The sequence below is a fragment of the Hyperolius riggenbachi genome, chromosome 1 (genome assembly GCF_040937935.1).
Source record: "Hyperolius riggenbachi isolate aHypRig1 chromosome 1, aHypRig1.pri, whole genome shotgun sequence".
Taxonomy (NCBI): Eukaryota; Metazoa; Chordata; class Amphibia; order Anura; family Hyperoliidae; genus Hyperolius; species Hyperolius riggenbachi.
Window position 1 is genome coordinate 94,478,971 of NC_090646.1, and position 144,179 is coordinate 94,623,149.

Genomic DNA, 144,179 nt, shown 5'->3' on the forward strand with positions numbered 1-144,179 from the left:
TTACAGACAGGAATGGGCAGGCTTGCAGCAATGTTCTCTTCTGTCACCTTTCCATTACCTCCTCTTCCCCGTCTCATGAGACGAGAGAATGGGGCAGGGAAGAGAAGGTAATAGGTGGGGATATCGCAGAAAGCCTGCCTATTCCTGGCCGAACTTTTGACTTCAGCCAAAAATCACATTTTTCAAGAAGTGATTAGGTTGTTTTGTCTCAGGTCAGTTATCCTTTAACTTTGACCTTAAAGCTAACCTCCACCTACATCTAACCCTAATAACCACTCATAGAAGAAAATCCCCTGCACTGGCATCAAATATGTTGTAGCTGAGCACCAGCACCCAAACTAATACTGTATCAGTACTAATGTTAATGCTAGGGTGACGGCTTGTGTCATGGCTGTCAGAGGAATTGGGGTTAGGGCTCTTTCACACTAGGAGCTGATCCGTGCATTTTGACGGATCGCTCCTAGGATGCGTTTAGAAAGGTAACATGAAAGTCTATTTGACTTTCATGGTAACGTGTTACCTGTTCCAGAGTGTTGTAATGCATCTGGGTGCTTCATAACGTCCAGCGCTGGCATTTTCCCTTTGGATGAATTAGAACTACCGCCGCTGATCAGCGTGGCACTGCAACTTCCCGCCATGCCGCAGGTCATAACACGTGCATGAAATCGGGTTGGTGCACGGGTTATCTAATGTGAAAGAGGTTGTGGCTAAGCTGTCCACTGCTTGTCGGTCCTCTCCCCTCTCCATAAGACAGAGCAGTTTTCTTTACTGTACCTAAACAGTGACAATATATATCAACAAATTAACGGGGTTTCGATGGGAAGCTCGTTCTCGCCCTCATATGCAAACTTGGCAATGGGATACCTAGAACAATTAAAAATGTACAATGATAATCCTTTTATCGATAACATTGTTTTTTACAAAAGATATATCGACGATTTAGTGTTCATATGGAAAGGCCCTAGTGATCAGATTCAGTCCTTTGTTGACTTCCTCAACTCTAATCCAGCAGGTCTACGGTTCACTTTTCACCACGACCCCAGTTCCATAGAATTTCTGGATCTTGTCTTATACACCTATTCGTCCCGTATATTAACCAAGACTTTCTTTAAACCAGTTGATGCAAATAATTATATACACTACCACAGCTTCCATCATCGCCCCTGGACTAGAAACACCCCATACAGCCAATACAGAAGGATATATCGTAACTGCACGGAATTACAGATGTACAATACCCAATCCAAAATCCTAACCAAAAAATTCACAGATCGCAGATACCCTAAAAAACTACTACGAGACGCACAACTGAAAGCTAAAATACAGAATCCCCCGCTCCCCACCAACAACACCCATACGAATGACACACCCCGATTCATCACAAAATATAGTGCCCAACACTCATCCATCCGTAATATACTTGATAAAAGATGGGAAATCCTTTTACAGGATCCCCACCTCCGTCCCATTTTGACCCCCAAACCAGCAGTCACCTACAGACGAGCCCCGAACTTGCGCAGTTTACTGGCTCCGAGTAGACTACGCACACCCCAGACAACCCCCCCTCAAACTCCAACATATTCTCCCGGGGGGTCTGGGCCATGCAACCACAAAAAATGTCTAGCCTGCAGTTTTGTCCACCAGACCACGATGTTCCAATCGCAGATTACCAAAACACAATTTCAGATTAAATATCAGCTCAACTGTGAATCAAGATATGTGATCTACATTATTTCTTGCCCATGCCAGCTCCAATATGTGGGGAGGACCACTCAACCCGCGAGATCAAGAATAGGACAACATAAAAGGAATATAATCAACAAATACCCTCTGCACAGTGTATCACGACACTTCACTACCCATCACAACAGTAACCCAGAATTATTTCACATCACACTCATTGACACAGTCCCACATAACCGTGCCAACTCGTTTGAGCTCCTGAAGGCGCGTGAGATGTATTGGATCCAAATCCTGAAATCACTTACTCCAGATGGCCTCAATGAGCTACTGGAAAAAATTTATTAACATATCCTCCTGATGCAGAATTTCCTAAAACTTTTTATTCGTCCTCTCTTCTTATAGTATAGCTATCATATGACCCTTTTATTGCATATTGTAATCAGCACTGTATTTTAATTTTATGTTTATTTTATATCTGTATGGTATTTTTATTTAAGTGATGTAGCAGAATCTTTTATCTACAAGGGTACCCAAATCAAGTCCATTACCATGACTTTTATTGGCTTAAACACTGTATTGCCAGATAGGATGCAGAGATATCCATATACAATGTCAACGTTATGTCAACATATTAACTGGCTATTTTAAGCTGATTGGTCAAAAACAATTTATAAATACAATGTGATATGCCATCTACGAATTGCATTCAAGGCTATACACTGTTTATACTGTTTATATAGTTTCCACTGGAGGGCAGCAGCGCTCTCCATTGAACATAACTATCCATGTCTATTGTACAAGAAAAGAGAAAAATGTAAAGTTTTCACAAAAGATGTATGTTAAACTTTTTTTAGTTATAGACTTTAAATGTATAGCTGCTTTATGTTACATATGTTGAAAATTCGCCCTCTATCCACCTCCTCACATTTTGCTGCCCACTACGTGCGGAAGTGTGATGCGTTCCACACTCTCCGCATGTTGAACCAAGTGCGCACATGCGCACCTACACTCTGCCACGTCGCACTCGCCCCATAATCCTTTGCGCACGGCTGCCATTCCTCAACAGAGCAGCGCGCACATCACCGCGGTTTGTCTCCGCCCAGTCCCCTTGCATGGGCCAAGCAGCAATCACAGGCCTATCACAATACATGCACTGCCCCACCCCCCGCACGGACCATGGTACCTCCCACAATCCTCTCATAAACCTTGCACACATGGGTTGTCGACACAGAGGTGCCAAGCATCACTCCGACGAGACGCTGGTGAGTTCCCATTCCCCTCCGCACACACACTTTTATCAGCCTCGCCTCAGACATTGTATTACACCTGTCTTTCCGCACTCAATTGTAAATCACTGCCTTATTCACTAACTAAGTCCTTTAGTCTTTAGTTTTCCAGGTAAAGAATAGTGCTAATATATTCATTGAGTTTTCTACCCGCATAATGTTTAATACACCACTGGTTATAATTTATGACATGTCAGCACAACCAATTAAGCGTCAACACTCTTTCATATCAAAAAGATCGTATTTGTATGTAATTTACTATACAACTGTACCATACACAGCCTGCTGATGCATGCCTTGTATCTCTGTCATTTTCAGTGTTTGTTGCTCCTGACCCTTATTGCCTGAGGAAGCGGGTTGATGCCCGTGAAACGCGTTGCGAATGTATATTGGGAGCTTTTAAATAAATTGTATGATTTGAAATTCGACAGCTTTGCCGTCCGTTTATGGTTAGCCGGTCCACCACCGCAACCAAAACATTTTAAAACTTTTAGCTATTTTTATACTTTCGGCGCCTCTGTAATTCTTAACGCATCCAGAAGTCCACCCTTGGTGGAAGGGTGATCTACCCTACAAATTCCTCTATCCACAGAGAGCGACGTTTTAATCCTGAGTGGGGACAGGCTTGTTCTCCCCACCTGCCTTGACAGTGGTTGCTTCTGTGGCAACCCTGGTTTGTGAGTATAAGTCTTATTTTATTATACTTTCCATATCCTACCTAAACATACTACACTATATTGGGCTCTCGGTCTTCAATTTTTTCTAAACAGTGGTCTGTACAGCAATCAGTCCTAAATTTATCTGAAAACGTTCACTCAGGTTGCCAGTGATTGAGCATCTGTACATAGGTTAGTAATATCTCCTAGTATTGAGAAATGACTTTTGCAGAAAAACACGTAACAGAATGATTTCATCTCATTTATTTCATAAGCTTTGAATTCTGTAATAGAATCACATCTAGAACGTCATATGTAACCCTAAGTAAAAATGCAATGTGAAGTAAAAACTGAAAAACTGTACAAAACTGTAAAAATCAGACAAGCTAACGTGGACAGATTGCATCAAAATTCCACGTACAGAGGTTCTTGTTGTGTTGCATGGCTTAAACCAGACGTGGGCCAGTCGGCTGCCCTCTAGTTAGTGATAAACTCAATGGCAACTTCACCCAGGCCACGTGGCAACGGAAACCCACTGCTACTGCTAACTGCCACCAAACTACGTGGCAACCGAAACACTTCCACAGGAAATTACATGGAATTGGGTCTAGTGCTGATCCAGTATCCTGCACTACAGATGTGCGAAATTGTCCCTGGCGAGATTGCAAGATTTCCGCCGGACTTCCGTTTGGTCTGCAAGATGTTTAGGAAAACTGGTATAAACTAATTATCTGAAAAATTAGGCCCAGACAAGTGAAAGTGTGGCTCACAGTAACAGGAGGTATGACATTTTGGTCAAGCAGACCTTCATCAATTGCATTTGATGAAGGTCTGACTGACCAGTATATGTTGTGCTTGCTGTTACTGTGAAATGAATTAAAAAGCAAAGCTTGCAATTTACACAGGTGGAGTCCTGGTTCTTTGATTGTGATTTGAACTAGGTAAACCAGTACAGTGGCGTAACTACAATTCATGCCCCCCCAAGCAAAGCCAATCTTGCAAGGGTCATAAAACAGGTGTGGCCATCATGATCTTAACACTCAGAACAATTGTAGCCACAAAAACACCTGATCTGAAGCTTAGACCCCTGTATCGGAGGAAGGGAAGGTAAGTTGTTGGGGTCCCCACAGCTCTGGGCCCTCCTGCGATCGCAGGGGCTTCTCCCCTCTAGTTACGCCACTGCACCAGTAATCTGGACCGTACTGCTATGACTCCCTGGGACATACAAGTACTAAATGTTTTGCAATTGAGTGAAGTTAATCATTATCCCACTACTCTGCACAGCCAGGCCAGGGCTGGATTTAGGGCAAGGCCACATAGGCCATGGCCTAGGGCACCACAGGAGCAAGGGCACCAAAGCAGCAGGCTAAACTGGCGCAAGCTTGCAAATGCTGCAATGCAGGGAGATCAGTACTCAGCTACCTATACTGAAAGTGGGTGGGAAAAGGAGGGATTAAGGGAGCCATCTGGCTACCTATACTGGAGGGAAGGGGGAGGGGTCATCTTGTTACCTAAACCGAAAGGGGCGGCTGGTGACAGTGGCGCTTTATAAGTCAATACTAATTGGTCACTTACAATACGGGCATTAAAATACCAGCATCATGTACTGTATGTGTCTTCAGAGCAGGGCTGTTATTGTAGATGGCGAGGAGGATAATCAGAAGACATAAAAGGGCGATTGCAAGGAGCAAGAGTTTCCAGCTCTTCCTCGGAACACAGCTTTTCTAATTTCCTCCCCTCAGGAGAGACTAATCAGTACTTAGAGAACAGACACCTGTCCAATTCTGGTTTAAACAAGCAGCAAGTGCAAAAGGTTCCTGATTTGAAGACTATTTTGGTGGCTTACAAGACTATACATTGAAGCAGATCTCCTGCATAGGATGCTGTCAAGTGTGATATAATACAGTTTAAAAAAAGAGAATACAAAATAAACTCGACATGATACATTTAGCAAACTACTGCATACATAAAACTGTTCACATTTCTTAGTTATCAGTGGCAAAAATTGATCTTGGCATCGTGTGTGTGTATCTAGATGAATATTGACATGTTTTGAAAATCACTCACGGCTATGTCCTACAAAGAAAGAAAGAACGAAACCATGCAATACTCAACCAACGTACAACTAAATGGTGTAAAGAAACAGTCAGAGGTCTACAAGACAAGGCTGGAGTCTCTAGTCTACAACGGCAATGGGTGTTCCATGCTTTCAAGTGACTATGGGGTGAGTGTGTGATAATTCGTTCCAAGCAGTTCACAGTACTATGACCACCTTTTCCTATACAAAAAAGACCATCGTTTCATTAGTAGCAAAAAAAATTGTGGGCTCAACTCAATAACACTGACACAGAATGGAACACTGTTCCGGTGACTTTTTTTGTTCTCTTTCTTAAGGTCTTCATCTTGTTGTGTTGATTTCAGCCAAGGCTTGTGATGTTTGAGCGACCGCCAGGGGGTGCTACAATGCGATGTCCGGTACGACGAGGATTGGTGTCATCTATCTGTGCGCCTGAAACGCAGGTAACAAACATAACATTATCGTGTCCATATCTTGCAATAAAAAAAACAAAAACATACAAGTTTAAATTTTTTTTTAATTCTTTGAAGAATTGACATGCTCATTTGTAATGTATTTAAAGTGATCCAATAATTATTATGTATTTGTCAGGGTCTGAATCTCCACTTGTAAACTGTTATGACTGGTCTATAGAGGTGGTCACTGATAGGCTAATAAGTCTAAAGATGCCTATTGAGTGATGTACGGGTAGATCGACCATGAGACAGATCTCTCTGATTAAATCTGGACAGAGAGAAGTCTGTTGCATGCTCTTACACCGATTTTCAATAGAGTTCAGCATGAAATCTATCAGGAACCGTCATAACAACACCACCTACCATGCCGCCTGGTCACCCCCTGAGGCAGGGGCGTAACTAAGAGCCCCCGGGCCCCCCTGCAGAAATTGTGAGTGGGCCCCCCTCCCCCCAGGGCCCGCTCGTGGCTTTTTTGGGGGGCTGGAAAGGTCGCACCATGAGGGGAAAGCTATGGCCACACTCGGCGGAGAGGGAGGAAGGTCCCCCCCCTCCCTCACCTCGGGCTTTCCCCTCTGTGCTCCCCTCCAGCTTCAATAACTATACAAGTGCAGCGGAGCGGCGGGCAGCGGCAGGCAAACATACCTTCCGTGCGTCCGGACGCTTCTCGCTCTAGTGACTGACACGACTTCCTGTTTTATACAGGAAGACGCGTCAGTCACTAGAGCGAGAAGTGTCCGCGCTGGAACGCACGGAAGGTATGTTTGCCTGCCGCTGCCCGCCGCTCCGCTACACTTGTATAGTTATTGAAGCTGGAGGGGAGCACAAAGGGGATAGCCCGAGGTGAGGGAGGGGGGGACCTTCCCCCCTCCCCGCCGAGTGTGGCCATAGCTTTCCCCTCATGGTGCGACCACTCCAGCCCCGCAAAACGGCCACGAGCGGGCCCCAGGGGGGGGGCCGGGCCCTTCCGCGGGCGCATGGGCTGCATCCCCTATTGTTACGCCCGTGCCCTGAGGGTTACATGGTTACATATCCCCTTTTGTGCCCGTGCTCTGTAAATTGTCACCTGTCCATTGGCGCAACTCCCGGCCTCCACACCTCTGTGTGACGGGGTGACAGCGGATGATGCCAGGAGTCGCACCAGCGGACAGGTTAGAGTTTACAGAGTGCGGGGTCCAGGGGGGGTGTAACACTTGGGGGGTAGTGGCAGAAGGTTCCTTGCATATGTCAGTAATCACAATATTGTACGCCATTACCGCCGTGCACCCAATCGAGCACATGTGACCGAGATTTTCTAGCATGTTCAAGAGATGTCAGCCCAGCATCGATTTAACCTCCCTAACGTTATGATTATTTCCGTATTTAGGGTCTAAAAGCCATGCAATTTTTTCACAAGTTTTTGGACCCAAAAAACAAGAAAAAAACAATACCACAGAGAGATTTGCAGCAGCTCCTGCATAAAACTTATCAGGTACTGGATTACCGCTCTGTGCTGCAGATTTCCATCCCGAGCCTGACTCAGGATTACCGCTAAGGAGGTTTAATAGAAAAAACTTTTGAGATAGAGTATAGGAGGGGTATGACCCGATTAAGGAGGGTTAATCTTCGATTGGGCTGACATGTTAAAAATGTTCTAATTGGATGGCTGATTGGGTCACAAAATCAGTAGATGTATGGCCACCGTAACTTGAATGAAAATGTAATATAAACTGCATGCATCTTGGATTTGGGCCAATCAAATTCATCAGGAAGTGAATTTTGCTGGCCTAATGCCAAACTTCACATGCTTTGAATTATCTGTGCATGCAGACAGGAACTAACTCGCATTCCACTAACTCCCTCTACTGGTCAGTAATAGTGAACTGTTTTGTTCTATATGTGTTTCAGTCACTTAGGACGACATTTCTTCTATACAAGCCGCCATGGGTTCCTTCCCAGCCCCTGACAATGTGACCGAGGTCAGCTGCACCTGGAGATGGGGAAAACTCAATCTATTGTATGAGGCCCCAGAATTCATGTTGTCTCTTGCTAAAGCTTAGTGCTGAAAACAAGCTGCAGCAGTGAGTGCAGTCATAACAATGACTTTTCCTTTTTTTTTTCTTTTTTGACATTTTCATTACATACAGCCCTAGTCTGCACAATCCTGCAAACCATTTATTTGCTAGAATTCAGGTGACTTGTGCAGACAGAGAAAAACTAGCAGGTCACTGACTACCTCACCTGGGTGATGATGAAGTGGGGAGGAGTCTGGATAGATTCTGTCAAGTAAAATTGCTTGTCTAAAAATCAAAGCTTGGTGTAATTTGCCTTCTTAAAACAGAAGGAAATTTGCAATAATTCAGCTATAAGTGAACATTTGTGGTTACCCACAATGCCCTACTACTGAATATGCAAATTACCCCTTTTCGCCCCTGTTAAAGGGAACCAGAGAGGAACGGCATGAAAAAAATAGAACAAGATTTTATACATACCTGGTGCTTCTTCCAGCCCCATAAGCCTGGATCGCTCCCACGCCGCCATCCTCCGCTTCCTGGATCTGTGGTACCGGGTCCCGTCACTTCCGGCAGACGCGGACAATTGTTCGCATCACAGGGGCTCCCTCCATACTCGTACGCATGAGGCTGCACAGTAGGCAGCCTCATGCGTATGTGTATGGAGGGAGCCCCGTGTGATGTGGACATTTGGCCGCGTCTGCCGGCCGACTGGCCGACTCGCGGCAATGACGGGACCTGGTACCGGCGGATCCAGGCAGCAGAGGACGGCGGTGTGGGAGCGATCCATGCGTATGGGGCTGGAGGCAGCCCCAGGTATGTATATAAGCTTCCCCCCAACCTCTCTGGTTCCCTTTAAGCCAGGCAAGCATCCAGAACCTGCTAAACACCAGCGCTTCTGGATGCTTGCCTGGCTTTACAGGGGCGAACAGGGATAGTTTGCATATTCAGTAGTAGGACATTGTGGGTAACCACAAATGTTCACATCTAGCTGAATTATTGCAAATTTCCTTCTGTTTTAAGAAGGCAAATTACACCAAGCTTTGCTTTTTAGTAGGAGGGCTTTTTGATCTCTTTTATCCCACTATACATTCCTAGTAGTTTGGGTCACCCTAAGCTGCTTGGTTACTCTGTTGTCTAACAGGTAATGGAACCGCAAAACCCAGCCAGTCATGTTATTGGGAAATGGGTGGGGCATAATAAAAACTTTTGCAGCAAAAACTCATATTTGAAAACTCAGGCCAGCAACAAAGGCTGAGTGAATCAATTACAGACTCTATGGTCGAGCTTGCTGTTTGACTTGCATAATCCTGCTGCTATGACTGCAGGGAGGAGGGCACAGACTATCCTTTCTGTAAAGTGTGCGTTCTGAAGCAAGGGATGTCTAGTGTGCAGGAAGTCATACATGGGGCCAGAGGAACATTTTTGCCTGAAGTGGGTGGGATTTTCATTTGCTTTATGTGATAACATTTTACATATTCTGAAAGTGGAACTTTGGTAGGTTGTAGATGATTACATCACATCCTTTGTGTTTTCTCTATTTTAAATAATAATTACATTGTTCTTCTTGACTGTTCCAGTTATCTTAGTATGTTCAAAGAGAGTATACTAAATTTTTACAAATGAATATTTAAGTGTTTTGAAACTCCCCCTGCTGGTTTCTCTAGCAATGTTGTAAGCACCAAAGCTTTTTGCTTTACTGCTGTGTAGTAAAGATACACTGCATGGTCAAATGTATGTGACCAGCCCTTCTAATTTACTGGTCTGGCTATTAAAGCCATGTACACCATTATAAAAGTAAACCTGTAATCAAAAAATGTTAAAAGCAGATACTTACCTAAGTAGTGGAAAACCCCTGGATAGGCCAGAGGCTTCCTAAATCCTCCTTAACCCCTCCGTTCCTGGCCAGTACCCTCTTAACCTCCATATACACGCTCCCGTTCAAGTGGAAATGCAACTGTACTGCGCAGGCAACCAGTAATGTTTGCGCTTGCACGGTTGCACAAAGCCACTCTTGAACAAAATAAGAAGTCATGCATGTTTGGCTTTGTACTACTGCGCAGGTGTGCACCCTATTAGTGCATACACAGTATGGCCCACGCTAGTACTCAGATGGGAGTACACATATTTAACAATTTTGTTTAATATGTTTTAGAGGGAGGCAGTGCTGCAACGGAGGGGTGTAAGAAGATCAGGGAAGCATCTGGACTATCTAAAGTGCTTCCCTCTACTGAGGTGAGTATCTACTTTGTTATTTTTTGTACACTTCAGGTATGCTTTAAGGCCTCAGCCCACTAGCAGCACTTTTCTAAACACTTTGGATTTGAAAATCTCTTCCTAGAGATTTCCGCTACCATATGGGCAAAAGGGGCAATCGCCCTAGGGCCCCAGCATCCATAGGGGCCCCCAAGTGTCTGCCTCCACGCTACTAAATTATCCCCCTGATCCCTCCCTCCCGCAGTGTTACAGAGGTAGCGTTGACAGGCACACACTCGCCTCCTTCGAGTTCCAAGCATTGCCGGTCCGTTTCTCCTCTTTTTAGTGCTCCTGCTTTGCACTTCCTCCTTCTCCATTTTGGCTCTATTGCCTGTTGTGAGAGGCAGGAAGTGCAGCACAGCAACACTACAGAGATGACAGACGGGACTTCCAGCCCCTGGAGCTGAGAGGAAGTGTCTTCCTGTCACCCCTGCCTCCGTAACCCTGTGGGGAGGGGTCATTAGTTTGGTGCACCTCTGACTACTATACTGGGGGAGGATGCCGGGGGCCCTCCAGGTTACTTTTGCCCCCGAGCCCCATTGTAGCTAGAACCTGCCTTGTCTCTTCCTAATAAAATGTTATGTGTGTGATCCAACTTGAGGGATGTGATATTTCAAAAATCCCCCTCCCCCTTAGAATTACCATACCAAAAGCTAATTGACAATTTTTTAAGCAGAATATGTTATTATAAAGAGCTGAGTAACTCTCAGCATGGCCCTTTCATGGGATCTACTGACTTGTCTGTTTGTCAAGTTTTGACAAGTATGACTTTCTTCAGTCGCCTACTATGTCTCAAACATGAAACAGCAGGCCACACAAACGCACAGGACCACCAAATGCACCAAATGCTGAGGCTCACTACATATGAATATATGCTTCTAGCAAAACTTTTTTAACAGGTTTCTGATTGCCTGGATATAACATTTGCATAAGAGCTGTTTGGTGTGAGATTCCTGAACTTGGGTTTTATGGCCAAGCATCTGCACTTCACCATGTGCAATGACAAGCGTTGACTGGGGTGGTGTAAACCACACTACTTATTGTCCTCTTGACTAGTAGAAACATTCTACAGAGTGGTGAATTAAGCTTCACCATCTGTCTGCCTGATGGCTTCATCTGGCTTTCATGGATGCCAGACGTGCCAACTTTAAAGGTTGGTGGTGGATGAATAATGTCTTAGGTTTTCATGGTTTGGGCTACGGTTGTCAAATCCACCTGAGGGAAAAACCACAGCATACAATGGCACATTATGTTCTTTTAAATTTGTGACAGCAGTTTGGGGAAAGTTCTTTCCTGTATCAGGTTAAAGATGCCTCAGAGGACAGAGGAAAACATGGTGTACTTGTATGGAAGAAGTTGACTGACCTGCACAGAGTCCAGACCTGAATCCCACTGAACACCAATTCAATAAACTGCATTTTCTCTTTTGTATGAATGTCAGCAAACCCCACAGACATTTACCAATAGTTAGTAGAAAGCTTTCCCATAAAAGTCAAAGTTATTAACATCAAATTGGGGAACAACTGCGTATTAATGATCATGAAACTATATGTTCAACTAGCAGATATGGGAGTGGAGTTCATGTGTCCACATGCTTTTGGTCAGATAGTGTAGTGTAAAATAACGACATTGTATATGATGGTACCCACCATTAAACCCGCCTTTTTGTTGGTATCTAAATTAGTGACTGGATTATTATAATGTCAGAGACTTGTCTACTACAGCAGTAAAGCAGGAAATTTTGTACTTACAAAAAATGTCTGTCATACCAGCATGGCGAGCTACAGACAAATATAAAATATTCATTTGTATTACTGTGTTTCACACCTTCCAGTTTTAATAAATTAAAAACAAATACTCTTAAAATACATGTTTTTGTCCTAAGCATAATACATAATTACAACAACAAATGCTATATACCGTAATCAAACTTCAAATGCTATGTAATCACTTTAAAGCAAAACTAAGCTGCGGAAAAACACCAAAAAGTTGGATGTTTACATAAGAAGAGGAAACTCTCTGGATAGTCTGAATACTCCCCACATCCTCCTCGGCCCCACCGCGAATGGCTGGGAAGCTTTTTTAGTTTATGACCGCACCCCCCCCCTACGTGCAGGGGTGTGGCGGTATTGCTCCTGTGCAAGTACATGTGCGCCTGTGCAGTACACAAAGCTGCTTGATAATGAGTGGCTTCAGCTTACAGTGCAGGGGCGCAAATACTCATGCAGGCCCAGTATGGCCGTGCTCAATTCCCAGCAGTTAGCTCAACCATGAGAACATATCCCACAAGCTCATGTTTATCTGGTATGTGCGCAGCAACGGTGAGGTCAAGGAAGAGATGAGAATCACCTGCACTATCCAGTGGCATCCGTCTACCTGGGCAAGAATCTCATTTTTTGTACCCATCTAGAAAGCTGCTGATAAGAGAAATTCTATTTCCTTACTGTGCACCTAGTGAAAATTGTTCTAAAGCAAGTTGATAAAGTTTCTAATGAAGCAAGATATTGGGCTTATTTATCCATTCCAGAGAGTATTGTCTACCCCGCTTAGGCTGTGCTCCCCAGTGTTAGAAGGCAGGAGGGCCAGTACTGGCTAAACAAGACTGCTTCCTCATAGGCTGTTTCTTCCTGTCCACCTAAGTAACAGGTTAGATGAAGAATTTAATAAGGCTTGGGGGTGATGAAGAGGGGGGTCTGCACTGTTAGCATAAAATAAAGTGGACCTGAACTCTTGCACAGGACAGAAGGAAAACAGAGAAATGCACCCTGTATGTATTTAAAAAGTTTAGCCTGTTTAATTCCCTCTCATCTGTGATTAATCACAAGTGTAATTTTATCTCTCAGCTGTCTCAGCTGGCTGCCTCGGCAGTACAGCTAATTTGTAAACACAGAATGATAACCCTGTGTCTGCTTCCATGAAAGTAGGAAGTAAACACAATGCAGAATTATTGCAGGGTTTCTATCAGCTGTAACAAAGAAATGTTTTTTTAAAAGGCTATTATGCTGCTGTGTGCCCTTATTATTTAGAGCAGAGAGGAAATTATGAGTTCAGGTCCTCTTTAATGGTCGCTGCCATTTTCCATGCATAATTGACTAAGATCTATGAGGCTGATTCACAAAACTCATCTATTTTTATCTTCTTATCAGTTTAGCTCATGATGTATCCCTCCTTATCTGTGTCTCTCAGGGAACTAGAGACAAAGCACCCTCATGTATTTTACCATATATATCAGTGGGAACATTAGAGAAAACACCCACCTTGCTTTCTGTTTCATTCTGCACTGCACAGCTTGCTTCTAACCAGCCCTGATAAAATCCCCAACTGAGCCTTCAATCTGGCTTTGCTCAGGAATATTTATAGCTCAGTCTGTGTCTCGGTCTCTCATGTCTTTTCAAGCCCAAGCCTGCCCCCTGCTGGCTCTGCTCAGGAAACATTATAGCTGAGTCATTATAGCAAAGCCAGACTGAATGTTCAGTCGGGGATTTTATCAGGTCTGATACGAAACAAGCTGTGCAGAGAAGAATGAAACAGAAAGCATGGTAGGTGTTTTCTCTAATGTTCCCACTGATCTATATGGTAAAATACATGAGGGTGCTTCATCTCTGGTTCACTTTAAGGGGCCCATACACTGGTTGATTTCAGCCATCGATCGATCTATAGAATCGATCGATCAGAAATTGATTCTATTAGCTGATCGATCGATTTGTGGCCAATTTCAATACATTTTGATCTATCTGACAGGATGGAAGATCTAGGTCGATCTGCTGCTGGCAGCTGATCGATGGCCCATAGAGTTGCATTGGGTCTAATGGTCCAATAATGTATTTAGATTGATTTCCAATAGATTTCATTCTGAAATCTATTGGAAATCTGTTCCTAGTGTGTGTGGCACACATCAGATAGATTCCTGTCAGATTCAACTTGACAGGCATCTGACAGAAATCCATCTGATGGCCGAATCTGCTGCAAATCTAAAAGTGTATGGCTACCTTTATAGTTCAGATGAAACATAAGGGCCCTTGTTCAATTTACTTTTTCTTCTAAAGGGTATTTTATGGATACGGTGTGAAAATATCGCCTTGGATGAACATATCTCTAGAGGCATGATGGCTGCATTTAGTTAGTTCTTTACTGGGGCATTTTCACAAGACTTTCTAGTTTTTGCAGCCTACATAAGGGTAAAATTGCCCATTAACGATACAATTTCCCAAACAACTGTCCGATTCGATAATTGTGATCGAACGGAAACGGTTGATCATAATTCACTAATGGGGGAAAACATTTTACCAATCTGATTATTGTCATTGGCATCGATCCAAAAAACAGTCAGAACAATTGATAAATTGATCATTCTTTGTTAATCAGCACAATCAATGCTACCCATTCTGATTGTCTGAATGGTAAATTGTTCAGAAAATTGTATCATTAATGGGCACCTTAACAGATATATTCTTATTCCGAACATGTTCCATACACTTTGCCTATTTACGGTAAGAAAACATGATGCTGCTTAAAGGGGAACTGAAGTAAGAGGTATATGGAGGCTGCCATGTTTATTTCCTTTTAAGCAATACCAGTTGCCTGGCAGCCTTGCTGATCCTCTGCCTCTAATACTATTAGCCGTAGCCCCTGACCAAGCATGCAGCAGATCAGGTGTTTCAGACTTTAAAGTCAGATCTGACAAGACTAGCTGCATGATTGTTTCTGGTGTTATTCAGATACTACTGCAGAGAAATAAACCAGCAGGGCTGCCAGGCAACTGGTATTGATTAAAAGGAAATAAATATGGCAGCCTCCGTGTACCTCTTACTTCAGTTCCCCTTTATACTAGTGCAAATTAAGTTTTTACTTTTAAGAAACACATGTAATACTCTTGTACACCTGAAGTGACAGCGATATGGAGGCTGCCATATTTATTTATTTTTAAACAATAACAGTAGCCTGGCAGCCCTGCTGATACCTTTGGTTGCAGTAGTGTCTGAATCACACACCTGAAACAAGCATGTGACTAATCTAGTAGTCTTGTTTAGAGATAATGGTCCGCACCACATCCAAGTATAAATCAGCTTTATTGAAGATCCATAAAATGCTGTGTGAAAGCTACAGCCCGCTGTTTCGGGTTACATGCCCTTTTACAACCCGCTCAGCACAATTGCACATGATTGTGCTGAGTGGCTTGTAAAGGGGCCTGTAACCCGAAACAGCAGGCTGTAGCTGCCACACAGCATTTTATGGATCTTTTAATAAAGATGATTTATACTTGGGTGTGGTGCGGACCATTATCTCCGAACAAGACGGATCTTCACCCTGGTGGTACAAGGGGTTGGTTCCCGCACACCCACAGAGGATTGCCGGGGTGCTGTTCCATCTCTCTTGAATCACTAATCTAGTAGTCTGACTTTACTCAGAAACATCTGATATGCATGCTTGTTCAAGGGCTGTTGCTAAAAGTACTAGAGGCAAAGGATCAGCAAGACTCCAGGCAACTGGTATTGTCTGAAAGGAAATAAATATGTCAGCCTCCATATCCCTCTCACCTCAGGTCTCCTTTAAGATAGATAGACAGACAGATTAGATAGATAGATAGATAGATAGATAGATAGATAGATAGATAGATAAAAATACATTTTTCCAAATCTTACCTGATAAGCTGAAGTTGGATTGGTGAAGGTTCCTGATAGGCGGGGGCTGTACCTTGGAAGGTGAGGATTTGGCTGAAGGGGCAGGAGTTTGATACTTTGGAGTGGCAGGGACTTCATATACTGGTCCATCATACATTCCACGAGACACAGGCTGCAGCCCGCTTACCTATAAACAAATGACTGCTTTTACTTTGGGATCTCACAAGTATACATCAGCGTAATGTCCAGTCTACTTATTCACAGTTGCTGCAATATCACTACTTAGTTTGCAGACCAGGCAGAGCTTCCTTGCAGCCGTCCACAGCTGCCTGATCCATTCAAAGGAACTTAATGTGTCCCAATTTAAGCCAGTCCAGAGATATAAAGGGAGGAATATATCCTTACCATTCTTTCATTTTTTTACTTTCTTTATAATACTTTTTCTGTTTCAAAATTTGTATTAAAGTTTTCATCAAAATTTTAACAAACAATATTGCAAATGTAGTGCAAATCATCAGATAGAGAGGTATAGAAAGTAATAGTTAACGAGGTTGATATGTTTACAGTAAGAGTCCGAGTAGTCTCACCATTGGCTTCACACACATGATCATGTTACATCATCAGACGAACTCAGGATTGAATACCTTTCATACCCCAGGATTCTTGTTAGATCTTATTGGGCCAGAGCCTACATTTATATCTATTGAAAGATGAAGCTTGCCCATGAAAGAAGAGAAAATAGAGGAGAGAATAAAAGAAAAAAAAAGAGAGATCAGGGAAATTAAAGCAAAAAAGAAAAAAGGAAAAGAGGGAGAAAGAAGAGAAAAGAAGAGAGAAAAAGGGAAAGAGAAATCCGATCTTGCCATGAGGCCAATAGTTAATCTTAAACAATTGTCTGTTTAAGGTAAACCAATCAATATCTTTCCAATACTTTTTAGTATATTATTAGATGTTAGATTCCATACAATGCAATTTAGCAAAAATGGGGGTCTTCTGCATCAGTGTCCGATTGTTAACTCCATGGAAGGTTAGATAGGAAAGGATGCTCCATCTGGATCAAACGGATGGGGTGCAGTCAGGTGTGTATGTGTGAAAGTCCCCACACCAAGCACAAAGTTCCAATCCTTTTATCGGGCTGCACGGTGGCGTAGAGGTTAGCTCTCTCGCCTTGCAGCGCTGGGTCCCTGGTTCGAATCCCAGCCAGGGCACTATCTGCAAAGAGTTTGTATGTTCTCTCCGTGTCTGCGTGGGTTTCCTCCGGGCACTCCGGTTTCCTCCCACATTCCAAAAACATATGGATAAGTTAATTGGCTCCCCCTAAAAAAAATTGGCCCTAGACTACAGTACTTACGCTACATAATATAGACATATGGCAATGGTAGGGATTAGATTGTGAGCTCCTTTGAGGGACAGTTAGTGGCAAGATATATATATACACTGTACAGCGCTGCGTAATATGTCGGCGCTATATAAATACTAAATAATAATAATAATTGCATGATCAGTGTAGAAGACTTCTGCATTGCTCATACAATAAAAGGACTGGAGCTTTGATTGCGCTCGGTGTGCAAATTGTTACTATCAGTGGCGTAGCTAAGGAGCTAGGGGCCCCGGTGCAAGTTTTACATGCCCCCCCCCCCCCCCCCCCCCAAGCACTCTATACATAACAATTGATATGGCGCACCAAAACCTGCCAATGGCAGCTACAGTGTCAGAGGTGCAAGAAAGAGATGGGGAACTGTTTAAGTATTACTACTATTCAAAGTATCTATAGAAGTGATTATTACCAGCACAGGACCAATAGAGAGCTAATACTGTGATAGAGGGAGAACCCTTTGGGGCCCCTCTGGCCCAAGGGCCCCGATACAGTAGCTACCTCTACACCCCCTATTGCTACACCACTGGTTACTATACTTTTGCTGATTCCATTGATCTACCCCAAGATCGGACAGTCCTGCACCCACCAGAGGGGTGCTTCTAACTACAAGTCATGGGCAGGCTCAGTGCCACCACACAACCGCCTACTTGCACCCGTATCACAGCAGCACCTGTGATTTTACCCATCATGCACCTCCAGGAAAAGAAGAACTGTGGCCAATGTGTTTCCTAATCCCCTCCCAGTGGCGTAGCTAGAGATCATGGGGCCCCATAGCAAACCTTTCATGGGGCCCTCATATGGAGGCACTCTTAAGCAATGCCACCTATCCCTATGGTTAAAAGTTAATCGGGTAATTTGTATTCTCATGCAATCTACATTGCACATAGTTTATAGCCACTGAGAGAAAGTCAGAGGCTGCAGAAACACAAGAAAGTTAATGGTGAATATATTAAGTACCATGTGGGCTCCCTGTGTGTCAGGGCCCCATAGCGGTTGCTATGGCTATTGCTATGCCCTTGCCTCCCACTTCCTCCATTACATGATGCATAGCAGACCGAGCAGAGCTCAATTGCCACGTCTATCAGTGGGTGCTTGTACTGTGCTTCTCTGATCACTGGGCTGCAGTGTCTCCTGTAGGCTCCCGATGCCACACGACATGCACCAGGAGCCTGCAGAGAGACGCTGCCGCACAGTGAAAGAAGAGCTACAGAGCAGAAGAGAAGACCCCTCCATGGACCAGGCAATCTTGCTTCCACTATGGCCCTCGTCATAGGCACATGTCACTAGTGCCGCCCCCTAGTTGTTGCTGCCGGAATCATGGTAGGGCCGAGATAGTCTAGCTCAGTGATGGCTAACCTTGGCACTCCAGCTGTGGTGGAACTACAGGTCCCATGAGGCACTGAAATACTCTGACAGCTCTAAGCATAGCTCGGGGAGGCAGAGGCATGATGGAATTTGTAGTTTTGTCACAACTGGAGTGCCAAGGTTAGCTATCACTGGTCTAGCTGTAGTACAATCCACAAGAACCTTGTATACAGATGTGAAAGGGAAAAGCTCCTCTGGCCCCACTTTCATATCTCTACTCCTGAACTAGCCGTGCACACTTCTGGCACATGCACAGTAGCAAACATGAGTAGCATTAGGGGAAATTTAGTTGAAGTTTTGGGGATACTGTATATACATTTTCCTTAGGCACAAATAATCAGCTCGCCGACTTCAAAAGTTGTTCACCAAGGTATTAAAAAGTGTTACTCTATGGTTACTTAATCCAGTTACTTATGAGCCCCCGAAAATGGGGGAGCTATGCATAAAAATCGCTGTAATTCCTCAACAATGCATGTGATAGTGTTGTCACCCCCCAATTAAATCCCCCTAATTAAAGCACCACCATTGGGAAAAAATGTAAAATTTTAAATACATGTGTTACACATTTCTCCCTGAGTAAATTGCACATTTACACTTCTCCCTTGTATGCTTATAGCAGCTGGTAAAAATCTGACAGATCTGACAGGCTTTGGACTAGTCCATTTCTCCATAGGGGATTCTTAGGATCTCCTTTGTCCTTTACAGAAGCACTCTATGGAATGGATAGTGAAGATGCTGACCAGCCTCCCTACACACTTGCACACTATTCTGGCACTTGGACTGAGTGACTGCCATTCAGACAGTGCTTCTGAAAGTAAATAAAACCCTGAGAATCACCCATAAGGACGTGGACTAGTTCGCAACCTGTCACATCTTTTTTGCTACCTCCTGTAAGTGACAGCTACATAGGAAAAAATTAAATTTATAATACTTTAGGAACAAATATACATTTTATACATATGCATACACATGCATTTAAAAGTTTACACAAAAGTGGTCCTTTAAAGCTGAATATCTAATAACCGCTGGATTTTTCATTTCAAACCCATTGTTCAACACCAAACGTACAAAACTCACCGTTTATGGACCTTACTGCATATCTTAATTTCACCGGAAATTAATACTTGTCACTGTGTAACAAAGGCATTAATCGTTTTATATCGACCGTAGATTTATGATCATCTGTTTATGAAAGTAAATGATCAGATACCGGCGGTATTCTAGTGTACACGATACACTTTGATTTGTACTAGAAAGGTGTCGGATTCTTGCAGCCTTGCTTGATAGATTCCCCAGACAGTGTAAGGAACCAGCATCGGACCATCTTGCTGTTATCATTTTACAATGTGATGATAAACAGCCCAGGTGATGTATAGTATTTCCCCAAGACCAATATCCTGTTTTGTCTTTCAACAAAAGGCTGTCAGCTCAGCCCAGATTACTACAAATCACCAGGATATTGCAGACTAAAGCTTAGCACATCATCGAACTGGGATATGGCTAGAAGTTGGATGGTCCATATATTAATCAAACAACATACATTTTAAATATACAAAAGACAAGTTTCTGCATTCCACTGTGGCAGCATGCGGACTGAAAGGTGAGTCCCCTGGCAGTGCTGGGTGTCTTGGCTGAGACATAACCAGCTACCCTTTATGCTGGACACACCATGCGTTTCCGCGTTGAATGCGTCCGTCGATACACGTCGATTCGATTATTTCCAAGCGCATTTCGATGATTTTTAGGTCGATTGCCATGTAAAGTATGGCAAATCAACCTAACGATCCATCGAAACGTGAATCGGACATGTCGGAAATAATCGAATCGATGCGTATCAACGGACGCATCGAACGGGGAAACGCATGGTGTTTATCCACTGCATGGCTTCTCTTATCTCTTGTATCTGTCTTTTCTCTGCACCTCTAAAGGGATATGGGGAAACCCATGCTTCTGCATCTGTGTTTTGTTATTTTCTGATGTCCCACCCTGGAGTACATCGGATCAAATGGAGTGAGTAGTAAGACGAGTTGGCTCTTCCTATTGGCTGTCTCTTTTGTCTGTCAATTTTACCACATTCTGATTTCTAGTTGTTGACAGCTCCAGGCTGGACTTAAAATACAGAACATTTCATTTGCTTTACCGAGTGCTGTAATCTTTGTGAATTGACATTTATTGAGGTATCTACCACACAAGTTGGTCATTTACCTCGCTAGTCGCTAATTTTATAGCCTCAGTGAATTGACGTTTGACAAGGTGTGAAGATAGTGAATTGAGCCCATTGTCTCATATCTGAGCCTCCTACTCCGTGGCCTTCCTGGAGTTCAAGCCATCATAGGGCTTCAAGGTGGCCATACATCTAGCGATTGACCAAGAGACCAAACATAAACCACAGGCTGATTCCTGATCGATTTTAGCTTTACATTTTTACATTTTTAGGGAATAGGCATTGTGACACTGCCTCATCGCCCCCGGCCACTGTTAACCGCCCCTCCCCCCCAATGTTTTATGTCTTTTTTGCGTATGATACTGTACTTTCTATACATGTTCTTATTAGTACCATTACAATTTGTGTAATTTGTGTAACGTATGAAATCATGGCTCACCTTGTTCCTTGTCTTAATACGCTGGTAGATGTATTCAGGGAAAGGCTTGCGGGGAATGAAGCGTCCCATGCCTTGCGTGGCATGTAAGTTACCATCTTCATACACAATCTTCCCTTGGCTAATTACTATCAGCGGAGCACCATGAAACTCCATCCCTTCAAAAATGTTGTATTCTACAGCCTAGCAATGACAAAAAACGTAAGATTAGTGACGTCATTCTTCCCGGATATCAGTTTACAATTGTACCCAAGATTACTGTTACATATATTTTACATGAAATTCTCCAAGCAAAAGCAATACAAGTATTCCAAAAGGTCCAGCAAACAATTCATAAGTAATTTGGAGATCACTGACTTAATCACATGGATTCAATGGTTCATTATTTGTGTAATTGTGCACACGTACCCACGTCACAAGATCGCAGAAACGTCCAATTGGAGTTCAAAAAATTGCAGATGGTCATAAAAATAACGCAAAAAATTGCTTCATTGGTACAAGCCTTTTGATAAATCAAACAAGGATGTATACTTACCTGGGCCTTTATCCAGCTCCCTGTAGTCCGTAAGCTTCCTTGTTGTCCTTCGGGTCCGGTCCATTCAGCCACAGTCAGCCTCGATAAAGCCCCTGACTGAGCCAGTCAGGGACTACTGCACATGCGTGGTACTGGCTGCGTGCCTCCTTGATCCTGCTCTAATGGCTGGGAATGGTTGTAGCTGCATCTGCGCAGCTACAAGCCTTAACCAAGAGGAGCATGACCAAGAAGGGGCATAGACAGGGCTGAACATAGTGGGAGAACAGACGGGACCAGAGAGACACCAAGGGACCCCTTGGACTACAAGAGGCTGGAGGAAGTCCCAGGTAAGTATAAGGAGACTAGTTTTGACCTTTCCAGGAGGTGGCACATCCCGGTGGAGTGCTGTGTTTTATGTGCAGTGTCTTTTATTCATACAGATTCAAGCACTATGTGCATTATTTTAAATATTTTAGGGTGATCCTGGTGCACTTAATTGTGAAGGCTTGTTCTCTTCCCATTGCTCTTTGGTATCTGTAGAAGGTCAACTTTAATGCTGGATACACACGGTTCGTTCCCGCACTCGATTCCCGTCGATGCGCCGCTCGATTCCCGTCGATTCGTTTATTTCCAACATGTCCAATTCGCGTTTCGATGGATCGTTAGGTCGATTTGCCATACTTTACATGGCAATCGACCTAAAAATCATCTAAATGAGCTCGGAAATGTTCGGGAATAATCGATTCGTCTGTAATCGAGCGGCGCATTCGATGCGGGAACGAACCGTGTGGATTCAGCATTACAGAGGATTGTAATAGACTATTGTATGTCATTAAAGAGGAACTTCAGCCTAAGCAAACATACTGTCATTGAGTTACATTAGTTATGTTAATTAAAATAGATAGGTAATATAATCTCTTACCCACCCTGTTTTAAAAGAACAGGCAAATGTTTGATTTCATGAGGGCAGCCATCTTTTTGGTTGAAAGGAGGTGACAGGGAGCATGAGACACAGTTCTAACTGTCCTGTGTGCTGATCACCCCTCCCAGTTGCCAGGCAATGTGAATAACAACATAGGAAATCCCATCATGCTTTGCACAGCATCAGGGAAAAAAAGCCCGGGCAGTTTTCTTTGGTGGGTGGAGCTTAGCTAAAAATGCAGCAAAAAATGATGCTTTGGTAAGAAAAACAAAGTTCTGATGCTATGAAACTGTTAAAGAAACACCAAGCCTTTTCAGTTCTGCTGAGTAGATTTTTAGTCCGGAGGTTCACTTTAAGTGCTAGCAATGCCAGATACATACAGTTAATCCATTATCATCCAGTTCATCCAGTCTGTAGCCTATGCATGTGTTCTATGTCTTTGTGGAGTGGTTGGCTAGTTATCATGCTAGACTAAAGGAGAGCTTTGTATTCCTGTGAAACTGAATATTATGGTGTTCATGTTGTTCAAGTTGGTCATAAATACTGTAAGTTGCTCATGGTAAAATAAGTTGTCAGATTCTCTCAGCAACACTTTTCTTATTTGTACCTACTTTATTGTTTACACCAGGTTTTTAGTTTTATAGTTTTATCACAGGGCCTTGGTGACAGGGGGAGCTGTGGTTGATCATTTTATTACCCAGTATTTCTTAGAGGAACTGTGCTAAAAAATAAGGCAATACATTAATGTATCAATTATGTGGTCAGCGTGTTCTCATTGTAAAATCGTGCCTCATCCTGATTTACATTCTGAAATTTATCAAAGGTGAAGACATCTTTATTGCTGGTAGGTGTAGCTCTGCAGAATGTTTGTTTACTGTGTATTTTGAAGCTAGAAGAAATAATACCTGGGCCCATATGCAATTAACTTTTTTCCTGAGTTTTCAAATAGGTGATACAGTATTTTCACACCTGGTCATAAAATACCCTTTAAACCACCAAGAAAGCAAGAAAATACTCAAAATAATTTTGCTAGTACTTTTGCAATTGCAAAATGCTTAAACGTTATATTAAAGAACATATGAAAATTATTTCCTGGGAAATAACTCAGGATAAAAAGTGAATTCCATATGGGCACTCGACTCCCAGGATGCTCTTGGAGGAGAATTCAGCATATCTAAACAGCCTAAGCAAACCATCACTGGTGAGGCCGGGCTAAATGCCAATAGATAAAGGAAGTGTTTCTTATGCTGAAAACAGGATAATTACCATAAAAGTGGGTATCCTGAATACTTATCCACATTCTACTATATGTTACGTAAGTTCTTCTTTAGGATACACTAACAGACCAATAGTGACTTACAGACTTATGACTTTTTGCAGAAACTATCTTCATCTTGTCAGGGTCCCAGATAACAACATCGGCATCTGATCCAACAGCGATTCGCCCTTTCCTGGGGTAGAGGTTGAAGATTTTGGCAGCATTTGTGCTAGTTACTGCTACAAACTGGTTCTCATCCATCTTACCGGTGGCCTGCAACATGAACAATATGTACGTAATAAGAAAGATCTACTCACTGAGGCAGTCCTCGTAAAACAAGCAGGTAACAACTATTTACTGGAGATGGTCAGTGAGATGGAAATAATTTCAAAATGGTGCAAATTTTATGCTGATATTATGCAAATGCATGCAGCTAGAAATGAGCCAATACAAAAAACATCAGCTTACTATATTTGTTGGCTAACAAGCTGAATCCAGGGGCGTATCTGGGTAATATAGTGCTCATGGCAAACAATGAAATTGCGTTCACTCCTCCAGTCCCCCTTCCCCTTTAAACATAGCATCCTTTCTTGCATAAATTGGTTATGGTTGCCTGTGTTTTTTGGCTCATGAATAATAATGATATAGCCAAGTGGGCCCTATACACCTAAATTAAGTAGACATGTTCCACAGATAACAGAATTAATCTGATCTGAGTCTGAGTGACAGGGAGGCACAGGGGCAGGCATGGCGGTGCAACACAGGGGCAGGCATGGCGGTGCAACACAGGGGCAGGCATGGTCGCGCAACACAGGGTCAGGCCTGGTGGAGCAACACAGGGGCAGGCATGGCAGGGCAACACAGGGGCAGGCATGGCGGTGCAGCACAGGAGCAGGCATGGCGGAGCAGCACAGGGGCAGGCATAGCGAAGCAGCACAGGGGCAGGCATGGCGGTGCAACACAGGGGCAGGCATGGCGGTGCAGCACAGGAGCAGGCATGGCAGAGCAGCACAGGGGCAGGCATGGCAGAGCAGCACAGGGGCAGGCATGGCGGTGCAGCACAGGGGAAGGCATGGTGATGCAACACAGGGGCAGGCATGGTCACGCAACACAGGGGCAGGCATGGTCGCGCAACACAGGGGCAGGCATGGTCGCGCAACACAGGGGAAGGCATGGTCGCGCAACACAGGGGCAGGCATGGTCGCGCAACACAGGGGCAGGCATGGTCGCGCAACACAGGGGCAGGCATGGTCGCGCAACACAGGGGCAGGCATGGTCGCGCAACACAGGGGCAGGCATGGTCGCGCAACACTGGGGCAGGCATGGTCGCGCAACACAGGGGCAGGCATGGTCACGCAACACAGGGGCAGGCATGGTTGCGCAACACAGGGGCAGGCATGGTCACGCAACACAGGGGCTGGAATAGCAGCTCAACACAGGGGCAGGCATTGCGGTGCAACACATTGGCAGCATGGTGGTGCAGCACGGGGGCAGGCATGGCGGTGCAGCACAGGGGCAGGCATGGGGGAGCAGCACAGGGGCAGGCATGGCGGTGCAGCACAGGGGCAGGCATGGCGGAGCAACACAGGGGCAGGCATGGCGGAGCAGCACAGGGGCAGGCATGGCGAAGCAGCACAGGGGCAGGCATGGCGGAGCAGCACAGGGGCAGGCATGGCGGAGCAGCAAAGGGGCAGGCATGGCGGAGCAGCACAGGGGCAGGAATGGCGGAGCAGCACAGGGGCAGGCATGGCGGAGTAGCAAGGGGCAGGCATGGCGGAGTAGCAAGGGGCAGGCATGGCGGAGCAGCATTGGGGCAGGCATGGCGGAGCAGCACAGGGGCAGGCATGGCGGAGCAGCATAGGGGCAGGCATGGCGGAGCAGCACAGGGGCAGGCATGGTGAAGCAGCACAGGGGCAGGCATGGCGGAGTAGCACAGGGGCAGGCATGGAGGAGCAGCACAGACACAGGCATGGAGCTTATGGTGCTATGGTACCCATGGCATGAGCCATGCCTACACCCCTTTAGATACGCCACTGGCTGGATCTCAGCCTGTCACATCAGGAGAAGGTCTGTGGCACCTCTCTTCTAAATCACTTATAATGACAAAGCCACAACAGTACGTGGTTCCCACTCAGAGCCGGATCATCCACAAGGCAAACGTAGGCAGTTGCCTAGAGCAGGAGGAGAGTCTAGGGGCCCGGTAGAGCGTACATATGAAATCGCCGCCGGGAGATTTGGGTGCAGGGTAAAGCCAATACATATACGACTTACACTGCTCCTGTACAAGTCCCGGCTGCACTAATTACTTTTCGCCTAGGATGATGGAGAATTATGTAATTCAGCTTCCAGCTATTGCTGGCGGTTCTTCTGACGGCGGCGAAGTTACTCATGTGCGCTGCTATCGCCATGATTCCTATTACGGCCTATGGTGGTGCGGGCTGCACCCAAATCTCTTGCACTGTATTTGTCGTGTTCGCCTGGTGGATGCTACCTCCCACCAAATCTTACTAAAAAAGCCAGGTGACCATCAGCAGTGGGCAAAAATTGCTGTCTGGCCTAGGGCCTCATTTCATCGTAATCATTATCTGATCCCTCCTCATCTCTACGAAGATCAAATCTCTGGTTTGAGTGGAGCAGCTCTGTGAGTTTCTCTCCGAGTGTAATTTTTACATGTCACTGCTCACATTTCAGTGAACTATGCAGCATAAATAATGAAAAAGGAAAGCACTTACCACAGCTTTATCCCACACAATGGTCATTCTTTCCTCAATTCCATTCACTCCTTCCGGTATTAAAGTGAAGTTATCTTTGCCTATGGCTTTCTGTGCCGTGCTGTATGAACAGTGTCCACTTCCTGTCACCTGCAGGTCTCCACTGGAAGAAATGTCACACACACCTTCATGTTACTGTATGGCCATTTTCATGTACTGCATAGCTCCTTCAGCCAATCAGATTGCAATAGTTAAGTCTGAGGGGAAACAGAGAAGCAAAACAGGACAACCCAGCATGCCCTGCAACTTCCTTTTTGTGTACCAAATTTTGTGTGTACCAAATGAGTCAGGTAAACCATAGCTCCCAACTGTCCCTCTTTGGGAGCCCTGCCCCTCTTTCCTCCTCATGTGTCCCTCTTTTAGGACTTTGTCCCTCTTTCTATGTAAATATATATATTTCTCTACTAAAAAAATTGTGTTTGACTCTAAACTTTATTCCCAATCTTTAAATAGATAACTTTAAAATGTTAATATGAAGGAAAATAAACCAGGATAGAAAGCACCAGTGTGGTTTGAATTATAAAACAACATATTTTTCGTATGAAATCTTTATGGTATGCATGACTAGGGGGTGTGACGGGGCTTGATCAGGGGCGTGGCTTAAGTGTCCCTCTTTCTCATCTCAAAAAGTTGGGAGGTATGGTACTGAACATAAAAGTCCAAGAGTCTCGTACACTGAAGCTGTGCACACACGCTACATGAAACTCTGCCGACATGGCTGATAATGACCCCCTCTGCTGAGAATCTAATGTGTAGCAAGGGAGCTAACAAAATGTATGCATGTCTTTGCCATTTTGCTGGCCAAGCCCCCTTAACACCTCCCTAATGACTTATTTAAATGTCCTAACTTGAGGCGTTGTGCCTGTATTTTTTTGTTTTTTCCTGTAATTTACCCCTGTGCCCATGATTTAATCCAGTGCGCTCCCTCCTTCCCCTGTCTGACCATTGTCAGTATGCACACAGCTTATGCTGGTGTGTGCATGGTGCACATGGATGTATTGTGTTAGCTCCCTTGTGGGATTAGATTGATCTGTCCCAAGAGAGGACGTCAGGATCAGGGGCGTAACTAGAAATCACTGGGCCCCCCTGCAAAACTTTGAATGGGGCCTCCTCCTGCCAGGACAGAGCACTTGGGGAGGGATAGCGAACTTGGGGGCTGGATGTTGTACAGGAGGGCCAGCTGCACACTGAATAGGGACTGTCTACGATTCTTTGTCTGCAAAACTTTGTATGATTCCTAATCAGTGGCTGAGCAGATGCAGTCATTAAAACAATTGTGCAGATAGTAGAAAGCTTTTTATCTCCTTGTCCTTGTCAGTCTCTCAGGACAGGGCTCCCTGTGGCTTCTGGGCCCCCCTGCGGCTGCATCCCTTGCAGGGCCTATTGTTACGCCCCTGGTCAGGATGTGTGCTCCTAATCTCTTGATAGGTTTGATGCAATGAATGTTTGTATGTCTGCACGATGCATGTTACAGGGCCAGAGTTAGGACACCTATGAATACTGGGGAATCTCTGCGCAGTGTAGGTGACAATGCAAGAAAATGTATCCTTTTGTACCAAGACCCCGGCTTTTAACATAACTGTAAGGGCCCGTTTCCATTGATTAAGTGATGCAAATGCGGCTACCTAGCCACATCTCATCACTTCCGCTGGTGTTCGCATCACTTCCGCATATCCCCCAATGCGGAAGTGTATGGAGGGGACGGCGGGCGGCTGTGTGAGAATCTGCAGCATGCTGCAGATTCTCGGATCGTTCCGCACGCAGAGGAAACTGTTCCATTGCTGTACATTGGTTACAGGACACCCACGGTGCGATGCGGCTATGTAGCTGCATCGCACCGCATGTAATGGAAACGGGCCCTAAGGCTAGCAGTATTTCCTAGATTATTTATTTCTGTGATGAGTGTGTGAAGGGTTAACTGTCGTTGCCATTTTTCTGGCCAACCCCTTGTTAGCACCTCCCTAATAACTTATTTAAATGTCCTAACTTGAGGTCAGAGCCGGGACAAGGTCCTCCAGCACCCAAGGCTGAGACACCAAAGTGCGCCCCTCCATCCCTCTCACCCCAGCCGTCACACACTGATTCCTATTAGACTAAGAGGCTCCACAGGTCCCACAACCTCCCCAACACCTTAATCTCTAGTTATCTGGCTTGCAGTCACTGCTATGTATCCCCTTTTCTTATTTCTTTCTGCTTCAAACACAATTAGGAATGACAGCTGAATTAATTCTGCGCCCCCTCCTACACTGCGCCTGAGGCTGGAGCCTCTCCAGCCTATGCCTCGGCCCGGCCTTGCTTGAGGTGAAGTGCCTGGATTTATGTGGTTTTTCCTTGGAGGAGAGGAAATCTTGCAATACCCCCCGTCTGGCATTAGAAGCACTCCTTCCCTGCCTTTCAGTGTCCCAGCTCTGCCTCTCCCCGCCCCTTCACTGCCTCTCCCCTGCCTCTCTGTGCTCTGTGATGAGAAGCACAGAGCCAGTACTGCAGCGTTGTGATTCTAGGGTTGCGGCCATTTTTATTTTTGTAAATGAAACTAGTGCAGGAGCAGAAGCACCAGGGAGCGGTGGTGATGGACCCTACCTGATCCGGCTAGCCCCTGAGACCAGGTAGTGTTTATTTTTTTTTAAATACTTTGCCAGCTCGGGTTCTCTTTAAGTGAGCAACTGTGGTTTCCCATGATGCATCACTCCTGAACATGCAAATTATCTCTTCCTATTGGTTCTGGGTCAACATGCTCTTTGTGGGTATTCTGTTTAACAACAAAATGTGAATCCATGAATGTTTGAATAATATTTTTCTATACCCATTGTCATTTCTTATGGATGCAATCAGTACTTTCACCCCCTACCACAATTGCCCTAAAGTGGCAATTTGAAGCTCCCTTAACGTGAAAGGAGCTTTGGATCAGAACTGCCAAACAAACTATTTAGCAAAAAGAACCTTTTAAAATGGTTAAAGTGGAAATAGTTGTTGGAAACAAACATTGCTTAGTTTTCCATTAAAGCATGTGGCATTCTTCACTTTTAAGGGGGAAATGGTATACCAAAAACTGAACTTCCACTGTACTGTAGAACTCACCATGACAACATGGAGGTCAGGTAATCAGGAGTAGTGGGGTCTGGACTCAGAGGGGGAGACGTGACAAAGGCAGCAGCTTTTGCCCAGTTTTTGCTCCAGTAATGAGTTCCGTCAGTCCCTAAACTGGCAGTGATTGGTTCTCCGAACACTATTGCCCCTGAAATCAAAAACAGCTGGTTAGATCATCATCTTACACAAGCCATTTGGGGATAAATGGATGGTAACAGGATATCACAATAGGATATATATACAAATTCTAGACATAATGAAGTGGTATAAACAAATGTCTACATTTTCCACTTAAAGGATACCAGATGTGAAAATAGTAAGAGAAACTTTTAGGCATAATGCAGGGGCAGAAAGGAGAACGGGAGGGGGAGCGAAAGGCATTAGTACAGGTGATAGTATATGCCTGCTCCCCAGAGCAGACACATACTATCACCTGTCCTAATGCCTTTCGCCACCCCCCCCCCCCCGTTTTCCTTTCTGCCCCCTGCATTATGCCTAAAAGCCCCCCGGAACCCTCTTCCAGGTCGCTGGAGTCAGGCTTTACTGTGCAGGCGCTGGTCGGCTGTTCGCATCCTACAGCATCCGCTCATGACCAGGAGAGCTTTGCACATGCGTATGATGTCATGACATTGTGACATCATATGCATGCGCAGAGCGCTCCTGGGCATGGGTGCACGCTGTGGAGTGCGCGCAGCCTGGCCAACACCTGTGCAGTAATGCCTGACTACATGAAAACTTTATATTTAGAAAGGTTTCAGCAAGACCCCACTAGGGGGGCACTGCAAGAGATCCTGACAGCCTTTGTAAACAGTAATATTATTATTATTATTATGTCTTTATATAGTACTGACATTCTCAGAAGTGCTTCACAGAGTACATCAAACAACCTGTGCCATTAACTGAGGCAATTACTACTGAATTTTACTATGGGCCCACTGTACTATCCCTAGCATAGTTTGGGAATTTTTTTTCAGCTAGAATAAAATAATTACTAAAAAATCTACTCCACAAAAAAGCCTAATTTGTGGCGAAAAAAACAAGATATAGATCATTTAGGTGTGATAAGTTATAATAAAGTTATTGGCTCATGAATGAGAGGAATGATGAAATGGAGTGGTGAAAATTGCTTGCGTCTATAAAGTCAAAACAGCCAGGGGCTGAAGTGGTTTAAAAATACAGGACTGTATTACATTTGTTTCTTAACCACTTAACGACCGCCTAACGTCGGCGGGTCGTTAGTGGTATAGCATGGAAACGGCCGCTCGATCGAGCGGCCTTTCCATGCCAGTTCACGGAGGCTGTCTCCGTGAACAGCCGGAGAGCCGCCGATCGCGGCTCGCCCGCGAAATGTAAACACGCGGGGAAGAAATCCCGGCTGTTTACATCATACGGCGCTGCTGCGCAGCAGCGCCATAAGGCAGATCGGCAATCCCTGGCCTCTGATTGGCCGGGGATCGCCGGCATATGATAGGCTAAAGCCTATCCTAGGATGCGCAGGACGGACTTCCGTCCTGCGCATTACGGATGAAGAGGGAGAGGGAGGTGAGCGGAGGGAGGGCGGAAATGGCTGCGGAGGAGGGCTTTGAGGAGCCCCCCCGCTACTCCGTAATAGACGGGCGGCGATCAGACCCCCCCCCAGCAGGACATCTCCCTAGTGGGGAAAAAAGGGGGGAAGTCTGATCGCCCAGCCAGAATCCTGATCGGTGCTGCGGGCTGTAGAGCCCACGCAGCACTGATGATGAGAAAACCCGCTGGTCCTTAAGTGGTTAAGCTTTAACTGGAGTTCTGCTTTATGTCCTAATGTCGAGCTGAATGAGTGATGATGTTACCTTTCTTCCTGGCCTGTGCAATGACATCGGCGGCGCTTTTGCTCATCACTTTGGTAATGTACACTGGACAGTTGATTTGACTGGCTATAGCTATAGCTCGGAACACTGCCTCAGATTCCAGCTAAAGGGAGAAGAAAAGCAAATGTAGTTACAAAGCAAAAACTAAACCAGGGGCATAACTAGAAATCACTGGGCACCCCTGCAAAACTTTGAAGGGGCCCTCCCCATTCCAGGTATCAGTGGCGTAGCTAGTACATAGTTTATGGGCACTGGGCACTGAGACAAATTCATAGGGCTTGATTCACAAAAGAGTGCTAACTGTTAGCACGGCCGTTTTCGCGCGAATTTTCGGGCAAAACGATAACGTTGACGCACGCAAACGCGAAAACATTATCGATTTTGCGTGAAAATTCGTGTTTGCGTGCGAAAACGTTATCTTTTCGCGCAAAAAAACACGATCGCACGCAATGTGAAAATCCGCGCGAAAACGGCGGTGCTAAGAGTTAGCACTGCTTTGTGAATCGGGCCCTTAAGGTGGAGTAACTCAAGAAAGTTATTGGTGAATCCATCAAGTGCAACCTGGGCCCCCTCTTCTCCAGGGCTCCATAGCAGCTGCTATGGCTATTGCTACTCCCTTGCCAGGTATAGGTGACCCCAGTATAGCCAGGGATAGGTGCGCCCAGTATAGCCAGGTTTAGGTGCTTCAGTATAGCCAGGTATAGGTGACCACTGTATAGGCAGGTATAGGTGACCCCAGTATAGCCAGGGATAGGTGCGCCCAGTATAGCCAGGTTTAGGTGCTTCAGTATAGCCAGGTATAGGTGACCACTGTATAGGCAGGTATAGGTGACCCCAGTATAGCCAGGGATAGGTGCGCCCAGTATAGCCAGGTTTAGGTGCGCCCAGTATAGCCAGGTATAGGTGCCCACAGTATAGGCAGGCATAGGTGCCCCCAGTATAGCCAGGTATAGATGCCCCCAGTATAACCAGGTATGGGTGCCCCCAGTATAGCCAGGTATAGGTGCCCCTAGTATATTTCGATATGTTAATATGAAGGAAAATGCACCGGGGTAGAAAGGACCAGTTTGGTTTGAATTATAAAACAACATATTTTCCTTATGAAATCATTTTGGTATGCGTGATAAGGGGTGTGCTGGGGGCATGGCTACTGGCATGGCTTAAATGTGCATCTAAGCTTAGAGGGATATGGAGGCTCCCATATTTATTTCCTTTTAAACACTACCAGTTGCCTGGCTGTCCTGCTGATCCTCTGCCTGCAAATGATGGGTCGTCAGACCCGCCCACAGTTCGGCCGTTCTGCCGACAGTTTGCCAGTGTGTGCAGTCTGTAGGCAGGCTAATAAGGCTGGTTTTGACTGATCCACTCGGCGGATCTGTTGCATTACCCGTTTTTACCACAGGGTAGTGCTAAAGCAATGAAAGTCTGGGGGACATTTCATACCCCATGCGATGCACTGTGAGCATCGCATCTGACGCAAAAGCATCAGTGCGTTATGGGTCAACAAGTCATGTAAGTCAATGGCGCCACAGATATTTTCAAATGTTTCATATTTCCGCCACAGGAAGTGAGCGCTAGAGAGCCTTACTTATGATATGATTTGCTGCCAAGAATTACATGAAGGCTCATTTCCACAGGTATCTATAAAGCCTGTTTTTAGCATTGCGGTTCAAGACGATCATCCGATCGCACCACAACTAAATTGCTGACTGCTAACGTGAAACTGGCCTGAACGTTATGTGCTTTACTGCATATATCTATTATTTTCCTTTCTGAGGAAGGCCTTTATGACTTCTATGGCTATCATTCATAAAAGTGTTGTCGGTAACCAAAATCCATGCAGGAGAATACCGCTGTCGGTATTTCAGCCTTCTGGGTGGTCATTTATAAAAATGTTTCTAGTTGCGATAGGAGTGCGGAGATATCCCGCTGTAGGCTAGCGGTAGGCGGGCGGTAGGCATGCGGAAACAGGAGAAGCTGGCCGAGTCCCTCAGTGCGGTGTTCTCTCTTCTGCTGCTTGGGAGGTCTGTCCCATTCACTTGCATGTACTCCGCATGCTTATCGCTACATCCAGGGGAGCGGTAATCCCCGTCCGCATACTGCTTGTGTTAATTTTTATGAATTGACATTATGTTACATTTCCACATAGAATCACCGCACAATGCGGTAATTTATCGCTCTGCTTGGGAATTTCAGCTTCGCATGCGGAAACAGCCTTTATAAATACACATTTTGCTCAGTGCTCGGTAAAGTCGGCTGTTTTTAGCATTTCCGCATGCGGGAACGCTTTATGAATGATAGCCTATGTGTCCCCCCTATTATGGCAGACTAGTATGCTGTTTTTGTTTCAATTTTGTTAATGTAAATGTATATTTTCATTGGCAAACTGTTTTAATAGCAAACTGAGGTGTTTTGGAGTGAGCCGTGCAGTAAGGGCTTGTGGAGACATAGCTGGTGAGGAGATGGGCGAGCAGCATGGCCGCCTCAGTGAAGGCTTGTAGCTGGTGAGGAGATGGGCGAGCAGCATGGGCGCCTCAGTAAAGGCTTGTGGAGACATAGCTGGTGAAGAGACGGGAGAGCAGAACGGCCGCCTCAGTGAAGGCTTGTAGAATCATAGCTGGTGAGGAGATGGGCGAGCAGCATGGCCGCCTCAGTGAAGGCTTGTAGAATCATAGCTGGTGAGGAGATGGGCGAGCAGCATGGCCGCCTCAGTGAGGCTTGTGGAGACATAGCTGGTGAAGAGACGGGAGAGCAGAATGGCCGCCTCAGTGAAGGCTTGTGGAGACTTAGCTGGTGAGGAGATGGGCGAGCAACATGACCACCTCAGTGAGGCTTGTGGAGACATAGCTGGTGAAGAGATGGGCGAGCAGCATGGCCGCCTCAGTGAAGGCTTGTGGAGACATAGCTGGTGAGGAGATGGGCGAGCAACATGACCACCTCAGTGAGGCTTGTGGAGACATAGCTGGTGAAGAGATGGGCGAGCAGCATGGCCGTCTCAGTGAGGCTTGTAGAGACATACCTGGTGAGGAGATGGGCGAGCAAATGGCCGCCTCAGTGAGGCTTGTGGAGACATAGTTGGTGAGGAGATGGGCGAGCAGCATGGCTGCCTCAGTGAGGCTTGTGGAGACGTAGCTGATGAGGAGACGGGAGAGCAGCATGGCCGCCTCAGTGAAGGCTTGTGGAGACATAGCTGGTGAGGAGATGGGCGAGCAGCATGGCCGCCTCAGTGAGGGCTTGTGGAGACATAGCTGGTGAGGAGATGGGCGAGCAGCATGGCCGCCTCAGTGAGGCTTGTGGAGACGTAGTTGGTGAGGAGATGGGCGAGCAGCATGGCCGCCTCAGTGAGGCTTGTGGAGACATAGCTGGTGAGGAGACAGGTGAGCAGCATGGCCGCCTCAGTGAGGGCTTGTGGAGACGTAGCTGATGAGGAGACGGGAGAGCAGCATGGCCGCCTCAGTGAGGGCTTGTGGAGACATAGCTGGTGAGGAGATGGGCGAGCAGCATGGCCGCCTCAGTGAGGCTTGTGGAGACGTAGTTGGTGAGGAGATGGGCAAGCAACATGGCCGCCTCAGTGAGGCTTGTGGAGACGTAGTTGGTGAGGAGATGGGCGAGCAGCATGGCCGCCTCAGTGAGGCTTGTGGAGACGTAGCTGATGAGGAGACGGGAGAGCAGCATGGCCGCCTCAGTGAAGGCTTGTGGAGACATAGCTGGTGAGGAGATGGGCGAGCAGCATGGCCGCCTCAGTGAGGGCTTGTGGAGACATAGCTGGTGAGGAGACGGGAGAGCAGCATGGCTGCATCAGTGAAGGCTTGTGGAGACATAGCTGGTGAGGAGACAGGTGAGCAGCATGGCCGCCTCAGTGAGGGCTTGTGGAGACATAGCTGGTGAGGAGACAGGTGAGCAACATGGCCGCCTCAGTGAGGGCTTGTGGAGACATAGCTGGTGAGGAGACAGGTGAGCAACATGGCCGCCTCAGTGAAGGCTTGTGGAGACACTGCTGGTGAGGAGATGGGCGAGCAGCATGGCCGCCTCATTGAGGGCTTGTGGAGACATAGCTGGTGAGGAGATGGGCGAGCAGCATGGCTGCCTCAGTGAAGGCTTGTAGAGACATTGCTGGTGAGGAGATGAGTGAGTATCATGGCCACCTCAGTGAAGGCTTTTGGAGACATAGCTGGTAAGGAGATGGGCGAGCAGCATGGCCGCCTCAGTGAAGGCTTGTGTAGACATAGCTGGTGAGGAGATTGGTGAGTAGCATGGCCACCTCAGTGAAGACTTGTGGAGAAAGCTGGTGAGGAGATAGGCGAGCAACATGGCCACCTCAGTGAAGGCTTGAGGAGACATAGCTGATGAGGAGATGGGCGAGCAGTATGGTCGCCTCAGTGAAGGCTTGTGGAGACATAGCTGGTGAGGAGATGGGCGAGCAACATGGCCACCTCAATGAAGGCTTGAGGAGACATAGCTGATGAGGAGATGGGCGAGCAGCATCGCCGCCTCACTGAAGGCTTGTGGAGACATAGCTGGTGAGGAGATGGGCGAGCAACATGGCCGCCTCAGTGAAAGCATTCTCCTCCTCCTCAGAGTTTGCTTGAATCTAACACACTCTGGTCTTTCAAGGACACAATGCTGATCTTTTTAGCCCACGGGGCCTCAATAATTCAGTGTTTTAAGGTTTAACCAACGCACGCTAAAATGAAAACCAGCCAGCAATCGCCAACCCTGAATAATCACGTCTCAGAATTGTGCGCTCATAAAACCATCCCAAACTTTCAGTTACTGAGATCCAACAGCGTACGCTATACAGAAATATCAACTGCTCACAGCAAGTTTCACACAAAATAGTAAATGGCATCATAAATACGCCACAGGAATACTGTAGCTTCTTTTGGGTAGGTGTACACAAGTGCTTCAGCAGCAGCTTCTGAAGCAGCTCAGCCTCAGCACGACGCGGCCTGAATTAGAGGCAATTGGCTGCTGCTAACAGCCCTATGCTTGTGTACATCAGTATTTCCAGGCAATTTCCAGAACGGCATGTTCTCTTCACACCCACTGCACTTTGTAAGGAATCGCCAGCGAACCAGAGCAGCTTCGAAGCTGCTGCTCTCCACTAGGGATGGTCAATGAGAGAAAATAATTTCAAGTTGATGCGGGAGTATGCACATTTTGTATGCAAATTTATGCAGCTTAAAAATGAACCAGTCAAATCCTGCTGAGGTAATATTCAATTGGTCCATTTTCAAGCTACATAAGGGCCAGTTTTAGGGGAAAACCAATTACGTTAACTTGCCGCAAAGCACCTCAGTGAACATGGCCTCAGATATATTTCTGCAGAAAGCAATAAAAGAACCTTTAAAGTGCTTAACATACCTCTTCCGGTCGGCTAAGTGCGTGACCTTCCGGACCAGTGATGCCCATTTCTAGGATCCGTTTTTGTTCCTAGTAAATACAAATGTAATGCTGTAATGTGAATTATTTCTTCGAGTTATAATGTATAGCAGAAAAAAAGCAAATGGTGTATAATGTACAAGCCATGAATTACAAACTCCTAAAAACAAAAGCAATACCTTTATGGAAGAAATGCAATTGTGTGCCACTTCCTGCTGTTGTGACATAAAGGCCCATATCCTATTAACATTTTCTTGAGTTTCCTCCAAGGAGATATTTTCAAATCTTACTAATAAACTAACTTTAAAGCTCTCACCATGGGAGAAAATACTGCATGTATATTAAGATTGATATTTATAGTTTTATCTGCTTTTTAGTCAATTGCTTAGCCCTGAAAAGTTATTTTTTGCTAAGATTAAAAAAAATGTCTTTTGGGAGAAAACTCAGGAGAAAAAGTTAATTGGACAAAGTCCAAAATATGTAACTGGTTGTGTCATTACACAGATTACTAGATGGATAGAACATACCATACATCCTATACTAGACCATCATCTGTGAAATGGATTATAGGAGGCCAACCCTGTTTGAAGAGGAATTTTATCAAAAGATAGAAGTGGGGGGAATAAACCAATACATTGCAATGTGAGAAGTTAAAAAATAGAACATAGATCAATACATGATTGATACTCGCTGTGTAATTTGTGTTGTTTGATCCACTGTGAGCCTGTGGGTCATCATGTTTACTACTGGCAGACATGAAAAAAAGACAGGCAACTGGTATTGTTTAAATGGAAATAAATATGGCAGCCTCCATATCCCTCTTAGTCCAGGTGTCCTTTAAAGGAATCTAGAGCTTACAAAAACCAAAAGATTTATACATACCTGGGGCTTCCTCCAGCCCCATCCACTTGGATCGCTCCCGCACCACCGTCCTCCGATGTCTGCAGCGCCGGTATCGGGCCCCCGCACTTCCGTCAGTCGGGGCCAGTCGAGAAGTGCGCTCTTTGTGTATCTCTCCTACAGCTGCTGGAGAGATGAGTAGAGGGCGCACTTCTCTTACGCCAGACTGGCCCCGACTGACGGAAGTGCGGGAACCCGGTACTGGCGCTGCAGACATCGGAGGACGGTGGTGGGGGAGCGATCCAAGCGGATGGGGCTGGAGGAAGCCCCAGGTATGTATAAATCTTTTGTTTTTTGTGAGCTCTGGTACACTTTAGTGTAGAAATGAATAAATGTCATAAAATAGTCTATACAGAGAATCCCCTTTAGCAGGAGTGGCCAAAATAAAGATAAATCATTAAATATAATTAATTTTTTTTTTATATTTGCTCAGACATTCCCTTTAAATGGCCGTACATTTAAGCCCGTTGGTTGTTTGGAAATGTACTGCTCTCATAATACCAACATGAATGCTAAAGGCCTCTACCTCACACTTTACATGCAAACTTTGCAATGATTATGTCAACTGTCCCTTCACAGCAGGGCAGATACAACAGCTAGAGTTGAGCTGAAATTTTCGAAATTTCGCATTACTAAAATTACGCATGCGAAATTTGCGATTACGATGCGAAATTACAGTAGCGTAATTGCCATTAAAATCGTAATTGAAAATACCGTAAGCGTAATTTTCAACGCGTAATTTCGCGTTTCGTTCATGCCGTAATTTCGCATTCAACGCTACCGTAATTTCGCGTTAAACCGTAACGCTCCGTATAATATAAAAAAGCCGCCGACTTTAAGGGTTAATAGCAAAGCCCCCTTAAATGCTAAGAGCCTCAAATTTGGAGAATATATTAAGGAGATCAGGCGGAATAAGAGGAAAAAAATGTTTTTCAAAAAGACCTTATAGTTTTTGAGAAAATCGATGTTAAAATTTCAAAGGAAAAATGTAAACATTTAAAAACCCGCCGACTTTAACGGTTAATAGCAAAGCCTGCTTAAAGTTTAGGAACACCAAATTCCCAGGGTATATTAAGGGGATCAGTGGGAATAAGAGGAACATTTTTTTTTTCAAAAAGACCTTATAGTTTTTGAGAAAATCGATTTTTAAGTTTCAAGGGCGAAAATGTCTTTTAAATGCAGAAAATGTCAGTTTTTTTTGCACAGGTAACAATAGTGTATTATTTTCATAGATTCCCCCAAGTGGGAAGAATTTTACTTACTTCGTTCTGAGTGTGGGAAATATAAAAAAAAAACGACGTGGGGTCCCCCCTCCCAGACCTCTTTAACCCCTTGTCCCCCATGCAGGCTGGGATAGCCAGAATGCGGAGCACCGGCCGCGTGGGGCTCCGCACCCTGACTATACCAGCCCGCATGGTCCATGGATTGGGGGGTCTCGGAAGGGGAGGGGCAGCCAAGCTTTCCCCTCCCCCTCCGAGCCCTTGTCCAATCCAAGGACAAGGGGCTCTTCTCCACCTCCGATGGGCGGTGGAGGTGGAGGCCGCGATTTCCTGGGGGGGAGGTTCATGGTGGAATCTGGGAGTCCCCTTTAAAAAGGGGTCCCCCAGATGCCCACCCCCCCTCCCAGGAGAAATGAGTATAGAGGTACTTGTACCCCTTACCCATTTCCTTTAAGAGTTAAAAGTAAATAAACACACAAACACTTAGAAAAAGTATTTTAATTGAACAAAAAACATAACCACGAAAAAAGTCCTTTAATATTCTTAATTAACCATTAATACTTACCTGTCCCTTTAAATAAATGATCCCTCGAAATAGCCTCGAAAATGTTCTATCAGTTACAATGTAACAAAGTTATTACAATGTAACAACTTTGTTACATTGTAACTACGCCGCACCCGACGTCACTCGACGCTCAGCCGCCGCAGCAGTTACGCGTCCGTGCAGGACGCTAAGTCCCCGCAGCTCCCGCTGTCCACCCCGCCCACATCTGTCACCCACATGTCACCTACATGTGAGTGACATGTGGGTGACATGTGGGAGAGGCGGGGAGGGCAGCGGAGCCGGCGGGGACTTAGCGTCCTGCACGGAGTCCGGACCCGACAGAGCTCTGAGCTATATAGCTCAGAGCTCTGAGAAGCATCTTTGTATTTTGGCTCCAAGGAGCCCCATTGGTCCTTAGCAGACCAATGGGGTTCCTTTTGATTTAATGGAACCCTATTGGTCTGCTAAGGACCAATGGGGCTCCTTGGAGCCAAAATACAAAGATGCTTCTCAGAGCTCTGAGCTATATAGCTCAGAGCTCTGTCGGGTCCGTGCGGCGGGTGAGCGGCGGGTGACGTCGGGTGCGGCGTAGTAACAATGTAACAAAGTTGTTACATTGTAATAACTTTGTTACATTGTAACTGATAGAACATTTCCGAGGCTATTTCGAGGGATCATTTATTTAAAGGGACAGGTAAGTATTAATGGTTAATTAAGAATATTAAAGGACTTTTTTCGTGGTTATGTTTTTTGTTCAATTAAAATACTTTTTCTAAGTGTTTGTGTGTTTATTTACTTTTAACTCTTAAAGGAAATGGGTAAGGGGTACAGGTACCTCTATACTCATTTCTCCTGGGAGGGGGGGTGGGCATCTGGGGGACCCCTTTTTAAAGGGGACTCCCAGATTCCACCATGAACCTCCCCCCCAGGAAATCGCGGCCTCCACCTCCACCGCCCATCGGAGGTGGAGAAGAGCCCCTTGTCCTTGGATTGGACAAGGGCTCGGAGGGGGAGGGGAAAGCTTGGCTGCCCCTCCCCTTCCGAGACCCCCCAATCCATGGACCATGCGGGCTGGTATAGTCAGGGTGCGGAGCCCCACGCGGCCGGTGCTCCGCATTCTGGCTATCCCAGCCTGCATGGGGGACAAGGGGTTAAAGAGGTCTGGGAGGGGGGACCCCACGTCGTTTTTTTTTAATATTTCCCACACTCAGAACGAAGTAAGTAAAACTCTTCCCACTTGGGGGAATCTATGAAAATAATACACTATTGTTACCTGTGCAAAAAAAACTGACATTTTCTGCATTTAAAAGACATTTTCGCCCTTGAAACTTAAAAATCGATTTTCTCAAAAACTATAAGGTCTTTTTGAAAAAAAAAATGTTCCTCTTATTCCCACTGATCCCCTTAATATACCCTGGGAATTTGGTGTTCCTAAACTGTAAGCAGGCTTTGCTATTAACCGTTAAAGTCGGCGGGTTTTTAAATGTTTACATTTTTCCTTTGAAACTTTAACATCGATTTTCTCAAAAACTATAAGGTCTTTTTGAAAAAAAAAATTTTTCCTCTTATTCCGCCTGATCTCCTTAATATATTCTCCAAATTTGAGGCTCTTAGCATTTAAGGGGGCTTTGCTATTAACCCTTAAAGTCGGCGGCTACCTAACATTGATACATGCGTCAACTTTTCCGCTTCGGGAGCATGACCATACGCATTAATTTCATAATAACCGTTGCAATGCAAAAATTACGCGAAAATTACGGTTACGTGAAATTTCGCGAAATCCTTCTTCATTACGATTATGTACTTACGGCCATAAACGTAATTACACTAATTACGCGAAATTTCGCGAAATCGTAATTACTCCATTACGCTCATCTCTAACAACAGCTCACTATGCATCCATGTGTTCTCCCCCATGTGGTGAGTCAGGTTGTACATCAGCAGCATACTAGCCAATGAAAGGCCAGATTCCTGGAGCAGATGCCCACAACCTCTCTGAAGACATGATGCCCCGTTCAATTAGTGATGGCCTTGCTCAGAGGTCATTCAGTATGGATTCCTTCCTGCTGCTCTACCACCACCCCAGCAGCACCTACTCTGAATACATGGGTCATAGGCAAGAAGCAATCGGTGGTTCATCACTCACCAGCTCCATGACTCCAGCCAGGCTGTAATAACTACAATTCCCAGAAGACACCACTGCTGGGTGATCACATCAGAAGCAGGAAGGACCTCCTACCCAGACACTTATCTTTCTGCTATGTCTACACAAAGTATTAGTCCTGCAATGATTTATGGGTAGCATGAATCCATTTGATGCCATCTTGATCTTCAATAAACCATAAAATGCTTTGCAGCTTAAGTACTGATGCAGAATGTGAATTGGGTTCATTAAAGATGCAGGTGAAGCACTAAAGAGCTACGATTCACCTTTAGGGAACGGGATTATTTGACATCCAATGAATCAAGAGGAAGAGAAGCAAGAGAACCCAGAGGATATAATTACAAATACTTCTGGCTGTCTGTAAGCAAGCAGTGCCCGGAATAATGATGTGATCCAGAAATACATCTGCCCAGTGAGATAACTCAAGCCAAGCGGATATTCTCTTCTAAAAATAACCACACAATCTGTGGCAGACAAGCACATTTCTTCATGTGGGCCTATAGTATACATGTAAATGATGTTGTAATTTGCAGTCCTAATAGCATTTGCTAAAAAGGTGAAGAAATAATAAAAGTGCACAAAGACTGGTGGGTAGTCACATGACTTTCCAGGTCTGCCTGAACGTCTGTCCCCATGAACCATGTGACCAATCTTGCTTGCAAGACTTTACAATGCATGGGAGGGAGAGGAGGAGATGCCGCCAATGGATGTTTGTACAGGACGCTTGTTACATTTAAGGGGTCCATGTGAGATGGCCCCCCAATGCGAGTTGTCTTTTGGCTTATGTTTTTAAAAGTGGATGCTGTCAGCATATTTTAATAAAGATTTTTATGTGGGAAGCTAAACCTAAAATCTCTTTTATTTCCACATTGGGCATATATGGGACCATTGCCACAGAGGATACATATAAACTGTGATTGGTGTTTCTGAGTTGGAGTCGGAGAAGTTAGTGTTCCTGTAAGCCACAGTGAGAGCTTTATGCGCTGAACGATTCAGGTCACCTGCGATTTGGTGGGCTCAGTTGTGTCCCGCGTGATGGGCACAAAAGTTATGTGGTGAAATAACTGTCTGAAGATTTGTGCGCTGGATTTGGGAATTGTGGAGGATTAAGTTTTGTTTACTCTTAAGGCCTGGTTCACATTAGCGTTCCCTGTCCGGATCCGCCTGATCGGATCCGGACCGTATACTGTACAAACGGAACGTACGTTCCGCATAGCAATGCAAAGTCTATGCGGACGTTCACATGCATACGTTCCGTACAGAACGGAGCCGAATCGGATCCAGACACTTTTCCAACATGCGCTATTTTTCGGGTCCGGATCATCCGGTCCACGCACCCGGACCGGAGCCTGACTGCACCATCCGGAAATAGAAACCTATGGGGAATGGAAAGCACAGAACACCCAGGATACAAACACCTGACGTTCTACCCCACTTCCTATGCGTATTCTAGCGGCCATTTTGGATGGGGACACATGGGCAGCAGTGGAGCAGCAGTGACTAACGTGCAGGAGCTGTTTGGCAGTATGTCGGAGGTGGAGGTGAGGCCTAAACAGCGGAGGACCTGATTCTACAGGTGCACCTTCTGCTCACCCCAACAATTTTATTAGTAATTTCGCTGTTTTTACCACACGGATCCGGATGGCAGCCTGATACATTCCTGATGCAAACGGACCCGATCCAAATCGGAACCGTACGATTCCGATCCGGATCAGGTCCTAATCCGATCCGGATCTGGTCCGTTTGCATGCCAAAACGCAAATGTGAACGGGCCTTACAGATAGGCCCATATGTAATTTATTTTTCAGTACTTTGCAATTGGAAAAAAAAAATCAAAATTAACGTAGATGGTAAAGTTCTGTCAAAAGTATTTACTGTATTTTCTTCTTCCTGTTGGTTTAAACAGCATTTTATCGACAAGGTGTAAAAATATCACTCAATGGGACAGTGTGCTTTTGTTTTTATGAAAAGACACAGGTCCATATGCAATTAACTTTTTCCCCTTAGTTTGCCCCTAGGAGATATTTCCAAAATTGTCAATAAAATGCCTTGATAGTACTTTTTTGCCTACTTTTGGTACTTCTTCAATTGCAATGTGCTAAAAATTTATTTTAAATAGAAGATGAAATATTATCTCCTAGGAGAAAACTAAGGAAAAAAGTTAATTGCATATGAGCCACAGTTTGAGTAAGCAAAACTGCATCATCCTCCTCCAATCAACTCCCTTTAACCACCCTGGCGTTCTGATTAAATCGCCAGGGTGGCTGCGGGAGGGTTTTTTTTAAATAAAAAAAAAACTATTTCATGCAGCCAACTGAAAGTTGGCTGCATGAAAGCCCACTAGAGGGCGCTCCGGAGGCGATCTTCCGATCGTCTCCGGCGCCCAGAATAAACAAGGAAGGCCGCAATGAGCGGCCTTCCTTGTTTTGCCTATATCGTCGCCATAGCGACGAGCGGAGTGACGTCATCGACGTCAGCCGACGTCCTGACGTCAGCCGCCTCCGATCCAGCCCTTAGCGCTGGCCGGAACTTTTTGTTCCGGCTACGCTGGGCTCAGGCGGCTGGGGGGACCCTCTTTCGCCACTGCTCGCGGCGAATCGCCGCAGAGCGGCGGCGATCAGGCAGCACACGCGGCTGGCAAAGTGCCGGCTGCGTGTGCTGCTTTTTATTTCATTAAAATCGGCCCAGCAGGGCCTGAGCGGCAGCCGCTGGCGGTGTTGGACGAGCTGAGCTCGTCCAGACCGCTCAGCTGGTTAAAAAAATGACAGATGGGTAGATTTGTTGGACAACAATTTAGAAATTACTTTTAACCCGTTCCACTCCACTCTCGAACTTGGAATAACTCCATGATCGATTGTATGGTCGATCGGCATGGCAAACTCTTTCATAGATACAATTGCAACTAGTTTTGATACAATCGCAAGTCGGATTCTTTAATGCTGTGAATCAATTAACCACAATCTTTTCTTTTCATCTGGATGATCTTTTTAGAAAAGAAAATATAATTGTTCAATAAAAATTGCAACATTAATGGGCACTTTACAAACAAGATAGCCAGATCACTTACTATTTCAGTGACTGGCCAGTAGTCATCTATTATGTGTGTGTATCTTTAATGTACAGTCTGAAAGAAATGTGGAAACCCTCTGCTGCAATTTAGCCATCTTTTGTTTTTTTGCTTTCCAATCAGTAGTATTATTTATTGTGTTTTCTAGGTGAATATTAGAAATTACACATTTTCCTTCAAATACATATCTATCAGATTCAGATTACATGCTCACCTGAGCTATTAAGTCACCATTTTCTGCATGTACCATAATTACTGCTCCGTGTCCCTTTAGAAAGGTAAATATTTCGTAAAGCTGTGGAGAAAAATAATATGTTAACAAAAACAATCCTCATGCACCTGAATTAAAGAGAACCAGAGGTGGGTTCTAAGAATACAATTAGCATACAGAGGCTGGTTCTCCATACAATGACCATCCTCTGTTGCTATACCGTCTCCCCCAGTCTCCCCCTGCTCTCTGCTATGCCCCCATAAATCAATCGCTGTGCTGGTGACGTCTGTTTACATGTGAAATGTCAGTATGCCGCTCCTCCACCTCCTCCATAGCGCTGGTCACCGCCCGCGTCCCTTCCCTCCCCGCTGATTGGACCAGTGCTATGGAGGAGGCGGGGGAGCGGCAGACTGACACTTCACATGTAAACAGCCGGCTGGCGACACGCTGCATGTCGCCAGCACGGCGATTGATTTATGGGGCATGGCAGAGCGCAGGGGGGAGACTGGGGGAGGCGGTATAGCAACAGAGGCTGGTCATTGTATGCTGAACCAGCCTCTGTATGCTAATTGGATTCTTAGAACCCACCTTGGGCTCTCCCTAAACTGTGCAAGCATTCCATGCAGGCTTCAACAACCGTCAGATCATTAGAAATAATTGCACTATACATGCTATACGAATACCGGAACATCACATACATGTATATGAACCAAAAAGGAAACCAAGCATTGCATTAACTACGTAACCAGCATAAATAAAAGGTATAATTCTTTTTAACATATTATTTTTATTTTATTTTGTTTTCCACTATAAATAAAAAATAAAAAACTATTTTAACGAGAACATATGAAATCTTACAAATTAAATCTGAAGGCCTGTACCCGGTACGCGACTTTTACAACGATTTTTCTGACAGCCTGCATGCTGCATTGTGCACTCTGCATAGAGAGACCCAGTGGCGTAGCTATGGGCCCCAGTGCGAGTTTTACATTGGGCCCCACTCCCCCCCAAGCACTCTATACGTAACACTTGATGTGGCACAACAAAACCTGTCATGGTCATCCACAGTGTTGGAGGTGCAGGAAGGGGATGGGGAACAGTTTGTTAATGATTACTACTATTCAAACATCCATAGAAGTGATTATTATTAGCACAGGACCAATAAACAGCTAATACATTGATTGAGGAAGAGCCCCATGGGGCCCCTCTGGCCCAAGGGCCCCGATGCGGTCGCTACCTCTGCAACCCCAATTGCTACGTCACTGGAGGGACCCCACTCTTGCTATATCACCAGTGGATTAGCGACCCCTCCATTTTATACCCAAAATATGGGAGTGAATGAATCAGCTTACCTGCTGATATCTGATACATGGTACCGGTATGTACACACTTTACATTTTCCTCAACTAAAATAACAGTAGGTGATCGTCTCCACCAAAATCTGCAGCATGTCCAGATACAGCCCATTATCACCGACGCAACCATTAATGGTCCATTGTGCAGGTTGTGAGCCGTTACTGTTGTCGTAAGAAACTTTACTGAAAATTCATTTAGCGAGGGTGCTTTTCACTTGTCTGCCCCCTCCCCATAGAATAAAAACAGTTGAACGCAACATGATGCAAGCACAGTTGTTATTGAGAATACCTGGCTATCTGTCATTTGGTATATATCTTTGTAAGCCATATAGACTTGGAAGGAGTTCACACCTAAACAACAAGGAGAAGAAAAAATGTTAAGGCAAAAAACGGATACAAAACCATAATTGCATTATTTGATAATAGTCCTATAGCCCGTTGAATGAATGATAGGCGCTAGAGAAATGTTGCACGCGCACACTTCCCCCGAGTGCACAGCCTCGACCCACTGCACACTCAACCGTGACCCGCACCACACTGTTGCAGCAGCAACACATGGACACAGGTGGATGCAGAAAGCTGGGGTCTTATTAGGTAGGATATAGTTGCACCAGCTATGTGCATGGATTTTCACCATAAGCATACCCCATTTAGTATTCTCCCCTGTGGTCAGGAAAGAGTGGCTGTAGAAGACTAATTCCCACCTGGGCTCATTCTTCTTTACAGATTAGATCAGGTTGTCTTTAAGTGCTGTACATATTAATCAATACAGCAGAAAACAGCAGTGCACTGTATGATCACTTTATAGACATTTAATGCCCAAACGAGTTGCTTCTAAAGCACTCGTAGGATCGATTCAGCTAAGCACCAGCCAAGAGGATTGTTCTCTGCACTCACCCCGCCCACTGCACAACATCAATCCCATCTCCATCTGCCCTCTTCTCCCCCCGCGCAGCAACAGAACCCATCACCAGCCTTCAGGCTAGAAATGCATCTGTACAGTGTCTGCCCTGTAATGTCGCCTTAGGGATTGGGTCCTGATACCTGCCAAGTAACGTGATACGTGCCAAGTGGCGCTTCTATTGAGGCAGAGGGGGCAAATGCTTTAGGGCCCCGAGTGCTGCCAGGCCCCCAAGGTCTACCCCTGCTTCAGTATGTTCTCCCTGGGGCCCCTGCAAAGTTTTGTCAGTAATGTCAACTCCCCTGTCCCGGCGCGTAGTTCCTCCATGCTCCCGTCTTCATCCATCTATCCATCCATCCATCCATGCCGCTGCCTGTACTCAATGACCCGGGGCACGTTACTACACAATAACACACTGAGAAGAAGCAGCCAGCGAGAAAGGATCGATAAAGACGGGAAGATAGGCGCACTAAGGGACCATGTGCCGGGACATGTGAGTGGACATTACTGACAAAACTTCACAGGGGCTTTGGGGTGGATATAATAAGGCAGGGGAAATCTGGAGGGGGAAGGGGGTGGTAGCCAGCTCAGGGCCCGGGGGGCTTTAACCAGCTCTGCAGACACATGCCTCATATGAGTCACGAGGCATAAGCCTGTGACTGGCTGGTTATGATCACACGATCACTGTCACATGATTATGCAATTTCAGCCAGATTGATCACATGATTACGTGTAACTCCTAGGTGTACCCAATTTATTCTAGAAGATAAATCATTTAAAAGACTCTGATATTTGCACAGAACCTACTAAAAAGCAGTAAACTTTCCAGGTCAGATAAATGTCAAATATATTTATATTTCTGTGCAGATATGGGTAATGTGTATATTTAATTTTAAATATTTTTAGTAGTTTTTACAATACTTCAGATCTGTCATTCTTTTATTGTACTTGGTAATGCTGAATGTTTTCTCTTTTTTTTTCTGTTCAGATTATCCAGATCACAACAGCCTTTCTCATAGACAGTGCAAGTACCTTTATCTTGCATAAGAATGTCCAGCTCTTCCCGGATGCCATCATACCAGCTGGTTATGTCCACATGGAGGGAATAGTCACAGCAAGACTTGGTATCAGCCACTTCATGCCACTTTTCAAACGAAGCCAGTAAATTTGATCCAGGGTCAGGAACAACATGGTCGACTGTAGAGGCAAAAAACATAAAGTTAGTGACTTATCTATCACTTACATTCAAAGTCTGTACATAGAAATAATATTTATTCACTAGCAATGCCTTGTTGCCAGGAAACAATGAACCAAACTTCTATCATGTGACTTTGCCTAGGCAATGTAGCTCAACTCCACAGGAGAATTATGACAGTGTGATGTCACCTGTAAAATAGGCATACAAAGTCAGAGGGCATAAAACAAATGTAGGGCATATACTGTAACCAGGTTGAAGATGGTAGCCGGTAGAGACATGGCTGTAAGGCTGTCCTCATTTCAGGACAGCCGGGCGGATCGCTCAGAAACAGCCGTATTAGTCTGGCGACAGACTGTACACACGCCGGACTGTCGCTGGAACGCCCGGCCAGCGGGAGGGTCTGACGGACCCGTCGTTTGTGGCCGTAGTGCATGTGTACGCACCTTAAGGCTTGAAACACTGATGAATGGCCAGTAATGTCATTTTTTCAGTCACTTCTGTCCATTCCGCTCAGTATATAAAACAAAGAGTCTCAGGATATTGTGGGGGTAGGTTAGATTAAGTTCATCATTTGAGGATATGGCTAATGCTAGATCAGGTGATTATGAAACAGTTAACAGGTTTAGTATAAGGGTACACACAGGGGAATGTGGATAATTGGGGTAAAAACAAGTTATAATTAAGGATATACAGTATGAGGGAATAGTAGCAAAGAAGATTTTAGTTAAAGCAAACCTGAACTGAAAATTAAAAGTCAAAATAACCATGCACAGGTCATACTTACCTCCCATGTAGTCTACTCCTCAATCTCTTTCTCCTCTCTTGCTGTTTGTCCACTGTGAATGATGGAATTGTCCATCCTTCATTTTAAAAATGGGCATTACCCCATAACAGCTTGCTGGTCATCACACTGTTAAACTGTAATGTCACCCACTTGAACTATCGGGAAACATAGATCTTATCTTGCACATCAGTTATTCTTTCAGTTATAACTGACATCAACTGATATATAACTGACAGTAACTGATATATTTCAGTTCTGACAAAATCTTGCCAGAACTGTAAGGAATCTTTGTTAGAAGAAATTACCGAGCTTCAGCATGTGTTTATTTTACTTAATTTTACTCGGTTCAGGTTCTCTTTAAGGTTACATTCAGCAGAGTAGAAAGGGTAGGGTTGGGTCAAAGGGATGTAGTGAAGTTAAGATTTGTTTGAAGAACCTACTAAGGTTAGAACCCTAAAACTGGGTATTGCCACAATGTCCTATTGCCAACACTACTGTCATTGTTCCTCACCAGAAAACACAAAGTCATGTTAGTCATGCAGCACATAAATGCACTCCACATTCCATAACTCACTAATCATCGTGGTTCCTCCAGCTACAGCTGCCTTAGTCCCTTGGTAAAAGTCATCCACCGTTGTCATGCCCAAGTAGGGCTTCTGGAGATACGTGTTTACATCAATGCCACCTGGAATGACCATCCGCCCATTGGCTTCAATAGTTTTCACTCCTCCTGGAACAATCAAGTTCTCCCCAATTTGTCTGAAAGTCAGAGAAGCAAATATAGATAGAAATTCACTATACCAGTTTGAAACAGCGTGATTTCATTTCAGCAGATAAACAGAATATGATTTTAGCTCAATGCATGAAGATAATCAAGGTCTACAAGAATGCCAACACGTGTTGTTGTTGTTTTAAATTAAAGAAAGCCCTTGTCATTGGATTGTGCATTGAATGGAAAGATAAGTTCATGCTTGATTAGTAGCTTCATTATAGGAAGCAGGTATACCTTGGAATGTTCAAACAATAATAGCTATTTTATGGATTCATAATGTGCATTACAACATTATGTGCCTATCCTGATCTGATGCTCACTTCCTGACTTGCATGCCACCATCTGGTATGTCTTTTCATTGTGCTTGAAGAAGGGTTGGTTAGACATGAAACGGAATTGTACCATGATGACCATTGCACAAACCTATGGCTGGATGTATCAAGCTTGCATTTGACAATTGACTTTGTAACATGGGATATGGTATAAAAGTTGCAGTGTCTATAATGGATTAATAAAATGCCCATAATACTTTGAACATTCCAATGTGCACCAGTTTCCTATAATGATTATATTAGTGTGGTGACCACCTAGGAATTACCTTTCCCTGCAAAACTTCCATAACAGGTTTGGGAGCTTTTGAAATCAGAATATTATTACTGTATTACTGATTTATAAAGTGTGAACAAATCTTGCGACACTACAGAATTGGTAGACATGGTAATTACAGTAACATATGCAACAGTAGCGTCACTAGCGGGGTGTGGTAGGTGCGGAGCAGGGGTGACACCAAGCTCCAGGCTAAAGGTGGCCACACACCATACAATTTTTTAAATATCTGTTCAATTTAAGAATTGCAATCATTTTTTCTGACTGATTGTAACATTTCAAAAATATGACCAATGTACCACACACATATGTTAAATTTTTCCTCAATTATGATAAAAATAATTGGAAACTCTGACAAAATTGCTAGGGTGTGTATATTAATAAATTGACAATCTAACACACACCATACAATCTTTAGAAAGATTGAAGAAAAATATCTGGCATTCCGGATTGATAGAAATCGAATAAAACTGGAAATCCGATCTGATTTTTCAGTCAAATGAAAAAAAGTTTTCGATGTTATCGGAAGATCTGATCGTTTTTATCGAATTGCCGTAAAATCAGATCATTTTATTGTATCGTGTGTGTCCACCTTAAAGAGAACCCGAGGTGTGTTTAAAGAATGTTATCTGCATACAGAGGCTGGATCTGCCTATACAGCCCAGCCTCTGTTGCTATCCCAAACCCCACTAAGGTCCCCCTGCACTCTGCAATCCCTCATAAATCACAGCCGTGCTGTGAGGCTGTGTTTACATCTGTAGTGTCAGTCTCAGCTGCTCCCCCGCCTCCTGCATAGCACCGGTCCCTGCCCCCGTCCCTTCCCTCCAATCAGCAGGAAGGGAAGGGATGCAGGCGGGGACTGGAGTTCTGCAGGAGGCGGGGAGAGCAGCAGACTGACACTATAGAGATAAACACAGCCAGCTCTGACAAGCTGTTTGTCAGCAGCGTGGCTGTGACTTATGAGGGATTGCAGAGTGCAGGGGGACCTTAGGGGGGTTTGGGATAGCAACAGAGGCTGGGCTGTATAGGCAGATCCAGCCTCTGTATGCAGATAATATTCTTCAAACCCACCTCGGGTTCTCTTTAAGGGACAGTGGAGAAGGCTATGTAAATACTCTGAGTTGAAAGTATTTGGCCAATTAGAGAAGGCAAAAAATGACAAGTTAAAGACTCCTCGGAAATTGGAAATTCGCGGAATTGGTAACTGGCATTAGCGTAAATCGGAATTTTCAAACATCTGTATTCTGCACTAAAATAGTGCTGAGATACTGGCGCTGGGTACAGAACAGCTGCTCATAATATGCATAACTAAGATGGGCGCTGAATAAAAATTTGCAATTCTAAATGACTGTTTTCTATTTTGAACAATTTCCAATTGAATAATGATCTGTAATTGCCTATAGAGTCATCATTGGATCCTGAAGACTTTTGCTGTAATACATTTCAAGTGTATACATCACCATAACATATTTTTTTAGATTTAAACAAGACAAACATATTTTCTTTAACAACAGAATTATGATTTATACACATCACAGGGCAGACTGCCTATTATAATGTGTGTAAATGTGCCAGCAGTAACGATCATGCTTGATCATTAGGGCAACACTGGGGGTCACTAGCGCCACATCTGAGCAGTATGTATAATAGAGAGGGGAGTAGGAACAAGGGGCAGCGTACAGGGGAACAGTAATAACTGTTATTTTCTGCCCTTGAAATATAGGTGTGTGTTGGCCTGAGTTTCAATTATCTGCCAGGAGTTTCTACAGCTGTTGCAGTGCTAACAAATACAAGTAAGCTCTCCTGGGCAGAATCCACACAGGGTGGATTTCTCGCGTATGTACAAAAAGGGCGCCCGGACAAAAAGGGCGCGGGGTGTAAACTCTAATTAATTATTAATCATTAATAGCATTTATAAACATAGTGTGCTATATTTCGTTTACAAATAATGTTTAACAAAATTATAAATCATTAAATAATGTTTATGAAATCGGAAATTGTGAAAACGTTAATCTTCCCTGTTTCAAAAGTTAAACTTATAATTACGTTTATTAAAAAAACAATATTATATGTTTAATTGTTATAATTGTATATTATTGAGAATAACCTTCATTTATGATTTGTTCTTATAATAAAATCTGAAAATATTCTTTATAACGATGATATAAATATAACTACGTTCGTAATAAGTGTTGTAAAACAGTAGTAATTATTACTAAAATTTTACTAAAACTATACCTAAGCCTACTCTTACACAGAACCCTCCCTGTACCTATCCCTAACCCCTAGACCCCCTGGTGGTGCCTAAACCTAAGACCCCCCTGGTGGTGCCTAAACCTAAGACCCCCCTGGTGGTGCGTAAACCTAAGACCCCCCTGGTGGTGCCTAAACCTAAGACCCCCCTGTTGGTGCCTAAACCTAAGACCCCCCTGGTGGTGCCTAAACCTAAGACCCCCCTGTTGGTGCCTAAACCTAAGACCCCCCTGGTGGTGCCTAAACCTAAGACCCCCCTGGTGGTGCCTAAACCTAAGACCCTCCTGGTGGAGCCTAAACCTAAGACCCCCTGGTGGTGCCTAACCCTAACCACCCCCCTGGTGATTTATATTGTAATGTTACTATACCTAACCCTACTCTCACACAGAACCCTCCCTGTACCTATCCCTAACCCCTAGACCCCCCTGGTGGTGCCTAAACCTAAGACTCCCCTGGTGGTGCCTAAACCTAAGACTCCCCTGGTGGTGCCTAAACCTAAGACCCCCCCTGGTGGTGCCTAAACCTAAGACCCCCCTGGTGATGCCTAACCCTAACCACCCCCCTTAGTCATCGCTTTATTATGTGGATAATAATGTTTTACAAATTGTGACTCCAAAAAATATATTGCAATTTACATTACGTACTGATCGCTTTATTTTGTGAATAATGTTTTAAAAACAGTAAGGGATAAAACTTTAAATAATGTTTTAATTAGTTAAATAGGATAAATATGTTTAGTATTTTTATAAACGTTATTCGGCACGGATGCATTTTATAAACGTAAATCACCACAAGCACAGTTATAAATCATTAAACATCTCCGGGCGCCGTTTGTAAACTTTATTTAGCTCCGGCGCCCTTTTTTCCTGCTCTGCGCCCATTAAACGTTATTTATTATGGGAGTGAATGGCGGCGCCCTTTTTGTCCACTAGCTGCCTGCGCCCTTTTTTCCCAGCTCCGGATTTCTCTGTGTTTCCCTTCTCTCCTGTGCAAGAGTTCAGGTCCGCTTTAAGGCAGCTGCAAGGAAAACAAAGTCTAGCTAAGTAAATGTGCTGCTAATATGAGTGTATTGGCTTCCATAATTTGGCACTACTCAGAAAAAGTAAATAATAAACACCACACTGTCCGCCAGGGCAGTGCTGACACAGAGGCTGATGAGGCTCGAGCCTCTGGGCGCAGGTCACTGCAGTCCGGGTGGGCGCAGTGGTTGTGCGCAGGCAGTGCAGCGGCAGCAGCTAAACATGGTGTGGAAGTGTCAGTATTCCGCAAGATAGGAACCCAGAGCAGAGGGGGAGCAAAGCAGCACCACTTAGGGAAACGGGAGGCAACATCTGCACGCTCATTGCAGCTTATAACAGGAATGTCCTCCTTTACAGGTACGTGTGCAGGGCGCAGTTTGCAGCCTCTTCTGGGTACTGGTTCGTTGGCAGACCCTGGAGCCATAAAGGAGAGTGTATCTGCGCTGTGTGCTGCAGAGCATTCCGTCCCCTGTGCCTTCACCATGCACCACCAAATTTAGGATATCTCTCCCCATTTGCTCTACAGCACTCAGTAATCTGTCTCTATCAGTTAAAGTTGCTTGGAGGTCATATGAGGTCAAAGGTCTTGAAGTTGCCCACTACTGGGACTGATACTAATGATCCAGGCAGTGTGTGGAAGAAGGTAAAAGCTTAGCTTTGCCTTTTTTGTGATATACACAGACTCACAAATCCGCTCTCTTCAGTGAGGTATCTCTCTCACTCACTCACTCACTCACTCACTCACAACTCTAACTCACTCTCTCTTTCTCTCACTCTCGCTCACACTCACTCACATTCTCGCTCTCACTCACACTCTCTCACTCTCTCTCGCTCACACTCACACCCTCTCTCTCACTCACACTCTCTCACTCACTCACTCTCTTTCTCTCACTCGCTCACACTCTCTCTCTCACTCTCTCATGCTCACTCACTCTCTCTCACTCTCTCTCTCTCTCTCTTGCTTGCTCTCTCTAGCTCTCTCTCTCTCTCTCTCTCAGGCCTCATTCACACCTAAAATCGAAAACGCAAGCTTTTGTGTGAACGAGCCCTTAGGGCCTGTACACACTGAAAAACGCAAGCAAAATCCTTTTTAAAATCGCAAGTGCATGTAGTTTTAAAAACGCATCGTATGCGTTTTTAAAAACGCATGTGCTTTTGCCTGCGTTTTTGATGCATTTGCGTTTTTCTTGTAATTGCTGATTGGCTAAAGAATCCTTTGTTTTTTTTCTAGTTTACATTTTAACAGGAATCAGGAAATTACAGAGTCTTCTGGGATACTGACTTCTGAAAAACGCAGGCAAAAATGCAAGCAGATGCGTTTTTAATGCGTTTTCTTAAGCACCACCAGAGGGAGCAGCGGGACACACATAATACATCTGACCGTGCAACTGACGATCATTTCGGAGCCAGCATGGGGTTTGTCTACCCCATGCCTTGACAAAGCCCTGAAACGATCGTCAGTTACACGGTCAGATGTATTAGGTGTGGGTGTGATGGGAATAAAAGTTACATGACGTTTCAGCAAGTCTTTCAACAGATCCTTCCTTTGGTATGGTTATACACAATACAGTCACATAAGTCATTCACATCAAAGGCTAGCCCTGGTTGAGCACTCTTAATTGGGTACTCTTGATGGGGAGGATCATGGGGACACTATGGAGAGCTAACACAATAGATGGTCTTAAAGAGAGTCTGAAGCGAGAATAAATCTCGCTTCAGACCTCATAGATAGCAGGGGCATGTGTGCCCCTACTAAAACGCCGCTATCCCGCGGCTTAACGGGGGTCCCTTCACCCCCAAATCCCCTCCGTACAGTGGGGGAGCGCTTCTGCATTGGGGCAGGGCTAACCGCCGCAGCCCTGCCCCACGCGCGTCTGTCAGACGCGTATCTCCGCCTCTCCCCCGCCCCTCTCAGTCTTCCTTCACTGAGAGGGGCGGGGGAAAGGCGGCGATGCACGTCTGATAGATGCGACTAGAGGCAGTGCTGCAGCCATTAGCCCTGCTTCCAGGAAGAGATTTTTCACGACCAACTTAGCGACCAAGTCTTGCGGGGGTGGGTTTGGGGGTGAAGGGACCCCCGGATAGCGGCGTTTTAGCAGGGGCACACATGCCCCTGCTAACTATGAGCTCTGAAGCGATATTTATTCTCGCTTCAGAGTCTCTTTAAATGAATGGGAGATCCTACAGCTGCCGTTACAGTATTAGTCACTTACTTTATAAGGCCATCTTCAAGGTAAACATCTGCGTAGAAGGACTGGTCATCATTGATAATTCTCCCTCCTTTTATAAGGAGTCGATCACTCTAGAAAAGAAACAGTATTTTTAGCACAAACAATGCGGTGTGTATGTAATACAAACAGTCACTATGTCAAGTATGATGTATGTAACATACTACATGCTGCAGAAATTGAATCCATGTGTCAAGCAGTGGTGTAGCTAAGGAGCTATGGGCAGGTTTTACATTGGGACCCCCAAGCACTCTATACATAACAACTGATACAGCACACCAAAGCCTGCCAAGGACAACCACAGTGTCAGAGGCGCAAAAAATAATACTGTAATTACACGAGTCTGCAGAGAGGACCCAATCGGGCTTGGGTATTTCCACCAAAGCCAGAGTGAAGAGCTGCTGCTGCGGCCTGCACGTGTGGCTGACAAGCGCTGACAATGAGATCTTCGGGGGGTTCCTGCGCTGGATCCCCTCTACTAAGGAGGAAGAGGAAGCCTCTTTAGCATCCAGAGGATTCCACTCCCAAGGTAAGTACCCCCCAGGGGCACTTTGTTTCTTACAGGTTTACTTTAAGGCATACATGACGAACTCTGGCCTGTGGGCCAAATTTGGCCATCAGAGACATTACATTTGGCCCTCAAGTGGTTTCCCCACTTTGCATTATGTTTGGCCCACTCTAGACCACCAGGGAAGCTGTATTGGAGGTAAAGCCCTAGAACACCAGGAAAGCCATATGGGTGGGTAGGGGGAAAGCACTAAACACTAGGGAACTGTATAGGGGAGGGTGGACCGCTAGACACCAGGGAACTTTATAAGGGAGGAAGGTGGCCAATAGACGAGGATAGCCCACGACTAGGTCCCAGTGTACAATTTTGTCCCACTTTGTATTCGAGTTTAACACCCCTGCTTTAAGGGAATGTATTGGGGAAGTGATCTAGTGAAACAGATGAAGCAAGAAAGCTCTTCAAGGACCACTATCATGAAAAACTGTACAATTTAAAATACATGTAAAAACATACAAATAAGTGCATTTCTTCCACATTAAAATGAGCCATAAATTACTTTTCTTCCATGTTGCTGTCACTTACAGTAGGCTTGTAGAAATCTGACAGAACCGACAGGTTTTGGTCTAGTCCATCTCTTCATGGGGGATTCTCAGCATGGCCTTTATTTTTTGTAGAGACATTCCCTGGAAAGGATTTATATAAAGATGCTGGACAGCCTCCCTGCACACTTTTTTTAGCAGTTGGACAAAGCAACTGCCATTCACTAAGTGCTTTTGAAAATAAAAAAACCCCTAGAATCCCCCATGAGGAGATGGGCTAGTCCAAAACCTGCCGGTTCTGGCAGACTTCCACAACCTACTTTAAGTGACAGCAACATAGGAGAAAAGTAATTTATAGCTCATTTTACTCTGGAAGAAATGTACTTCTTATTTGCATGTGTTTACATGTATTTTAAATTTTACAATTTTCGCGATAGTGGTCCTTTAAACACCAACATTATACTGGTAACAACGGATTCTTCTCTGCATGGAAAGAATGGATCATGGCTGACTAAGACAATCAGTATTACAGCTGCTGGTGCTGAAAGTCATTAATCAAGCTGTCTAGCCGATTAGTCACAGCAACACGTTTCAGCTCTGCGTATTTATAGATCATTACCCAGCATGCATTTCATGCTTACTCAAGAGAGGAGCAAAAATATAACAAAAGCAGAACTGAGCTTTGAGGCAATGTTGCATTTAGATCAGGGGTAGGGAACCTATGGCTAGGGAGCCAGATGTGTCTCTTTTGAGGCTACATCTGGCTCACAGTTAGAGGTTGATTATCTAAGCTACAGTGCTCAAGCAGCGCAGCTTAGTGTGGCAGCACAAGTAAAATTTTCAAAGTAGGTATCCTACTGCTGTAGCATGCTCTACTAACTTACTCACGCTCCCCCCAAAACGAACAGCCGCTCCAGTTGTTCCACTCCTAACCCTGTCAGGTTCATTGACTTCGTAAGACGAGCTCCCCGCACTTTGATTGGCCCGGTAGGCTGGGCGCCTCGGCTATCAGCTTTCAGCAGCACTTTTAGTTGGACTGAGGAAGTAGGTGAGTTCCCACGAAACACGTTGCCGTTGCTTTTTACTAATAAACAATTCATCTTATGTGAATTTGTCGTCCTTGAGGTAAGCCACCTCATTTTCTTTATTTTTTAACAGTTTTTAGAGTATTTTATTTTCATTGGGTGCCTCTTTCCCCCTTTTTTGTATCATAATACTATATTTATTGAGGAGATGGACAATAGCTCAATCTGCTATACAGGTGTGATGATTTGCACAGCTGCCTGTGCAGGCAGGCAGCCTTTTGACCATTGTGTAGGTTTGCATGCTGCAGGACTCTGGAAAGAAGAGCTTCTGTCAGTTTTGCAGCTTGTGCTTGCAGAGTAATTTGCATACGTTGTCATGCAAATTGCCTGGCCACATTCATTGGAGGCGTGTACTATAAGTACTATGTCTTTCCCACAATGCTTCGCTGGTCATAAGGATTTCGTCCTATGTAACACTCCTGGTGGGGTGTCAGCCTTACTCTCTGTTTGAAGTTCAGCTTAGAGTAATTCCTGGAAACTGTGCTAGGCAGATTTCTCTAGTGCAGTTAGGATTGTTTATCTGTTTTGTTTGTCTGTTGCGATTGTCCTGTCCCAGCGGTGGTCGATAGAAAGTCGTTCTGATCTCTGTTCTTGGAGCATAGCTGGTGCAGCGGTTGCTACCAGCTATCTCTTCTGTTCTGCCTCTCTGGATCGCGCTAGCTACTTTTCGCTAGCGCTGTGGATCCTTCTGTTTTGTCTCCTGGGATCGCGCCAGCCACTTTTCGCTAGCGCTGTGGATCCTTCTGTTCTGTCTCCTGGGATCGCGCTAGCCACTTTTCGCTAGTGCTGTGGATCCTTCTGTTCTGCTACTCTGTACCTGGATCGAGCTAGCCACTTTTGGCTAGTGCTGTGGATCCTATCTCTCGCTTGTCCCTGTTTTCGTGTGTCTGTCTTGTCTGCTACGACCACTTGCTGGAGGCTCGGTGAGGTAACCGTTAAGCAAGCGTTCGCGTCCTCTGTTTCATGTCTGTCTGTCGATGGTTAGTTAGGCGTGCGTGTCTCTATTGTGCTTATCACGTGGAGACCGCGCATAACCGCGTGCACTGTTGCGAATGAGTGCGGTGTTCGCGGTTAGCTAGCGTTTGTTATTTTCCGCATCTTCTCATTGTATTATTTGCTGTGCCTTTGCTACCCTCGTATTCTATTCTGATCTGCCTTGTGTCACGTCTGGCGATCGCACCTCTCGCGATCGCGTTCCTATTTCATATCTGCTGTTGTGTGTGCGCGGTCGCGGGGTGGCGACTAGGTTGGTGCACACACATACAACCTGTCCCTTTGCTCGTTCTCATTCGCAATCGCCTCTCTTGCGATTGCGTTCTGCGCTTCGTACAATTCCTGTCTGGCATTTGTGGAGGTACAGAGGATTGGTTCCTCTGCACTCCCCAGCGCCATCTGCAGACAGGAATTTCCCTCTACAGGTGCGTAGCACCTTTTGCTGGGTGCCTGCAATTACACGCTTGTGGAGGATTTCCACCGTGTAAGCGCACGCGTTGTGCGCTGATCACGGAGAAAGTTCCACAATCGTTACAGTATGACCAGCCCAACCCAAAACCCCAGTGTAGACGGAATTTCCAATTTGTACGATTTTGTCGAATATGGCTCTTGTACCTTTAAGAGATTAAAAAACTTGAACCTGAATCAGCAGACGAATTTTTGTCTGAGTGTACGAAACTGTTAGCGAACCCTGAATTCCAATGCACCCCAGTGTCTACCTGGGCCCCCCAAATGGTCTACATTCTGTTGGGGGGCGAAATGTCAATGTGGGCTTATGATGTGTTATATCATACCACCCTGAGTCAAAAGCTACGTACAGACATGCGATAACGATCGTTCGTAAGCAACGACGAACGATCAATTAAGGAGAGAAATGAAAAGGTCGTTAGTAAAGAGGTGTTGAAAGTGGGAAACGATCAGATCGTTTCCGAACGAACGATGCGGAAGTGACGAAGGTATGATACAGCGCATCTAGTATGCTAAACGTTATTCAGATCAATGAACCCGGAACGAACGTCATTGTTAATGGCCAGTAGGAAAGAGGAAGTTGCGTACATATATATATATATATATATATATATATATATATATATATATACACACACAGGGAGAGAGAGATATAGATAGATATATCTCTATCTATGTCAACATATATCTATATATCTCTATACATCTATCTACATCTATATATATATATATATATATATATATATCTATATACATCTCTCTGTCTCTCTCTCTCTGTCTGCGCATGTACGGTACTTAACGAACGATCGTTTTTGTAACGATCAGCATACACACGTACTTTTGCTAACGATCGTCGTTACAAAAAATCCGCCAGGACGGATTTCCAGTTTGCAACGACTTCAGTCGCTGATCGTTACCCTTAACGATCGTTAGCGGTTATTTTGTAACGATCGTCGTTATAAACGATCGTTAGTCGTTCGTTACCAACGACTTTAGTCGCATGTCTGTATGCCCCTAAAGACCCCTGGAATTCTTGGCCTTTTTAATTCACAATTGGCTGAGATTACCTCAATTACCATACTCCCTTAATGAGTTGTTGTCAGCAGCTCAATCAGCTGTTCCATCTACTCTTTCATCCATAAAGCAGCCATCCAAAGCCTCTAAGTCTAAACGTAAAAGATCTAGGAAGGCTTCCCAGCGGAAAGATCCGTTGCCCCTAGCAACCACAAATAAAGAGGTTATTTCTGTCAAGTCTGAAATGGGCAAAACCATGCAGTATGATAATGATGTTTATAATGCATCTGCTGATCAGTTTCCAGGTTTTTTGCCCCAATCCAAAGCTTATGTGGATCCTGCTATAGGTAGGATCGCACACTACATTAAAGCAGTTAAAAAATCTGTTCTTGTTCCTGAACTCCACCCCTATGGAGATTATCTGGATACTGGCCTGTTTGAACCCCCATTTGCTTCCTGGGATGTTGGGGCCTTGCTGAAGGAATTCGATTTTGATTGGAAAGCCTTTTGCGATTTTTACATCGCAAAAAGTGAAGATGTCTTGAATGCTTGTCTTGATTCTATGTACCTTCTGATTGATTCCGATGAATGTGACAAGGATGATGTGGATCTGGTGATCTATGTATGGCAAACGATTTTGGATGAGTTGCACACACACCAACCAATTGATTCCAATAAAGAGACATCGTTGTCGTATGATTGTTCCTGCCTTTCTGGGGTAAAGCATGAGAGTCTTGACTTTGTGCAATCTAAAATGAATGAGTATGCCGCTGTGGTTGATTCCTGTGCGAATCCTGAAGGATTCTCTCCTGACAGTGTGCAGTTTGAATCTGTGCGATCTGATGCCTGTTTCTCGGATGTTCCTGCAGATTGTGATCGGCATGAGTCTGCCGATTTCCTCAAGGATGTGTGGGATCCTTTGTCATTTAGAAACAGATCTTTGAGATCTTCCATCTGTGACCCTGCTATGGGGAAAGTTTCTCGACTGTGCAGCGTCAAAAGTGAAATTAATATGCCTAATAAAGTTTATCCTGTTGATGTCGCTATTTCTTCTGCAAATGATTCCCTGTCTCACCCTGTTCTCACCTGTAAGGGCCCGTTGCCTGGAGACAGTTGCTCCAGTGTTTCGGTCCTAGATGCCTTGCAGTCTGCTCCGCAGATCGCTGAGGTTTGCGCTATGGAAGCGTCAGTTTCACAACCTAAAGCGATTTTTGATTCGCAGGTTTTGCGTTCTGGCTCCTCGGATTTGACATTGTTAGCCGAATCTAAGAGTGAGACAGCGCTTCGGTTTTGTGAATCTGACTCTGAAACAGCTCTGCTGGGTCCAGAGAAAGTTTCTCTGAGCCTGCCCTGTACCATGAATAACAAAATGATGTCCAATCACACTGACATTTGGGAGTCCCTTTCTTGCTTTGAAGAAAGTTCTGACTCTCCACCCCGTACTCTGGATGAGTCAATATTGCCTCGTACAATATCTCCTGCCCTGCCCCTAGAGGCTCGTCTAGGTATTGCTGCTATGTTTACCTGTTTTTCTGCAGTTTTGGAGTTGCAAGCTAGTTTGACTGCTACGCAGAATTCTGGGTGCAACGAGATTAAAGTTAGGGAGTCAGTGTGTGGTCCAGTGAATATTCCTGTACGTTCCACTCATGGTGATGAAATTCGGTCTCAGTTTGTGGTGGGGCCTTCCCTGGGACATCTGCCCTGTTCACAAGATAAAGTTCCAGTTTTGCCCTGTAACATGGATAGTACAGAGCCCTTCTTAGAAAACTTGAAAAATTATGTTCCTGAGGTCTTGTTTGATGTTCTGGAGGTCTCCGAGTTCCTCCCAAAGGGTGCAGAACTTGTAGGAGATGTCTCCTGCCCCCCAAGTCCTTCTGAGGTGTTACCCTCTTCCGTAGGCATTGCTGCCTTGCTGGCTACCTTTTCAGCTCTGATGGAGCTTCACTCATATGTAGTCAATGATGATATTATTGTCACAGAAATTTCTGAATTTGTATCCGAGTCTTCTTTTGAAAGTCCAGTGCCTGTGACCTCCACTCATGATGATTCTCTGCCCGGTACTGGTTTTGGTCTTGTCGTGCCGGACTCTGAGGTTGACAGTTCCCTGACATGTCCTGAGGTTTTCTCCTGTGCTGGTGTACCCCAGTGTGCTCTGTGACCCAGAAAGCCCAAGTGGGCCTCGGTTACCAGGGTACTCAGATGCTTCCTCGGTGGAGACATGCTCTGATATGGCCTGCCTGCTTGCATGCCCAGAAGTGGTCCCTGAAAGTCTTGATCTTGGTGGGTGTCCTCGTAATTCTGAATCCGGAATTGTCATTGGTTCCATGGGGGTTCTTGGTAATTCTCCATGTGAGCCTGGTGATTGTTCTGCCCTCTTGGGATCTCTGTGGAGCTTCAAAAGGTTCTGAGAGATTCCGGGAGAAATTTTGCTTGGTACCCTGGATAAGATCAACGGTGGCTTTTGTGTTGTAAGGGACACTTTGAACAGGTATTGTGGCAGGTTTGGTATTTTCGGACGCTCCTTGGAAGGTGGTGGGTATTGTCTGGAGGGTGTCGATGGCTTCTTCTCTGGCGTTCACAGTCCTGATGGGTGTTATACTGAGACTGGTAGTACTGATTGGCATGTTTCGGTGGCTTCTGTTTCCGATGAGGTCGGTTTCGGGTGGACTGACTCTGGAATTGGACCTTGTCGGGCTGCCCCGACCTTCATGAGTCTTCAGTTTGAGTCTGTTGCTAATAGCATTTTTGAGGGTCGTCTGGAATTCGACCCTGGAAGGGGGGGTACTGTGATGATTTGCTCAGCTGCCTGTGCAGGCAGGCAGCCTTTTGACCATTGTGTAGGTTTGCATGCTGCAGGACTCTGGAAAGAAGAGCTTCTGTCAGTTTTGCAGCTTGTGCTTGCAGAGGAATTTGCATACGTTGTCATGCAAATTGCCTGGCCACATTCATTGGAGGCGTGTACTATAAGTACTATGTCTTTCCCACAATGCTTCGCTGGTCATAAGGATTTCGTCCTATGTAACACTCCTGGTGGGGTGTCAGCCTTACTCTCTGTTTGAAGTTCAGCTTAGAGTAATTCCTGGAAACTGTGCTAGGCAGATTTCCCTAGTGCAGTTAGGATTGTTTATCTGTTTTGTTTGTCTGTTGCGATTGTCCTGTCCCAGCGGTGGTCGATAGGACGTCGTTCTGATTTCTGTTCTTGGAGCATAGCTGGTGCAGCGGTTGCTACCAGCTATCTCTTCTGTTCTGCCTCTCTGGATCGCGCTAGCCACTTTTCGCTAGCGCTGTGGATCCTTCTGTTCTGTCTCCTGGGATCGCGCTAGCCACTTTTCGCTAGCGCTGTGGATCCTTCTGTTCTGTCTCCTGGGATCGCGCTAGCCACTTTTCGCTAGTGCTGTGGATCCTTCTGTTCTGCTACTCTGTACCTGGATCAAACTAGCCACTTTTCGCTAGTGCTGTGGATCCTATCTCTCGCTTGTCCCTGTTTTCGTGTGTCTGTCTTGTCTGCTACGACCGCTTGCTGGAGGCTCGGTGAGGTAACCGTTAAGCAAGCGTTCGCGTCCTCTGTTTCATGTTTGTCTGTCGATGGTTAGTTAGGCGTGCTTGTCTCTATTGTGCTTATCACGTGGAGACCGCGCATAACCGCGTGCACTGTTGCGAATGAGTGCGGTGTTCGCGGTTAGCTAGCGTTTGTTATTTTCCGCATCTTCTCATTGTATTATTTGCTGTGCCTTTGCTACCCTCGTATTCTATTCTGATCTGCCTTGTGTCACGTCTAGCGATCGCACCTCTCGCGATTGCGTTCCTATTTCATATCTGCTGTTGTGTGTGCGCGGTCGCGGGGTGGCGACTAGGTTGGCGCACACACATACAACCTGTACCTTTGCTCGTTCTCATTCGCAATCGCCTCTCTTGCGATTGCGTTCTGCGCTTCGTACAATTCCTGTCTGGCATTTGTGGAGGTACAGAGGATTGGTTCCTCTGCACTCCCCAGCGCCATCTGCAGACAGGAATTTCCCTCTACAGGTGCGTAGCACCTTTTGCTGGGTGCCTGCAATTACACGCTTGTGGAGGATTTCCGTCGTGTCAGCGCACGCGTTGTGCGCTGATCACGGAGAAAGTTCCACAATCGTTACAACAGGGTTTTGTTGGGATCCCTCTCATTGAACTATTTTTGCTTCAAACATTTTTCTGGGCTGATTGTCTGCAGGCCTTGGACAGGGTTTACAGTATATGATGATAACACATTGCCATTTATATACACAGTGCGCATTGTGAGGACATTGCTTGGTTTACCCTATTTAGGGATTTTTATATACCGGTACTGATTTTAGATCGTTTGTAATAAAGGTTATGTTTTAACTTCAGAAGCCAATGTTGTGTGATAATCTATATTGCTTGGATTATATCCCAGTAATTTTCTTGGTTGAACACAAATATAATTCCTTATTTCTATATACCCACCTTCAGAAATTTGGTACAGTCATTTCGTACCATAAGGCTATACGATATGCAGATGAAGTAACCGAAGACAAAAGAGGCAATGTCAGAATACTCTAATAATAAACTCCATCATAGGAACAGTTGGGCTTGCCCAGTGCCAGGGAAGTGTCAGTGGTACTCAATGCCAGATGTAGAAACAGGCGCAGCTATCTGATTCTCAGCCCCCAAACAGCAACCCTACCATTTAAAAAGGAACTTTAACCAAGGATTGAACCTCATTCAAATCACTAGCCAATACGCAGTTTCCCATTAGAAATATTTATCTCTTCTCAAATATATCATCAAGGGGGTCTGTATAGATGATATTGAGGTAAAACCCTCCCACAGTGTGACGTCATGACCATGGTCCTGACAGTTTGTTGTCTGTGAACTTTGTTGCATTGCGGGAAATATAAGCCTTTTTATTTATTATGCTATTTTCACTTCAGTTCCTCTTTAACAGTGTAGACTACAGCTGCACACTTTTGTTTTGTCGGTTTAGTTACAGCTCATTGAGTACAGCTCGTGAGAGTTATAATGTACGTAAATGTGCAGACGTGGAAGGTGTCTGACCGCCTGGGGTGCAGGAATAGTTAATGCTCTGTAGGATATTCTATTACAACAGGAACTAGAAATATTTTGCCTCTCGATGAATAAAAATGAGCGTGATCGATATGACATTATTGTCCAGCGGAGATACTTAAAACCACCTTTGCACACAAGGGATGAAGGCTATCCGTCTGCCAATGGCATAATCCATTTCAGTTTTCAGTGATTCTCTATCCGTCATGATGTAGTGTTGTCTTAAAAGGAATTTTCCATAAATCTACACTGCCTCACCAGAAGCTGCCCTGTGTACTATTCCTTTAGAGGTGGGATCAGTTGTTAGTGTTGCACACTTAGTTTGTGCCATCCTTAACTACCAATTGGCGTGAGCGGAGCGGCAGCCTCAAGACCACTCCACGGCAATTGGCGTGAAGTCCTAGGGACGGAGATTGCAGGGGAGCGCGCGCCCCGATGCGCGTGCATCCCTGCTTGAATGACGCTCCACTCCGTTATCAGCCTCCCAGCGGCGATCGCCTCCCAGAGGCGATAGATGGCAAAACCGCCATCTATTTACATGGTACAGCGCTGTGATCTACGGCAGCGCTGTACTGGGGACAGCCGTGTGACACGGCTGCCCCCCTGAGCGGCAGGGAAGCGATCCGCTGTCATAGGCTAAAGCCTATGACAGCGATCGTGCTGATTGGCTGGCGGGGGAAGGGAGGAATAAAAAAAATAATAATAAATAAATATTTATATAAAAATAAAAATCCTGGGCGCAATCATAGCCCACCAACAGAAATCTCTGTTGATAGGCAGAAAAGGGGTGGAGGGAGTAACTTGTGTGCTGAGTTGTGCGGCCCTATGGCAATTTGATAAATTACCGTTGTAGAGAAAATCAAGTTTTTTTTCCTATTTGAGCGAAAATTCTGATCAAGGTTTTGTTTTTTTCAAGAACCCCCCCCCCTATAGTACCTGATCCGGGGGCTAGCCAGATCAGGCAGCGTACATTACTGCTGCTCCGCGCCTCTCCTTCTCCCCGCAACCGCTGAGTTTCAATTTGTAGAAAAAAAATGGGTCCCGATGCTCCAGCTCTGTGAGTCTCATCAGCAGTGTGCAGGAAGGTGGGTGAGAGGCGGGGAAAGGGCAGAGGAGAGGCAGTATAGGGCCAATGACAGCTGGGGAAGAGGCGTTCCTAGCGTTTTTATGAAAATTGTATGGTGTACTATGGTGTGATCAGTTTCTTGATTTATAGGCCCAAGCATTTTTTTCAGCATTTTCAATCTCCTTTTTTTTCATAATTAGAGAAAAATGTCACGTGTGTGATACATTGGTCAGATTTGTCAAATTTTACAATCAATCAGAGAAATTGATTCTCTAATTGTAAAGAAGAATAAAAAAATGTATTTTGTGTGTGGCCACCTTTAGTCTTGCATTTTATTATTATTTAGTATTTATACAGCGCCAACATCTTCTGCAGCGCTGTACAGAGTATATTACGTTATCACTGACTGTCCCTCAGAGGGGCTCACAATCTAATCCCTACCATAGTCATATATAGTCATATATCTAAATCATGGAGTGTATGTATCGTAGTCTAGGGCCAATTTTTTAGGGGGAAGCTAATTAACTTATCTGTATGTTTTTGGAATGTGGAAGGAAACCGGAGTAGCCGGAGTAAACCCACATAGACACAGGAAGAACATACAAACTCTGTGCAGATAGTGCCTGGCTGAGATAGGAACCAGGGACCCAGCACTGCAAGGAGAGAGTGCTAACCACTACGCCACTGTGCTGCCCGTAGCATTCTTACTGATCCTTAGTTCTTGTGAGCAATGTTTAACCCCATCTACCAATGTACGTTTTTGTGTTTTTCTTTCTAACCTTGCTTTAGTAAAAACAGAAATGCATGTGTAATGCCTCAGCTTTCCCACAGAAATCCTGCCAATCGGACTGTTTGCAGAATGTTGAGGGGAGTTTCACTAACACACAGCAAACAATAGTAGCTTCAAACAGCGATGTGTGCCCTAGGGAGAAGAAAGCTGTCTGGAGCCTACTTTGTATGCTGTGTGCTTTTACTTCAGACATAAAGAAGAGCAGACCAGCAGAAATACTGCTTACAGTTACAGGACTGGAACCTTTTATCACGCAGTACAAAACAGCAACTGGGGAATATGTACGAATGTTACAAGAAAACGAAATTATGTTACAAATGACAATGAAACCATCTTTATTCTTTGATGATCGGCTACAACTAGCAAGGAGGGATGAGCTGAAATGTTGCATTTATATAATAACCACTCAAAATTTGCAATTACGACACTAAATTTAAATCCAAAATTTTCAGAAAATGTATAATTTGTAATTGTCGTAATTTTGTATTAAATCGTAATGTCATATTTAATTTCATATTACAAGAAAATTACACAAAATTACAAAATTATGGGTTACATGAAATAGTAATTTCTTGTTTCATATGAAAATTTGTACCAAAAAATACTTGTAATTACGAAAATTTTACTAATTATGAAAATTGAATCACGAAAATGATCATAATTACAAAAACAAGGCCATTCTCGAGTGCAGGAGCGCAACAAGGGGACTCACGGGCGGACTGCGCCAACTGGCCGAATTGTCACTTTGTCAGGAGTCGAAGCGGAGGATGCAGGAGACGGAGGAGGACAGCGAGGGACCGATCAGCCTGAAAGGGGCTGGAGGAAGCCCCAGGTATGTATACATTTCTACTTTACTTTCATCTCAGGTAACTGTAATGATGTGCGGCATCCCAACACACTGCATGCAGTACAAAACACACGTGTTAACAGTGACAGTGAAGCATACTTTTACTGACTGTATGCTTCCCTGTATACAACGCATTGCATGGATAATGTCCAGCTGTTTAGTTGCATTCCTACTTTTACAGGGAACACAATGCCCACTGTGAATTTAGCCTTCAATAGTCTCCCCATAGATAATACATCTGGTTCCTGGTCCAGCTCCTCTTTCTTCTAGACCTGAGCGAGGTGCATTTAGAGTTCAGCTGTGTTATTGCTCTGGCACAATTATTAGCCTGAGGAAGTGAGCAAAATCCCACAAAACGCGTTGTCAGCCACCGTCCAAAATCAATTATTTTTGCTTCAAAAATAGTGTCATCTATTGAGGTAAGCTGCCTTGTTCCATTTATTTTTATTGCTTTTACCTTTATCTATCCGTGGGGCCCCATCTATTGAAAATGATTACTAATTATGAATATTGAATCACGAAAATGATGGTAATTACAAAAATGGGGCATTCTGCGCGTGCAGGAGCGCGACAAGGGCGACTCACAGGCGGACTGCGCCAACTGGCCGAATTGTCAGGAGTCGAAGAGGAGGATGCAGTCGAAGTGGAGGATCTACCCATGGGGCCCCATCTATTGAAAAAAGGCACACGGAAATTCTGGCGCCCAGTAATCCCGATAGTAAAATATCGGTATTTAATATCAATATTTTACTATTAAGGTGTAAAATATCGGTATTAAATACTAATGTTGGTATTTTACCATGGCTAAACCAACCTAAGCCTATTCTCACACAGAACCTCTCCCCCCCCCCCCCCCGAAGATTAACCCTAAACTAGAGATGGCCCGAATGGTTTGCTGGCAAATGGTTCACGGCGAACTACCGTGGTTCGCGATCGCGGCGAACCGGGAACTTTTCCGGATGTTCGGTTCACACCCCATAGTGCACCATTAGGGTCAACTTTGACCCTCTACATCACAGTCAGCAGGCACATTGTAGCCAATCAGGCTACACTCCCTCCTGGAGCCACTCCCCCCCCCCCCTTATAAAAGGCAGGCCCCACCGGCCATTATACTCACTCGTGTGCCTGCAGTAAATAGAGAAAGGACAGCTGCTGGCAGACTCTCATAGGGAAAGATTAGTTAGGCTCTTGTAGGCTTGTTAGCTTGATCCTTGCTGATTCTTATTGCTAAAATAGCAACCCACAACAGCTCTTTTGAGAGCTAATCTTGTTCTTGTGATCTATTTATTTTTCTGTGTGTCCCACTGACACTTGTGTTGCATAGACAGCCTTGATAATCCATACTGTGTGTGTGCCACTGCCAGGCCCAGCACATTCAGTGACTACCTGTGTGTGTGACAGGTGTACATTGTAATACCCAGTACTGCATATACCTACTACCTGCTGTTCACAGTGCACCCACCTACCTACGTGAGCGCACGCAGTGTGATATACCACTCCGTGCATACCTGTTAACTGCACCTGTGTAACTGACTGCACATTGTATTAGTCAAGTCAGTGCATAACTTTCACTTCATCCCCCCCAATATGGACAAAACAAAAGGCAGAGGCAGGCCACCTGGCAGGTCTGTTCGAGGTCGCGCTGTCGGGATTTCGTGCGGCTCGCGACCAAAGTACAGTGTTCAGAAAAAGGCACGTGCCATCAACCCCCAATATTGTCAGGACATAGTTGTCTATTTAACACAGAACACCTCATCTTTCTTAGCTTCCGCACGGAAGCGTGACATATCTTCCTCCTCCTGCTCTGATTCTGGCACCCCACTTAACACTCAGTCGGCCGCCATCACCAAAGTGCCATCACCCCAGGGCTCAGCAGTGTGGAAATTTTTGTGTGTGTCTGCCTCAGATGAGAGCAATGCCATCTGTACTCTCTGCCACCAAAAATTGAGGCGTGGAAAGACCAAGACCTGCATAGGGACAACTACCTTACGAAGGCACATGATTACAAAGCACAAACTGTAATCAGGGTTGCTAGGGTAGTGCTTTTAATTATCCGCCCGGATCCGGGTACCCAGATATCCGGATCCGATTTCGACCATGCGGCTATCCGGATCGGATCCGGATATCCGGCCGCATTACCCGCGGATACCCGACCGACCCGCGGATACCTGGAAGTGCCCTTTAAATAGCTTTTAAAGGGGTTTTTAGAATAAATTATGCATGTATGTTCATGTTTTTTAAAGGGAAACACTAATTAAAAATGTTGTTAACATAAAATTAAAAAAAAAAAAAAGCTGTCAATTAACATCAGGACTAGGTTCCAGACAGCGGTCGTGCAGTCCACATTGTGTCCAAAGTCCAATCGCACAACTGGGACATGACAGTTTTCAGCCCAGTCACCTCCAAAAAAATTACAGCGCAATTGTGTTTTGGGTTGAATATAGGTGGCGGTATCAGCAGCAGGGGCCTGTGGCACCATGGCGGCCAGATTGGGGAGGTGAAGATTCCCCTGCGGCCTGAATGGGATGCTGCGGCTTTTCTCCCTGTGGCGGTTGGGGGTTGAGTGGTGCGGCTGGTGGTAGCGGCAGAAGGATGTGGTGGGTCCCGCATTCCTCGGCCACTGTCTGCAATGCTGATCCTCTGTGCCAAACCCACCGACGCATCCTCCTCCTCAGAGTCAGAGCTGACATCCCTATCCTGTGGATGGTAGTCACGGTCCTTCATCCCATCATCAACATCATACCCCCCCTCCTCAAAACCCAGAACATCCTCCTCAAACTCCTTGCGGCTAACAGCCCTGAGTTCAATCGCGGCGCCTGGAGCGAAAAGCTCGCTGACTGAGGGTAGGCTGACCGCTGGGGTCAACACTGACATGGCAGACCTTCTGAGGGTGGCCGTAATGTCCTCTTGCCCTTGCTGCCCCTCCCCAGCTGCCGGTGCCAGCAGACATAGTACAACTTATACGTGATGATGTCACCAGAGGATGTGGGGTACTTTTACTTTAATAAAATCGGGGTTGGACTTTACATCAAATCAGCACGGAGTGACAGACCTCAGAGTAGAGGACAGACAGTGCACACTGTGTTATGGTGGCGGCCTGGCGGGTACACACGGTGCGTTCCTGCACTCGATTTCCTGCTCGATTCCCGTCGACTCGATTATTTCCGACATGTCCGATTTGCATTTCGATGGATCGTTAGGTCGATTTGGCATACTTTACATGCGAATCGACCTAACGATCCATCGGAACGCAAATCGGACATGTCGGAAATAATCGAGTCGACGGGAGTCGAGCGGGAAATCGAGTGCGGGAACGCACCGTGTGTACCCACCAGGCCGCAACCATAGCAACTAACTGCAGTACTAACTACAATACAATAATAATAATCCTCCTATTGCCTATACTGTCCTGCTGGCCTGCACAGACACAGACAGGACCTAACTGAGTGAATGAAAGCAAACAATTAAAAGCTAGCTAGCTAAAAAAAACAATAGAACAATAGTGTAGTGAAGGTGTTTAGCACTCAAAGCTTTAGGTTTATCACTGTATACAGCACTTGCTAAGCCAGCACTGGAGCAAGTCTGTCAGTGACCAGCCAGCCACACAAGCAAGGACGATCTGTGTCATCATGCCAGCCCTCCTTACTATACAGGGGGGCTGGCCAGGGTTATTATTTATTATTATTATTTATTGAATTTATAAAGCGCCAACATATTACGCAGCACTGGGTTCCCTTCTGTGATTGGGTGCCAGGGCTTAGGCTGGTAGGCCTCTGATTGGCTCAATGAGGTCAGGTGGGGCTGGCCAGGGTTCCCCTCTGTGATTGGTTGCTAGGGCTTCTGCTGGGAACCCTCTGATTGGCTGAATGACATCATCTCTTTAGTTACACTATCCGCACACCCAAGATAATAAGGTTGTTGCTTCATTGTGTAAAGGCCAAATTCGATCAACTGGACAATCACCTCAGCCTGGCGACCATATGGGCTTGAAAACCGCTATCGACTGCACTCTTGCCATGGTGCGCCGCAGTCCAGCACCGCCGTCACAACACAAACAGCTGTTTGCGGTGCGTTACACAGTGAGTTTGGTGTGTCAGTGTGAAGCAGCACTCTAATAACACTCCCTGATTGATGTATACACATGCAAGATGTTTGAAAGCACTTTAGGCCTGCAATTTAGCATGCAATGTGATTTCTGCCCTTTGCGTCAAATCCCGAGTTTTCCCCGGGACTTTTGGCGTCTATCCCACTCATCCATGCAAAAACGATGTTTGATGTCAGATGTTAGACCCCTTGAAACATCTTGAAACATCTTTTCCATCACTTTTGTAGCCAGCATAAATTTTTCTAGTTTTCTAAGTTCGCCTCCCCATTGAAGTCTATTGCGGTTCGCGGAAGTTCGCGCGAACCAAACTTTTTGCGGAAGTTCGCGAACCCGGTTCGCGAACCAAAAATCAGGGGTTTGGGCCATCTCTACTCTAAACACTACCTTGCACAAACTACCTACTTGATACCTAAACCGATCCCCCAATAAACACCCTAATTGATGCCCAACCCTAAATTAAAAAAATATAAATTTAATATGAAACCGGCAAATCTGTTATTTTATCACCGCATTTTTCTATGAAGAACTGGGTCATCACTGCTGAACCTTTGCCTCCCTCTGCCCCCTCTCCCCATGTCTCCTTAGGAATGACAGATGATTGCCAAGTGCGACTGGTGGCGCCTTAGTATGGCAGCCTCGGCTCTTGACTTTCGGACATTATCCCCCATCCTTCCAGAACTTGTATGAGCCAAAACCAATTCCGAGTGCAACCCCCCTTTGTACTTGGCGAAATAAATTATTCTGATTCTGATTATTTCAAATCTCAGCTCTGCAGCAAAAAACAAGTTTGAGTGGCTTGTCTGGCTCATCCCTAAATCTCAACAGGCTCCATGGCTGGCAACACTGTGTCTGGTGGCCACCTGCTGACATCGGGTGTGCAAACTTCTGCTGTACAGGATCATATGCTCTGCATATTTTATCTAGAGGTTGCTGTTTAAACCCAACAATGCAATCCTTGTTGGGATTCCAGCTATAAAGGTCTGTCTGTCATTGGATTGGGAATCGAATCTAATGCATGGAAGAGCAAAGAACGGAAGGCCAAATGGAAGGGACATAAGGTAAAGTACAAATCCAAGGTAATCATCTGTAGTACAACTGTTGTTTTCAATCCCAACACTATACTGGAGTAGATGAAGAATAAAATTAAGGGAAATGGCAAACTAGTCATGCAGGGACTTTTGGCCATCCTTTGCTGGTGACTACTAAAAGTTTAACCATCAAATTGGACATATTACCTACATACTACAATTAGTACCCCCCCTCCCTTTAAAACCATGGAAACCGCATAGTATTGGGGCACCTATAAGTCCTTGTTTGGAGAGCACTCCTATGTAAAGACTTGACATTTCTTCAGGCTCAAATAAACAAAGCAATATTTCCTATATGTGGCAGCCAGGTGAATAATTTCTCCAATTATGCTTATAGTCTCCCCATATGCAATAGTTTTTTGCATGCCTCTATGTACAGCACATATACGCATTCATTACTGACCAGTATTGGTCAAACCTCAATCAGTATACCGGCATGGCTATACCAGTTGATATAACTCACCCGCATCAAGGTGATCCCAGCAGGAGTCTCAAGATGCTTTGCGGGACCGAAGAACGACCGCGCATCAAATGCATTTACTGTGCTGGCTCTGGTTACATGGGGAATAGACATGGCGTCTAGTAGGTCACATCGGGTGCGACATTAAAGTCGCACCTAGCCAGTTGCTGAGAAGAGGAATGCGGAGGCTCGGGGGACATTGCGTGAATCCAATTTTTTTTTTTTTACTAATTGTAGTGTAGTATGTAGGTTATATGTACAATTTGATGATTAAAGATTTTTTATATATATATATTCAGTGCTCCCTGTCTACTTTTGTATATGTTTATTATATTTACAGATGAGACGAGATACTTTTAGGTGCTTTCTTTCTGTATTTTTTCTGTATTTTGACTACTAAAACTTATTTGCTGAATGCTGTAAACAAGCCAACCCCACCATTGCCATATAACACCAAGTCTTTGCTCACTATACTGGCTACCCATAACATGGATTATCCTTTTCAAAATTGGCATGCTAACATTCAAATCTCTACACGTCCTAGGCCCGGATACCTGAAGAATTTGTTGCAACTGCGTCATACCACACACAACCTCAGATCAACGGGGTCTAATAACTCAACCACCCCCAGAGTCCAACTAAAAACCTTTGGGGCCAGAGCCTTCTGTCATGCTGCCTCATACCCTTTGGTATGCCTTGCCACACCCAATCAAGAAAGCTCCAACCCTGGAGGCGTTTAATTCAAAACTGAAAAGCCACCTGTTTAATCTGGAATTCATGATCACAGAACGTTTTACCCTGTAACAGATCACTATGAACTGATCTCAGACAAGATTATGCGCTTTGGGTCCTATGGGTGAAAAGCGCTTTACAAATGTTTTGTTGTTGTTGTTGTATGTCCCCTGTACCCAAACTACAGAAAAATAACCACACCCTCCAATAGAATGTAAAATAAAGAGCTTTCTTTAGAGACTATAAATTCCTAAAATATAATGATCAGCCAAAAACATGAAAACCAACTTTCTAATAGTGTATAGGTCACCATTGTACCCCCAAAGCCGCTCTGATCTGGACAGGCATGGACTCCAAAGGACAGCAAAGGGTGTTCCGTGGTGTCTGGCATCGGTTCATCCATTTAATCCTGTACATTGTGAATTGCGGCCTCTAGGAGCTGGACTCCATCATCTCATTCTCCAGGGTCCAGCTCTGCCATTCCTGTGATCACTGTAGGGACTCTCAGTACTGGACATTGTTCAGACCGTGGTCTGCTGCTACCTAGCCCCATATACGCAGCAAGCTGCAATGCACTGCATGTTCTGACACTTTTTTCCCATGGCCAGCATTAAGCTTATCAGCAATGTGTGCTACCGCTGCTCTTCTGTGGGACTAGACCAAGTCAGACTTCTCCCCCCGTATGCATTAGTCATGACTGGATTTCTGGAAAGGTCACAAAGGCCTGGGTCTTGGGCGGCTGTAGCCCAAGTGGGCAGTTGGACATGGAAGATGTCTTGCTACCTTTGAAAAAGTATGCAGTGGAATATTCCCTTAAGTGTGGTAATGAGAATAACGTGCATAACACCTAATGAGAAGTCTTACGCATGATGAGCAGAGTGGAATGAAGTGCATGTAATGTATTTATTAGGATCTACTCATCGTGCCTAAGACTTTACACTCATTATTCTCATTACTACAGTTTAGTGCATACTCCCCAATGTAACAAGATCCTCAGTATTATTCACTTCACCTGTTTGTGCTTTCAATGTTGTGGTAGAGATCTGTGTTTAGATACTAAATTACCCCTTGATTAATAATCCATTTACGTACAATGTTTTGTTACTTTTGTCTGCCTGACAATCCTCATTCTGTCTGTTGTTTGCATGCACTTCTCTTTACCAGCAGTCTGCACACTTAAAGGGATACTGTAGGGGGTCGGGGGAAAATGAGTTGAACTTACCCGGGGCTTCTAATGGTCCCCCGCAGGCATCCTGTGCCCACACAGCCGCTCACCGATGCTCCGGCCCCGCCTCCGGTTCACTTCTGGAATTTCTGACTTTAAAGTCTGAAAACCACTGCGCCTGCGTTGCTGTGTCCTCACTCTCCCTGATGTCACTAGGAGTGTACGGTGCAGGCACGGACCATACTGGGCTGCGCATTATGCTCCTGGTGACAGCAGCGGGAGTGAGGACACGGCAACACAGGCACAGTGGTGTTCAGACTTTAAAGTCAGAAATTCCAGAAGTGAACCGGAGGTGGGGCCGGAGCATCGGTGAGCGGCTGTGTGGGCACAGGATGCCTGCGGGGGACCATTAGAAGCCCCAGGTAACTTTAACTCATTTTCCCCCAACCCCCCTACAGTATCCCTTTAACGTCTTGTACACACCCCTGACTATGGCAGCCGATAACAACCGCTTTAGCCGATAGTCAGGCATTTGTACAGCCCCCGGCGACCTCCAACCCACGAGCGATCCGCCACCGGACCAACTCACCTTCGCGACGGCCAATCCCCGCCTGCCACATGATGTCATGCACGCTGGCTCCATTGTCCCTCCGCCCTCCCACATAGTAACAGAACACGTCAGCTAGATAGCTAACATGTGTCTATACAGGCCACCCAGTGATGTCACGCTAGGGGATCAGGCATGTATGCAGCTTTACACCAGCACTGCTGTTGCACTGCCTAATGCTGTGACTCCATGTCATTTACTCCAATGCTCTACTTCTTGTGCTTAACAGTAAGGGCCTATTTCCACTGGGCTGCTGCGTCCGTTTCCTAATCAGATGCTGTACCTGTGCTGTTGCAAAGCCGCAACTGAATTGCTATAGCCCTTCCAAGCACAGCTATAGAGTGTCGGATTTGTACTGTAGTAAACTGCAGAATGCCGTCCGAATCGCAATGGCATGAGGCAGAGCAGCCAGTGGCAACCAATCAGATTGCTGATTTCAATTTCCTGCTGCACTTTAACCCTTGGCGGTAACCCCAAGTCAGGTTTGGGATGAAAATCTGCAGCTCAGAGTGGCAATCCCGAGTTGGATCCATGGAAGGTGTGTAATGTGCAGGGCAGCCACAGATCTATCTAACAGTATGATTTTTAGGGTCTAAAAGCTTGTGAAAAAATTGCAGCGCTTTTAAACAATAAAGTCTGGAAGAAATAATTCTGCCAGGGAGGTTAAGGGATGACAGTTAATCTAGTGCTTGAAATAACTCACGTTTTCATTGCAACAATTATAAAAAAATCAGTCTGTCCACATCAATGGTGAATGGATGCAAGTCTGAGGTCAGTGGGTCAGTTCTCATCAGTGGCTTAGCTAAGGAGCTATGGGCCCCGTGGCATGTTTTACATTGGGCCCTCAAGCGCTCTACACATAACAATTGATACAACACACCAAAACCTGCCAATGGTAAATCCAGTTTCAGAGGTTCGAGAAGGGGATGGGGAACAGTTTGATAATGATTAATACTATTCAAAGCATCTAAAGAATTGATTATTAACAGCACAGGACCAACAGAAAGCTAATACTGTGTTTGAGGGAGAGCCCCTTGGGGCCCCCTCTGACCCAAGGGCCACGGTGTGGTTGCAACTCATGCATTCCCAATTGCTACGCAACTGATCCTTTTAAATAAAACAGCATGGCCAAACAATGATGCGGTAGTAGCATCATTTCATTGATATAATAATTAATTAACTATCGTAGCCTATAAAAAGAATATGGGCATGAAAGCTTAAATATTATTATTATACTGGAAAAAGTTTATTATTACGCTTTTGAAAGACATAAGAAATAACACTCATATCATTGTTTTGCATGAGGAGACAATGTAGTAAAATGTTACCCTTCCCTAACATGATCCAAAAACTGAACAATGCAGCCGCCCAGCCAGAAATCATCCTCAAGCCAGGCGAGTCCTTAGCAATGCATTCCTTTCATCTCCTGTCTGACGGAATGCCTGCATCCTATCAGCCTTATTAAAATACCTCAATATGCCCTGCTCTGCCCTCATAGTAACGTAAATTAAATGGACAGCCTTAACACACAACAGTCTGCCATGCGTGTGCCCCTGTTGATCTCCCAATTCAATGTCTCAGTATGAGGTGTTACCAAGAATAGATCTGGGGGTGTTGTCTCTGTCATGGCGCCTGGCGTTCCTTCCCTATAAAGGGAGATACTATTTATACTGCGGTGCATTTAATAACAAGACACAGTGCCATTGAATTCTCGGCGCACTGTAGAAGATCTGTGAAGTCCTATTAATCCAATACACATTTCCTGCAAGCAGCCATGCTAAGGAATTTTAAAAGGAAATATCTGCTAAAGGAAAAGGCACACAAAAGTAAAACAGTTCCAGTGATAAAGAAATTTACTGTGTTTTGATCTTATTTGGTTCAGAATGTATTCATTAATATAATGAGTTTAAATAATGCAGCTAAAACTGTAGCATCTAAGCGCTGGCAGGCCATTTCCATCCCATCCATCACAGAAAAGCTATAAGTGGTAACATTTATGAGCAGAATTGAAGAACTCAAATATTTAATTTACTAATAAAAAAAAGAAAGGTCAGATTTTTAGGAAAAAAAGTTAAATCACTGAGGATTTTAATGTTGCAGTCTATGCCCATATCTGAGTCACTTTATGGGATTTTTTTTTTTTAAATAATGCTTTTGTACACCTCTGATTTCGTTAGGCAAATCTAGATATTATGCTTATGTACTCAGTGGCAGACCATCTCATCTGTTTGCCCTGTTTATTTTTGTTAAGCTGTTGACTTTGCTAATATAACAGTTGAACCTATTTATAATATATTAAGCAATATAAAAGATGTAGCAGCGGCAGTGCACGTTGCACTTTGACATATTACATGACCCATCAACATACAAAAAGAATAGATCCTGAGGCCCCATTATAAAGCCCTTTGCTGACAGTTTGGATTATTGCCACCCCAGTGCACCCGGCATGTCACTGATAGCCACCAGGCTCTGATTCTCTATATACAAAGGGACCAAACAAGGTGTCTGTCTGCCTATGATGATCACCACTGGTTCTAGTTGTTGTGAAGGCACAATGATAGATGATGTGCTACAGAAGAGACATGAGTGTGATAAGTAACAGAGAATGATACGACTATAATGCTCCTTACCCCCCCCCCTGCCCCCTGCACCCCCAGCCTGAGGCTGCCCTGCATTTCCCTGCTGTCACATTTTATTGTCCTCAATGGGATGGCATGGCCAGTGTGACCCAGCTGCGCTGTGTCATTCATCTTCAGCACTGGTCGCTGCCCATCAGCGCATGCAGGCAGCAGCCAGCAGCAGTCAGTGTAACAAAGGACAGCTCCTGGTGCTGAAATCCCTGCCCAGCTCCGCCTGGCTTACCGTGATGTGCGGGATGCTCTTCTTCCCCTGGTAAGACATGCTGGATCTTGCACCGGTAATACAAACACAAGTAACAAAAAATTACGCTGGAAGTTCCCTGCTCAGAAAAAAATATAAATTGTTTAAAAAAAAAAATATTTATGTGGCACCTTATCGGCTGCAATGAAGCAGGGAAGAGCCTCCCCTTGAGATTGCTTAGAGCTCCTCCTAGAGGCGGCAGCGGCTCATTACATCGTAGAGCCAGGCTTCCTCCGCTGCTAGGCTCTGCCCAGGAAGCGTTCGCAGCGCCTATTCTCATCATCCCGCCTTATCATTATAATCATCCAACCAGGGCCGCCAATGAAAGAATGGGATCCGGCGTCCGCCTGGCTGCAGGAAGGAAGGGGCTGAGCTGCTCTGCTATGTGCCATGTGGTCGGCTTACTAGCTGCGGTGATGGGGAGGGCTGGGGTTGTCACAGGTGGCAGATATATTAATCTGCGGTCGCATGCTCCATAGCAAACTTCTAGCATGTCATGTGCTTTGCATAAAAAGATGGCAGTGCCCACACTGCATACAGATCGGTAATGTTCTTAGGGCTGGTTCACATCGGGGCGATTTTTCTGCGCTTTGCTGATCGCGATCAGCAAAGCGCTGCTACAATGTATCCCAATGGATATATTCATACCGCAGCGGTTGCAATTTCAATTCATCGCAAACGCACTGCATGCAGCGTATTGGGGGCGATTGCTCTGTGTTTCTCGTTCTATTCAACGGGAATCAAGGGCGAATCGCGGCAAAATCACAAGATTTGGCTGCTGAATCGCGATCACGGACGAAAACGCGATCGCAGTGAAGCACCCAATGCGAACCAGCCAATAGGGTTTAGGTTTTTAAGGCTTATTCCTGGAAGACTGGTGTAACAGGTTTTTCAGACTGTGGCCCAGTGCACACCAAAACCGCTAGCAGATCCACAAAACGCTAGCGGTTTTTAGTGCGGATGGGCTGGTGCACACCGGCGGTTTGAGGTTTTTAGCAAACCGCAAACGTGCAGCAGGAGACACTGTTGCGGTTTGCTACAAACCGCCGGTGTGCACAGCCCATTGAAATACATTAGCCAAGCGGATTCACAGGCGGATGTGGCCGGCGGATCGCATTCAAATCCGCTCGGTGTGCACTGGGCCTGACTGACTGTACATTCGTATACCATCAGTGGCAGACAAAAGCAACTGTGGGCCCCAGTGCAAAATAAATGCGAGGACTTGTTTCCACTTGCAACGCAGGTGACCGGGGTGATGCATGGTTCTGGTTGTGTCCAGTGTCGGACTAGGAGGTGGAAAAACTGAGGAAATCCACCTGCTGGGCAAGCAGTAGACACCATGTGTTATCCCTCCCAATAGAAACCTGTAGCAAGTCTTCACTATGAGCAGCAACACCTGATTACTGCTGCTTGGCCAGCCAGAGCCAGGACAAGGTCCTCCAGCATCCAAGTCTGAGACACCCTAAAGTGCGCCCCTCCATCCCTCCCACCCCAGCACTGATTGCAATTAGACTAAGAGGCACCTCAGGGCCCCCAAACATCTTAATCTCTAGTTATCTGGCTTGCTGTCACTGTCATGTATCCCTTTTTCATATTTTTCTCTGCTTCAAACACAATAGGGGAATGATAGCTGATTGGGTTGTGCACCCCCTCCTACACTGCGCCCTGTGGGTGGAGCCTCTCTTGCCTCGGCCAGCCCTATGGCGAGCGAATGGATTTCCTCCGCTTTTCCAGCTCCCAGTCCGACACTGATTCAGGCCATCATGGTGCCCGGAATAAATAGCGGCGCCGGCATCTGTTGCTCGCCCTTGTATCTTCATGCCCCACCTCTGCTCCCCCTTGTATGCCAGTGTGCGGCGCAGTGGTCAAGGTGTTAAAGAGAGCCCGAGGTGGGCTCAAAAGATGAAAAAAAAAGTAGGCTACCTGATCCGTGGGGCTGAGCGGATCAGGCAGCGGCAAAAACCGCCTTTCCCGTGGGCCGCAAGGGCCCACTTTTGTGACCTATAGGTCACAACGCTGCACTGAGAGACTGTGTCTCTCCCAGCATGCAGGGAGGCAGGAGAGCAGCAGGAGGCGCAGCCGGGAGACAGAGATGCCCAAGTGTGTGGAGGGACACATCAGTGAGTGAAACACGCTGACCGCTGCTGCACACCCTTAACACTGCACTACACATGCTTCCAGAAAGCCCAGCATCACCACCAGCCAGCCAGCCCAGCATCACCACCAGCCAGCCAGCTCAGCATCACCACCAGCCAGCCAGCCCAGCATCACCACCAGCCAGCCAGCTCAGCATCACCACCAGCCAGCCAGCTCAGCAACATCTTCAGCCAGCCCAAAAGCCAGGCCAGCATCACCTCCATCCAGGCAAGCATCACTTTCAGCCAACCCAGCATCACCTTCAGCCAGCCCAGCATCACCTTAAGCCAGGCTAGCCAGCCCAGCATCTAGGGCAAATAGGGCACACCACAGCGCCGCCGCCAGCTAGGCCACAGCATCACTGCCAGTCAGGCCACAGCTTCGCCTCCAGTCAGGCCAACGTCACCACCAGCCAGCACAGCTTCACAAGGCCACCCCCGTCAAGTACAGCATCACCAAACCAGCCAGCGCTGCACACACAGCATCACTAGTGAAGCTGAGCATAGCAGCCAGGCCAGCCAGCTGAGGAAAAGACAGAAACCAGCCATCACAGCATCACCAGGCCAGCCGAGGTGAACACAAGCCAGGTGAAAGGACAATGCTTAGTTATGTTTAGGGGACACTTTGCTTATTCATGTGAAATGCTGCCTAAATATTTCTGTTTTGATTGTGTTTTTACTTTTTTTTTTATTGTTGTTGCTGGGAGCCTTTAATTATTTTGGGTAAGGAAATGCTGCCTAAGGGCACGAACACACTGTTGCCTTGCTGAGCAGATTTCAGCAAGGCCCACCGTCTAAGTTACACCACTGCTAAGCTCATGTACATTTGGCCCCACCCATTATCATGCCCCCCCCCCCCCCCCGCTACACAGCCACACCCATTTTTTTCTGCGGCCCTGCAAGTTAACTCTAACCTGTTGCCCCAGATCTCACAGGATCTTAGCAAAGCCCCCATTTGTCTTATGACTGGGCCACAAGCAATTATCACTACTCCTCATGCATCACTGTCACACATGTCCCTAAGAAAAAGATGAACATTTGTAAAAATTGTAAAAAAAACAAAACCCAAAAAACATACCATACCACTGAGAGAACCTGCTTTTCACACAAGATGATTCCCCCACGTGTTAAACTTTTGCCTCCTGCCAGCACATCTCTATAACTTCTGTATATCTAACAAGTGGTGGTATTTTTTCTGTGTAACAAAGAGAAGAGGTGCAACAGACCAACAAAGCTGCATTTTTCATGTGGAAATTGAATGTACCTTGGGGAGCGCACCTATCTATTCCATACAAATGCCTTAAAGGAGACTCTGTACCATTAAAAAACGCCCCTGGGGGGTACTCATCTCGGGTGGGGGAAGCCTCGGGATCCTAATGAGGCTTCCCACGCCGTCCTCTGTCCCACGGGGGTCTCGCTGCAGCCCTCCGAACAGCCGGCGACAGACCAGACTGTGACTTCAATATTTACCTTTGCAGGTTCCAGCGGGGGCGCTGTGGCTGCTGTCGGCTCCGAAGTAGACGGAAATACCCGATCTCAGTCGGGTCCGCTCTACTGCGCAGGAGCCGACAGCCAGCAGATCGCCTGCGCTGGAGCCGGAAAGGTAAATAATGACGTCACCGCTGTACAGAGGGCTGCAGCGAGACCCCAGAGGGACGGAGGACGGCGTGGGAAGCCTCATTAGGATCCTGAGGCTTCCCCCACCCGAGGTGAGTACCCCCCAGGGGACGTTTTCACGTTACAGTTCCTCTTTAAAGGATTCCCTTCTCTATTATAATATTCATAATTACCTTTGTTAGTCTAAAGGAGGGAGCATTGTCCTACAAACATGTTGGTCTATGGCATGTATGTCCAAAGTCCAGCCCAGGGGCCAAATTCTGCCTTTTCTGGTGCCCCCAAACCTCTCTACAGTTGTTAAGTCCATGTGACCCGCAGACTATAGCTCTGGTGCCACGTGCAGGGGCCGCCTTGTGCTCTGCCTCCTCCTTTGTTCCTCTGTAGGTTATCAGCCACTAGTGATGTAGCAAAATTCAAATTGCGAATTTACCGCAAATGCTCCATAGACTTAAACGGCAGGCGAACGGCCGCCGGCTTTAGTGGTTAATAGCAAAGCCCCCGATCGTGCCAGAAACAATACATTTGCAGGGTATGTTAAGGAGGACAGTGGGAACAAGAGAATTAAAAAAAAAAGACCTTATACCGTATTTTTCGGACTATAAGACGCACTTTTTCTGCCCCAAAAGTGGGGGGGGGGGGGGGAAGTCAGTGCGTCTTATAGTCCGAATGTATGATCGGATGTCCCCCACAAGCAGGTGCAGGACGTACCGGCAGCTCTCACCTATCCAGCTGCGGGCTCCATGTCCTGCATCCTGCTTCCTTGTGCACTCTGGCTCTCCTCCATACAGCTTACAACTGTACTCTTGCTCCCTGGATAGTTCATAAGTAGCTCTGACCTTGCAAGGGCTCTGGATCCATGCCGCTGATGTTTTGCCTTCACCGCCGCTAACATCGCAGCTGAGTCACGTGAGCCATCAGCTGGGGCTGCCCACGTGACTGCAGGTCCTGCAGCAGCCTGGCTCCTGTGTCCCATCTTCACTAGCGCCGCCGCCTGGACTCTCATGCCGCCCCCCACTGAAACTGACTTCACCGCCGCTGCCCAGACCCAGGAATATCGGCAGCTGGGCTGCCCACGTGTGTCTCCAGATCCTGTCTCTCGTGTCGCCCACCGATGCTGACATCACCGCCGCTGCCAGGATACAGGAACATCAGCGGCTGGGATGCCCACGTGTCTCCGGATCCTGTCTCTCGTGTCCCCACCGATGCTGACATTACCGCTGCTGCCCCAATGCTGACATCAGCGCCGCTGCCAGGATACAAGAACATCAGCGACTGGGATGCCCACGTGTGTCTCCGGATCCTGTCTCTCGTGTCGCCCACTGATGCCCGGATGCTGACATCATCGCCCGCTGCCAGGATACAGGAGCTGCCTCTCAGGCCACCACCGATAATGACTTCACTGCCACTGCCTGGACCCAGGAACATCGTAGCTGAGTCACGTGGGCCATCAGCTGGAGCTGCCCACGTGACTCCGGCTCATGCAGCAGCCTGTCTCATCCTTTGCACCAATGTCCCTGCACAGCATGACCATTTCACAGCACAGCCCTGCCACTCTGAACAGGACCCAGGATGCCATCCCTATCTGCAGTAGCCCAGTACCTCCAACCTCTCCCCTAGGATCGGTAAGTATGAGATATGCATTTGTAGCTTAGTGTAGGCAGTGGATGTATTGGAGCTCAGTATAGGCAATGGGGGTATTGTTGCTTAGTGTAGGCAGTGGGTGTATTGGAGCTCAGTATAGGCAATGGGGGTATTGTTGCTTAGTGTAGGCAGTGGGTGTATTGGAGCTCAGTATAGGCAATGGGGGTATTGTTGCTTAGTGTAGGCAGTGGGTGTATTGGAGCTCAGTATAGGCAATGGGGGTATTGTTGCTTAGTGTAGGCAGTGGGTGTATTGGAGCTTAGTGTAGGCAGTGGGGGCATTTGTAGCTTAATGTAGGCAGTGGGGGCATTTGTAGCTTAGTGTAGGTTTTGAGGGCAGCAGAGATTAGTGTAGCTTTGCAGTGTAGTTTAGATAGAGACAGTTTTGGGAGAAAGGTCTATAAGATGCCCCTGCACAATAAATGCACCAGGTTTAGTATTTTTTTTTCCCCTGATTTATGCCTTCTAAACCTAGGTGCGTCTTATAGTCCGGAGCGTCTTATAGTCCGAAAAATACGGTAATTTTTGAGAAAATAGATGTTAAAGTTAGAGGAAAAAAGTAAGAGTCATTGCGGTAAAATGATAGATAATGTATTAACATGTACTGTACTGTATGTAAATGTATTTATTTTTATTTTTTATATATATGTTCAGAGTGTGGGAAATATAAAAAAATGGTCCCTCTCCTCGAGCCTTTTTAACCCCTTGTCCCCCATGCAGACTAGGATAGCCAGAATGCGGAGCCCCTACGGTGTGGGATTTCGCACCCTGAGCTATGTGGTTCTTGTTATGGGGAGGCCCCAGGGGGGAGGGTCGGCCAAGGGGCTCCATGGACAAGGGGCTCTTCCCCACCTCAGGGGCCCCAGGAGGAGGTGAAAAACTGATATCAGGGTGCTATGGGTGCTTCAGGGTGATGGGGTGGTGGGCGCTATACATGCATTGGGCGGGAAGGAGATCGGGAGCCGTACAGGTGGATGGACTGAGCCGAGCTCAAACTATGCTAACTATAGCTAGAGCAAAAAATATCTTTAAATTTTGGCTCCAAGGCCCACTGATAACAGCCACTGATTAGCAGCCGCCACTGTGTCAGCCCTAATACCATGTGCAGTTAATTCCATGCAGTCCATAGGCCATAGCTGTGGTGCCACATGCAGGGGCCACCTTGTAAAGTCATCTGTAGGTTATCAGTCACTGCTTTAGCAATAGTAGCCCAGGCCTGGGCAAAAGTTAAGCAGCTCAGGCCCCATGCTGCGGACAACGGGCTGCATTCCTAAAATACTTTCTCTCTTCCCTCCCTGCAGAGTCGTGAGCGGGCATAAGAATGGGTTAAAACTCGCCAATTCCAGCGTTGCGCCTCCATGGCAACAGGACGTCATGTGAAACACCGTCAGGACGTGCCAGTATATTCACAGTGCACGCGGGCTGGATATGGCCCAGGGGACATAGTTTGCCCAGCACTGGATTAGCCACTGCCCCTATGCCAGCAGCAGTAACAGCCACTTATTAGCAGCCACCACTGTGCCAGCAGCAGTAACAGCCACTGATTAGCAGCCACCACTATGGCAGCAGCAGTAACAGCCACTGATTAGCAGCCACCACTATGGCAGCAGCAGTAACGGCCACTGATTAGCAGCCGCCACTGTGCCAGCAGCAGTAACAGCCACTGATTAGCAGCCACCACTATGCCAGCAGCATTAACAGCAACTGATTAGCAGCCACCACTGTGCCTGCAGCAGTAACAACCACTGATTAGCAGCCACCATTATGGCCACAGCAGTAACAGCCACTGATTAGCAGCCACCATTATGGCAGCAGCAGTAACAGCCACTGAGTAGCAACTGTCACTATGCCAGCAGCAGTAACAGCCACTGATTAGCCGCCACCACTATGCCAGCAGCAATAACAGCCACTGATTAGCAGCCACTACTGTGCCTGCAGCAGTAACAACCACTGATTAGCAGCCACCACTAATGCAGCAGCACTAGCAGCCACTGATTAGCAGCTGCTACTGTACAAGCAGCCCTATGCCTGCTTACTGAAAGGAACATGCTAACTGCACACGGTATATGGGTTATTTCCTGTGGAAATGTATTATTTGACAATATGTCACAGGCATAGAGTACCTAATGGCAATCAGCTAAAAATGTGTTTACCGTCGCTAGTTCGTCCCTTAGCAGCAGCACTCTCAAGAACGGTGATATGGCCCTCGGCCTAAAAAGTTTGGACACCCCTGACTTAATCCATCTGCATAGCAAGAATAGCACTGTAAAAGTGAATATTCCAGATAGGATGGAAACGGGCAATACACCAACATAGGCTGAAAAAGATGAAAGAAGACTAAGAGGATCTTATGCTTAAAGAATAATGTATAACAACGTAAATAGTGAATGAGATATTCTTGGAAAGGGACAGAGATTTTGAGACGATTGACTGCCAATATGTACATATAGGGCTTGATTCACAAAAGAGTGCTAACTGTTAGCACGGGCGTTTTCGCGCACATTTTCGCGCTTGCGCGCAATCGCGAATTTTTGCTCGCAATTGAACGGTTTCGTATGCAAATGCAAATTTTCACCCGAAAACGCGTTTGCGTGCTAAAACGGTTAATTGTGCGTGAAAATTCGTGATCGCACGCAAATGCGAAAATTCACGCAAAACCGGCCGTGCTAACAGTTAGCACTCTTTTGTGAATCAAGCCCATAGTGTCCAAATGCTGTAATAGTATATCTTACACTGCTAGATGAGTATCATACTCAAAAATACTGCTACAGTCGAATAGCAGTAATATTTGGCACACCATGCCAGCAGCAGGAGTAAGGCCAGATTACCAGCAGGCTGCTGGATTTACTACAAGAGAGATCAGCATTCTCCCTTGTGGAGGTACTGTTCTAAAAAACAGGGGCTTAAAGTGTGAGCAAAGGCTGTAATCAGTATTTGTACATAGTATGCATGACCCAATTTACAAACTCATAAAATGAAAATCAACAATCTCTAACAGAAACACATATTAACTATCTATACATTATTTATTTAAAAAAAACCTTTAGTTTTCTAAGTAAAATATAAATACAGTAGAGTCTCAGTTATCCGGCATGGACAGGGATCGGCTGATGCTGGATAAGTGTGCTTTCTGGTTGCTTGAGACCCAATGTTAAAAATAGCCCTAGCTAATACAGTACTATACCCCACTCTGTGTGCATAATGGCCTCTGTCCTGCCTGGTGGCCTCTGCTCTGCCTGGTGGCCTTTGTTCTGTCTGGTGACCGCTCCCCTGCCTGGTGGCCTTTGTCCTGGTGCCCTCTGTCCTGCTTTGTGGCCTCTATCTTGCCATTTGGCCTCTGTCCTGTTTTGTAGCCTCTATCTTGCCTGGTGGTCTCTGTCCTGCCTGGTAGTCTTTGTCCTAGTGCCCTCTGTTCTTCCATGTGGCCTCTGTCCTGCCGGGTAGCCTCCCTCCTGAATGGTGGCCTTTGTCCTGCCTGGTGACCTCTGCCCTGCCTGGTGGTCTTTCACCTGGTGCCCTCTGTCCTCACTGGTGGATTCTGACCTTGTGACCTCAGTCCTGACTGATAGTCTCTGTCCTGCCTGGTAGCCTCTGTCCTGCCTGGTAGCCTCTGTCCTGCCTGGTAGCCTCTGTCCTGCCTAGTAGCCTCTGTCCTGCCTGGTGGCCTCTGTCCTGCCTGGTGGCCTCTGTCCTGCCTGGTGGTCTCTGTCCTGCCTTGTGACCGCTGTCCTTTCTGGAGGCCTTTGTCCTGCCTGGTGGCCTCTGTCCTGCCTAGTGGCTTCTGCATGGATCCAGGAGAGTGTGAACACCGTGGAGTGAACTGTGAAGATCTCTGAAGTGCTTCAGTGAAATGCAACGTGATTCTGAAGCCAAAGCCTCAATTAGTTTTTATAGCCGTGTATGTTGGTGGCTAGATACATTTAGTGTGGCCACTCTCTCTCTCTAGGAGATTGGCCTTTACGCCGGCAGAGGAGCCTAACCCACATGCCTGTTGGATATGTGGCACCAACAATCTCTTTTATTTTGGGATGTTCTGTTAGCCGCTAGCTATCTGTGAGTTTTGAGTGGAGGTCTCTTTAAATTTTGCTCTTGGGGGAGCCACGGTATCCAGCTTTAAAGAGGAACTGTAGTGAAAATAACATAATGAATAAAATTGCTAATTTTTTTACAATATTCATTTCTAGATCATTTAGTCAGTGTAGCCCATTGTACAATCTTTCCTCTCCCTGATTTACATTCTGAAATTCATCACTAGTGGTGACATCTTTAGTCCTGCCAGGTGATCTGTACAGAATGTTCGTTTGCTGACAATTCTATCCACAGAGGGAGATACTGCTTGCTTGGCAGTTGGCAAAAGCTGGTATTTCCCACAATGCAATTAGGTTCACAAGCAGCAAACTGTCAGGGCCATGGTCATGACATCACACTGTGGGAGGGGTTTCACCACAATATTAGCCGTAGAGACCCCCCTGATGATTGATTTGAGAAAAGGTAATGATTTCTTGTGGGAAAGGGGGTATCAGCTACTGACTGGGATGAGGTTCAACCCTGGGTTATAGTTCCTCTTTAAATAAGTACCTGAGCAAAGTACTGGTTTGACTCAAAATTTAGGAGATTAGTAATGGAGGCTTCTTGGCTTCTTTTGTAGTGACTTTCTCTCAGTACACAATAAAGCTGCTCATACTTTTTACACCACTTTTAAATGGAGTGCTGACCTCTAAGTACTGGCAATAGCTATTGCAGAGGCCATAAACACATTAAATCGATATAAAGCGAGCAATGGGAATATGTGGCAAAGTGTTCTGTGGTTTTCTGGTTTTATAGCCATCAGTTCAAGATGATCTTCGAATTCCTACAGTGCTAATGTTGGCAAATAGAGTAGTGATGAACGTTTGCTGAGCACATGTAAACACTGGGCAATTTTGTATTAGTCTGTGGTCAATTTGTTCAAGTTAATGGCAAAAGCCTTGAAAGGACTTGTTCACTCTAAGGGCGTTTTTGCCTTTTTTTAAGTGCTGGCGATTGATTGATTCCCTATGAGAGTGTTCACATCTCTGAGCGGTTCGATTACCGATCCGCTCACCAAAGCGCTGCCTGTACCATTTTTGGGGAGATTTGCCTTAATGGAAGGTATAGGGAAATTACAAAGCGCTTGAAAAAATGCTTTGTGTAGCAAAGAAATGACACAGAGAGCCCAATATAGTGTAGTATGTACTGGAAAATGAATTATGTAAAGAGTACAAGAATTATATACTCACAAACCAGGGTTACCTCCAAGGCAACCACTGTGCAGGCAGGTGGGGAGATTTGACCTGACCCCACTCAGGATTAAGAAGTCGCTCTCTGTAGATAGGAAAAAGGGGAACCCCCCTCCACCAAGGGTGGATGCAAAGTCAGGACGAAGAACAGAGGTGCCAGAAGAGTAAAAACAGGCTTTAAAATTGTTAAAAATGCTTGGGAGGCAGTGGTGGACTTACCTCCTATAATAAGACACTACAAACTGTCAATTAATGAAACAAACTATTTATTGGCATACTCCACAATAGGTTGCAATGCGTTTCACAGGCAATCTCCTGCTTCCTCGGGAAAATAAGAGTAGGGGAGCATACAACTGTAAAAAGAGGCAAGACAGGGGGGAATATAACTGCTTTGTATAGCATTTTCCCCAGCGCTTTCATGAATAAATACATTGTATTTATTCACTTCCGGGTAAAAGAGTTCTCTTCCTGACGAAGGTCAGGAAGTGAAAAAACAGAATCGCCCTGCAAAAGCGCTTAGAAAAGTGCTTTATAAAAAAATCGCAGGATGCAAGTAAGTGCCGGGAGGCGCTAAAAAAAATTGTGCAAAAGAAACGAAAAACGCTGGTGTCAGTGATTTCGATTTTAGATGTGAACAAGGCCAAATAGTATTGCAAGGTAGAATCCAATAAATAAAAAAAAGAGATAAAGGGCCAGTGCACACCAAAAAGTAGATCCGCAAAACGCTAGAGGTTTTTGAAGCAGATTTTCAGAGCGATTCTAGGCGTGTTTAGAGAGATGTTATAAACATGCCTAGCGTTTTTTGAAGTGTTTTTGTGTAGCAGATTTCATATATTGTTACAGTAAAGCTGTTACTGGACAGCTTCTGTAACAAAAACGCCTGGAAAACCGCTCTGATCTAGTGTTTTTCAGAGCGTTTTTTTCACTTTCCGATACTTTACATTGAGGCAGAAACGCCTCAGAAATCTAAAGAATGCTGCAGCCCCCAAGTTTGCGTTTGTGGACAAAACGAACCGCTCTGCTCCAGCCCTTTGAAATACATTACATACATTTTTACATACATTTTTAAAAACGCTCTAGAACTGCTCTGGTGTGCACCAGCCCTATTTCAGGTTATCTGTAAATGCAAGTGAATGTTTTCATGATTTTAAGAGGATCTTAGTGCCTCTGTTACAGCCTATCGCTGTGATAGGCTGACAGGAGGAGGGAGGGAGTTTGGGGGGGAGGAGCAAAATGTAATTAAAAATAAATAAATATTTATAAAAAATAAACACACCTGGGGGCGATCTGACCCCACCAACAGAGTGATCTGGTGGTGGGGAGAAAAGGGGGGGGGGATCACTTGTGTGCTGAGTTGTGCGGCCCTGCAGCGAGGCCTTAAAGCTACAGTGGCCAATTTAGCAAAACATGGCCTGGTCTTTAGGGGGGTTTAACACTGCGGTCCTCAAGTAGTTACATAGTTACATAGTTATTTTGGTTGAAAAAAGACATACGTCCATCGAGTTCAACCAGTATAAATTAGCAGTCAAATGATGAAACATCTGCACATACCAGATGATCTGTACAGCATCTTAAACTAAATTAGTACAAATTTATAGGAAAATGAGTGAAGTACTCTGGGTAAGGCAGCATCTTGCAGAGAGTGGATGTAAAAATTACTGAGTAAAGTTGCCTTCGCACCAAAAATGTATTAAGATTAAAAGGGGCTCTAGGCAAGATGGCAGTTTTGCTCACCGCTGATGGTCACCTGGCTTTGGTGGGGGGCAGCATCCACCAGGCCCCTAGACTTTCCCCAGGCCCTAGGCAACTGCCTAGGTTTGCCTTGTGGATGATGCCACTGTGCTTCGCACTGCTCATTTGAAAACCGAGGCTAAAAGGTGCAACGATGCAACATCCCTTTAGGGCTGGTTCATACTCGGATAGCAAAGGGCAATTGCAATTTTGCAGCGCTGATTTTTGGGGAACAAGAAACGCAACATGATTGCGGTTAAAAATGCTGCGCATTTGAAATGTATACAAGACGCGAATGCTGAAGTAAGAATGATCGGCGGTAATCAGCAAAGAACTGAAACGTTGCAGAAAAGTGCCCCAGTGTGAACCAGGCCTAATACACCTCTGACCACAAAAACATTAGCCTTGTGACCTTTGCTCCATCTCACAATTCTTTGGCTTCTGCTTTAAAGGGATCCCTGTAGCTTTTTTCTGCAGTTTGCTCTGTTTTCTAATAGCTGTGGGTGCTGCGATTCCCCCCCTGCAGGGCCGGGCCGAGGCATAGGCTGGAGAGGCTCCAGCCTCAGGGCGCAGTGTAGGAGGGGGCGCAGAATTCATTCAGCTGTCATTCCTAATTGTGTTTGAAGCAGAAAGAAATAAGAAAAGGGGATACATGGCAGTGACTGCAGCCAGATAACTAGATATTAAGGTGTTGGGAAGGTTGTGGGCCCTGTGGCGCCTCTTAGTCTAATAGCAATCAGTGTTTGATGGCTCGGGTGGCAGGGATGGAGGGGCGCACTTTGGTGTCTCAGCCTTGGGTGCTGGAGGACCTTGTCCCGGCTCTGCCCCCCTGCCCCATCTCCCCTCTTGCCTAATTTATCCAGGGGAAGGTGTGAATGTAATCAAGTGTGACTTTTCTAAACTGTTCAAAGTACAGTCTCCTATCTCCCCCCTCCCCCGCTGACGAAAGCTTGTTGTGTGCCCATTACTTCTGCTAATTACAGCAGTCCTTATCTGCCTGTTCTTTCTGTGTATGTCAGGCTGCAGTAGTAGGGTAATAAAAGCCTCTAATGAACAGTTAAATGTAAAAAGAAGAGGTAGAATGGACTTTTTTTAAGTAATGAGCCACAATATCAGCATGCATTTTTTATGTGGAATTGAGATGCCATGGGGGTTAAAAATGCTGCTTGGTGTAGTTTAATGCAGTGGCTGGGATATTGTCAAGATCTCATACTCAGTCCAGTGTAAGCTCTCCCTGTTCACCTGTCTCACCTTGCCGTTTCTCATGGCAGACCCACTGCATTCCACTCCATTCCTACATTCTCCTACCTGTCCTACAGATATATACACCTTTTAATAAGTATTTACATGGATCTGAAGACAGATTATTTACATTACAGCTACAAGAACAGGTTAATCATCTTTAATGACAATACAAGCTGCTTCCTGCCAGCATATCACTGCTAACACAACAGGGGAGGTTAGTAAATGACAGTCTGAAAGTCCATAAAACTCACTGCATGATGCACAGTGTTTTCAATAGCAGGGACTATGTTTTAGCAGTCTCTCAAAGCACATTATAAACAAGGGGAAAATAGTAATAAGTGATTAATTGCAAAAGCTAACATAGCTATGGGCATACTGTTATTTTGCACACTGTGGAGTTCTGCTTTAGTTGTTAACCCTACTCAAAAGATATCTCACTTTTACTTCACTAAAAGCAGTGCTCATTTGTGAACCAACCCCACTGTGCCTTCATTAGACTTAAATCCTGGATTGAAGTCTGATGAAGGCACAATAGCCAAAAGCTTACTCATATATATTTTTTTAAGTTCGTTTTTTTAAGTAATAGACGGTATCTTCCTGATTCAAGATTTATAGCTTTTACTGACACTCTACTGTTTTTACTTCACTGTTGCCTTATTAGTCCAATAGCTATTCCATAATGTAAAAAAGACAAGAAACAGTAAGGTCCAGCTGTGCCAGCTATCATAGTTACCGGCCATGTTTGCCAGAGTGTTTACGTCTCTCCTTGGCCCGCACGGCTTTGTAACCATAGTGATACGCTGGTCTTAGGGCTCGTTGTCACTAGGGGCCGGAGATCCAGACTCTCTGGGACACAAGTGCGTTGTGAGTGGTGACGCTATGTTTCTCTATACTCGTGTTTTAAATGCCTTACAATGCGACACTAATGACTTATGTAATCTACACGCATACAAAGCCGGATTTATACTCTTTGTGCCCCTAGGCCTAGTATGTTGTGTTTCTCTTTTCTTGTGCAGCAGCACCTCTCCCATTCCATGTGCAGCCCCCTCTTCCATGTGTATCATCCATGTACAGCAGCCCCTCTCTTTCGTGAAGCATCAGTTTCATTTTTCATGTGTTGCTCCCCATTTTCAGCCTCCTCTTTCATATAAGGCAGCCACTTCATGTCCAGGTGCCCCCCTGAGCTGCAGCTGCCCAAGGCCCGTCCTTTGCGGCCTTTCCAGAAATCCGGCCCTGCACGCATTGTTATTATTACTCATTTTTTTTAAGATACTGACATGTTACATCCAGTATGTGCATTATAGGCTGTTAAAGAAAATCTCTAACAAAAAAAACTCCCCTAGGGGGTACTCACCTCGGGTGGGGGAAGCCTCTGGATCCTATTGAGGCTTCCCCCGTCCTTCTCAGTCCCACGGCAGCGGAGAAAATCCTCCTGGAGCGGCGGCGATGTAAATATTTACCTTTTGGTTCCAGCGCAGTATCCGCTCCTTCCCATGGAGATAAGCGGAAATAGCCGATCTCCGTCGGGCTGCTCTACTGCGCAGGCGCAAGTCTCCTGTGCCTGCGCAGTAAAGCAGACCCGACGGAGATCGGCTATTTCCGCCTATCTCCATCAGAAGAGCCGCAACAACGCCCCCGCTGGAGCCTGGAAAGGTAAATATTGAACAGGCCGTCGGGTCTGTTGGGCCGCTGTTCGGAGGGCTGCATTGAGACCCCCGTGGGACAGAGGGGGACGGGGGAAGCCTCATCAGCCGATGATTGGGTGGAGCTGGCATCCAGCAAGGCCAAAGGTTTCCCGATCAACGCAGTGTCTTCGTACCTCAGTGGAGCCCTGATCTCCTGGGTAGCAGTGGTGGACTCCACACGGCCTGTACCTGCACAGACAACAGACAAACGGCAGCGGCAATGTGGAGAAAAGTCCAGGTCCTGGACCTCCCACAACCCGCACCAGTGTCCCAGGCTACACTGGACCACACTGTACACCTTCAGGGGGGGAACCGAACAAGGTGAATTGGTAAGGAAAAGGTAAGAAAAACAAGAAAAAGCCAGAATCCTGTGGTCATGGCTGCCAATTAAGGCACCATCTTCCTGAACGGCAGTTTAACAGATGTAATGTGCTGGACACAGTCCTCCATAGTAATGCCCACTGTGAAAACTGTTCTCTGTAAATGTCATTTTCTTCATATAAAACATGAAAAGATGAAAAAAAGACTTTGTATTGCTATTTGCTAGTAATTACTGGAAATATATGTGGCATTTAGAATTTTAGTTAACATCAATAGTTGTCTTTTAAGTGGCCGCGGGTCTTCATCAGGGTTAAGGGCTCTGCCTCTGACATGGGAGACCAGGGTTCGAATCTTGGCTCTTCCTGTTCAGTAAGCCAGCACCTATTCTGCAGGAGACCTTAGGCAAGTCTCCCTAACACTGCTACTGCCTATAGAGTGCGTCCTAGTGGCTGCAGCTCTGGCGCTTTGAGTCCGCCAGGAGAAAAGCATGATATAAGTGTTTGTCTTTCTTTCTTTCATCAGAGCACTGTGCAAGAGATGATGGGACACCACACCTAGTGGGCGACGGATTTAATTCCTGCCTAGTGGCCACCAGGAAGCGGCCCCTTGATTTTCCCATCAGCGATGGAGAGAACTCGGTGAGAGGTTGAGGTGAAGTGCAGATAGAAGGCTGGTGTCTTGGAGGCAAGACAAGTAGCAAGGTCTGACTAGCCAAGAGGTCAGTACTGGCAGTTAAGGCAAGGTCGGCTCAATTTGAAACGAGCTTAAAGTGTACCCGAGGTGACATGTAACATGATGGGATAAACATGTGTATGTGCAGTGCAAAACATGTTAACCTGTCTGAAAGAGTTGATTTTCACAAATGCAAGTGACAACTTCTGTCTTGTGAGTATCTTGTTGGAATATAGTAATCCTCACTAATCAGCAAATTACAGCCATATAAGTATTCCTGGCATTATACAACTTCTAAGGGCAGAGGGAGATAGAAAAAGGGCAATAGATCATGTATTTTAACTCTGGGGCACTTAATAAACTGCTGTTGAGCAAAGACAATAAAACATTCAATCTACTTTGTAAATGTTTAACATAAGTCATTTTTAGGAGTAGGAGTATAAATACAATTATTTATCTCAGCAGTTTATTTTTACCTCAAGTTCTCTTTAAATTCTGTTGATTATACCATACATTTGACTTCTGACAAATGTTTGTTTGTGGGGTTGTATGTCTGAGGACATGTGTCAGTATCATACCTGCGTGTTTTATCTTTTTATACAACCCAGGAATTTATCTGCTTTTTCTAGTTGCCACTTGGCACTGACTGTTACTGCATAGTTTATTGTTCCCAGTGCTCATAAATTATACATATTGACAAAGTCATTAAATGTTAATACACTGGAAATAATTGTTTCGCTAGATGATCATGCTCACTTACACTGTACATCTTAATACTGAGATTATGCAATCTCTTTAAAGGGAACCTTAACCGACCACAGGAAAAAGTGTCTCACTTACCCGGGGCTTCGACCAGCCCCCTGCAGCTGTCCTGTGCCCACGGCGTGCTAAACCGATCCTCCGGTCCCCCGCCGTGGCTTACTTTCATTTCTGCTGACTGATCAGTTGGAGGGCCACTACGCCTGCACGTACCTGGCCGAGCGCATACTCGTACGTGTTCAGGTTGGCAAACGTGTCCTGCACAGGTGCAGTAAGAGGTTCTATCTTACTGCGCGATGTGATGAAGGCATAAACTAGGATTGGATGATCTGCTGGAGGTATGAGGTGTTTCATTTTTGCAATGAAGGAAGTGTGCCAAGAAACTACTTACAGCAAAGTATCCGACACAGGTGTGTATTGCCCGTTGCTTAAAGCGGAATATAACCCTGCATTTCAACTTTGCTCTAACACACAGAGCTTTAAACTGCTCCCTGCAGCCCAAGTTTAGATAGATACATTTAAGTAAACAAAATGTAACAAGTGTGGAATGTGACTCACTCTCTCTGACTGTGCAGGAGCTGGAGGACAGCCAAAGAGTGTGTAACATTCCTCACTTGTTACATTCTGTTTATTTAAATGTATCGGCTGCGGGGAGCTGTTCTCTCCACGGAACTTTAAAGCTCTGTGTGTAACCCTTCCAATGCTGGTCTAGTAAAAAAATGCTGGTTGCATATAATATGCTGTAAATAATGTTTTAGAGCAAAGTTGAAATGCAGGGTTATATTCCGCTTTATGCAACCAGCTGAAATGCCCAAACCTCCCCCTCCAAGCAGCAGAAAATACTCACCGAGCCTCCAGGTGCCGTCTTGTACCCTTCCTGTAGCTCCTAGTGACTTTCTGGCATCCTGTGTGTACGCCTCCTGGCGGGCCATCTGTCCTGCATCGGGTCAGTTGACACGCCAAGAGCCGTGCATGGACGCCGGAAAGCCGAAGGGAGCTGCAGGAAGGGTAGAAGACGGTGCCTGGAGGCTTGGTGAGTATTGTCCACCCTACAATGCCCTGCAAACCCTCCAAAGCTCAGCCCCGTTATGCCCTCAGGCATGCCGGTTAGTTGAGATTTCCAGTTGCCTGAGTTCTGGATAATGGGTACTTTGCTCTGTTCCAATTACCGATTGACTAAAGATTGTTTGTAGTTGCTGCCACTAACTATCTCACGATCATAGGAGAACCGAGCCGGATCATCCACCAGGCAACCTGGGTATGTGCTTGAGACCTAGTGGGTATCACCTTCTCTCCTCACTGCAGCTTCCCAAAAGGACCACAAGGGAGCGCCAAATCTACTACCTTGCCTGGGGCCCCATTAAATTTTAATCCATCTCTGTAGGAGAGCTAATAAAGAGGGCAGAAGGCCACTGTAGTACTTTTTTTTTACACTGTATGGAGTTCATAGTGTTCACCCCAAGAAAAGCAAAATATTCAAATCAATTCACATTTCAGACGGTGGTGTACAGGGAGTGTTAAAGAGAAACCGTGACCAAGAATTGAACTTCATCCCAATCAGTAGCTGAATACCCCCTTTCCCATGAGAAAACTATTCCTTTTCTCAAATGTATCATCAGGGGGCTCTGTATGGCTGATTTTGTGGTGAAACCACTCCCACAGTGTGATGTCAGCGCCTCACAGCACTGAGGTACTGACATCACACTGTGGGAGCCTTGTTGCATTGTGGGAAATAACAGCTGTTTCCAACTGCCAAAAATGCAAGCAGCATCTCCTTCCAGTGACATCACCTGCCAGCAGTAAAAAAAATGTCACCATGTGATAAATGACAGAATGTAAATCAGGGAGATAAAAGATTTTACAATGGGCAAACATTGACTAAATCATTTATACATAATTATTGTAAAAATTAAGCACTTTTTTATTACATTATTTTCACTGGAGTTCCTCTTTAAGATAGCTAACAAAGGGCCTGATGCAAGGAAGGCTGGTAGCTCTGCCATGTGTACTGGAAGCACACATCAATTTTACTGGTACTTACGCCAGGTGTGCAGTGCCTGTTACCAGGGGAGTTGCTAGGATCCTAAGAGATCCGGGGCACTCCACCCACAAAATGGGCGTGGTCATGGGTGGATCCAAATTTACATTACCTTAACAGCGGTCTAAGTAGGCCTGCCGAGCAAAATGTTGCATGAATCCCTCTCTCCATTAATACAAGAAAAAAATGCAGCAAATCACATAACTATGTAGAGTTACCGGGCTTCTGTGCTGGTTGGTCTGGCTTTCTGGTGGGCGGGCTGCCCTGCTGCCAGGCTATCTGGCAGTCCCCCCATAGCATTCCCTGACCTTCTAGTGAACCCTCTCCCATCATGCTCCCACGGGCCTCCCATTGAGGCCCCCATAGAAGAACCACAGCTCTCTGCATGCTCCCTTAAAGGCATCATAGCACCCATTGTGGCTCCACAGCACCCAGTATGCCCAAATAGAAGCACCACAGCACTCAGCATACCCCTGATTGATGCACCATAGCTCCCAACAGCTGACTGCCTGGGGGACATCCGGGGCACCCCAGAATAGATGCGGGGCTCGTGTCACTGATTTTTGGGGCTAGCAACCCCCCTGCCTGTTACACTGGTAGTGCTTCATGCTTTACTAGGCAACACACGCAATCTGGTTACCCCGGTAACGGGCGCTGCTCCCCTGCCACAAGTATAGGTAAAATGGCCCTGCACTGATTGCGCAATGCTGATTTACCAGCCTTTCATTAATCACGCCCAAAGTGTAGACGGGGCAAGGAGGGCAGGTAGTAAAGCCCTGTACAAACTTTAAACCATAAACCATACAAACACACTGTTCAATGACCCACCAGCGCAAGTACAATTGCGATCGGACTTAAATGTATAGATTATGTATATAGATTATAGATGTCTAGCATGGCTGATCACCATCACGTTCCGGGTCCCGGTACTCACTTGTTTTTTTTTTTTCTTGCAAACTCTCAGCAGCGATGATCTGGTACTCACTTGTGCGCGATCACCGCACAAATCCTGCTTCATATGACCCGGTTCAGTGACGTACTCTCTGCTGGACAGAAAGTCCATCACTAGGATTTCAGACACACCACGCTCCGGATTTTACACTCACCCATAGACTTCCATTACCTCAAGCAACGTGCATTAAGCACAGTGCTTGCGGTAACACCCAGCAACCCTTGCGTCAGATCTGATACTTCCAGGGGAAACTGCAACAGACCGCAATAGGTATGAAAGTCTCCATAGACTTTCATTGCTTTTGTGGCCCCTTGCGATAAAATAGAGTAACTTGCTCCTGGTTTCACCTGCAGGTGTAAAAGGCACCTGAATGTATCTGGTGGCAGAAGTTGCAAGGGTGCATAGACATTCTTGTGCTACCAAATAAGTCATGCTAAAAGTGGGATCCCTTTCTCCAAGCTATGAGGTTATGTTGGAGGAGGCACAACATCTCCCCCTCCAACACACACCCGCTAGCACTCTCCTTCACAACCAGCAATGTAAGCAACTGCTATTGGTACGTTTAAATGTACAGTAGTGTCTACATCATGATTGCTCTGTGTAGGGCTTGACTGAAGCCCATGGGAGTCCAGGCTGCAGCTCTCCTTCCGAAGAAGTGGCTAGAGCAGCTAATCTGCAGGCATCCTGTACCTTCTTATGAATAGGGGACCCCTGTTGGGAAGTATTCTTGCTCTGTTCTTTTTATGTCACATGCTGCATTTTGTGACATTTCAGTTGACAGTAGAAGAAATTCACACTGAAGGGATTAATGACCTACTCCAGTGATTTTATTCAGACCACACAGGCTGCATTCATTAAACCACAACTTAGGGATAAAAAAGTAAAAAACGTACTATGCATTAACCCTCATTGAAGGACCAATGGGCTCTACTTACTGAGGTTCCAAGGGCGTAACTAGAGGGGAGCAGCACCTGCAATTGCAGGGGGGCCAGAGCTGTCGTGGGCCCCAACTACAGTCTGTCCCTTCCTCCAATACAGGGGACTATACTTCAGATCAGGTGTTTTTGTGGCTACACTTGTTATGGGTGTGAAGATCATGATGGCCATGCTTGTGTTATGATCCTTGTGAGATGGGCCCCAAGGCTGTGAAGGGCATCACAAGGAGGCAAGGGAAGGGTGTGAACATTGAGGAGGCCTCATCTAAGTTTTGCAGAGGGGCCCCATGAATTGTAATTACGCCACTGTGAGGTTCTTCTAAGTTGATGAACATACATGGTCAGATTTGGCCGGGTCTCACTGCAAGTTATTGTACATGACCACAATGACCCAAACACACACTCAGTAATTATCAGCCAACCTTGCTAAACTCAGAAACAGAGCTGTTTAAACACTTGATGACCACAGTGCTAACCCCCCTAAAGACCAGGCCATTTTCTGCAGTACTGGGCTGTGCAGACTTTTCAGCCTCCTGCACAGCCCAGCTATGGAGCCCAGCGATCGGACTCACCTCCTTTTTTGTCCCTAAGGGGACATGCTGCCGGAGGGGTCCGATCGCTGCGGCAGTTTTTTTTTTTTTCTTTAGCCTCTATGAGGCTCTCTCTCCCTCCCTCCTCCCTCCCCTTCCCCCCTCCCCTCCGGTGTCTGAATTGGAACAGGACGACGATCCGTCCTGTTCCATCTCTCATAGGCATCAGCTTATGAGAGGACGGCGCTCCCCGGCCAATCAGAGGCCAGAGATCCCCGATCTCATACAGCACTGCCACGGACCGCAGCGCTGTACAGTTTTAAGCAAAGGGGATTTCTTTCATTTACAAACAGCCTGTTAGCCGCGATCGGCAGCTAGCAGGCTATTCACGGAACTCCATTCCGTGAAGTGGCAGGGAAGGATCGCGCATGCGCGCGCCCGTTCCCTGTGAAACTGCAGCCCCAGGACTTGACGCCAATTGGCGTTAGGTGGTCCTGGGGCAGTCAGAGTGACAGCTGAACTTGCTGACTCTCACATGATCACTTTTTACTAATCTGACCTGATGACTTATGCTGTCTAGGTAGAGACAAGACAGCATGAGTCATCAGATGGGAGAAGATGAGATGTAATCTCCTGGAACTGAATAACAAGCTTGTGTGACCTGCAGGATTTTTTCATATGACTGGATAATACAGAAGAAAAGGTGTTCAGGGTAAGAAACAGCAAGTGTGCTTTTATTAAACATTTTAGTTGCAGGCTACAACAGTGGATTAGTGTGCACGGATCCACTACTGAGTCACTTTAACAACCCTTGGGACATGTTTGCAGTATGCAGCACCTACACACAAAAGATCCTTTCTGTCAGCTTTAGGGAGGGTTAAAGGAGAACTGTAGTGAGAGGTATGTGGAGGCTGCCATATGTATTTCCTTTTAAGCAATACCAGTTGCCTGGCTATTCAGCTAATCCTCTGCCTCTAATACTTTCAGCCATAGGCCCTGAACAAGCATGCAGCAGATCAGGTGTTTCTGACAAATTAGACAGATATGACAAGATTAGCTGCATGCTTGTTCCTAGTGTGATTCAGACACTTCTTCAGCCAAATAGACCCGCAGGGATGCCAGGCAACTGGTATTGCTTAAAAGGAAATAAATATGGCTGCCTCCATATCCCTCTCACTACAGTTCCCCTTTAATGTGGTGACATCAAGCAGCAGATGGGGTGTTTGGGGGAAATTTGCTTCTAATCCAAAAATGTTTTTGCACAAGTTTTAAAATTGAGTAACACAATCTCATGCCTTGTGCATGTAGGTACTCCTGCAGCAGGGTGGGAGTTTCCTGGACAGGCAAGAATGTTCCAATTAGAATACAATTCTGTACAATCATTTTTCACCGGTTGCAAAGAAGTGCCGCTTGAGCCTACTGTCAGTTTTGAAAATTCTTAGTTGGCACTCATTCATCGTTGTCATGTTGAGATTTAGCATGCCAGATCGCTAAAGGAAATGCCAAATGGCTGCCTCAGCTGTGTTTCCTCCAGCATGTGTGCATAGCTTTAGTTTAATGTTTAGGGCACCATGGTGACATAGTGGATAGCGCTCGTGCCTTGCAGTGCTAGATGCCTGGTTCAAATCCCAGCCAGGGCACTATTTGCACAGAGTTTTTCTGTTCCTCCCGTGTCTATGTGGGTTTCCTCCAGACATCCCAAAAACATAGAGATAAGCTTATTGGCTTTCTCCTAAATTGGCCCTAGATTATGGTGGACGTATGACTGTGGTAGGGATTAGATTGTGAGCCCCTCTGAGGGACAGTTAGTGACAAGACTACAGTGTTCTCCCCTGTGAGAATCTGCTCAGGTGCCTGTGCAGACAGGCAGCGTTTTGATCACTGTTCTCGTCTGCATTCTGCAGGTCTCTTTAAGAGAGACATTTTGTCAGCTCTGCAGATTGCTGCTGAGGAATTTGCATACATTCGTTATGCAAATCCCCTACCTGCCTCCTGTGATGACTGGCAGTATAAAGGTTGGGATTACCCACAGTCCTTGGCTGGTCATTCCTTCAGGGTTTGTAGTACACACTCCTAGAGAGTGTCAGCCATGCTACTTCTTGTTGAAGTTATCTTAGAGTAATTCTTGGAAACTGTGCTAGGCAGATTTCCCTAGTGCAGTTAGGATTGTTTATCTGTTTGTTTGTTCTGTTGCTGTTGTCCTGTCCCAGCGGTGGTCGACAGGAAATGGTTCTGATCTCTGTTCTTGGAGTATAGCTGGTGCAGCGGTTGCTACCAGCTATCCCTTCTGTTCTGTCTTCTGGGATCGAGCTAGCCACTTTTCGCTAGCGCTGGGGATCCTTCTGTTCTGTCTCCTGGGATCGCGCTAGCCACTTTTCACTAGCGCTGGGGATCCTTCTGTTCTGTCTCCTGGGATCGCGCTAGCCACTTTTCGCTAGCTCTGGGGATCCTTCTGTTCTGTCTTCTGGGATCGCGCTAGCCACTTTTCGCTAGCGCTGTGGATCCTTCTGTTCTGCTACTCTGTACCTGGATTGCACTCGCTTCTCGCTAGTGCTGTGGATCCTATCTCTCGCTTGTCCCTGTTTTCGTGTGTCTGTCTTGTCTGCTACGGACGCTTGCTGGAGGCTCGGTGAGGTAACCGTTAGGCAAGCGTTCGCGTCCTCTGTTTCATGTTTGTCTGTCGATGGTTAGTTAGGCGTGCTTGTCTCTATTGTGCTTATCACGTGGAGACCGCGCGTAACCGCGTGCACTGTTGCGAATGAGTGCGGTGTTCGCGGTTAGCTAGCGTTTGTTATTTTCCATATTTCCTCATTGTATGATTTGCTGTGCCTTTGCTACTCTCGTGCTCCGCCTTGCTGTAGCCTTGTGTCACGCTTGGCGATCGCACCTCTCGCGATCGCGTTCCTGCTTCGTATCTGCTGTGGTGTGTGCACAGTCGCGGGTTTGCGACTAGTTTTATGCACACACACACAATCTGTCTCTGTGCTCACTCTCAATCGCTTCTCTTGCGATTACAGTTCTTCCCTTCGTACAATTCCTGTCTGGCGTGTGTGGTAGAGCAGAGGAGCTGTTCCTCTGCACTCCACAGCTCCACCTGCCGTCAGGAATTTCCCTCTGCAGGTGCATTGCACCTACTGCTGGGTTCCTGCAAATGTATACGCTTGTGGAGGAAATCCGCCGTGTCAGCGCACGTCTGGTGCGCTGACCACGGAGACGATTCTACAATCGTTACATCCCCAGTTTCTTTTAGCTGGGTGCTCCTTCCATCTAATTTTGGTGAGCAACTGGCTGTCATCGGACCACCTCCTCATCCTCCTTCTATGCTGTAAGATCTGCCAGCCCTGCATTGTGCCCCGCCCAGCTACTTTTTCCTGCCACTCGGCTGGAAAAAAAAAATTCCAGTGAGAACACTGGACTATATACTCTGTGAAGCAGTGCGGGATATGTCAAATGATAAATACTAAATAATAATAATGTTGTAGGCTATTGTTTGGACTTTATTTCTATTAAAGGACACCTGAAAAAAGTTATAAGTTACTGAACCTCAGAAATGGGGAGTCTCAGGATAGTCAAGGGGCAGAATGCTTCCAGAGATGGGAGCTAGATGGGGCGCGTGGCCGGGCCGCACATGCGCAGTAAGCCCCGATTCCCAAAGTTACCGAGCCAGATTGCGGAGGAATGAGGCAGCGGAGGAGGATGCCGAGGGACGGATCAGCGGGAAGAGGGCTAGAGGAATGTATGTATAAAACTTGGCCCCCAGTTATGTATAAACTTATTTTATCCTTCTTCTCAGGTTTGCTTTAAGTTAAGATTGCTGTGGGATCCATAGGTGGAAGAATAACTTTAATAATAATCTTAGTTAGTGGTGTATTGATAAATTTAGGCATAGGGAAGGGATGTCTAATTCCAATCCCCAAGGGCCGAGGTCCTCACACATTTTTGGCACAGCTCAAAGTAATTGATGGGACTGAATCAGGAAAAGTGTGGTTCATCAACTAGAACACATTTCTCTGACCATCCTAAACACCGACATGGATATGGGCCTCGCGGACTGGAGTTGGACATCCCTGGCACAGGGACAGGGGAAGGTTTGTAACAAGTATACTTTGGGGGCAAAGGTAAGGGTATGGCAACATATGGGTTAACAAATAGGACACAAGTTGACCTCATTTCCCCTTCCATTAATCACCCTCTTCGTTTAATAGCACATTTGCATATTGAGATTCATGTTGCTTGCTGTCAGCCAGTCCCAAATCAGCAGACCCCAGGACATTAAAATGCAGAGGCAATGTGCTGGGACAGAAGGTAAGCTCTAGCAGAGGAGAGCTGGGGCCTCCCAGACTCTGAGCCCACATCCCTTTGTCACACTACAGCCAAGTTTCCCAGCACCCTTTGCTATACTTCACCACTCAAGCAAGGAACGAGTTAAATCTCTCCAACAACTGCAACTTCTGTTTAAATATTGACTAACGCAATCTACGGTCTCCTTTATCTAACACTGTAACATGTGCTTCACAACAGAGAAAATATGCCTGTAATACATCCATTCATGCTAGGCTGCTGTCTGCCTTGCCACATTGTCAGTACGCTCAGCAAAACCCATGACACATGTTTCCAATGATCTTCGTGTGTTTTATAGCATCAGAAAACAATCATCCTATATTTCCACTGAGATTTAACAATTCACAAATCTACAGCATACTATATGCTGCTTCATGTTCAAGGCACGTCAAAACCATGCCACATATCAGTTACGTATACAGTTCTCTATACTCTGTGGATTATTTTCTAAATCATTTAAGACGCTTAACAATACAGTTTAATACCGTTTTATTGTGACCTTGAAATAGACTGGGTTTTAACAAAAATCACTTGTAATTGATTGGAGCCTTTTATTTTTTCTTTTACAGAAAACCAAGGAACACTCTGACATCAACTCATCACGACTGTTACACGGAAACATGGTAAGAAAAAGTACCCTCTGCCATGTTATGTTCATTAGATAGATAGAATTACGCCTTGTACACACCTTCAATTTTGATTGGCCAAGGATTGAGCAATTTTACCACAGCTGTGTAGTATTATGGTGGCCATACACGGTACAATAAAAACGTTCGATTTCCCATTTTTTTATCTAAATGATCGAATCGAATGAAAGAAGAAAATATTTTTTTTTCCGATCAAGAAATTTGAACGATTATCCCGTTTTTTTGAAAAAAATCTGATCGGACATGCTGGAAAAATCTTTATATTCGATCCAACGGAATAATCGAACTAAATTATCTAATCGAATAAAAAAATGAAAAATTGTACCATGTATGGGCACCTTTAGAATCAACAGATTTTGAATACTATCAGCAGATTGCGTAGGGAAGCTCTCAAACTACATGGAGGTGATAAAATTGGTCAGTGATTGGCCAACCAAAATTTAAAATGTGTATCAGGCTTGAAGCCTGGTGCACACATCCAATTTTGATTGGACAATGATCGGTCAATTTTACAACTTCCATGTAATATGAGAGCTTATCTACACAATCTGTTCATCGTATTCAAAGTTTGATGCCCCTCATACTACATGGAGGTGTTAAAATTGGTCAGTGATTGGCCAATCAACACACTTTTCATTATGATTGGCCAGTCACTGACCAATTTTACCATCTCCATGAAGTCCCATGGTTTACCTACACTTTCTTCTCATAGTATTTTACATCTGTTGACACTCATACTACATGGAGGAGGTAAAATTGGTCAATGATTGACCAATCATAATTGAAAGTGTGTATCAGGCTTTAGGGTGTATACACACTTGCAAATTTGATTGACCGATTACTAACCAATTTCACCGTCTCCATGTAGCATGCAGGCCATCAGACTTTGAATACTATGAGCAGATTTTGTAGGTAAACTCTCAGTGCCCTTTTCCACTTGCAATCGCTGGCGTTTGCGCTAAACCCTAGTGATTGCAATTCAGCAAGTTGCTAATTTTTTTCGGCGATTGCGATTTTGCTATGGAATGCCCTGCATAGCAAAATCGCAGTAAAAATCGTTCCTACCGCGATTCCTATGTTATTTAGCAAACCCTAGCAATTTAAAAATCGCTAGCGATTTGCAATTTTGCAATTCAGCATCGCAATCGCTGCAAGTGGAAGAGAGCCCTCATACTGCATGGAGGTGTCAAAATTCGCCAATCAAAACTGGATGTGTGTACCAGGCTATAGATAACAGTTTTATAGGAAAACTGTTTTATGAGAAAGAAAAAGATTATTTAAAGACAAAATGGTTACATTTTTTTTTATTAGTTATAGCAAAGTTTGGATGGGGGGGGGGGGGGGGGGGCAGACAGACACAGATGAGTACACAGAGGGGATGAGATAGACAGGTTACTGTAGATTATATAGATACATAAGACCTAGGCAGACATTGGGTAAGTGTTGCTATCACAGAGGCCTAAAACATTAAAGAAATCCCAAGGTGAGAGTGATGTGGAGGCTGACATATTTATTTCCTTTTAAATAATGCACATTGCCTGGCTGTCCCGCTGATCCTCCGTCTCTAATACTTTTAAGCCTTAGACCCTGAACAAGCATGCAGATCAGATGTCTATGACAAATCTGGCAAGATTAGCTGCATGCTTGTTGAAGGTGTGTGGTTTAGACCCTACTGACCAGAAAGATCAGCAGCACTGCCAGGCAACTGGTATTGTTTAAAAGGAAAGAAATACGGCAACTTCCATAGGTCTCACACCTCGGGTTCCTTTTAAACCAAAAAAGTAATCATTAATGATTCTTGAGGAACCACAAGTCTCAGCATGTCCTACCAGCCTGACATGTCTGGCTGAGTCTTGTGATTTCTCATCATCTTAAAGCACCCTTATTATTCTCACACCCCAGGCTGACCCACGCCTAATGAAAGTTAAAGGGTTAACATGTGCAGCTGAGAGCTGTGCCTGGCCAGAGCGATGGTGCCCCCAGCCCCCAGTGCTGGTGCAGAGGCCCCCAGCCTCCCCCAGCTGTCACTGTACCTTGCTATTGTCCTCGCCCTGCAGCAGCTCTTTGCCACACGAGTACTTGATTTCAATGCCGATGCTCCGGTCATCCCTCTCCCCGGGGGAGCTGATCACAGAGCCGGAGATCTCACTCACATCACTCGCCGTCTCGCTGAAATTCTCCCCATCCATGTCCGGCCTGCTGCTGCTCCTGGGGGTGCGGGTCCCTTTCTTGCCCACGCTGTAGGCATCAAAATCAATGGTCTTGTTCTCATAAGCCCCCTCCACGGAGGCGAACATCCCCCCATATTTTACCCGGGGGGTCTGGGCAGTGGTGCCGGGTCTGGCCAGGTACACAGGCAGATCATCTTCTTTATTCCAATTCCTTTTCCTCTCCGCTGCCATGCTACACCCCTATCCCTGTGTCTGGATGGATGAGCTGCTGCTGGTGCTGATGCTGCTGCTGCTGGTGCTGAGGATAATGATGATCATATAAAATGCAGCAGTGCGGTGTCTGTATAGGAAGCAGGGAGAGACACGAGAGCCCTATTGTTATCAGCAGAGCCGAGGAAGTGTGCAGTCTGGATTGAGCAAGGAGAATCCTGGAGGCAGGGAAGATCAGCACAGGCTCTGCTGCACATGGAGATCAGATAGCAGCAGCAGCAGATGCAGCACAGGCTGTGCTGGCTCACAGGGCTGGTGCCTGAGACGAGAGCACAGCCAGCCAGTCCCCACTCAGTCACTCAGGGCACTGCCTTGCTCTAGAGAGACACCTCTCGGAGAGAGAGAACCTCTGTGTAGCTTCCCTTCACCTCCCACCAGCAGGAGACAGATGTGTCCCTCCTCTTCCTGAAGCACTGACAGGCATTCAGAAAACTCACCCTAAAGGTACCCATACATGGGCACTCCTATCATGCCTTATAGGAAGACACGGCTGCAGATGTGTGAAGGTGAAGCTCTGAGCGGCTGTCACATCACAGCAAAAAGATGGGAAAAGAAGTAAAAATGCTTCTTGGGAATATGTTACCCGTAGATGTCAAATGACTGTGAACTGGTTGGTTTTGTGGCAGACTGGCAGTGATCTCATGTCTGTGGGCATATTAGAGCGAACCTGCTAGACAATAGGCTCAATTCACTAATCATTACAGTGTTGTTGGAAGTGATGTGTCATTTTATTGAATGACTATTAGCAAAGTATAAAAAGCAATCCACTATGTATTTATTGATTGCAGCTTGTGTTTGGTAATTATTATTATTATTTATGTAGTGCCAACATCTTCCGCAGCGATGTACAGAGATTATATCATCTTGTCACTAACTGTCCCTCAGAGGAGCTCACAATCTAATTCTCTACCATAGTCCTATGTCTATGTATGTATTGTGTGGTGTATGTGCTGAAGTCTAGGGCCGACACAGGGAGAGCATACAAACTCCTTGCAGATGTTGGGATTCGAACCAGGGAACCAGCGCTGCAAGACGAGAGTGCTAACCACTATGGTTTCAAAACACACAGACACACACACACACACACACACACAGACACACACACACACACACACACACACACACACACACACACACACACACACACACACACACACACACACGTAGCCATTAGGGTGAGCTAAGTAGTAGCAGTGTTAAAGAGTGTAGCCCAAGGTCTCTTTACTGAATAGGTGCTGGCTTACTGAACAGGAAGAGTCAAGATTTGTACTGGTCCCCTGTGTTGGAAGGAAACAGAAAAAAAGCTATCTATCTATCTATCTTGTATTTGATTTCTATGTAAAACAAAACATCTTTAAAATATTGATTTTTTATTTATAAAAAAATGCAAAAATTAAATAAAGTATATGAGAAAATATTTTCCTGTAATAATAATAATCAGCCATTGTTGCATTTATCAAAAGGCTAGGTTAACACTCTGCCCGCTGTTGGACCCTTTCCCACAACTGACTACAATGGGAAGATGGACCTGTCGACAGATCCTGTGTTGAGTATATGATCCTTTCAGACATGGTCGAGGTGTTCGTTGCAGTGATGAAACTAAGTCCTGTCCTGCGCAACCTTTATGGACATCGGATGGATATTAGACACATCATGGATAGCATGCTATCTATGGCATATGCATTATAAGGGACAACACCTTTCTATCTCTGGCAAACCATTCAACATCACTGGAATTCAAGTCTGTGCCCCAACTACAGGTGCTGACGTGGACCAATTTTATGGAGATCTACAAGGCCTCCTGGAACTATAGCCAAAAAACAAGATGTTTCTTTTATCAGAGAGGATTGGAATACTAAAGGAGGAAATAAAAAGATAACTGGAATAACAGGCAAGTTTGGCCTTGGAGTACAACATGAAGCAGGGCAGATGATAATAGAATTTTGTCAAGATAATACACTTTTCCACAGCCTACAAGGCAATTCTACACATGGATATCAATACTGAAACCAGATTGACTATATACTCTGCAGTCAGAGATGGGGAACTTCTATATAGTCAGACAAACAAGACCTGCAGCTGACTGTGGCTCAGATCATCAACTTCTTATTGCAAAATTCAAGCTTAAATTGAAGAAAGTAAGCAAAAATACTAACTAGACCATCCAGATTTGGCCTAAATAATATTCCTTACTAGTGACCTTAGACCATTTAAAAACGGGCTAGGTCTGTCACAAATCCGCCGTGCACATGCGTGAACCCGCAATGCCGTGTCTGCCTCTTCTGGGCTGTCCTCCTCCGGCTCTTGGCATTGTCTCTGTGTCTGTCCCTGCACACGCCCGCCCTTCTGGCCCCGTCCTCCTCCGACTCTTGGCAGTGTCTCTGCGTCTGTCCCTGCACACGCCCGCCCCTTCTGGCCCCATCCTCCTCCGGCTCTTGGCAGTGTCTCTGCGTCTGTCCCTGCACACGCCCGCCCCTTCTGGCCCCATCCTCCTCCGGCTCTTGGCAGTGTCTCTGCGTCTGTCCCTGCACATGCCCGCCCCTTCTGGCCCCATCCTCCTCCGGCTCTTGGCAGTGTCTCTGCGTCTGTCCCTGCACACGCCCGCCCCTTCTGGCCCCATCCTCCTCCGGCTCTTGGCAGTGTCTCTGCGTCTGTCCCTGCACATGCCCGCCACTTCTGGCCCCATCCTCCTCCGGCTCTTGGCAGTGTCTCTGCGTCTGTCCCTGCACACGCCCGCCCCTTCTGGCCCCATCCTCCTCCGGCTCTTGGCAGTGTCTCTGCGTCTGTCCCTGCACATACCCGCCCCTTCTGGCCCCATCCTCCTCCGGCTCTTGGCAGTGTCTCTGCGTCTGTCCCTGCACATGCCCGCCCCTTCTGGCCCCATCCTCCTCCGGCTCTTGGCAGTGTCTCTGCGTCTGTCCCTGCACATGCCCGCCACTTCTGGCCCCATCCTCCTCCGGCTCTTGGCAGTGTCTCTGCGTCTGTCCCTGCACATGCCCGCCCCTTCTGGCCCCATCCTCCTCCGGCTCTTGGCAGTGTCTCTGCGTCTGTCCCTGCACACGCCCGCCCCTTCTGGCCTCGTCGTCCTCCGGCTCTTGGCAGTGTCTCTGCGTCTGTCCCTGCACATGCCCGCCACTTCTGGCCCCATCCTCCTCCGGCTCTTGGCAGTGTCTCTGCGTCTGTCCCTGCACACGCCCGCCCCTTCTGGCCCCATCCTCCTCCGGCTCTTGGCAGTGTCTCTGCGTCTGTCCCTGCACATACCCGCCCCTTCTGGCCCCATCCTCCTCCGGCTCTTGGCAGTGTCTCTGCGTCTGTCCCTGCACATGCCCGCCTCTTCTGGCCCCATCCTCCTCCGGCTCTTGGCAGTGTCTCTGCGTCTGTCCCTGCACATGCCCGCCACTTCTGGCCCCATCCTCCTCCGGCTCTTGGCAGTGTCTCTGCGTCTGTCCCTGCACATGCCCGCCACTTCTGGCCCCATCCTCCTCCGGCTCTTGGCAGTGTCTCTGCGTCTGTCCCTGCACACGCCCGCCCCTTCTGGCCCCATCCTCCTCCGGCTCTTGGCAGTGTCTCTGCGTCTGTCCCTGCACATACCCGCCCCTTCTGGCCCCATCCTCCTCCGGCTCTTGGCAGTGTCTCTGCGTCTGTCCCTGCACATGCCCGCCTCTTCTGGCCCCATCCTCCTCCGGCTCTTGGCAGTGTCTCTGCGTCTGTCCCTGCACATACCCGCCCCTTCTGGCCCCATCCTCCTCCGGCTCTTGGCAGTGTCTCTGCGTCTGTCCCTGCACATGCCCGCCACTTCTGGCCCCATCCTCCTCCGGCTCTTGGCAGTGTCTCTGCGTCTGTCCCTGCACACGCCCGCCCCTTCTGGCCCCATCCTCCTCCGGCTCTTGGCAGTGTCTCTGCGTCTGTCCTTGCACATGCCCGCCCCTTCTGGCCTCGTCGTCCTCCGGCTCTTGGCAGTGTCTCTGCGTCTGTCCCTGCACATGCCCGCCCCTTCTGGCCTCATCCTCCTCCGGCTCTTGGCAGTGTCTCTGCGTCTGTCCCTGCACATACCCGCCCCTTCTGGCCCCATCCTCCTCCGACTCTTGGCAGTGTCTCTGCGTCTGTCCCTGCACATGCCCGCCCCTTCTGGCCCCATCCTCCTCTGGCTCTTGGCAGTGTCTTTGCGTCTGTCCCTGCACACGCCCGCCCCTTCTGGCCCCGTCCTCCTCCGACTCTTGGCAGTGTCTCTGCGTCTGTCCCTGCACATGCCCGCCCCTTCTGGCCCCATCCTCCTCTGGCTCTTGGCAGTGTCTCTGCGTCTGTCCCTGCACATGCGCAGTGAAAAAAAGTACTGACATAGGGACGGATGCAGGGACACTTGGAAATTATATATAGAGATGAATATTTAGTGGAGGTGAACATAGATTGTAGAGATTTAAGGCAAATTGTTGTTCCTTCCTCTTTGTTCTTCTACCCTTTGGTCTTTTTCCACCTCTGTCCTCCTCTCCTAAACAGTCAAGTAGCAAAGTACAGTATATAACTCCATTAAAGGGGTGAGCAGATCCTGTGATCCCAGAGCAAGTCAAGTTTTGTCACAGCAGATATGTTGCCAGCCACAATCAGGAGTCTGTAAAAAGAGTCAAACAGAAGAAAGAGCGGAGACCAGAGGCGGTCCCTGTGTGTGAAAAGTACCAGTAGTGGAGGTCACCAATAAAATTAATGATTCTCACCTTATATAATGGTTGCATCCATCTTATAACAGTGTCAGCATGCAAAAATGTGCCCTTTAGACTTGGGCCATAGTGGCAGCAGGGTTGGCTGGATTGAGGGGCATAGCAATAGGGGTTGCAGAGGTAGCCCTGCCCGAAGGGCCCTCCCTCAACTACAGTATTAGCTCTCTATTGGTCTGGTGCTCATAATAATCACTTCTCTAGGTACTTTGAATAGTGGTAATTATTAACAAACTGTTCCTCATCCCCTACTTGCACCTCTGACACTGTAGTTGCCATTGGCAGGTTTTGGTGCGCCGTATCAATTGCTATGTATAGCGTGCTTGGGGGGCCCCATTGTAAAACTTGCATCGGAGCCCACAGCTCCTTAGCTACCCCACTGGCTGTATTTGTTGATTTACCACCAAATCGACAGTGAAATGTACCCTCTCCACTGGACAGTTATCCGCCCAGCAGCATGGCACCACAAGCCTGGATAGACCTGCAGCCGTTAGCCTAGCTGGGATATACGTGGCCAGGAGTGCATGTGGTTTTGCCAATAAATAAAAAAAAAGTGCATGATGCTAGTTTTTATTTTCACTTAACCACCTCCCGACCTCCTCACGCCGATGGGTGGTGGGAGAGCGGCGTCTCCAGGACCGCCTAACGGCGATTGGCTTCAAAGTCCTGGCTGTGGACTTGCGCGCCAGTTCCCTGGTGGAGTAGCTTGCGCACCGATTTCCTGCAGCTGTAAACAGTGGTGATCTGTTATCAACCTGCCAGCTGCGATCATAGCTGGCAGGCTGCAATATACATAGGCTGATGCCTCTAAGAGTGGTGTGTAGTGTACGGATCGCAGTCTAGGGCCAATTTAAAGAGAACCCCAGGTGGATCTTCCAGGGGGTAGATGGGACACAGAGGCGTGTTCTCTGCCTCCTGACATGCCTCTGTCCCCACACCGACGCTCTCTGCAGTATTTTTCCGCAGATTGCATCACAACCCTCAACGCCTCAGCATAAGTGCCATGCGGGGTCGAACTGGGACACTAAGGGCCCACCAGGGAAGTTTCATCCTGGGGCCCACACTCCCCATCACCCCCTCCCCCCCAATTTTGAGCTCAAACAGTAATCTATGACTGTGGTAGGGAATAGATTGTGAGCTCTTCTGAGGACAGTCCATCACTGCAGGGGCTGCTCCAGAATTGTTTGTTTTTATGGAGGCTATGCAGGTTCTGGATTCAGTGGCATGGAAGCTGGTTATATGTGGGGCGCGCAGCATGCGGCAGCATGAAAAGGGGTGTGGCCTTGCACTGGATCATGGGCATGGTCATGATGGGTCATGGGTAGACCCAAATGTACATGAAATAAGTAGTGTGTTATTTCCAGAGAGTGGTTCTGCCAATATAAACTTTAGATAAAATAATAAGGTAGTTACATGCTTTATGATAATTCATCAGATAGTCATACTTATATATAAAAAAAAATATTAAGTAGTCACACACCTCCAGATAAAATAATAAAGTAACCAGGTGTCTTACAATGAACAAATTAAACTGTCAGGCACATCAAGATAAAATAATTAATTAAGTAGCCAAGTGGGCCCTGTATACATAAATGAAGTAGCAATGTTCCCCAGAATACAGAGTTAAGTAGCTATGTGCCCATATATACCAATATTAGGTAGCCAGTGCTGGCTGGTGAGGACTGGTTGCTTTGCTGGGTGCTGGGGAGGGCTGGGCTCTTTGCTGGTTGCTGCCTGGGTGCTGGGGTGGGGCTTTGCTGGGTGCTGGGCTGGATGACTTGGTGGGAGCTGGGTAATTTGCTGGGTGCTGGACTGGGGAGGACTGGGGGCTTTGCTGGGTGCTGGGCTGGGGGCTTTGCTGGGTACTGGGCTGGGGGCTTTGCTGGGTACTGGGCTGGGGGCTTTGCTGGGCGATCTGCTGGGTGCTGGGCTGGGGGCTTTGCTAGGCGATTTACTGGACTGGGGGCTTTGCTGGGTGCTGGGCTGGGGGCTTTGCTAAGCGATTTGCCTGATATGTGTCTCCAATAGCAGTGGACCATGGTTTTATCAGCATATTCAATTGTTACAGAGGAAAGGACGAGGTTAGGTTACACCCGTGTATACAGTACAATGTCATCAGAAACAATCTCAACCCCTCATTTCAGGTAGTGAAAGCTGTAGTTTAACATTTTAACACTACATTATCTCCCTCCCTGCTGTATGAGACTGACCTGCCAGCGCTCATTGCCTATAACTGAAACACCTTCAGGCAGCAGTGTAATCCTTCCCCTAAGCCTACCCTCACACTAGCCCTGTAATCCTTCCCCTAAGCCTACCCTCACACTAGCCCTGCAATCCTTCCCCTAAGCCTACCCTCACACTAGCCCTGCAATCCTTCCCCTAAGCCTACCCTCACACTAGCCCTGCAATCCTTCCCCTAAGCCTACCCTCACACTAGCCTTGCAATCCTTCCCCTAAGCCTACCCTCACACTAGCCCTGCAATCCTTCCCCTAAGCCTACCCTCACACTAGCCCTGCAATCCGTCCCCTAAGCCTACCCTCACACTAGCCCTGCAATCCTTCCCCTAAGCCTACCCTCACACTAGCCCTGCAATCCTTCCCCTAAGCCTACCCTCACACTAGCCCTGCAATCCTTCCCCTAAGCCTACCCTCACACTAGCCCTGCAATCCGTCCCCTAAGCTTACCCTCACACTAGCCCTGCAATCCTTCCCCTAAGCCTACCCTCACACTAGCCCTGCAATCCTTCCCCTAAGCCTACCCTCACACTAGCCCTGCAATCCTTCCACTATGCCTACCCTCACACTAGCCCTGCAATCCTTCCCCTAAAAGCCTACCCTCACACTAGCCCTGCAATCCTTCCCCTAAGCTTACCCTCACACTAGCCCTGCAATCCTTCCCCTAAGCCTACCCTCACACTAGCCCTGCAATCCTTCCCCTAAGCCTACCCTCACACTAGCCCTGCAATCCGTCCCCTAAGCCTACCCTCACACTAGCCCTGCAATCCTTCCCCTAAGCCTACCCTCACACTAGCCCTGCAATCCTTCCCATAAGCTTACCCTCACACTAGCCCTGCAATCCTTCCCCTAAGCCTACCCTCACACTAGCCCTGCAATCCTTCCCCTAAGCCTACCCTCACACTAGCCCTGCAATCCTTCCCCTAAGCCTACCCTCACACTAGCCCTGCAATCCTTCCCCTAAGCCTACCCTCACACTAGCCCTGCAATCCTTCCCCTAAGCTTACCCTCACACTAGCCCTGCAATCCTTCCCCTAAGCCTACCCTCACACTAGCCCTGCAATCCTTCCCCTAAGCTTACCCTCACACTAGCCCTGCAATCCTTCCCCTAAGTCTACCCTCACACTAGCCCTGCAATCCGTCCCCTAAGCCTACCCTCACACTAGCCCTGCAATCCTTCCCCTAAGCCTACCCTCACACTAGCCCTGCAATCCTTCCCCTAAGCCTACCCTCACACTAGCCCTGCAATCCGTCCCCTAAGCCTACCCTCACACTAGCCCTGCAATCCTTCCCCTAAGCCTACCCTCACACTAGCCCTGCAATCCTTCCCCTAAGCCTACCCTCACACTAGCCCTGCAATCCGTCCCCTAAGCCTACCCTCACACTAGCCCTGCAATCCGTCCCCTAAGCCTACCCTCACACTAGCCCTGCAATCCGTCCCCTAAGCCTACCCTCACACTAGCCCTGCAATCCTTCCCCAATGCCTACCCTCACACTAGCCCTGCAATCCTTCCCCTAAGCTTACCCTCACACTAGCCCTGCAATCCTTCCCCTAAGCCTACCCTCACACTAGCCCTGCAATCCTTCTTCTAAGCCTACCCTCACACTAGCCCTGCAATCCTTCCCCTAAGCCTACCCTCACACTAGCCCTGCAATCCTTCCCATAAGCCTACCCTCACACTAGCCCTGCAATCCGTCCCCTAAGCCTACCCTCACACTAGCCCTGCAATCCGTCCCCTAAGCCTACCCTCACACTAGCCCTGCAATCCTTCCCATAAGCCTACCCTCACACTAGCCCTGCAATCCGTCCCCTAAGCCTACCCTCACACTAGCCCTGCAATCCGTCCCCTAAGCCTACCCTCACACTAGCCCTGCAATCCGTCCCCTAAGCCTACCCTCACACTAGCCCTGCAATCCGTCCCCTAAGCCTACCCTCACACTAGCCCTGCAATCCGTCCCCTAAGCCTACCCTCACACTAGCCCTGCAATCCTTCCCCAATGCCTACCCTCACACTAGCCCTGCAATCCTTCCCCTAAGCTTACCCTCACACTAGCCCTGCAATCCTTCCCCTAAGCCTACCCTCACACTAGCCCTGCAATCCGTCCCCTAAGCCTACCCTCACACTAGCCCTGCAATCCTTCCCCTAAAAGCCTACCCTCACACTAGCCCTGCAATCCTTCCCCTATGCCTACCCTCACACTAGCCCTGCAATCCTTCCCCTAAGCCTACCCTCACACTAGCCCTGCAATCCTTCCCCTAAGCCTACCCTCACACTAGCCCTGCAATCCTTCCCCTAAGCCTACCCTCACACTAGCCCTGCAATCCGTCCCCTAAGCCTACCCTCACACTAGCCCTACAATCCTTCCCCAATGCCTACCCTCACACTAGCCCTGCAATCCTTCCCCTAAGCTTACCCTCACACTAGCCCTGCAATCCTTCCCCTAAGCTTACCCTCACACTAGCCCTGCAATCCTTCCCCTAAGCCTACCCTCACACTAGCCCTGCAATCCTTCCCCTAAGCCTACCCTCACACTAGCCCTGCAATCCGTCCCCTAAGCCTACCCTCACACTAGCCCTGCAATCCTTCCCCTAAGCCTACCCTCACACTAGCCCTGCAATCCTTCCCCTAAGCCTACCCTCACACTAGCCCTACAATCCTTCCCCTAAGCCTACCCTCACACTAGCCCTGCAATCCGTCCCCTAAGCCTACCCTCACACTAGCCCTGCAATCCTTCCCCTAAGTCTACCCTCACACTAGCCCTGCAATCCTTCCCCTAAGCCTACCCTCACACTAGCCCTGCAATCCTTCCCCTAAGCCTACCCTCACACTAGCCCTGCAATCCGTCCCCTAAGCCTACCCTCACACTAGCCCTACAATCCTTCCCCAATGCCTACCCTCACACTAGCCCTGCTCTGTCATGCAGCATATCCATCCCTTACATTTGTCTGTCATAGCAGCCAGAGGACAACCTTCTCATTGCAGTAAGCAGTGGATCATTTCTGTCCTGTGGCTTGTGCCAAAAAATATATATATTATTCATGTGACAGGTGAAATACAGTAACAGCATAACAGTTCATTGATGTCCTACATCAGCCTTTTTTTCATTCATTCATATGATGGTAACTTGGCGTTAATTAACAATGTCTGTTATTTTGTACATCGCACATCTGAAGCTTTCACCACACATATATTTAAAATATCAGATTGTTGCCTCCTTTAGCGTTTTTTCCTGTTAACAGTCCAGTTTTACTGGAGAGACAGCTGTCCAGACTCCTCCCCCAAACCTCTCCTCTCACTAATATCAGATAGTCAAAAAGGAGCTGGTGGGCAGGGGGGGGGGGGTGCAGATAGTCCTCACCCACCTTCTCCGTTATCTGACGACTTCAAGGGGACTTGAAGTGAGGGTAATATGGAGGCTGCCATCTTCATTCCCTTATAAATCGTGCCAGTTGCCTGGCTGTAATGCTGAGCTTTTGGCATTAGTTGTGTTTGAGTCACACCCCTGCAACAACCATGCAGCCAACTAGATTTATACGATCTGATCTGCATTCTCATTTTGGGCCAGTGACTTAAAGGACAACTGTACTGAGAAGAATATGGAGGCTTACATATTTGTTTCCTTTTAAACTATTCCAGTTGCCTTGCAGCCCTGCTGATCTATTTGGCTGCAGTAGTGTCTGAATAACACCAGAAACAAGCATGCAGCTAATCTTGTCAGATCTGACAATAATGTCAGAAACACCTGATCTGCTTCATGCTTGTTCAGGGTCTATGGCTAATAGTATTAGAGACAGAGGAGCAGCAGGACAGCCAGGCAACTGGTATTGCTTAAAAGGAAATAAATATAGCAGCCTCCATATCCCTCTCGCTACAGTTGTCCTTTATAGTAATAGAGGCAGAGCATGCGCACACAAGTCAGGCAACTGGCATTGTTTATTAGAGAATGAAGATGGCAGCCTGTGTATTCCTTTCACTTCAGGCTCCCTTTTTGGGCAGCATTGCGGTAGTAGAGCTAAGCAGAGTCATATTTCCCTGCACAGCATGTAAAGTGGGCGTCGGCAGCACTTTAGTAAAATGGGTGTCGCATAGACAGCAATGTAAATTGCAGTTATAGTGGTAGTGGCGCCCAATGGGTAATTCAGGCGCTGACAGTGGATATCGGCAATTGGTGAGTTTTGCAGCGAAGGCGGCACTGATATAATGCGAACATTTTGTATAGCACTTTTCTCCTCTTGGACTCAAAGAGCTGCTCAGATGTTTGCAGATCTGTACTTTTTTGGAATAAATATATTAAATGTATAGAACTGTGTTCATTGCTAATTAATGCAAATGTATGCATTAATAAATGGAGGCCGAGTTGGAGCTGTAAGTGTCCAGAGAATGTACATCATGGGCAGATCACTAATGAGCTCTATTGGCTCAGACATACAGATGAACATGGCCATATCATTAATAAATAAATATCATTAACCACCCTGGCGTTCTATTGATTGCGCCAGGGGGCTGCGCAGCACTATTTTTTTTATTTTATTTTTTTTGTTAACTCATGTAGCTAGCTGAGCAGCGGCATCCCCCCCCCCTTCCGATCGCCTATGGCGATCAGAGCAAACAGGAAATCCCGTTCAGAACGGGATTTCCTGTTTGGCTTCCCCTGTCGCCATGGTGACGATCGTAATGACGTCATCGACGTCGTGATGTCAGAGGGAGTCCCGATCCACCCCTCAGCGCTGCCTGGCACTGGTTGGCCAGGCTGCGCAGGGGTCTTGAAAAGTGTTAAAACATTTTTTTTGTGAAAATCGGCCCAGCAGGGCCTGAGAAATCCACCGCGGCAGTAATGGACGAGCTGAGCTCGTCATTACCGCCAAGGTGGTAAATAATTCTGCAGTCATCCAAAGATATAAGCTCCTCACCAAAGTGGACCAGATTAGATGGCCGTTCATAGCCACAAAGGTCACAAAGGCCTGGGCCTTGGGTGGCTGCTGCCCAAGGGGCGGCGTAGCACGTAAAAGGGTTGCTGAATTTAGAAGTTAACCTCTTGACGACCAGCTAACGCCCATTGGCGTAAACTGGTCGTCTGCGGGTTACCATGGAAACGGAGGATGTCTCCGTGAACAGCCGGAGAGCCGCCGATAGCGGCTCGCCGGCAAAATGTAAACAGGCGGGGAAGAAATCCCCGCTGTTTACATCATACGGCGCTGCTGCGCAGCAGCGCCGTAAGTCAGATCGGCGATCCCCGGCCTCTGATTGGCCGGGGATCACCGGCATTATGCGGCATATGATAGGCTGAAGCCTATCCCACAATGCGCAGGACGGATATCCGTCCTGCGCAGCCCAGCAAGGGAGAGCGAGGTAAGGGGAGGGAGGGAGCGCACAAAACGCTGCGGAGGGGGGCTTTGAGGAGCCCCCCCCCCGCTACCCACTAATGGCCGGCGGCTATCAGACCCCCCCAGCAGGACATCCCCCTAGTGGGGAAAAAAGGGGGGTAGTCTGATCGCCCTGCTGCACTGCTGATCGGTGCTGCGGGCTGTAGAGCCCACGCAGCACCGATCAGTGAAAATTCCCCTGGTCGGCAAGTGACTGCAAATGGGGAGCAACATGGGGAAGAGGAGAAATGCTGCTTAAAGGACACCCGAGGTGAACATTAACTGATGTGGTAAACAATTGCGCCTATCCTCTTTCTTCTAGAAATGACTTTGTTTTAGATATCCCACATATTTATTTTATATTTAAATCTACTTTTTAAGTTATTACAGTTTAATTGTTTCTGCTCAGTGACACATTCATTGAAGTATGACAGAGCTAAAATCTATGAAAGATTGGCCCCCTTTATCTCTTTTCTGCTCTCCGAAGCCATTTTCTGCTAGGAAAGTGTTTTATGTCCGTATTTCCTTATCAGTGAGGGTTATGCTGTAGTCTGACCCAGTCCTGACTTGCATACCTGATTTTTAAACCTGTCAGGCAGAGAAAGAAAAAAAGCAACACAGCATAGTTATCAGTGTGCTAGGCACTGTACATACACATGTCTATCTCATCATGTCACCTCGGTTGTCCTTTAAGGAAGCTGTTCATTAAAGAGAGGGACTGCTATAATGGATGCTACACACAGAAGAAGGGGTTGCATATGGAATAGAGAGCAACAAAAAAGTTGGCAGAAAGTATATAAATCTGGCCTAACATCTTTAGGTACATATTAATCTTTTATAAATCTGTCTAAATAATTGGTCATTGTGATGTAATAATGGGATTTAATACAAGGAAAACGGTGTAATTCCGTATGATTTTGCATGTTTTCAGGAGCAGAGTAGAGGAATGAAGTGTATTGGATTTTTTCTTCTCACCTAGTGCTAGCTATGGGATTTGTAATGCTGCCTCAGCTTGCTGTGTGGTGCAGTGCTGAAGATCACAGACGTGGCGAGATTAGATTATATCTGCAGGCTCAGCTCTCAACCAATCACTCGTTGAGGGGAAAAGGAAGTTTGCAATTCTTCAAAGCAATCTGCTATCCTGAATAGAGGTTTAAAGTGGACCAGAACTCTTGCACAGGACAGAAAGAAAACAGATAAATGCAACCTGTATGTATTTAGAGGGTTTAGCCTGTCTAATTCCCCCTCATTTGTGGCTAATCAGAAGTTGTGATTTAACTCTTCCCTGTGTCACATGCCTGCCACGGCACAGAGGCAAATTTGAAAGCACAGGCTGTTAACAATATGTCTGCTTCCATGAATCAGGAATTAGAAACAGTGCAGATTTATTTTAGGATTTGTATCAGCTGTAACAAAGAAATGTTTTTGTTTAAAGGTTATTATGCTGTTGTGTATCTTTTAGAGCAGAGAGGACTTCTGAGTTCAGGTCCGCTTTAACTGCAGGTCAGATAGATAGTTATCTTCATAAACCAATCCAGTTGTCCATGCATAGCATAGTATCTACCTCATAGCTCCCAAGTGTCTCTTTTGGAAGGACAGTTCCTCTTTGGGAGCCATGTCCCTCTGACCCTCTTTCTGCCACAGTCGTCCCTCTTTCAGGACTGATGTACAGATCAATGTAAATATATTTATTTTTCTACTGAAAAATATGTGTAATTGACTCTAAACTTTATTCCTATCCTTTAAAGAGAACCCGAGGTAGGGTTCTGACAATGCAATCCACATACAGAGGCTGGGTCTGCCTATACTGACCAGCCTCTGTTGCTATTTAAATCCCCCCTAAGCCCCCCCCCCCCCAATGCGCTCTGCTATCCCCCATAAATCACAGCTGCGCTGTTGACACACAGTGTGTCACAGCAGGCTGTGTTTATCTCTGTACTGTCAGTCTGCTGCTCCCCTCACCTCCTGCATAGCCACGGTACCCGCCCGTGTCCCTTTCCTCCCCGCTGATTGGAGGGAAGGGACGTGGGCGGGGACCGGAGCTATGCAGGAGGCGGGTGGAGCACGCAGAGTGACAGTACAGATGTAAACACAGCCCGCACAGCGTGGCTGTGATTTATGGGGATTGCAGAGCGCAGGGGAACTTAGGGGGGATTGAAATAGCAACAGAGGCAGGGCAGTATAGGCAGACCCAGCCTCTTTATGTGGATTGCATTGTCAGAACCCCACCTCGGGTTCTCTTTAAATGTATATTTTTTTTTATTTTCAAATGTTAATATGGAGGTAAATGAACCAGAATAGAAAGGACCAGTGTTGAATTATGAAACAACAATTTTTCTTGTGGTATGTCGGGGATGTGATTAGGGGTGTGGTCTGTGTGGCTGCGGCCCACCCCCAGCCCGGCAGCAACAAATCAGGATCAGCCAGGTCTTGATTGCTGGCTGCCGAGCTGGGGGCGGGCCAGCAGGTTGAAAATAAATCGCCTGGGCCCATTCTGACAGGGAGGCGGAGCGTTCATCTGCCTGAATGGATGATGTCAGGACAGGTGAGTATTTCGCCCCACAAAGCTTGTCATTACAAGGTCTGTCTATTTTAACTAATAGGGAAACATTAGGAAGTTGGAGGATTCTTAGCGAACTTGCCATGCGCCCAAACTAGGTACTGCTATAGCAGCAATGCTATAGTGCGTGGAGCGAGTTGTGAAGAGGGAAATTAGTATTTAACGGGCGCTGGGGTTTTGAGTGGCAGCAGGGTGACCTGTCAGTACAGATTTTTAGGTGTCTTTAGGGTAGCAAAACAAGTACTTGACTTTAGCAGCTTTACTAGGCAGGCAGTTTGGGGTTGATTTATATTTTAAGAACATGTATCCTTTAACACTTCAAATGACACCACCTAAAGGGCCGTTTATTGCCTGATATTTTATTCAGTAGTGTCATATGAGTCTCTTACACAGAAAGTAATTATACACTGTCATATGTTATATTCGGGCTACAATCTTGAAGTCATGGTCATTACCGCGGTCCCGCCTCTCTTCTGCTGAGCTCTGACTGAGACAATTCACTTGTCCTTGTACATCCAGCAGATTCACCCTGTTTAATAACCTTAACAGAAAATGGGATGGAAATCCATAAAGCCGGGGGTTATATTGTTCACAGTGGAAGTGAGTGACTCAACTTAAAAAAAGAAAGCTATTGAAGAAAAGACAACCTGCAATATTAAAGGACCACTGACTCGAAAATCTTAAAATTTAAAATACTTGTAAACATAAACAGATAAGTACATTTCTTTCAGAGTAAAGTGAGCCGTAAATTACTCATGCATACTAATTGTCCTGGGATCTGATTCAGACCTAATGACTAAGCAGCCTGCTTGGGGGAGCTGTCCATTCAGCACCACATCTCTCTGCTGTATCACAAGAGACAGGAGGAGCTGCAATTGTTGTAAAGCAAACCTGAAGCAAAAAAAAAAAAAAAAACTTAAGATATAATCAGTTGTATGTGTAGTACGGATAAGGAATAGAATATTTGTAGCAAATAAAAGTCTCATATGTTTATTTTCAGTTTCATAGTTTTTTTTAATAACATTGCATGCTGCGGACCACGGGCCGCATTCCTTACATTTTTTTCTCCCTCCCTGCAGAGTCACAGCCCCTGAACAAGCATGCAGATCAGGTGCTCTGACTGAAGTCTGTCAGGATTAGCGGCATTGCTTGTTTCAGTTGTGTGATTCAATCACTACTGCAGCTGGGTGCACACAATGCAATTTCCCGTCCGACTGACATGTTTTGACGATTGTTTCCGACATGTCCGATCTGCTCCCGATTGAGAACGGGATCGATCAGGATCAGTTTGGATACAGATAATAATGAGGACAGCCGACATTGGTAATGGAGTGGAAAGTGAAGCATTCAACCAGCACGGCACAGGGCTGTGCTCATACCTGGCTCTGTTAAGTTCCCCAGAGCTGCTCCATGCGCTGTACACACACTGCTGCTCCATGCTCTGTACACACTGCTGCGCCATGCTCTGTACACACGCTGCTGCGCCATGCTCTGTACACACGCTGCTGCTCCATGCTCTGTACACACGCTGCTGCTCCATGCTCTGTACACACTCCTGCACCATGCTCTGTACACACACTGCTGCTCCAGGTTTGCCACCTTATCTTTTTAAATACCGGTGCATATGAATTATACATGCCTTGTGGCTACTGGCTAGTTAGATGCAGTTTAAGCATTAATTATGTGTGCACTAGAACCTGTATAACTTAGATGTGTCTGTATTTAAAGGGATGAGGTGGCAACCCTGGCTCCATCCAAAGTCAGCTGTAGCAGGGAAAAAAAGGGGGTATTGCTGTGAGCTGCAGGATACCTGCATATATTCTGGTGTCTCAACTTGTGCCTGTCCCCAGACACTGCACCGACCCTGGTCTGAAGGGGGGATTCTGGGCAGCTGTAATCCCCCTCTGCGTTTACCTATGATATCCCTCTCAGTGAAGGTTCTCTTTAAACTCACCTGATCTCTGATTCCAGCATCGCATCTCCATGGCAACAGGGCATCACATGACACACCACCAGGACGTACCAGCGTATTACGCGCTGGCAGCTGTTATAATTTAAGTTGACCTCAGTTATTTGGCCTGAGTTTAGGTAAAAGGCTTGGTTTGCAGAGTATACCTTTAAGCAGAGTTTCTCACAAAAAAGATGATACAGTCAGTTAACAGGAATATGTTCCTTGTGGAAGGTCATAGGCCTAAACTGCCCCAGACCGTTAGTCGACACAAAGGCAAACATAGCCAATGTTTACCAAACATGGCATTCCTTGTAACTGGGTTAGAAAGCAATCGGAATATTAATTAAGTAGGTGTGTGTCATGACACCATGAGGGGTCTGAGCCAATTGTAGGTTTGGGGGGATGGTTCAGATGATGTCACATTTAACTCTTTCCTGGTTGGTATTAAAGCCACTGACGGGCCTACGGAAAGGCACTTCTCTTTTCTGGCTTTCAACCTTTTACTCTTATTTATGTCGTCATCTTATATAACTGTATGCTGTATATAGTAGATAGGCCTCCGGGCTATTTAGTCTAGATGTAATGTAGGATAGACATAAGAGGAAACCTGATTCCATGCAAGGGAATCAAGAAGCTGTAATGCAAAAGATTTACTACAGAATAATCTTCTTTGCGAAGATGTAACAAACTGTACTGTATATCTGTTGACTGAATAAACTCTAAGGATGTTTGAGAAGTTCTATCTCCAATGCTGTTGCTGTGATGAGAGTCGTGTTTGTAGCTCTTGTTAATGAGTTGCTGGTGCCAGAATAAAGGTGTAGTGCTGTTGCCAATAGCAAACAACGTATAGTTTCTTACAGCTGCCAGCATGTAATTATCTCATACGCCCTGATGGCGTGTAATGTGTCTCGCTGTTGCCATGGAGATGTGTGATGCTGGAATCTGCGATCAGGTGAGTTTTACGTAACCCCCTGTTACAGCCCGTTCACAACTTTGCAGGGAAGGGGGGGGGGGGTTTGGGGAGAGGAATCTGGCCACCTAGCCACCCGTGGGTCGTAGTTTACCCAGCGCTACATTATATTGTCATAATTAGAGTTTAGAAACCACACTTTTTCACATGAGTTTTCTCCTAGGAGATAATTTTTCATATTCTATTTAGAATAACTTTTCAGCACTTTGCAATTGAAAAACTACCAAATAGGCATGCTCAAATTCGGCTTCGGGAGATATCCGGATTTTTGCTATCTGGATATCTCCCAGTAATGCTGTGCGGGCTGGGCGGGGGGGTCAAGCTTACCTCTCTGACGTCTTCTTCGGTCGTCCCTCAGCGCCTCCCACGATGCGCTCCATGCGTGTCACGTGATTACAAACACTTCCTCCTTCAACCCGGAAGGAGGAAGTGTTTGTAATCAGGTGACCGCCGCTTGGAGCGCATCGTGGGAGGCGCTGAGGGACGACCGAAGAAGACGTCAGAGAGGTAAGCTTGACCCCCCCGCCCAGCCCGCACAGCATTACTGGGAAATATCCGGATAGCAAAAATCCGGATATCTCCCGAAGCCGAATTTGAGCATGCCTGCTACCAAACTACTTTAATCATTTTCGTTGTTGTTGGTGATTTAAAAGGCATTTTAATGACAAGTTTGAATATATCACTTAGGAGAGAATTGCAAATGGGCATCTATCTTTTAAACTACAAAGCAGAGCAGAAATAATGACCCTTTGAACTTCCCTGCAGTAAAACCTTATCACAAGCTGTCTCTTATTTTTTCTTGGCTGTTTAAGTGATTCAGAAAACAGGACTGTATTTGACCCAGTAAGTTGAATAGCTCTGAGAAGCTCTTTTGCATAGATAGAAACTGAAGTTTCTTAACTCTTCCTGTACTGGAAAACAATGAGACTCTTTTCTTTGCTACCAATGTTCTATTTCTCAGCTTTACTACGCATACAATTCAAAAAACTGGAATACAACATAAGAAATATGTTGCAAACATCGTTAAAATTATGTATGGGGACAAATTTACAGTCTGTTTATGTCTCAAGTGGGTTGATGCACTAAAACCGCGATAGTATTGTTGTACACACACAGCACACAGCAATATTACCATTACTACCGGCAGCATGTACCGCCAGTTACGCTATTAGCATGAGCGTTGCTCTGGGAACATGCGTTACTACCAAGGACTACCGTTTGTAACGTGCATTACCTTAGCAACATTTGAGCTACTTAAAGGACCACTATCGCGAAAAAAGTAGACACTTAAAATCTTACAGAACCGACAGGTTTTGGGCCAGTCCATCTCCTCATGGGGGATTCTGCTGTTCAGGAAATGCTGTTGAAAACAAAGAAAACCCTGAGAATCCCCCATGAGGAGAAGGACTGGCCCAAAACCTGTCGGTTCTGTCAGATTTTAACTGCCTACTTTTTCACAATAGTGGTCCTTTAAGCTCCATGGATTGCATTAATAGTGTAACTCGTGGTACTTGCTGCCGGTGCATTTAGTGCCACCCCTCTCTTATATGAACAGCTTCCTTGGGCATCAGTCTCCCCATTTTCAGCCTCCTCTTTCATATGTAGCAGCCCCTTCTTTATGTCCAGGTGCCCCCTTGGGCTGCAGTCGCCCAAGGCCCTGGCCTTTTGTGGTCTTTACAGAAATCCGCCCCTGTATCCCCTCTGTACTGCCTGACCAGTAAGGAAGGCCTATTGAGAGATGATAAATTAGACTGTGTAACCCTGACAACTCCACTGTTGAAACCAGAGAGATAAATGATTAATGTTATTCTATGCCTCCGGTGAGAGTGTGTATTAAGATTGATGGCAATGTGCATCTGTGATTTACTGTAGCAGTCCTGTGAAAGTGCTGTAAAACGTTGCAGGATGTGCCAGTGGCTCTGTTGTACAACCTAAGGAAGTTGCCTGGAGTCTTGCCACAAAAACCTGTGGCTTGACGTTCAGGTATTGATGTAAAGTTGTGAGTTTTGCCCTCATTTCACTTGATTTGAAACAGTAAAATGGGGGACAGATGCGGCTAGAGTGCAGCTGCAGAGTTGCATGTTTGTGGTTCTCTAGAAATCAGTTTCAAAGTGTTCTGGAACGAAGAGAAACTCTTTTCCTTTCTTAGGTCAGGAATGAGGTCCATCAGGCTGAGCACATCAGTTCCCAGCCACTGGTACACACATTTATGCCCCTGGAAACTTCACTTCATCACCAGGGGTGTAGATATGTGTACTCCTTTATTTACCTTGCCGTTGGGAATGGGAACAGCTTGTTCCCAAACCCCATCACAGTGTCTGTGACGAATTAAAGTAGGCGTCAGCGAGGCGCCGGCTTTCATTAACAAAGTGAACATAAAGTAGTTATGCTTAATACTTCCGTGTACTGTTTACAGTTCTTGTGAATTAAGTGTAGTGCCATCTTGTAGCCAAAGAGTAAAACTGCACCCACATACACTATTACATAGAAAAATACATACATGCTTTATTAATTTTTAACCACTTTCACCCCTACCCCTTAGTTACCAAAATAAAACGCTTGTTAAAAAAATGATGTAATTAAAAAAAATACATAAAAAGTTACCTTTGGGACTTTTTAATATGTATGTCATGAAGGTATATTACTGTTTTTTTTTTTTTGTTTTTTTTTTTAAACAAAGGCTTGTAATTAATGAAAAGTCTAAAAAGCCAATAAACGGGAAAAAAACCCAAAAACCTTTATTTCCAGATACAATATTAATGCCATGCATTGTACTAAGGACACAAACAAACGTTATAATAACCAGGACAAATGGGCAAATAAAACGTGGCTTCTATACATCCTAGCAAATTTTATTGCAAAAACTATAATGGCTGAAAACTGAGAAATCATCATTTTTTTTTATTTTTGTTTTTGATTATTCCCTTCAAAATGCATATAATATAAAATAATTATTAGCAAAAATTAACACCCAAAGTAAATAATCATTTTGATGTTGTAACATTAAAGTTATTGGCAAATGATTGGGGGAGCATGATGTGAAAATTGCTCTGGTTTTTACAGGGAAAAAAACTGTGGCTAGGAAGTGGTGAAGATTGCTGGAAGTAATCCTTTAGTTTAGTTTGGGCCTATGACTTTTATTGAAATTTGAATTTAGAAAAGAAAGTGGGTAAAAATATCAGTGCAGTCCCCTCTTCCCTAACAATGCAGATTGGGGGTCAGCAAGAGATTCTCCCTATGTGCATATGTAAGAGTAAAACTTTCAGCCCTCTAATGTTAGGGGCAAGGGGTTCTTCCTCACATTCTTGTCCCCGAAAAAAGAAAATGTGCTAAGAAAATTTGCTGTTTTATCACTTTATTTAAAGCCACCCCACCCAGGCAACCAGACAACTAGCCTCACCTAGGAGAAAGAGAGTAAATTGGGTCTGAAAAGGACCCCTTGCTTATTCACAAAGCAGATGGTTAAATAGTAAAAGTGACCATTAGCACAAAGAAAAACTATTTTAATAAAATAAATTATACCAGTTTTTAAAGTGGACCTGAACTCACAGGACAGGGCAGGGTTTTATTGAACACTTGTTTAACTCTTTAACATGCAATGAAGGTTAATAATATAACTTAGAACACAAAATCTTCAGTTTTACTCAAATTGGTTGAATACACCGCACAACAAAAACTACTACATCTAGTATTTTGTATCACCGCCGTGATTTTTAAGGACAGCACCAAGTCTTCTAGGCATGGAATGAACAAATTGGCGACATATTGCAACATTATCTTTTTCCATTCTTCAAGAATAACCTCTTTTAGAGCCTGGATGCTGGATGGAGAGTGATGCTCAGCTTGTCGCTTCAGAATTCCCCACAGGTGTTCGGGTTCAGATCAGGAGACATACTTGGCCATTCAATCCCCTTCACCCTGTTCTTCTTCAGAAATGCAACAGTAGCTTTAGATGTGTGTTTTGGACATTGGCCTCAATTCACTAAGATCATGCTGGGGATACTAAGGCAAGAGAAAACTTACCTCCACACAGTGAGAGAGTTATCTTATCTCCTCATTCCTTATGTTACCTCCTCTGTAGTTAAGTTACCTCCTCTGTAGTTATTTTCACACGCAGTTAATTAACAGCCTGTCTTTAACTTTAGAACTCTGGAGTTATTTTAAGGATTGAAGAGTTAAAGGGAACCTAAACTGAGAGGGATTTGGATGTTTCCTTTTAAACAATACCAGTTGCCTGGCAGTCCTGCTGATCTCTTTGGCTGCAGTAGTGGTTGAATCACAAACCTGAAACAAGCATGCAGCTAATCCAGTCTGACTTCAGTCAGAGCACCTGATCTGCATGCTTGAAAGTATTAAAGCGGACCCAAAACAAAAAAATTTTTTATTAAAAATATTTAGTTGCACCACTTTGACACATACAAAGATAAATAAACACTCCTTAAAACCTATGAGCATTTCAGTGCCTGCTTTTCACCCTTCTCTTTTCATTACTAGGGTTATACAGGTGGCAGCCATTAGCAATTCCTCCTTTGCTGGACACCATCTACTCCACCAGTTTGCCGGAAAAATCCCGGCAATATGAAAGGAAGGGAGGGGTTCCTCCAATAAATGTAAAATATTTTATATTTGTCATCATGCAGCTGAAAAAAGGCTGCTATATATTACTATAATTTAGAAAATAGATTTTATTTCTAAAATCTTGTATTTTTAATTTGGGTCCACTTTAAGAGACACAGAATCAGCAGGAGAGTCAAGCAACTGGTATTTTTTTAAAAGGAAAAATCCATATCCTTCTCAGTTTAGGTTCCCTTTAACTTAAAGACAGAAGAGTTAACTTTAGGTTTGCCTGAGGTAAAATGTTTCCTGAATACGACATGCCTCATCACCATGGTGATCACTCTAGAAACGTTATTAAAGACAGGAGATAAGCTTAGTGAATTGAGGCCATTGTTATGTTGGAAAAGCGCACGACGACCAAGTGCATGGAGTGATGGCAGCATCTTCTCCTTCAGTATAGAGCAGTACATTGTTGAGTTCATGATACCATCAATGAAATGCAGCTCCACAAAACCAGCAGCATTCATGCAGCCCCACATAAAGACACTGTCACCATCATGTTTCACTGTAGGCACCATGCATTTTTCTTTGAAATCCTCACCTTTATGACGCCATACAGTTTTGAAACCATTAGATCCAAAAACAGTGATCTTTGTCTCCTCACTCCAGAGTATTGTGTCCCAGTACACTTCATCTTTTTCAGCATGGGCCCTAGCAAGTTCTAGGCATTCTTTTTTGTGCACGGGCTTTAGGAAAGGCTTCCTTTATGGACGATACCCATGCATGCCTTTCCTCTGCAGTGTGCGCTGTATGGTGTCACAGGAAACGGTCACTCCAGTTTGGCTTTCTACTGTTTTAGTTAACTGCAGTGAACTTGCATGGAGATTTTCTTCATCATCAGAAGATGCTCCTGTCGAGATGTTAACTTCTGTGGACAGCCTGGACGTCTCTGTAAGATGGTTGCACTTCCATCTTTCTTAAATTTTTGGATCGCTTTTGCTACAGTATTTTGACTGATATGTGAAGCTTCGCTGATCTTCTTGTAGCCCTCACCTTTTTTGCGTAAACATTTTTTTTCAGATTTTTTTACATTTCTCTTCCATGTGGAGCCATTGCTGACAGCATGAAATTGGAAGGGCTGTTCTTTAAGTAATGTCCTTTTATAGTCACCAGTCTGCTGTACACCTCTAAAGGAAACCAGAGAGGAATAATTACATACCTGGGGCTTCCCGCAGCTGCAGAAACCCTAATCGCTCCCACGCCGCGATCCTCAGCTTCCTCCGTTCGCCGTTGCGGGTCCCGTCCTTCCAGGGGGCGTGGCCAGCCTACACCAGTGAAGTGCGCTGTTTGCGTATCTCTCCAGCAGCCGCTGGAGAGGTACGCAAGGAGCGCACTTCAGCTACGATCGACTGGCCAGTCAGGCTGAAGTGACGGGACCCGCACCGGCGAACGGAGGAAGCTGAGGACCGCGGCGTGGGAGCGATTAGGGTTTCTGCAGCTGCGGGAAGCCCCAGGTATGTATAAATAACTTTTAATTATTCCTCTCTGGTTCTCTTTAAATGAATCATTAGACTCACTTGTGGTTGAATGCCTGTTAATTAGAATGTTGTAGTCTTAAGTGTGGCTTTTCTCCTAAGACTATAATTGGGGTATACTCAACATGGGCTTGAATTAATTTGTTAGGAAAATCACTTTTTTGTGTGTGCAAACTAATAAATCTTGTTTACAAACAACGGCCCACATTTGTGGAAGTATTTTGTAGTACAGTATCTCATAGAAAATGTTGAAATGAAGGAAACCAAAGGTATTCTGACAAATAAGGAGGGGTGTACTCATTTATGCTGAGCACTGTATATATATATATATATATATATATATATATATATATATATATATATATATATATATATATATATATATATATATATATATATATATATATATATATATATATATATATATATATATGTTTATACATGCAATACAGTAGTCTTAAAAGAAAGATGTAATGGATCATAGCATAAGTTCAGTGTAATCCTTTTTTATACCCCCTGTGTAGCTTAACACATTTAATGATCAGTTCACTTTTAATTGTGATTCCCATAATTGCAGTGATAATGGAGGCAGTGAAGTAGAATATGTAAATGAGGGGAGTGACAGAGCTATTAGTGACTCCTCTATGGCTATTTAGAGAGCAGGAGTGCTGAGCTTATTAATTGCTCCATTTGGTTAGGTTGTGGTTTTCAGAATGGATGCTCTGACTCCCTGGAGCCTGTGCTGTGCTGAATAATATTCTACTGCAAACACTGATTTATTGATCTATGGCAATGAAAGATAATAGCTTTGCAGATAGTGACTATCAGCAGCACAGCCCCCATTATGTGTGTGACCATATAGAGCTGTTCACGTTTCCTACGCTCATTTCATTCATTGTTTCTCGCTTTATTTATCCCCTTTTTATTGTAGCCATTCAATCTGGAAAGCACTTAAGAGTGCATGTATCCTGCAGCTTTGTCATTAAATGTCTGTTACTAAATGAAACATTGGGCCATATCATATAAATGATGTACATTTTTACAGTTAAAAATATTAAAAAGGGGTAAAAGTGCATCGTTCATAAAATGTCATGTTTTTATGTTTCATTGTTAAAGGGACACTTAAGTCAAACAAAAAAAATGAGTTTTACTTACCTGGGGCTTCCAATAGCCCCCTGCAGCTGTCCGGTGCCCTCGCCGTCTCCCTCCGATCCTCCTGGCCTCGCCGGCAGCCACTTCCTGTTTCGGTGACAGGAGCTGACAGGCTGGGGACGCGAGTGATTCTTCGCGTTCCCAGACACATTAGCACCCTCTATGCTGCTATATGGTATATGATATATGCTATAGCAGCATAGATGGCGCTATTGTGGCCAAGAACGCAAAGAATCACTCGCGTCCCCAGCCTGTCAGCTCCTGTCACCGAAACAGGAAGTGGGGCCAGTAGGATCTGAGGGAGACGGCGAGGGCACCGGACAGCTGCAGGGGGTTATTGGAAGCCCCAGGTGACTAAAACTCATTTTTTTTTTGTTTGACTTAAGTGTCCCTTTAAAGGACAACTGAAGGGAGATATAGGCTGCTGTATTTATTTTCTTTTAAACAATACCAGTTGCCTGGCAGTCCTGCTGATCCTCTGCCTCTAATACTTTTAGCCATAGACCTTGAACAAGCATGCAGATCAGGTTTTTGACTGGGTTTGCCGCATGCTTGTTTCAGGTGTGTGATTCACACACTACTGGTGCATAAAAGGTCATCAGAGTTCAAGGCACAAAAAAAAAAGGCAAATCTGGACTAATGGGCTAAAAGAGGAACTTTACGGAATGTAAATTAATGATAAACATTGTTTAGATTTCATTATATTCATGTATAAATTATTTACTTGATGTTTGCCTATTATAAAATCTTTTCTTGTTCTAAGTTATGAAATGTATTACATTGCATTGCATTGTTTACTGCTAGCCAAGAGCATCACTGCGGAATGTTTGTTTGCTTTGTGTTCTGAAGTGAGCAGAAACAACACCTGCTTTCCTAGAGTGTTCTGGAGCAGAATGCTTAACCATCTTAGCGGTATGGACGAGCTCAGCTCGTCCATCACCGCCGATGGCTGCCGCTCAGGCCCTGCTGGGCCGATTTTGACGAAATAAAGAGCAGCACACGCAGCCGGCACTTTGCCAGCCGCGTGTGCTGCCCGATCGCCGCCGCTCTGCGATGATCCGCCGCGAGCAGCGGCGAAAGAGGGTCCCCCCAGCCGCCTGAGCCCTGCGCAGCCGGAACAAATAGTTCCGGCCAGCGCTGAGGGCTGGATCGGAGGCGGCGGACGTCAGGACGTCGGCTGACGTCCATGACGTCACTCCGCTCGTCGCCATGGCGACAGGAGAAGCCAAACACGGAAGGCTGCTCATTGCGGCCTTCCGTGTTAATTTTGGCCGCCGGAGGCGATCGGAAGAACGCCTCCGGAGCGCCATCTAGTGGGCTTTCATGCAGCCAACTTTCAGTTGGCTGCATGAAATAGTTTTTTTTTAATTTACAAAAAACCCTCATGCAGCCGCCCTGGCGATCTTAATAGAACGCCAGGGTGGTTAATAACTAAATTGCCTAGGCTAAACATTACAGGATTGGGTGGGCTACACAGCAATATACAGCAATATTGTATATACATATAGAAAGTGTTTCTGATGCTGAAACCAGAATAATTATGTAAAATTGGGTATCCTAGGAAAAGGTCACAATGTGGGAAATTAAGTGGGGACAAGTGATCCACAGAGAAAAAAATATGACATTAAAACTTCACATTTATTAATTTTAATACTACAAAAAGAACAACTTGTGCCACAGAATAAGATCAAATAAGAATACCTTGTATACATACACAAACCTAAAGTAATTGCACAATAAATAACTGGATCACCCAGTTAAACTGATTTCAATATTGGTACTTGTAGTTACAACATAAAGGGCCTGATTCACAAAGCTTTTCTGTTAAATTACCTCACCTTATTTATTAACTCACAATTTACCTCTCCTTATCTAACTTAACTCATGGTTTAGTTCTCCTTATTTGACATAACTCATGGTTTAGCTCTCCTTATCTAACTTAACTCATGGTTTAGCTCACATTACTCATGGTTTAGCTCTCCTTATTTGACATAACTCATGGGTTAGCTCTCCTTATTTGACATAACTCATGGTTTAGCTCTCCTTATCTATTTATCTCATAAATTATCTCTCCTTATTTGTTTATCTCATGCATTAGCACTCCTTACAGTTAAGGTGAAAAATAAGTAATCTTTGTGAATCAACCCCAAAGGACACAAGACGAAGCATTTTGTGAATCAGTTCATTTCCTCAGGAGCCAACCGGGGGCTAGCAGGAGAGACATCTCTTATCAGTGAGTAATGGTAGATAAAGGACATAAGACATAACTTGATGCATTTCATGAATCAGTGTCAACTTCCTCAGGAGCCAGTCAGGAGCTAGCAGGAGAGATATCTCTTATCATTGAGTAATGATAGTTTTTATAGTGTCATAATATTCTGTGACAAACGTCACAGTGCTGGGAGAATCCCCACCCCTGCATAAACAAGGTACTGGATACTGGAGGAAACCAAGCCGTGAGTTTGCCTGAAGCAATGGCTTGTCCTTTCTTAACATATAAATTAATAAATGTGAAGTTTTAATGTTATAACTGTTTCTCTCTAGGTTAAAGGGAAGGTTCAGGGAGGGTGGGTAAAACATAAAAATCAAATTCCACTTACCTGGGGCTTCCTCCAGCCCGTGGCAGGCAGGAGGTGCCCTCGCCGCCGCTCCGCAGGCTCCCGGTGGTCTCCGGTGGCCGACCCGACCTTGCCAGGCCGGCTGCCAGGTCGGGCTCTTCTGCGCTCCAAGGCCCGGAACTTCTGCGTCCCACGCCGGCGCTCTGACGTCATCGGACGTCCTCCGGGCTCTACTGCGCAGGCGCAGAACTACAGAGCGCCGGCGTGGGACGCAGAAGTTCCGGGCCTTGGAGCGCAGAAGAGCCCGACCTGGCAGCCGGCCTGGCCAGGTCGGGTCGGCCACTGGAGACCACCGGGAGCCTGCGGAGCGGCGGCGAGGGCACCTCCTGCCTGCCACGGGCTGGAGGAAGCCCCAGGTAAGTGGAATTTGATTTTTATTTTTTACCCACCCTCCCTGAACCTTTCCTTTAATAGTCCCCCATTAAAGAGACACTGAAGCGAAAAAAAATATATGATATAATGAATTGGTTGTGTACTATGAATAATTACTAGAAGTTTAGCAGCAAAGAAAATATTCTCATATTTTTATTTTCAGGTATATAGTGTTTTTTCTAACATTGCATCATGCTATAATATGTGCAGATTACACAACACTCAGCATTCAAAATGATTCTTTCAGAGCAGTCTGTGAACTAATGACCTCTCCTCTGGCAGAGAAAAAGTAAATACTTCAATAACACTTGAGATAATAAAAGTTAGATAACAGCCCTCTCCAGGATTTTGAAAGTCGCAGAGCTTAATTGCTTTTTTTGCATAGAGATAACTGGAGTTTCTTAACTCTTCCTGTACTGGGAACAATTAGACTGATGTATCTTAATGTTTTATTTCTTAGCTGTACTACACATACAAATCATAGTATCATAATTTTTTTTTCGCCTCAGTATCTCTTTAAGTCCCACATTGTGACCTTTTCCTAATAATTACTGTAGTTGGAGGCAGTGGCGCAGCTAAGGACGTATGGGCCCCGGGGCTAGTTTTACATTCCCCCCCCCCCCCCCCCCCCCACCCAAGCATTCTATACATAACAATTGATTCGCCGCAACAAAACCTGCCAAGGACAACAACAGTGTCAGAGGTGCAAGAAGAGGATGGGAAACAGTTTGTTCATGATTACTACTATTTAAAGCATCTATAGAAGTGATTATTACTAACACAGGGCCAATAGAGAGCTAATACTGTGATTGAGGGAGGGCCCCTTTGACCCAAGGGCCCCGATGCGGTCGCTACCTCTGCAACCACTATTGCTACGCCACTGGTTGGAGGTCATAAATCCTCTGTGTTGCTGTGCAATCACTTCTGGTAACAGGATAGTGTAAAAAAAAGTTCAATAGTCTTTATGTTTTGCTTTATGGGAGCTGAATAAACAGCAGCCATGTCAGTGTGAGATTAAATATGGTTCAACTTTAAAACCAAGGTTAGGGGACCCAGCAGGAAAGCACAAAAGGAACAGTTCTGCAATCACAGCACCCTCTACTGTACAAAGTGTTGTTCTTGGTAGAATAGTGTGGGCATATGTCTACTACAACCTATCTGAAACCTAGCAGTTTGAGAGGAATTGTATAAATGTGTAAAAAAGTGTACCCAAGGCGATATGTGACATGATGAGATAAATAGGTGTATGTACAGTGCAAAAAATTAATAGCCAGGCCGATGATCGTAATCATCAAATTACGATTTCGCTAAATTTCGCGTAACTTTTCACAATAACGTTTATACGTAATTATGATTTTCATATTCAATTGATTTCGTTTAGTCATTCGTAATTTCACATGAAATTTCACGAAATTTCATGCCGACTTTAGCAGTGAATGGCAAAGCCCCCATACATGCTATTGCCACCAAAATTACTACATATGTTAAGTAGAATTGTGGGTAAAAGTCAATAAAAAGAATTTTGCAAAAAGACTTTGTAGTTTTTGAGAAAATCGATTTTAAAAATGCAAAGGAAAAATGGTTTTTAAACTTAGAAAAATGAGTTTAAAACCATTTTTCTTTGCATTTTTAAAATCGAGTTTCTCAAAAACGAAAAGGTTTTTTTGAAAAATTATTTTTGTGACTTATATCCACTATTCTGCTGAACATATGTAGCAATTTTGGTAGCAATAGCATGTATGGGGGCTTTGCTATTAACCTCTAAATTCGGCACAAAATTATGCGAAATTTCATGAAAATTTTTCTCTGAAATTTCGCATTACGATTACGATGCGTAATTGCAAATTTCGATGTGAAATTTCGCACATGCGAAATTTCGGCCCACTACTCGTTATACTTGTTTTATTTTGCTGCCTGAAAGAGTTAAATTCTAGGCTTGGAAATGACAGTTTCTGTCTTGTTGGTACCTTGTTAGGAATATAGTAAACATCACTGATAAGCAAATTACAGCCATAAACGTTTTTCTGGCAGAACACAACTTCTGAGGGCAAGAAGAGATAAAATATGTGAACTATTGACCTATTTCTAACTCTGGGAATCATAGGGCCGGTTCACACAGATGCTTGGCAGGCATTTAACGCCAACATTCGGGACTTGTTGTTAAAAGCTCCCATTCAAGTGAATGGGAGCGTTTGTATCAGGCAGTGCGTATTGTTTACCGGCGTTTGCACAAATGCGGCGTTCAGATCCCGATTTTCCCCATCGTTCCTGGTGACCCTGGAGGCTACATGCGGCATCCAGGGTCGATTACTGCCGCATCTTCGTGTTTCACTGCTGGGACGAAAAACGCAGATCGCGATTTGAATGTGGCGAAAGCCCCGAATGGGACGCTGCTTGAAGCCCGTGTGAACCGACACTTAATAGACTGTCACTTAACCTTAACCATAAAAAAAAACCTGGGATACTTCAAAAAGTTATATTTAGGAGTAGGAGGATAAATATAATTGTTTATCTTATCTGCTTTTTTCACCTCTGGTTCACTTTAAAGAAAACCAGAGACCTTCATATATACAAAGATTATGAGTCCCTCGTCATCCTCCTGCGGTCTGCCGTTCAGCCTCAATCAGCCCCGGTAACTGGCTAAGTTGCGTCACCCGGGGCCTTCTGCGCATGCGTGGGAGGTCTGCACATGCGCAGAAGACCCCGACTGATGCGACTTAGCCAGTTACCGGGGCTGATTGCGGCTGAACGACGGTGAGGGACTCAGCGCTGCTTATGGGGCTGAAGCAGGGGCGTAGCAATAGGGGGTGCAGAGGTAGCGACCGCATCGGGGCCCTTGGGCCAGAGGGGCCCCGAAGGGCCCTCCCTCAACTACGGTATTAGCTTTCTATTGGTCCTGTGCTCATAATAATCACTTCTATAGATGCTTTGAATAGTGGTAATCCTTAACAAACTTGTCCCCATCCCTTTCTTGCACCTCTGACACTGTAGTTGCCATTGGCAGGTTTTGGTGCGCTGTATCAATTGTTATGTATAGAGTGCATGGGGGGGCCCATTGTAAAACTTGCAATGGGGCCCACAGCTCCTTAGCTACGCCACTGGGCTGAAGTATTGAATCTTTCTATACGGAGGTCTTTGGTACACTTTAAGCATTTACAGAGCACATCCTAGTTTAAATGATGGTGCTTGCTGGCCCCAGCCTTTCCTTCCATACAGTGTATGAAAATGAGCACTTTATACATCTACACATATGATTGATTACATCATAACTGATACATAGGCCCATAAATACACAATGCTATCAAGCCACGTGTGTAAATAGGAAAATGCCCCATGAACTCTGTGTGAACCAAGGTGTGAATGGCTCTCCGATGAGTTGGCATTTCTGCAATGTGTGCATAATAAGGGGCTGCATCACAACCCTTTATTAAAAAAAAAACACACATCCTGTTCTCAGCTCCGTGCTGCTAAAATTGGGTTACCATGGTAACCTTCATGTGACCCCGGCACGCTAGACAGATGAAGAAAGCCGGTGCTTCAGTCAATAATGTATTTAGGTCTGCAGATAGCAAAGGCAAGGGATTAATGCACTTAGACGTGACAGGGCAAAGCTTCTCTGTCAGCCACAGGAGCGGGTTTCCTTTACGTTTGGACCAATTTTCCACTCGGTGAACAAATGTGATCTGAAATGTGAATGAAAAGATGGCTGCTGTGGGAACGTTGAGCCATGCTTTATAAATCACATTGAACAGATGTAATTTTACTACGTTCTTCACAGAAAGCAATAAAAGCAGCGCTAATTAATAATGCAAATAAATTGAATTATTAATTTGTTTTTTTAAGAAAACATGAGAAGACATTGGAGACCCATTGTTTATGAACAGCTTCACCTCTAAAGCCTTTCTGTACCCCAGCCCTTTACCAAACTATCGTTACACTAAAACTACCTTAAAGTGAACCTCTAGACTAAAAATCTACTCAGCAGCACTGAAAGGATTGGTGTTTCTTTAACAGTTTCACAGCATCAGAATTTTATTTTTTTTACCCAAGCCTCATTTTTAGCTGCACAGAAGCTAAGCTCCGCCTCATCAAAGAAATCTGCCTGGGCATTTTCCCCTGATGCTGTGCAAAGCATGATGGGATTTCTGATGTTGTTGTTCTTGTTGCCTAGCAGCTGGGGGGAGTGATCAGGACACAGGACAGTTGGAACTGTGTCTCATGCTCCCTGTCACCTTCTTTCAACCAAAAAGATGGCTGCCCCCATGAAATCACAAACATTTGCCTGTTCTTTTAAAACAGGGTGGGTAAGAGAGTATATTACCCATCTATTTTAATTAACATAACTAATGTAACTTAATGACAGTATGTTTGTTTAGGCTGGAGTTCCTCTTTAAAGGGAGCCTGAACGAGCAGTATAAAAACGTATTAGGAATTACGACTATAGTGGTGCTCAGTGAGTAATTTGGGCACCGTCAAAGGAAAAAGCAGAAATTACTACAAAAACACTGTAATTCGGCCGCCAGCAATAGCTGGAAGCCAAATTTCATCATTCCCCACCATCCACGGCAGCCTGGAGGTAGAATTGTAATTTACGCTGCCGGGATTTGTGCAGGAGCAGGATTGGACATTTATCGGCTTTAAAGTGCACCCAAATCTCCCGGCAGCCTTTTCATAGGTATGCAGTCTGAAGCGACTATGGGAAAAAAATCATACAGATACTCACCTAAGTAGAGGGAAAGCTCTGGTCCTATAGAGCCTTCCAGTTCCTCTCCTGGTCCCTGCTTTCCTCCGCTGTCTCCCTGTTAGCAGTTTCCAACTGAGGGGTCGGAGACTCCTCTCTGCTATTGTGGGAGGCTTCAGAAGCACTCTGGCTCCTAAAAACTTCCAAAGCCTCCCGTGACAGAATATTTTAATGGAGGAGCCAGCGGAACGAGGGGACCAGGAGAGGAACTGGAAGGCACTATTTGGCCCAGAACCTTTCTTCTCCTTAGGAATCGCTTCAGACTTTGAACGATACCCGAGTTTAAAATCTAGTGTTCTATAACCTCCCTGGGGCTTTCTCCAGCTCCCCCAGTGTGTGACACACAGTGGGTCAAGGATGAGGACTGGTAGGACAGGGAGAAACCTACAAGACTACAGGGGGGGTGGAAGAAACTCCAGATGAGTAAAAGCTTATTACTTACTCATCACATAAATGAGGGGGTAAGAAGTGTCCAAGGATGTATAAAACTGTGTTAAAAAACAACTAAAATGAGAAAAGAGGAGGTGGCTTACCTCAAAAATGACAACTTCAGATAACAAATGACAATTTATTATGCATAACCAGTGCATAATCATTTGTAATTTGTTATATGACGTTGTTGTTTTTGAGGTAAACCAAATTTGAGGTAAAAGTCGGATCCTCCAGAGGCTTCCCCAATCTATCTCCACCTCACCGTTCCAGCGCTAAGACACCCGTTTGTGCTTCGGTGGAAAAAGCAGAGCCCGATGGGGTCCATGCTGCTTTGCAGGGGCAGATAGCTCGCAAATGTTCAGTAGCATTTGGGCTTTGGCGGAAAAGGCCTAGCCTGATTGGGTCTGTGCTATTGTGCATGCTTGAGACGTCGAAAGTAGCATATCTATGGTTTTGTAGACTGGACAGTGCTGGAACCACTGGAGTAGGATGAGGAAGTCTCTGGATTATTCAGAGGCCTCCCTCTATTTGGATTAGCACCCATTTGGGGCGTTTTTTTTCCTACAGGTACAAAGGGAACCCAATTAACTCAACAATATATTTTTGAGATGTGGGAGGAACCCAAAGTGGCCAGAGTGAGGAAACTTACACAAATACATGGAAATAATGCAAACACTGCAGAAATGTAAACCTGGGACTAGTGTTGGGCGAACAGTGTTCGCCACTGTTCGGGTTCTGCAGAACATCACCCTGTTCGGGTGATGTTCGGGTTCGGCCGAACACCTGATGGTGTTCGGCCAAACTGTTCGGCCATATGGCCGAACTAAGAGCGCATGGCCGAACGTTACCCGAACGTTCGGCTAGCGCTGTGATTGGCCGAACGGGTCACGTGTAGTGTTGGGCGAACATCTAGATGTTCGGGTTCGGGCCGAACATGGCCGAACTCCGAACATAATGGAAGTCAATGGGGACCCGAACTTTCGTGCTTTGTAAAGCCTCCTTACATGCTTCATACCCCAAATTTACAGGGTATGTGCACCTTGGGAGTGGGTACAAGAGGAAAAATTTTTTAGCAAAAAGAGCTTATAGTTTTTGAGAAAATCGATTTTAAAGTTTCAAATGGAAAACTGTCTTTTAAATGTGGGAAATGTCTGTTTTCTTTGCACAGGTAACATGCTTTTTGTCGGCATGCAGTCATAAATGTAATACATATAAGAGGTTCCAGGAAAAGGGACCGGTAACGCTAACCCAGCAGCAGCACACGTGATGGAACAGGAGGAGGGTGGCGCAGGAGGAGAAGGCCACGCTTTGAGACACAACAACCCAGGCCTTGCATGAGGACAAGAAGCGTGCGGATAGCAATTTGCATTTTGTCGCCATGCAGTCATAAATGTAATACAGATGAGAGGTTCAATAAACAGGGACCGGAAACGCTAACCCATCACAGATGTTCATTGTTCATGTTACTTGGTTGGGGTCCGGGAGTGTTGCGTAGTCGTTTCCAATCCAGGATTGATTCATTTTAATTTGAGTCAGACGGTCTGCATTTTCTGTGGAGAGGCGGATACGCCGCCGATCTGTGACGATGCCTCCAGCAGCACTGAAACAGCGTTCCGACATAACGCTGGCTGCCGGGCAAGCCAGCACCTCTATTGCGTACATTGCCAGTTTGTGCCAGGTGTCTAGCTTCGATACCCAATAGTTGAAGGGTGCAGATGGATTGTTCAACACAGCTACGCCATCTGACATGTAGTCCTTGACCATCTTCTCCAGGCGATCGGTGTTGGAGGTGGATCTGCACGCTTGCTGTTCTGTGTGCTGCTGCATGGGTGTCAGAAAATTTTCCCACTCCAAGGACACTGCCGATACCATTCCCTTTTGGGCACTAGCTGCGGCTTGTGTTGTTTGCTGCCCTCCTGGTCGTCCTGGGTTTGCGGAAGTCAGTCTGTCGGCGTACAACTGGCTAGAGCAGGGGGAGGATGTCAATCTCCTCTCTAAAGTCTCCACAAGGGCCTGCTGGTATTCTTCCATTTTGACCTGTCTGGCTCTTTCTTCAAGCAGTTTTGGAACATTGTGTTTGTACCGTGGATCCAGAAGGGTATAAACCCAGTAATTGGTGTTGTCCAGAATGCGCACAATGCGTGGGTCGCGTTCAATGCAGTCCTAGGCCGAAGAGGTCATAGCCTAGGGTCACAAAACCTGTTTATTTGGGCAATTTCAATGGTGGCGAGTCTGACGTACATAAATCGCAGC

The 144,179-nt window shown here is 45.8% G+C and overlaps 1 protein-coding gene across 3 annotated transcripts; it reads right to left on the bottom strand.

Annotated features, from left to right (window-relative positions):
* Positions 1 to 3,866: 3,866 nt before the first annotated feature.
* On the bottom strand, positions 3,867 to 109,052 carry CRMP1 (collapsin response mediator protein 1). Of its 3 annotated transcripts, none has more exons than XM_068277043.1 (15): positions 108,319 to 109,051; positions 56,354 to 56,442; positions 50,065 to 50,249; positions 48,541 to 48,705; positions 46,897 to 46,958; positions 45,256 to 45,336; positions 37,129 to 37,197; positions 31,747 to 31,867; positions 29,909 to 30,065; positions 26,792 to 26,933; positions 24,162 to 24,332; positions 21,369 to 21,548; positions 16,044 to 16,209; positions 12,153 to 12,182; positions 3,867 to 6,134 (listed from the first exon to the last, which is right to left on the bottom strand). In XM_068277043.1, the coding sequence occupies exons 1-15, from the start codon at positions 108,685 to 108,687 to the stop codon at positions 6,043 to 6,045; spliced, it is 2,079 nt and encodes a 692-aa protein (XP_068133144.1). In that variant the 5' UTR covers positions 108,688 to 109,051; the 3' UTR covers positions 3,867 to 6,042. The 3 variants fall into 3 exon arrangements, with proteins under 3 accessions (XP_068133144.1, XP_068133158.1, XP_068133152.1); XM_068277057.1 differs by lacking the exon at positions 108,319 to 109,051 and adding an exon at positions 79,762 to 79,997; XM_068277051.1 differs by lacking the exon at positions 12,153 to 12,182 and having other exon boundaries at positions 108,319 to 109,052.
* Between the last annotated feature and the right edge of the window lie 35,127 nt (positions 109,053 to 144,179).

What these genes read in the sequence shown, in the direction of transcription:
- CRMP1 (XM_068277043.1), bottom strand. Translation starts at nt 108,687, where the DNA reads ATGGCAGCGGAGAGGAAAAGGAATTGGAATAAAGAAGATGATCTGCCT. An exon ending in CTTGAAGATGGCCTTATAAA is followed by an intron (nt 50,250 to 56,353) that starts GTAAGTGACTAA and finishes TCTGACTTTCAG; the next exon opens with ACAAATTGGGGAGAACTTGA. An exon ending in CTGACCTCCATGTTGTCATG is followed by an intron (nt 26,934 to 29,908) that starts GTGAGTTCTACA and finishes CATTTCTTCCAG; the next exon opens with TGGAGACCTGCAGGTGACAG.